General features: G+C 40.0%; 11 protein-coding genes across 18 annotated transcripts in view; 9 read left to right on the top strand and 2 right to left on the bottom strand.

The window, feature by feature from the left end:
* Nucleotides 1-34,503: 34,503 nt before the first annotated feature.
* LOC140369552 (probable endonuclease 4) lies at nt 34,504-38,891 on the bottom strand. Of its 3 annotated transcripts, none has more exons than XM_072456922.1 (8): nt 38,870-38,891; nt 36,650-36,821; nt 36,379-36,588; nt 36,121-36,303; nt 35,077-35,208; nt 34,910-35,014; nt 34,712-34,841; nt 34,504-34,602 (listed from the first exon to the last, which is right to left on the bottom strand). In XM_072456922.1, the coding sequence occupies exons 2-8, from the start codon at nt 36,810-36,812 to the stop codon at nt 34,539-34,541; spliced, it is 987 nt and encodes a 328-aa protein (XP_072313023.1). In that variant the 5' UTR covers nt 36,813-36,821; nt 38,870-38,891; the 3' UTR covers nt 34,504-34,538. The 3 variants fall into 3 exon arrangements, with proteins under 3 accessions (XP_072313023.1, XP_072313025.1, XP_072313024.1); XM_072456924.1 differs by lacking the exon at nt 38,870-38,891 and adding an exon at nt 38,179-38,326; XM_072456923.1 differs by lacking the exon at nt 38,870-38,891 and adding an exon at nt 37,860-38,079.
* Nucleotides 38,892-39,239: 348 nt separating this feature from the next.
* On the top strand, nt 39,240-50,103 carry tnrc6ba (trinucleotide repeat containing adaptor 6Ba). Of its 2 annotated transcripts, XM_072456916.1 has the most exons (21): nt 39,240-39,332; nt 39,453-39,474; nt 39,589-40,017; nt 40,111-42,831; nt 42,933-43,103; nt 43,194-43,390; nt 43,455-43,523; nt 44,017-44,217; nt 44,373-44,486; nt 44,644-44,769; nt 44,913-45,083; nt 45,194-45,316; nt 45,398-45,596; nt 45,683-45,850; nt 45,952-46,098; nt 46,554-46,691; nt 46,778-46,870; nt 46,984-47,187; nt 47,357-47,424; nt 47,519-47,658; nt 47,794-50,103. In XM_072456916.1, exons 1-21 carry the CDS (start codon nt 39,276-39,278, stop codon nt 48,332-48,334), a joined length of 6,099 nt encoding a protein of 2,032 aa, XP_072313017.1. In that variant the 5' UTR covers nt 39,240-39,275; the 3' UTR covers nt 48,335-50,103. The 2 variants fall into 2 exon arrangements, with proteins under 2 accessions (XP_072313017.1, XP_072313018.1); XM_072456917.1 differs by lacking the exon at nt 44,373-44,486.
* Nucleotides 50,104-62,042: 11,939 nt separating this feature from the next.
* csnk1e (casein kinase 1, epsilon) lies at nt 62,043-76,404 on the top strand. The gene is made up of 11 exons (XM_072456920.1): nt 62,043-62,281; nt 64,157-64,256; nt 65,000-65,110; nt 66,902-67,050; nt 68,328-68,556; nt 69,382-69,552; nt 70,016-70,164; nt 70,245-70,443; nt 71,317-71,462; nt 73,713-73,778; nt 74,291-76,404. Exons 2-10 carry the CDS (start codon nt 64,181-64,183, stop codon nt 73,743-73,745), a joined length of 1,263 nt encoding a protein of 420 aa, XP_072313021.1. The 5' UTR covers nt 62,043-62,281; nt 64,157-64,180; the 3' UTR covers nt 73,746-73,778; nt 74,291-76,404.
* A 1,068-nt stretch (nt 76,405-77,472) lies between these two features.
* tmem184ba (transmembrane protein 184ba) lies at nt 77,473-92,070 on the top strand. 2 transcript variants are annotated; one of them, XM_072456110.1, is made up of 10 exons: nt 77,473-77,809; nt 77,888-77,924; nt 80,322-80,555; nt 82,103-82,268; nt 87,325-87,415; nt 87,494-87,661; nt 88,909-89,078; nt 89,172-89,366; nt 90,880-90,906; nt 91,252-92,070. In XM_072456110.1, the coding sequence occupies exons 3-10, from the start codon at nt 80,322-80,324 to the stop codon at nt 91,482-91,484; spliced, it is 1,284 nt and encodes a 427-aa protein (XP_072312211.1). In that variant the 5' UTR covers nt 77,473-77,809; nt 77,888-77,924; the 3' UTR covers nt 91,485-92,070. The 2 variants fall into 2 exon arrangements, with proteins under 2 accessions (XP_072312211.1, XP_072312212.1); XM_072456111.1 differs by lacking the exon at nt 90,880-90,906 and having other exon boundaries at nt 91,252-92,012.
* Nucleotides 92,071-94,831: 2,761 nt separating this feature from the next.
* Nucleotides 94,832-102,468, bottom strand: maff (v-maf avian musculoaponeurotic fibrosarcoma oncogene homolog F). 2 transcript variants are annotated; one of them, XM_072455704.1, is made up of 3 exons: nt 102,303-102,468; nt 98,518-98,602; nt 94,832-97,491 (listed from the first exon to the last, which is right to left on the bottom strand). In XM_072455704.1, exons 2-3 carry the CDS (start codon nt 98,548-98,550, stop codon nt 97,057-97,059), a joined length of 468 nt encoding a protein of 155 aa, XP_072311805.1. In that variant the 5' UTR covers nt 98,551-98,602; nt 102,303-102,468; the 3' UTR covers nt 94,832-97,056. The 2 variants fall into 2 exon arrangements, with proteins under 2 accessions (XP_072311805.1, XP_072311804.1); XM_072455703.1 differs by having other exon boundaries at nt 94,832-97,500; nt 102,303-102,429.
* An 887-nt stretch (nt 102,469-103,355) lies between these two features.
* On the top strand, nt 103,356-105,338 carry tomm22 (translocase of outer mitochondrial membrane 22 homolog (yeast)). Its single transcript, XM_072456493.1, has 4 exons — nt 103,356-103,655; nt 103,860-103,978; nt 104,389-104,506; nt 104,582-105,338. Exons 1-4 carry the CDS (start codon nt 103,566-103,568, stop codon nt 104,654-104,656), a joined length of 402 nt encoding a protein of 133 aa, XP_072312594.1. The 5' UTR covers nt 103,356-103,565; the 3' UTR covers nt 104,657-105,338.
* A 1,070-nt stretch (nt 105,339-106,408) lies between these two features.
* On the top strand, nt 106,409-110,559 carry dmc1 (DNA meiotic recombinase 1). 2 transcript variants are annotated; one of them, XM_072456066.1, is made up of 13 exons: nt 106,409-106,518; nt 106,584-106,628; nt 107,644-107,790; nt 107,891-107,958; nt 108,031-108,083; nt 108,151-108,192; nt 108,280-108,352; nt 108,448-108,539; nt 108,616-108,689; nt 109,880-109,994; nt 110,067-110,127; nt 110,203-110,319; nt 110,397-110,559. In XM_072456066.1, the coding sequence occupies exons 1-13, from the start codon at nt 106,462-106,464 to the stop codon at nt 110,464-110,466; spliced, it is 1,014 nt and encodes a 337-aa protein (XP_072312167.1). In that variant the 5' UTR covers nt 106,409-106,461; the 3' UTR covers nt 110,467-110,559. The 2 variants fall into 2 exon arrangements, with proteins under 2 accessions (XP_072312167.1, XP_072312166.1); XM_072456065.1 differs by having other exon boundaries at nt 107,876-107,958.
* Nucleotides 110,560-110,893: 334 nt separating this feature from the next.
* Nucleotides 110,894-122,839, top strand: gspt1 (G1 to S phase transition 1). Of its 2 annotated transcripts, XM_072455595.1 has the most exons (14): nt 110,895-111,290; nt 111,582-111,626; nt 113,190-113,426; nt 113,925-113,958; nt 114,178-114,255; nt 114,392-114,572; nt 115,720-115,874; nt 116,514-116,654; nt 116,772-116,865; nt 119,036-119,116; nt 120,877-121,050; nt 121,720-121,809; nt 121,895-122,063; nt 122,151-122,839. In XM_072455595.1, exons 1-14 carry the CDS (start codon nt 111,098-111,100, stop codon nt 122,201-122,203), a joined length of 1,725 nt encoding a protein of 574 aa, XP_072311696.1. In that variant the 5' UTR covers nt 110,895-111,097; the 3' UTR covers nt 122,204-122,839. The 2 variants fall into 2 exon arrangements, with proteins under 2 accessions (XP_072311697.1, XP_072311696.1); XM_072455596.1 differs by lacking the exon at nt 111,582-111,626 and having other exon boundaries at nt 110,894-111,290.
* Nucleotides 122,840-123,133: 294 nt separating this feature from the next.
* rsl1d1 (ribosomal L1 domain containing 1) lies at nt 123,134-127,238 on the top strand. Its single transcript, XM_072456921.1, has 9 exons — nt 123,134-123,240; nt 123,431-123,570; nt 123,651-123,789; nt 123,872-124,020; nt 124,123-124,224; nt 124,339-124,432; nt 126,532-126,654; nt 126,732-126,884; nt 126,968-127,238. Exons 1-9 carry the CDS (start codon nt 123,193-123,195, stop codon nt 127,094-127,096), a joined length of 1,077 nt encoding a protein of 358 aa, XP_072313022.1. The 5' UTR covers nt 123,134-123,192; the 3' UTR covers nt 127,097-127,238.
* A 3,568-nt stretch (nt 127,239-130,806) lies between these two features.
* On the top strand, nt 130,807-132,055 carry LOC140369553 (phosphoinositide-interacting protein-like). Its single transcript, XM_072456925.1, has 2 exons — nt 130,807-131,045; nt 131,774-132,055. Exons 1-2 carry the CDS (start codon nt 130,976-130,978, stop codon nt 131,986-131,988), a joined length of 285 nt encoding a protein of 94 aa, XP_072313026.1. The 5' UTR covers nt 130,807-130,975; the 3' UTR covers nt 131,989-132,055.
* Nucleotides 132,056-135,516: 3,461 nt separating this feature from the next.
* snx29 (sorting nexin 29) overlaps nt 135,517-142,063 on the top strand; it is a 195,350-nt gene continuing 188,803 nt past the window's right edge. The window contains exons 1-6 of the mRNA XM_072456919.1: nt 135,517-135,814; nt 137,244-137,308; nt 137,920-137,972; nt 138,512-138,636; nt 140,982-141,162; nt 141,507-141,577. Coding sequence (XP_072313020.1) covers nt 135,808-135,814; nt 137,244-137,308; nt 137,920-137,972; nt 138,512-138,636; nt 140,982-141,162; nt 141,507-141,577 — 502 coding nt within the window. The 5' untranslated portion in view covers nt 135,517-135,807. The remainder of the gene's footprint in view (nt 135,815-137,243; nt 137,309-137,919; nt 137,973-138,511; nt 138,637-140,981; nt 141,163-141,506; nt 141,578-142,063) is intronic.

Below are 142,063 nucleotides of genomic sequence, written 5' to 3'. Positions count from 1 at the left end.
ACAGGTACCCGAAAAGCACAAAAAAAAAAAAAAATTTCCTTTGCTAAGAATGTTCCACAGTATGCCATTCAACTATCTATCTTGTATGTATTCAATCACAAGTGTTTGTATTGCTAAAAATACCTTAAAATACATGCATTCTCCACAGATCTAACCTGTTACTTGGCCTGGGGGTGCCACTTTGTTGTCTCCATGGAGATAGACAAAGCCATAGCGTGGTAAATTTCATGCAAAGCAATAACATCTTCATAGAGACAAGCAGCAAGTTGATACTTCTTTAGAACTATAGTACTTGTGAGAACTGCCACTATTACATTACAGTCCCTATGTACATTATGCTAACACTATGTCTCCATTAGAATCAAATGTCCACCACGAGATCCAACAATCTGACAAAACATCACAACAACTTTGTGACAGGAAGCTGCTAATCACTTTTCTCTATTGCACTTGACTTGAGTAATTACGTTCTCTTTTGAAGATCGTCTCCATAAATGTGTTTACTTCGAGCTGTCCATCTTTATATATAACTTCTTCAGAGAACAAAGAAGGGAAAGCTGCAGGAGTGGGCTCTTTTCTCTTCCTGTCTACAGTAACATTAAATATCCATCTGTGCCCCATGCTCAGTACGTCCCAAAGTAATGATAAGCAGCTGTCATCGTCTCTCTGGCGTCTCTATATTGTTCTGTTTGCGATATACCATCTTGGTGCCAAATATCATAAAGTGGAATGTTTCAGGGAGACGGGGGGAGGTGGAGCCGTGCCAAAGCTGGGAACACTTTACAGTGGTCACTGCCAAGTTCCCATGAAGTCAGATTTCCTGTGTTAACCTGGATCCTTTAGGCAGAAGAATGAACTTAAGATTGGTCAAGATACTCCATAGAATTATGATTTTTCGTATCAAAAAAACATCCTCTTTCTAAATATAGCTCTCCAAAAACAAACCAAGATGTTATATCAGGATAAGAAATGATGTCATACAGTGGGATGTTTTGATGTATTTGATTACATTTCTATTGCTAATGGAAATAAAAGAGCAATGTGGCTAAAGAGGTGCCTGTATATTAAGAATTGTTTTTTTATATTATATTTTTTTAATTAGAAACGTTAATTTGTGAACTTAACTACACATTAATTTCAATTTGTGGGCCTCGCTATAGATATTAAAAGATTGATATTGGCAAAAAACAGTTAACAAGCACAGCAGCAAGATCATTTATGGATATTAGCATTGGTTGAAAACAAAAAAATTCCATATTGCACCATCCTAAATACGGATTGATGTTTTGAATTTGATTTTGCTGATGATCTTAGTGATGGTAACAGTGACAAAGTCCTTCCAATATTTTACACATGCGCGATTTGGGAAAAAAGAAAAAGTTGTTAAAAAGTCTACAGTGTCAAAGCAAATACAGCAGCTGGACGCAACTGGTCCCGCTCCACGTCGGCTACGTCAATGACACCTAAAGGTCACCGCCATAGGTCCTGTTAGGAATGTAGAGCCCAGGTAAAAGGAGGAAAGAAGGCGTTATTGTTGTGTTATAAATGCATACTAGACATGTGCTGATCATCTGGCGAGCACGTTACAAATCAAAAGATGTAGGAGGCCGGAAATCTATGCTCTGGTTCTTTTCGCCAGGAGTTCATTCATTATGTCAGCCCCAAAGGTTCCTCTAGTGCTCAGAGGATTCCGAAACAGTTTACGATAAATGTCTGGAGGAGTTTTTGGTTTCATTGATACACATTTTTTGAGAAGAATGTAAAAGTATAACAAAACATGTATCTTTTAAGTCTAGTTAACAGTAGTTATGCTATTAATCTGTCTTTTAACGGGCGTCTGTGTGGAACATAAAACACACAGGTGCTTAAAAAATCCACATCTAGTTCATTTTTAATGCTTTTACCTGATTAAAAATGTGGAAAAACAGAACTAGTTCATGTTAAAACTGTTTTCCGCGGTCCAAAGTTGAGTTTATAACTGTTCCACACAACATTCAGAGACCATAGCGGAGTTTTGCTGTCATGACGAAGCTAACAAACATTAGCATGCTAACGGCACACTTCCTGCTTCTTGGAGATTAAAATGTTCTGTAATTGTATGCCGACAGCACACACCGGTCTCATTTTTACTCTAAGCTGCTTTATACATCTGTGCTGGGGCGAATATAGATTTGACTTCATTACTTAAAAAAATGAGGTGCAGCCCCTTAATAATGAATATCAATGCAACTATTTAAGCCAGACCATATTGAATTGTTATTTTGGTGCAAATGCCGTTACTTAAACCTGGTAGTTTGGGTAGTTCTGCTTTATACTTGTCAGTTGGTTTAGTCATGGTTGTTTTCTGTATCTGTACTTGTCGTGAAATGTCTTTGACCCCCCTGTGCTAGCCTATTTGATTCTGTGCTCTTATCACACAGCCAGCTCTCTATTGATCTCTGCTCATTCTGTTTGTGTATTTGTCCAGGCCAACAGCTCCTACAGCAGTGTGTGTGTGGCATTTCAAACGGTGGCCTCCCCAGTGGACCGCACGAGGGGTTTAGAGGTCACGGCCCCCTGGACATGTTGCAGCTCACTTGTGTCCCTGATTAAAACACTTCCAAGAACAAGAACCACTCAACTTTGTCAACGTCCACTCTACATGCTTTATGCACGTCTTCGTAATGTGTGGAAACAGTCAGATGTAATTACAAGGCAAGGGCGATACAAATCAAAGCCGGGGCTTGCTCAACAGTGGCTGTGTGGATGTGTAATCATATATCACCCGGGCTGTTAAAAGGATCTAAATTTGTTGTCGAGGCGGTGGAATTTCATGTCGGAGATTTAGGAAAAAGCTTCTATCAACATTTGTCCGCACTCAATGACTCCCACAGCTGTATCTATAAACACTGCCTGTGATAACCGTACAGCCACAGCGATAATAACTCGCTTTTTTAGTCCACATCTTAATGGCATGGCCTTATCGCTAAATAAACTAAATATTTGTTCATTCAATTAGAATAGCAGTAACGGTTTTGGTCTATTATGTATTTCATTAAACATTAACTTCATCGCAAACTTCAATAGAAAGTGTCTGGCAAATTGCACACTAATGCTGGCTGGTAGATAACTTAATAAAATAGATTTAAGGTAGTGCAGGCCAAACCTTTTTCTCTAGTTTTTATATATTTTTTATACGTGAGAAGATACTTAAAAGGAAAAGTATTGTTTTTACTATGGTTGATAAAGATTTATCAGAAAATACTTTCAAATCCGAATTGAATTGTAGTTCTAGTTCAAGACCTCTGTTTTAGAATCCCTTGGAGCCCCCTGAGAAACTTTGGGGATCTATTACAACAATTAGTGTTGTCATGGTACTTGACAACAGAATTATCGAATTAGGTCTTGATACTAATATACAAGATTCTCTTTTTTTTTTTTTTATCACCACCATGATCCTTTAAAATATGTCCTTTTTTAGACAATTGACTGAGATTTTCAACACAAAATAATAGTACGTTTTGATACTAATACACTCAATACTCAATATATATTTTAATTACCACCATGGTCATTAAAAATATGTCCTTATTTTAGAGATTCTTTAACACAAAATAATAGCACTTTTTATATTACCATGTGTTCTTATACTAGTTCTGATGAAGCTCAAACTCATTCTAACTGTTGAGGAAAAGTGCTATTTTGTCACATCAACGTATTTTCTTTAATATCGTTACTTGCTCAAATGAGTATCTAGTTGCGATACTTGCGTTTAAGTATCAATTAGTACGTGAAATTCATTACTTTTGCCAACCTTTCAATAAATAGGAAAACAATATTACATTCTATAAATACTAAACCATAGAAGTATCAACATTACTTTAGACATTTTAAAGACATAGTGCAAAACGTTAACAGCAACATCACTAACAGCCAATTGCGCTTAATTTGTTGAGGTAATATAATGAAAACTCCAAAGAAACTCCAGCGAAAACTCACCTTGACTCACTCAGGACAAAGTAAAACAATATTAATATCAGTCCGTTTGGATAATCACTCCAGTGTGGGTCATGTTTGTGTCGCTCCGGTCGCGAGGAGGTGCAGCCGTACTGTGCGGCCGTGTGTGCCCGGTGCGTGTGAGCTGCGGGGCGGTGAGGAGCGGGGGGAACGGGGCGGGCCGTGGTGGATGGAGTGTGGAGGGCCCCGGGACCTACACGGGAGGGGCCCCGCGCACAGTGACACTGCACAGCGCAACAATTGGCTCATTAACCCCATTTGAATGAATACGGACGGACAACGTGGACGAGGACAGTAAACACTACACTAGGGGGCGCTCTGCTCAATGCGCACAATCATGACGTATTCTTCTTCTCTCTGTTTGGTAAGCACAACAAACACAACTTAGAGAGAGAAGTAAAATCAAGCTAGACTTATTATAAGCTATACATTAATTATGACCAATGAATGTATGATACAATTTTTTAAGGGTTCGTAAGCAGGGCTGGTCCTACCCTAATATGGATTAAGCAGCTTGGCCCCAAAGCCTCCAGAGGGGCCCAAGAGCACCTGCTATACTACAATTTAAGTGCATTGCAATTTAGCCAAATGGATAACATTGCAATTAATCAGGGAACAGGAAGAAAAAAACAATTTTGAGGGAGAATGCACCCCCCTAAATACTGGTGTACTTGTGCTGTGTACTGGTGATTTTAGCCGCCACAATGTGTTTTCTTTCACAGTAGTATTTTTATTTGGTGTTGGAAGTTAGTGGATGTGATTACAGCTGCACAGTTAAACCTGAAAAGCAGTGACTTGGCGAGGGCCCCTAAGGCAAATCTTGCTTAGGGCCCCCCGGAGGCTTGTGCAGGCACCGAATGCAAGTGAGATGACACAACTGCAAGCTTGGTTATTGGAAGAACCTTGCACCTACCAGGGCTGCCAGTCAATTAAGTCAGACATTATTTTCTTAATTTGTGAAACTTGTCAAAATTTTGATTATGGCTTAGAATTTGAAAAATACAAATTCAACTAGTGTAAGCAAAAATATTCCAAATGGTGGTGTATTGATAGAGACTATTTACATATCAAGATTGTTCTTTATTAAAAATCTAAAATATATAGGCCTATTCCTGTTACTGTTTATGCTCAATTATCAAAATATTTGCAACCATTCCGATTAATCGTTGTGTTGGGCAGTAACAAGACTCAAATGACAGAGCCACACACGCACATTGCTCATTGCATCACATTTGGGATTGTTGCTTGCCAAGTTGCAAAAGCATGCTCTTATACAATGTCATGTAGGTTTACTAATCCAGTCTACTAAAGCTGTATAACTTGGCCTTTCGTATTTGAATAGCCTAGAGTCCACTAATGATCTATTTACCATTAAGAGTTTATCAGCTAACGTTGTCTTCATCAGCGCATTTTCCATTGTGTCCATTGTAAAATTAGCCTGAAAAAAATATGCAAGAAATTGTGCTTCAATTGAGTCAATATAGTTCCCTTCTTTTATTGGGCCTTTAAACTCAAAAAACGCCAATTATCCAACTATCCTAGACTCCATTTGGGACTCTATTAACTGTTCCATTGCTACTTGCAGCCAAACTTCACCCACCCATCCACCCAAAACAACAAAAGCAGAGTGGATTGAGGTGTAGCCCAAGAAGTGGAATGGTCAGTAGTCCCATGCTGCCCGGCTCGCCAGGAAGCAGCACCTTATCAACAGGAAGAGCAACATCCTCACCGCCCTCCTCAAAGTCTCATAACGTCACAGTCTTGCATGTTTGGGTCGTCACACAGCTCCAAAATGTCTGCCACGGTGACAGCAGGCTCGGGGTGAGTTAGCACTTGTCTGTGTCCTCGTCGTCTGTCCCATGGCCGCCCCACATAGGGGGGGAGGCGCTCACACACACGTCGACAGGAGGAAGTGCACACAATCACGCCCTTCCTCGACTCACATGCTCTAAGTACTTGCACATGTTCGCTGATATGTTTTTGAAAATGATATGGCACCAGTGTACAGAATATTGTTCTAGCAAGTGGTTAAGTTATTCTAGTCAAATTCTAAAAGAAAACACAATAAAGTAAAGGTGTGTGGTGGTGTCAGTCAAAAATCAGATTTGAGTATCGGAAATAATCACATAAATAAGACAAAATATGACCTTTTCTGAACAGTTTTAGTATGATCTTGCACTTGCACGAGGTAATATAAAGGAAGTACTTTTATTTTGTGTTGAAAATTACATTTTTACATTCATGTGCAATCTATGTGCTGTCGTGACACATATTCATGTGCAATTACTGTCGGGATCACATGCAATGGTATTTATTTATTTATTTGTCTATGGGAGTTTTTATTTATTTATAGGAGATCTTCTACTGAAAGTGTTTTTCAGACTTCCTATAAGTGATCTGTTCTTCTGTATCTACCTCTGTATCTACCTGCGTTGCACCAATGAAATTTCCCCATGTGGGACAATAAAGGAATATCTTATCTTATCTTATCTTATTTGGTGTCTTTTATTTTTAATCATGATTGTGGAATTGAATTTGGCATCGACTATCAAAGTATAGAGTTTTGATTGATTGTGATATTATTTGTTATATGTAGAGCTGTTCAAATAGAAAGTCTTGAAAGTACATTTTTATATCGCACGTGACAATAATTACTTCATCTTCCTCCATTTTTGAAGAGTTTATTTTATTTCCCAGTGCATCAATTTACATAGTGACGTCCTAAAATTCAATTATATCTTATTTGTGTCTGCTGCAGCTGTCTTTGCCTCGCAACCAATCGCTTCCCAAGCCATCCACATTAATAATTGTCTCTCTAACTTAGGCTTGGGACGAGCACAAAGAACTACTGACAATGTTCTGGGTCAAACAACTTCTTCTTGCCCTCCCAAACTGGAAATACAACCCACTAGATCTAGAGTTTGAAGTGAAAGCAACATTTTATTTCAGCATGCTCAAATCAAAGTACATGTGTTTGAGAGAAAGCAAACGAACGGATTCCTCTCGTGATAAAAAACCTCGCTCGGGTCTTTTGTTATCCCCTCAGCTAATGAATGTTGTTGTTTTTCTGAGGTTGATTGTCCCCTCTACAAATGCAGTTGCTTGTACACAGTTTGGATCGGAGAGGGCATCTGAGGATTAGAGAGTTTGTGCATTCCTAAGCTACATTGCTACGTACCTACAGAAAGGAGAAGGCTAGAAGTGAAATCGTTTAAGATTTAGGATTTTAATCTTTACATGTGAAGACACTGTTTAGTAAGTGCAGATGCTTGGTCAGGCCGTAGAGTTTGGAGAGGCCTTGCCAAGACATAGAGCATGACTTTAGCCGCCTGCAGCCCTACAGGATAGTCCTACTGAGGTTTGGAATGTCATGTTTTAGGGAGTCTGGGCCCCAGAGAGGGACCCTATTGTACATGTTACTTTACTGGACACCATCGCCCCTATAAAGGCTAAAATGGTTAAAAATAAGCAGAAGGCGCCGTGGAGAAATGAGGATTCGGTCAGGGCACAGAAAAGGGAGTGCCGCAGGGCCGAACGGAAATGGCGCAAGTCAAAGCTCCAGGTTCAAAAAGAGATTTACAAAGAGAAGCTGAACATGTACAACCTAATCTTATGTAGAACTAGGGAAAGATATTTTCTGAAATAATTGGAAGCTGCAGTAACAACTCGCGTGTCCTGTTTGCCACAGTAAACAGATTAACAAACCCTCCAGCTCAGCTGCCGTTAGAACTCATTTCCACATCCAAGTGTAATGAGTTTGCATTATTCTTTAATGACAAAGTTCAGGGCATTAAAAATGCTATAAATCCCACAATGCAAAAAATTACCCTAAAACCACCAAGACACTTAGAGCTAACTCACTTTGCACCAGTAACTGACAAAACTGTCCATGAGATCATCACCAGTCATGTGAGAGTCAGATGAGTTCATCTACATGCTGCCAGAGTTCATCTACATGCTGCCTTAATGTGTTACCCACCAAATTTCTAAAGTCTGTGCTGAACAGTTTGTTAGCACCACTCACTCACATAGTTAACATGTCGCTTCAATCTGGAACATTCCCAATGTCTTTGAAAACTGCGGTCATAAAGCCTCTCCTAAAGAACAGTCTTGATGCCGCAGTACTGAGTCATTACCGGCCCATCTCTAATCTGCCATTTTGGGGCAAAGTCCTTGAAAAGGTTGTTTACCAACAGCTCACAGATTTCCTCTTAATAAACAACTCATTTGATGTTTTTCAGTCAGGTTTTAGACCTCATCACAGCACTGAGACTGCTCTTGTCAAGGTGACAAATGACATCCGCCTGAACACTGACACGGGCAAAGCCTCAGTCTTAATTCTGTTAGATCTGAGTGCTGCGTTTGACACTGTCGATCATGGGATCCTCTTACAGAGACTAGAGGACTGGGTGGGCATCACTGGCACTGCCCTAAACTGGTTAAGGTCCTATCTGGAAGACAGGAAGTACTTTGATGAAATTGGTAGCTGTGTCTCAGACCACATGACCCTGACCTGTGGAGTGCCCCAAGGGTCAGTCCTGGGTCCCCTTCTGTTCAACCTCTACATGCTGCCGTTGGGTCAGTTGATACGCAGTGAAAATGTGTCCTATCACAATTATGCAGACGACACTCAGATCTATGTTTCACTATCGGCAGGTGACTATGGACCAGTAGATTCACTCTGTCACTGCATCCAACAGATCAGTGTGTGGATGCAAAACAACTTTCTCCAGCTGAACTCAGACAAGACTGAAATAATCGTTTTTGGCCCACAGAAACAAAGAGAAAGTGTTAGCGGTCACCTCCAGAGTCTCGCTCTAAAACCTACAAACCAAATTAGAAATCTGGGGGTAATAATGGACTCAGACTTGAACTTTAATAGCCACGTCAAATCAATAACATCAGCAGCTTTTTACCATCTAAAAAACATTGCCAAAATCAAAAATATAGTGTCAAAACCAGATTTAGAGAGACTTATCCATGCGTTTGTCTCCAGTAGATTAGACTACTGTAACAGCCTACTCACTGGTCTCTCCAGACGAGCTGTAAAACAGCTGCAGTGCATCCAGAACGCTGCTGCTCGGGTCCTGACTAGAACCAGGAAGTATGATCACATTAGTCCTGTTCTCAGGTCTCTGCACTGGCTCCCTGTGGCTCAGAGAATAGACTTTAAAGCAGCTCTGCTTGTGTACAAGTCTCTCCATGGCCTAGCACCAAAGTACATCTTGGATATGTTAGTGCCATATGAACCATCTCGGACTCTGAGGACCTCAGGGACCGGCCTCCTGCTGGTGCCCAGAGTCAGGACAAAACATGGACCGGCCTCCTGCTGGTGCCAGAGTCAGGACTAAACATGGACCGGCCTCCTGCTGGTGCCAGAGTCAGGACTAAACATGGTCCGGCCTCCTGCTGGTGCCAGAGTCAGGACTAAACATGGACCGGCCTCCTGCTGGTGCCAGAGTCAGGACTAAACATGGACCGGCCTCCTGCTGGTGCCAGAGTCAGGACTAAACATGGACCGGCCTCCTGCTGGTGCCCAGAGTCAGGACAAAACATGGGGAATCTGCGTTTCAGTTTTATGCAGCTAAAATCTGGAACATTCTTCCTGAAGATGTGAGACAGGCTTCTACTCTGACAATGTTCAAATCTAAGCTAAAAACAGTTTTGTTTAGCTGCGCATATGACTGAAGGGATTTTTTCTTTGCACTCTTCTCTTTTGTTTGTGATTTTATTAGTTTAGAAAATCAGTTGGATTGATCATTTTTAATTTAGTTAATTTTATTGTAGTTAATTTTTATCTTTGCACTCTTCTCTTTTGTTTGTGATTTTATTAGTTTAGAAAATCAGTTGGATTGATAATTTTTAATTTAGTTAATTTTATTGTATTTCTGTAATTTCTTTGTGATTTGAATGCATTTTTCCTGCTGTGTGAAGCACTTTGAATTGCCTTGTGTATGAAATGTGCTCTACAAATAAACTTGCCTTGCCTTGCCTTACTTTTAGAGTAACATTTGGAAGTTAAAGTAAAATAACACTTTCAATCTTACATTTTACATTCTGTCTTTAATTGTTGTTTTTGCTGCATTTCTCTGCCTTTTTGCTCAATTTCCTTTGTAAACACATGGACAGGTGCAAAGATCAGAAATAAATCAGATTACTCACATAGGATTTTGCGGTTCAAGCTGTTAACATTTACATGGAAATAACAGCGTACTAGAATAGTCAATAATTAGATCAGATTTGCCCTTTTTGCTTAATTTCCCTTGTCAACGCTTGCACTGGTGTGAACAATCACAAAGAAATCTGATTACTCTCCTCAAATTTAACAGTTTACATGACATTTTAACAACTCTGCAACGCCAGTAATCAGATAACAATCAGATTTTTGGCGTGCATGTGAACACAGCCCCAGTGCCGGTCTTGCTTTGGCAGCTGTTCACACATTAGCAGATTCCTTTGTGCCAGTTCTGCCAGTATCTAACACCCGATATGTTATCCAGTTACTCAGCACTCCTGTCTCCTGCCAGCCTTTTCTCTAAAAACACTTACAACGGATAAACGAATAGAACGTAATACTGTAACACGCCAATGCCAATAATACATTCACTGTCTTTAATTAGCTCAACAATGCCCTATACTTTTTGCCCGGCGTCCTTTTCCTTTCCCTCTGCGCTCCATCCTGACATAAACCATCCCGTTCAGAGGCACAGCAACTATTTGCTCCATAAAGCTCAAGAGTTTTTGGATGCTGTTCAGAGCCTGGTCTCTGAAGGGAGACTGGATTACAAATTTTGAGTTTTTTTTCACAATCTCTTCTGTTTTTCATTCTTTGTTGGCTAAACTGCTCCTTTTGCCCCTGCCAAGTCTCTCACACACCACACATGTCTCGCAAGTGGTAACTTTTAGCGCCCCTTCCCACACTCGTGAGTTTTGTCGCCTTAACACCTCTACATCTGACCTTATGCTCCCAACAATTTCACTATATACGAGTCTCTAAATTCCCTTTGTGCTTATTAAATGTTCATATTTCCTGTCTATTAACACACCAGGAGCGAATCCAACACCATTCTCATGACTCTTAAGCACCCAGTTCAAGTCCCACAAGAGCAAAACAAAGCCATCCATTCCAAAACATTCCAAATTTGGCATTTACTTATCGCGCATTTGTTTGGAAAAGCCTATTTTGGAGTAATGACCCAAAGAAGACAGGGTTCTGATAACAGTGATGCATGTTAACTATGTTCATGTCATAGGTTATTCATTATGGTAAATGAGGGGGGAAAGCTATTTATAGCCGCTGTCTGAGATGGATCCATCATGATTATTTTGTTTTTTAAGAAGAATTTTCAGGTCCAAAAAAGCTTTATTTTTGTGTACTGAAAACAAGGAAGAGAATAATACACAAGAATGTTGATTGAACGAGTACCAGTAGTTGTTTTTTATGGCTTGTCAAAGCAAAATCACTGAACCATTCAAGGGGCGATTCTTGACAGTGAAACAAGTACTAGTGAATATAAACAGTGACGAATGGGTTATTTAAGTTTATATACAAGTGTATATATTTCATCTGGGATACTGTATTGACATAAGGCATATTTTAGCTAACCAAAGCCATTAGCAAACCCACTCTCTAACAGTCTCTGCAACCACACGCAACATTAGCATTTCAGAAGCAAAAGTATAATGTGTCAACACATTCCTGAATATGAGATTGTTAGGACTCTTTTGGTTCTGCTTGAGAATCAGAATAACAAGGTCTCATTGGGGTTTGACAAACTAGGTTGATGCGAGAGAAAAGAAAAAAAAAAAAAACATTGGTGCGTCCATGTTGTTAATCAACTTTATAATCAAATTCAAATAATTTGTTATCAGATTCTACAGTTTTGCTTTGTTTCTTTTCTTTTTTAAGATTTTTCGGCAGATCTTTATTAGACAGGACAGGTGAGTGGGAAATGGGGGATGAGAGAGAAGGTAGGACATGCAGTATTGTCAGATTCGGAGTCAGGATAAGATTCTACAGTTTCAAATCCAATGCAAAACATCTGGCAGAGTAACATCAGGGCTATTTAAAATGCTCCCTCAGCTTGGAATACTTTTCAATCTGAACTGAAACATTGTGAGCTGGTTTCTTTAAGGATTTTTGCTCTAGTTCCAAAAAGAAAGGGCGAGGGTCTGTTCTTTGACAGTGTATTTTCACAAGAGATCTGCAGGGGGAGCTCTATTGCTAATGTTTCTTGGTTCTGTTTTTAAAGAATAAGATAAGATAATCCTTTATTGTCCCACATGGGGAAATTTCATTGGTGCAACGCAGGTAGCTACAGAGGTAGATACAGAAGAACAGATCACTTATTGGAATTCCTGTTATAATCTCCTTAAATATTTGTTTTTATTTTAGTGCAAATATCAAATTTTTTATATGACGTGTTCTACAGTTCACTTTGGCAATCACAGTTTTTTTTGCTGTTTTTTTACCTGGTTAAATAAAGGTTAATAAAACAGATATAGTTAAATTAAAGATATGTACAGACAAGTTAAGGATTATTCACACGTTTAAAAGTTGGAAGTGGTTCCTGACAATGATTCCAGTGTCTGTATTTATTCCCAGAGTGACTGGTTCCGAGATGTAAAGTTTAACATGTGTCATCTGTATCTCTGTTAACGTCTTCTTCATTGTAACCGATCACCCAGAGTTCTTTTAAATACATTCTCATCAGGCTCTGACCCAGACAGGTTAATTTAGTGTAACGGTGTGCCAAATGTAGTTGTGTATACCTCTGTAACACACCACTTGTCGTCTGCAAGATCTGCTTATTTTTATACACAGAAACAAGTCAGATGTATGTACATGCTATTGCAATTTCAAAAGTGTTTTGAGAATGTATTACATTTTCAGCTTCATTGGATCTAAAATAAAGTCAGTGCTGCAAACAATGAATTTTACTACTTTTAAAAGCTACAACTATTACTACTACAACAATTACAAACATTATTGCTACTACAACAATTACAACTACTGCTAATACAAAAAATAGTCTCAGTAAAGAATGGACAAAGACATAATTCATAATTAACAAATAGTTTATTAAGGATAATTAATTTTAGTAACTATTTAATTTGGATATTAGGATTAGTAGTCAAGATTAGGGTCTTAATTAAAGAGGCAGTACCCTTTTTAATATGAAGTCATTATTTTTGTTCCAGTACAGATATTGCAATTGGTCCAAACGGGAATTTTGAGCCCTAATATAGAGCATTTTATTCTCCAAAAACCAGAAAGTGCGCTGCTAGCATGCTAGTTGTTGTTAGCTTCACTGTGACACTCTGGCATCTGAAACTAGTGAAAACCCCCTAAAAATCTGATCGCATTAAATTAATTATTAGGACGCTGTATTACAGTAAATAACTGTATAATTAAAACAATTTGTATTTTTTTAACTTGGCAACTAGAATCAAGACTTGTAATCAGTTGCCACTGATTTAGATTTTTACCTAGCTATTGTGTAGCCTAATAATTAATCTGAGGATTTCTGTTAGTGACTACACTCAAAACTTTCATTTTAACAATATTAATTTTAGCTGCCCTCCATTAGTATTAGATTTTATAGGTCTATATAATATTGTGGTGTCATCTGAAACCCAGCAATTTAATAGAGATTGAAGGCAGCTTGCAATCTATTCTTTTTATCTTATTAGTAAATGTTATGTTTTTTTTAAATGCATGCCTTATTTGATAAATCTCGATTTTATTATAGTTCATTGTTGTTTGTTGCACCTTAACACCAACGCAAGTTCCTAGCCTGTGAATTTTGTTCACCGACAATGGCAATAAAACGTTTCTGATTCTGAGTCTGAGTTCTCAGGGCGAGTCACTAAAGCCCCATTAACACATGCATCCCTACCTGAGAATTTAATTGTCATTTTTCCGGGGGTAGGGGCGCATTAGAATGAAGCCAAAAATAAAGTATCTCTCTCTTCTCTTTTTGATCTAGCAATTTCTCTGGTAAATAAAAAATGCAGAGATTTCAGTTTTGGCAAGGCAAGGTTTATGTTTAGGTTTTATTGTTACATTACCGCCACCCACTGTAGTTGTACGTCTTAAGACTTCTTCTTTGGTGTTTTATGGCGATTGCTATCCATAGTGTTACATTACCGCCACCTACTGTAGTTGTATGTCTTCAAAGTATGTCGTCGTTGTTGTTTTATAGCGGTTGGTATCCAAGTTTTACATTAACGCCAGACTTTATTCCTTAGACTTTATTCCAGCTGGCCTTCTCCCACGCCAGACTGTATTCTTTAGACTTTACCCTATAGACTCCATTCTTCAGTTCTTCTTCTACTACTTTGATGTTTCAAAGCCCACGAGTTCAAAGCACAGGAGTCCCAAGCCCAGATTGAAGACAAGAACAGTGTTCTTGTCCTCAATCTGAGGTTAAGACTTCACAGCAGATGACGCAAAGTCTTGTGACGTCATCAGGTTTTAAGCTGTAACTTCACTTCTTTGCTATTTATGGCAGTTGGTATCCATAAAGTGTTACCTTCAAAGTATGTGTTTTACGCTATATCGTAAAAAAAAAAGAGAGAAGGTGAGAAAAAGAGAGAAATCTCTGAGCCCTGTAACTTCTTTATATTTGAGTCACTGCGTAATACATAGCGCAGTCACTATTGGTTGCGTTTGATCTCTTAAGTTCAAGACAATTGTTCTTGGCATTACTTATGGTATTACTCAGTCTTGTTGTTTTTTCGGGATTTGTTGTCAAAGTTGCACATTTTTCTAAATCTTACAGAGTGGTGGCATACCGGCGATGCATTATGCCGTCACTCGCAGTATCTAGTTTATATATAAATTCAGCAGAGGACAAGCGCAGTTTCAAAACACTGACAATTATTTAAATCTGTATATAAACAAAATGGGATTGAACACATTGAAAGAAAAGAAGGCGGATTGTATTATTTATGGTGATTTTGGCTCATACCAGATAAAAGAGCTGAGAGGAGAAGGCACCTATGGGTGTGTAGCCCGGTGCATAAATTGTATGACAAACCAAAACTTTGCTATAAAAATATCTCGACTCGAATACTCCAGAGAATCCAAACACGAGGCACATATTCTCCAGACACTGAACAGCAAGAGTAAATACAAAAACTTGTTAAAGCTCATTGCAGCTTTTCAATACGAGGGCCATTACTGTCTCATCATAGAACATTTGGATGAAAGTTTGGATGATTTAATGAAGAGAAGACAATTCAACCCTCTTAACCTTTCAGACATTCGCTACATTACCGAGCAGCTGCTGGAAACCTTTGAAGAACTGGCAAAGTTCAAACTGGTTCATGCGGATCTCAAGCCAGACAATATCATGCTGGTTAACCACAAGCGTGTACCGTTTAAAATCAAGCTGATCGATTTTGGCCTTTCAAACACTGTGGGAAACCTGGTTCCTGGTTCTATCATCCAGGCTATTGGATACCGTGCTCCAGAGGTGGCTTTGGGAACAAAATTGGACGAAGCAGTAGATATGTGGGGTCTTGGCTGCGTGCTCGCATATTTATACATTGGCAATCATTTCTTTCCTTTAACTTGCGAATACGAAATGATGAAGATGATTACAAAGATCCAAGGCATGCCCGATGTCCAGCAACTCAACGAAGGCCGATTTGTGGGCTACTTCTTCAAGAAAATAAATGCCTGCTACTTTTTGAACTCACCCAAAGAATACAGGGACAAAACAAAAAAACCCTACAGACCCTACATTAACAAATACAAAGATTACACCAGTTTGGAGAACATGTCGGAATGTCACCCAAACTTTGAAGAAAATACGGAGCACAGGATGTTTTTCATTTTTTTGAATAAACTTTTGCAGGTAAATCCAGTGAATCGGCTCACGCCGGGAAGTGCGCTAACACACCCCTTTATCAAGAAAATCCTAGAATCCGTCCCTAGAAAATCGATTAGCAGTCACCTTAAAGGTACAGAAATGACGGAGGGGAATATGGGAACTAAAATGAAACACCTGTCCATTGTTGACAGAATAAGTAGCTCTTTGTCATGGTCTGAAGATGAGTGTGAAAGAGTCAAACAACAAAATATCAAAACAAGAGTACTCAAAGGACAGGACAAAACTCTTGTAAAAGAAAAACAAGCAGGCAAAACTATTGCAGTGCATGTCAAACCTGAACCAGCATGTCAAAATGAACCAGGCAGAAAAATAACACGTACATATGTGGGCTGCTCTTCGTCTACTCAAGGCAATAGAAAGCACATTGAAAGCTGTAGATATATGGAAAAGGAAAGCAATGATGATGACAAATTTGTATGCAGCGAAGCCGAATGGTTGATCAAAACAAGTACACATGTGGACAGCTTTGCATATACATCCAAGAGTGTCAATAGAATACACCCTGAAACCTGCAAGAAAACTGCAAGAAAAATTGAACATCTTTCACCTAACACCGAAGAAGAGATCACTCTTAAAACCACCAACGTAAAAGTGCAAAAAATTCAAGAGTTTGAGCTAACCGGATGGGTCATTAGAAATGAGGAATCAGAAAGCAATTATGACTACAGAAGTGCATGCAGCAAAGCGGAACATTCAATCAAAACAAGTACACATGTTGATGTGTTTCCGTATAAGCCCAATCGTGGATATAGAACACGCCCCGAAAGCTACAAGAAAACTGCTAGCGAAATTGAACATCTTTCGAACTCCGAAGATGAAAGCACTCTGAAAACCACCAACGTAAAAGTGCAAAATATTCAAGCATGTGTGGATACTGAATGGGTCATTAGAAATGTGGAATCAGAAAGTGATGAATATGAAAGTGCATGCAGCGAAGACGAACAGTCGAGCAAAACAAGTACCCATGTGGGCAGCTTTCCGTTTACGCCCAAACGTGGCAATAGAACTCCCCCTAAAAGCTACAAGAAAACTGCAAGCGAAATTGAACATCTTTCGAACTCCGAAGATGAAAGTATTCTGAAAAAACCCAACGTAAAAGTGCGAAACATTCAAGAGTGTGGGCCATCTGGATATGCCATTAAGTATGTGGAATCGGAACGCGATGATGACCTCGAAAGTACATGCAGCGAAGCCGAACGGTCCATCAAAACAAGTACACATGCGGGCTTCTCTTTGTGTACTCAACGTAATAGAATGCACCTTGAAAGCTGCAAGAAAGCTGCAAGAGAAATTGAGAGCACTCTGAAAACCAGCAATGTAAAAGTGATAAACATTCAAGATCGTGGGCCAACTGGATGTGTCTTTAGGTATGTGGAATCGGAAAGCGATGATGACCCGGAAAGTACATGCAGCGAAGCCGAACAGTCAGGCAAAACAAGTACACATGTGGGCAGCTTTCTGTTTACGCCAAAACGTGGCAATAGAACACGCCCTGAAAGCTGCAAGAAAAATGCAAGAAAAATGTATCATCTTTCAAACTCCGAAGATGAAATCACTCTGAAAACCCCCAATGCAAAAGTGCTAAACATTCAAGAACGTGGGCCAACTAGATGTGCCATTAGAAATGTGGAATCGGAAAGCGATGATGACCTCGAAAGTACATGCAGCAAAGCCGAATGGTCCATCAAAACAAGTACACATAATATGGGCTTCTCTCTGTGTACTCAACGCAATAGAATGCACCCTGAAAGCTGCAAAAGAGCTGCAAGAAAAATTGACAGCACTCTGAAAACTAGCAACGTAAAAGTGCTAAACATTCAAGAACGTGGGCCAACTGAATGTGTCATTAGAAATATGGAATCGGAAAGCGATGATGACCAGGAAAGTACATGCAGCGAAGCCGAATGGTCCATCAAAAAAAATACACATATGGGCTACTCTCTGTGTACTCGAGGCAATAGAATGCACCTTGAAAGCTGCAAGAGAGCTGCAAGAAAAATTGAGAACACTCTGAAAACCGGCAACGTAAAAATGCTAAACATTCAAGATTGTGGGCCAACTGGATGTGTCCTTAGGTATGTAGAATCTGAAAGCGATGATGATCTCGAAAGTACATGCAGCGAAGCCGGACATTCGATTAAAACAAGTACACATGTGGGCAGCTTTACGTATACGCCCAAACCTGGCAATAAAACACGCTCTGAATCTTGCAAGAAAGATGCAAGAGAAATTCTTTCAAATTCCGAAGATGAAATCACTCTGAAAACCACCAATGCAAAAGTGCGAAACATTCAAGAATGTGGGCGATCTGGATATGCCATTACAAATGTGGAATCGGAAAGCGATGATGACCTCGAAAGTACATGCAGCGAAGCCGAACGGTCCATCAAAACAAGTACACATATGGCCTTCTCTCTGTGTACTCAACGCAATAGAATGCACCTTGAAAGCTGCAAGAAAACTGCAAGAAAAATTGAGAGCACTCTGAAAACCAGCAATGTAAAAGTGCTAAACATTCAAGATCGTGGCCCAACTGGATGTGTCCTTAGGTGTGTGGAATTTGAAAGCGATGATGACCAGGAAAGTACATGCAGCGAAGCCGGACATTCGATCACAACAAGTACACATGTGGGCAGCTTTACGCATACGCCCAAACCTGAAAGCTGCAAGAAAACTGCAAGAAAAATTGAACATCTTTCAAACTTCGAAGATGAAATCACTCTGAAAACCACCAACGTAAAAGTGCTAAACATTCAAGACAGTGGGCCAACTGGATATGCCATTAGAAATGTGGAATCGGAAAGCAACAACGAAAATGAAATTGCATGCAGCGAAGCCGAACAGTTGGTCAAAACAAGTACACATATGGACATCTCTCCGTGTATGCTCAAGCCTGACAAAAGAATAAGTTTTGAAAGCAAAAGTAAATACACAAGCAAAGCAAATAAAACATTTCCAATTAAACGGCTTGGCAAATTCTTTAGAGACATATTTTTTTCAAGCAGTGTTTAGACACACCTTTGTTTACAATTACAGAGGTCAAACATTTCATGTAGTTCTTGACCAGGTTTGCACACACTGCAGCAGGGATTTTGGCCAAGTCCTCCACACATATCTTTTCTAGATCTGTCAGATTTCACTGAGCAACACAGAGTTTGAGCTCCTTCCAAATATTTTCGATTGGATTTAGGTCTGTGTGCTTCGGGTCATTGTCTTCAATGCACTGGCTGAGGGAAGGAGGTTGTTTCTCAAAATCTCGCAATACATGGCCCAATGCATTCTCTCCTTAATACAGTGCAGTTGTGCAGAAAAGCACCCCCACAGCATTATATTTCCACCCCAATGCTTCACAGTAGCAAATGTGTTCATGGGATGGTACCCTTCTTCTCCTTCCAAACACGGCAAGTGGAGTTTATACCCAAAGGTTATATTTTGGTCTCACGTGACTTTCTCTGACTCCTTTGGATCATCCAAATGGTCACTGGCAAACTTATGATGGGCCTAGACATGTGCTGACTTAAGCAGGGGCACTTTCCATGCTATATGGAGGATGTGGAACTGGGGGAAAGCCAAACTGCCAGCGCAAATGATGGTGCAGTTTTACATGGCCATCACTGAGTCCATCCTCACCTCCATCACTGTGTTGTACCCTGGAGCCACAGCCAGGGACAAACAGAGACTACAGCGCATTGTGCGCTCTGCTGAGAAGGTGATGGCTGCAGACTTCCATCTCTGTAGGACCTGTACATCTCCAGGACTTGGGGAAGACCAGGTTGCATCACAGACTTCTCACCCTACCTTTCTCACCCTAGGCATGGACTATTTGAGCCACGCCTCTCAGGCAGGAGGCTACGGTCCAGCCGGACCAGAACCTCCCATCACAAGAACAAATTAGTTCCCTCTGACGTTGGACTCATGAAGACCTGTCTCTTTAACAATCATTTTATCAACAACCATTGCACTGATCACTCATGTAACTGCATATTTTTGTGTATGTTCTTATTTTATTAGTGCATTTTATTTGTTTTTAACGCATGCCTTATTTGATTAATAAGATGATTGATGTCTTACTTTTATTACTGTTCATTGTTGTATGTTGCACCTTCACACCAACGCAAGTTCCTAGTCTGCGAATTTTGTTCACTGACAATGGCAATAAACCTTATTGTGGTCCCACTTCCTCCCATGTAGTTCTGGGCTGATTCTTCACCTTTCTTATCATTACTGATACCCCACAAGGTGAGATCTTGCATGGAGCCCCAGTCCGATTTCTACCACATTGTTCCAACAGTTGATCTTTTGTCACCAAGCTGCTTGACAATTTCCCCATAGCCCTTTCCAGCCTTGTGGAGGTCTACAATTTTGTCTCTGGTGTCCATGGTAGTAGTTGGAGACTGATTGTAGGGTGTTGTTTTTGTGGTGGTTGGCAGCCAACTGAGAAGGTCCATTTACCGCCACCTACTATACTTGTACATCTTCAAAGTATGTGTTTACGCTATACCGTATTAAAAACAAACAAAAAAAGAGAAAGAGAGACTGATTGTAGGATGGACAAGAGTCTTTGTGCAGCTAACAAGCTCAAACAGGTGCTAATTGTGATTCATAAATGGAGTAGAGGTGGACTTTTTGAAGTGCAGTCTAACAGGTCTTTGAGAGTCAGAATTCTTGCTGATTAGCAGGTGTTCAAATATGTATTTGCAGCAATTTGCCAGGATTCTGTTTGTGGACTTCAGCTCTGAATGCAACACCATCCTCCCTGCTCAGCTCCAGGATAAGCTCTCCAAGCTCAACGTGCCTGACTCCACCTGCAGGTGGATCACTGACTTCCTGACGGAACGGAGGCAGTGCGTGCGTCTCAGAAACTCGAACACTCAGCACAGGAAATCCACAGGAATGTGTACTTTCTCCTCTGCTCTTTTCCCTGTACACAAACTGCTGCACCTCCAGCCACGACTCTGTAAAACTAATTAAGTTTGCGGACGACATCACCCTCATCGGGCTCATCTTGGACGGAGATGAGTCTGCCTACAGGAGGAAGGTGGACCGGCTGGTGTCCTGGTGCAGCGGTAACAACCTGGAGTTCAACGTCCAGAAAACAGTGGAGATGATCGTGGACTTCAGGAAACTAAAAGCCCCCCAGCCCCCCCTCACCATCTCAGACTCCCCCATCTCCACTGTGGACTCCCTCCGCTTTCTCGGCACCACCATCACCCGGGACCTCAAATGGGAGCTCACCATCAGGTCCCTCACCAGGAAGGCCCAGCAGAGGAAATACTTCCTGCGGCAGCTAAGGAAATCCAATCTGATAGCGGAGATGATGGTGCAGTTCTACACGGCCATCATTGAGTCCATCCTCACCTCCTCCATCACCATATGGTACGCTGGAGCCACAGCCAGGGACAAACAGAGACTACAGCGCATTATGCACGCTGCTGAGAAGGTGATCGGCCGCGAACTTCCATCTCTGCAGGACCTGTACGTTTCCAGGGCTCTGGGACGTGCAGGTCACAGCCGACCCTTCTCACCCTGGACATGGACTATTTGAGCCACTCCCCTCAGGCAGGAGGCTAAGGTCCATCCGAACCAGTACCTCCAGCCACAAGAACAGTTTCTTTCCCTCTGCCGTTGAACTCATGAACACTACCTAAGCACCTTGCACTCACTGCACTGTCACTTCTTATTGCACTACATAACTTTATGTTTTATTATGTACATATCATGCCATTTTGTATTCATTGTTCAATGTTTTGTTGTTTGTGTTGCACCGAATCACCAGGACAAGTTCCTATGTTTGTGAATTTTGTTCATTGACAAATGGCAATAAACCTTTTCTGATTCTGATTCATGAACATACAAATGAGATGTATGTCGTATTGCTAGAAGCCATTGCACTGTGTAATGCATGGACGTATTCTGTACAGTTGCCATGACAATGATGTCACCAATCACCAACATTCCGCCATTCTAAGAGAAAATTGACGACGGATCCCGAAAAAACAACAAGTCAGAGGGATACTGAAAGTATTGGTATCCCTCGGTAAGAAGTAGTTCATTTTGAGTGACTATGTAATGTATTACTTAAAGAGACCATTGTGCCATCAGTATGTATAGTAACCCCAAATTTTGATCAAACGTGACCGGAAACACTTTAATGAGCAGGCATTTGCCTAGCTAAAGACATAGATATGGCTTGGCAATTTTTTTTACCAACTCCAAAGCTTAATAAGCGTGCTCCCTTGCAAGTTTAGGGTAAAAGGACCAAACAACCCATGTTTTGTATCCAGGGTGACTGGATACTTTTTCACCAATTGGGGAACAAATGTACCTCCACTATAAATAAACCCAAGGCAAGAAATTATCCTAGGAAGTGGAACTTAGAACGTAGTAAAACAATGATTCCGCGCCCGCCAAAAATCTTTCTAGCTTTTTGAACAAGGGGGGTCAAATGTTGATAAATCAAAAATATTGAGTTGCTTTAATGAACATTTTGTATCTGCTGCTTTGCTTTTTTATTCTTCATTGCCTTATCAATCAGGAACAAAATAAAATGCGGGTTCTGAGATCCCCTTTGGAGGCAAGATAACCAGATAATCAGTTGTTAAAAGGTGCCGATCCAAGTGAAGTTAACAACTACAGGCCTATTTCTAAACTTTGTGTCTCAGCAAAGATTCTTGAATTTCAGTCCGGTTTGAGAAAGAAACATAGTGCCAGCTGCTCTTAAGGTTCGAGATGATTTCTTGCAAGCTCTGGATTTTAGAAAATATTGTGTTTCCCTTTTCATTGGCTTATCTAAGGCCTTTGACACTGTAGATCCTCAGCTTTTAGTTGGAATCCTGAAATACGGCATTTCTGGCTAGGCCTTAAACTGGTTTACCAAATACTTACATTGTTCACAATGTGGGAAATTAGCTTCCCCTTCTTTTTTGAGAATGACTAATGGGGTACCCCAGGGTTCCATTTTAGGACCAATTTTGTTCATTTATGTAATTGATCTTTGCGCTGAACTGTTTGATGTCATGTACCATTTATATGCCGATGATGCAGTACTTTACTGTTGTAAAAAAAACAAAAAGCCATGATCTTCTCTCATTTGCGTGTGGTGCAGGATGATGAGGTCAATATGGTTTGAGTTTTATGAGAATCAATAGAACTCAAGTGTAAAAACCGTCATAGCCATTTCAGCGCACAAACTGCCCAAGTCATTTTTCTGTCTTCTACAAAATTGCTATATGTTTTAACTCTACATACTTGCTCACAACTCTACATGATCAAATTAAAAATTATATTCAAAGCGTTAAAAGAAAAAAGTGTTTACATTTTTCTGAAAACCTTCATAGACTTCTTCTTCAGTTCTTCCGACTGAACTGAAGAAACTACTTGTTTAAATGTCTTCACTCTTCAAACCTTTGCCTAGTAGTTGACAGAATAACATTTTCTGTTGCTATGGAACCAACCTGGACGACTGAGGAACTCCACAGACATTTTAAGTAATTATGCTAATATATGCTATTATGCACTGACACGTGACTTGAACAAACATTTTGCTGCTAACAAATATGAAACATAATAGATAAGTACAGAGCAGAAGATTTTGCAGACGAGGTGAGGTTTAACTGGATGAAAATGTTACATACTGAATACTGTAGTTATGGCTTTGCCAAAAATTACATTCACCCAGAGCCCATGAAACCATTTCCCAGTGTGTCTTCCAAAATGGCTTCCACAAAATCCAAGATTGCACGAGCTGTGAACTCATTCAGCTGCCCACACACATTTAAACTAATCAACTACTGCCTCTTGAAAATTACACTTAATAGTGTGTATTACATTTAAGAGACTTGGGCCACTACTTAACCACTACTTTACCCCATAAACATACAGATTAATCCATTACCAAACCTGTTGAAATAGTCTATATAATGGCAGCTATAAATCTTTTTTTCCCCGCATTGACTTTAAAGTATACCATATGCTTTTGCTGTTAGTCTTGTATCTGGAGTCAGACAGCATACCTGCCAATACGTCGCTTTATAAAGTACACATTTTTCCTATAACCTAAAACTAGCCTTTATTAACTTTAAATTATCAGGCAAAGTACATTTTAAATGTCTGTGCAACAGTTAGTAGAGGTCCCATTTGAGCCACCAGACTGGTTTAAATTAGACCTCTGTAGCTTTGGCAATAATTTGACTCCTAAAATAACAGCGGCTACTGTGTTTTTCAGGAGACTGAGTCTAAAAAAAGTAGCCTGAGGAAATCTACAGGTGCTGTCTTATACTGGGTTAAATTATGCTTCCACGAGGTATGACTTTAGAGTGAAAAGTGAAATCCCAAATGTCTTGTTTTCCACCGGGCTGCTTCCTGATTGGACATTGGTGTTCTGTGTGGGTGTGAGGTTAGACGTTTGCACCAGTGTGTGCGTGTGCCTGTGTGTGTGTGTGTGTGTTTGCGTGCGTTTGTGTGTGTGTGTGTGTATGTGTGTGTGTGTGTGTGTGTGTGTGTGCGAGTGCGTGTGCCTGTGTGTGTGTGTGTGTGTTTGCGTGCGTTTGTGTGTGTGTGTGTGTGTGTACATATCTGCCAGGTAATACTCTGATTGCACTGATTAGTCGCTGTGGTTACCGGGAAAATACAAGAACATGACACAAAGGATGCATGCAGCAGTCAAAATATGACATTACAGTAGTGGCTCTAATGGTGTTTTATAAAGGTTGATATCTGAGTGCTACATTACCGCCACCTACTATACTTTTTTACCATTAGACCATAGACATGAAGATTTGTGTCATAAAGGTGCATTATGTAACTTTTCAAACCACCTTTTTGTCTCCATGAAGATGTAAATGCTTTGCCTTTTGTTCATCAGTATGGCATTCAACATATCTTGCATTTGTACCCATTATGGAAATTGTGTTTAAATGTCATAAAGGTCATTTTGTTTGTTTTCCAGTGAAACTCATGGATGGTATTGTGTCTCATGGCTTTTTGGGTCAGTGAAATCAATCTCAGATGTGCCAATTATTTTAATGAGTTAACCCTGTGCGAATTAGTTTGCATGGTAGGTCCAATTAAAGGATAAACTACTTTAAATTTCCAAGACCTCAATTTCCAAGCAATATGGGAAAGAAAAAAGATCTCTCTAGTGCTGGAAAGCGTGAAATAGTTGATTGGACAAGGTATGAAAATCTTAGATATTTCACAAAAACTTAAGCATGATCATTGTACTTTAAACAGATTTGTAGCTGATTCAGAGCACATACAGATTTTACCACATAAAGGCACAATGAGGAAGGTTTCTGCCAGACAAATACATTGGATTTAGAGAGTAGCAGCTAAAATACCATTACAAAGTTGCAAATAGTTATTTGAAGCGATGCCTCTGGAGTCTCGCGAACATCAAGTTGTAGGATCCTCCAGAGGCTTGCAGTCATGCATAAACCTTCTATTCGGCCACCCTTAACCAATGCTCACAAGCAGAAACGGCTCCAGTGGGCCCAGAAATACATGAAGACTAAGGTTCAAACAGTCTTGTTCACTGATAAGTGCTGTGCAATCCTGGACAGTCCAGATGGATGGAGTGGTGGATGGTTGGTGGATGACCACCGTGTCCCAACAAGGCTGTTACGTCAGCAAGGAGGAGGCGGAGTCATGTTTGCCCAGGAATCATGGAGCGAGCTTCACAGCAAGGTCCTAGGATTGACTCCCGATGGGGACTTTTTGTTTGGAGTTTGCAAGTTCTACCTGTATCTGCGTAGTAGTCTGGTTTCCCCTACCACTACAAACATGTACAATAGGCTCCTCCCTTCAGTAATAACACCAGCCTGCCCAGGCTACAACCTGGTACAAACATCTTTCCTGATAAAGTGAATGTATATTGTGAATTTCCCCTGTCTGAATTAAATAAAAGTAACTAATTAACTATCTAACTAACTATTCAATTACATGGGCTTTTATTGTTCAAAAATTAGATCACGCAAACTTGCATGGATCAGCCGTTATAAAACTCTGTCTAAGATGATGATGATCACGGAGCAATGTTATAACAGGGATAAAAGCCAATTAACGTTGATATGTCCCCTTTAAGACTACACCCACACATATATTTACCTGTCCCAGTTGTTGACACATTACATTAACTTACAATAACCACTAGTCTGCCAAACCTCATTCAAGTCTAGAGTTTTTGTTATGGCTTCCAGCTTTTTGATTCACACAAAAGGGACCCACCCATTTTCAACCACACACATTGGGTTTCTTAGTTCTTAAACTAACATTACAGTGATTTACGGCACATTAATTTTCCCCAAGCACAGTTTGTGACCTCATGAGATCCTGCTCGAACAAAACTGTTTCTGCATATTTGGCTACTTGTCCCATGTTCTTATAACATGAGGTTGAAAAGTATAAACATGATGCTTTGGGATTTGAAATGCTAACAATCTCTTTGGAAATCCCCACAATTTCTGGTGTTGTTATAGAAACGTCAGTCATTTTGTTCTACACGGCTACCCTAAACTTTGGCATTGGTGCATTGATAGAACTGTGTGTGCGACGTTGATTAGCTTCCTGGTGGGAAAGTTAAGCATGGTATGTTTCAGAGTAGCTCATGTCGGGCTTTGGCTGTGGGTGGAGAGTAGTTTGTTTGCACTGTGTCCATGTTTCCGTGAATTTTGACACAGCAGGAAGCGTGGAGGGGAGACGGGACAATGGGCTATTGTTAGGCCACACGTTATGTTCAAGCAAAGCTCAAACAGGAAAAAGCATTACGATGGACACATGCTTGGACACTCTGACTAACTCACGTCCACTCATAGATCTTAAAGGAAGATGTGACAGTGTTTAGAAAGCTCTCAAAAAGTAACAACATATAGTGCAGCAAATCAGCGCGCCAGTCCAGACAAATTGTGATGTGTTGTATTGCATCTGGATTAGAAGATGAGTTCAAATCAACACTGCACTAAAATGTCAGTCATTTTTTTGCCGAGCCCAAATGTTGTAGCCTAATTCATTAATCTTGTAGCTTGATTCACTTCAGTTTACCATAATGTAGCTTTTTTGGGCTGCATATACCTTTTTAGATGCAACCCCTTACCACACAGGTGTCCAAACCTTTTTTCATCAAGTACACAGATGTACAGGATATATTTTATTTTGTATCTTGATGCCTGTCTTTATTTTGTTTCTTCATACATTTCGCCCTCTGAACAGTTTGAGTGGGATTAGTTCAATTCAGTTTATTTATTTAAAGAGCGTCCCATGCAGGTCTCAAGCTGTCTAAATGTGGGCCATTAACATGTGGGCCATTTAATCAACAGTCTCATTGCAGTATTATGATTGAGTTGGGCCATAGCCCTCAAATACTAGGCTTATTTGAAGCTGTTATCTATATTGTGTATTTTAAAGAAGCAGTGGTTCTCAAACAGTGGGAGAGGGTCCACAAATGGGCCACAGAGAGTAGGCTATGAGCGCAAGGTATATCAGAAACCTCAGCAGATCTTGAGCTGGGGTGCAAGGGGCCAGCACCATTGGGGAGCTCGCTTCTAGTTTTTCTTAGACACCTTCCCAAAATAAATGTCCAGTTTCTTCATATACGTAAAAATATCGGGTCTCCCCAGGTGAACGCTCAATAAAAATGTATTATTTCCACGGGTATGACCGTAGCCAGACAAACACGCCTGCACTAAGCCGCCATTATCCCGAAACCCGCTAACAATTAACTGGTCTTTTTTCCTGCTGCCAGGACTACGCTCTAAAGATAGCCATTTATTGTGTCCATGGCGAGAGTTTTGAGGCCCAAGTACATAGTGCTAAGAATTGCGAGGGATGGCAATGTCCAAAACAGTCAGCAGTGCCTTGCTAATTTCAGTCCAATATTCACAGTCAGTCCCAAAACAAGGTATAGTGGTTTGCCTCCTGTCACCACAGTTTCTGCAGCAGTTGGCGTTTCCTTAACAGGCAACTTGAAATGATGATTAGTAATTATTGTTATTAGTAATTATATTAATCTGTATACATGGGTTTCAGCTTCTTGTTTTATACAACATTTTGAGGACTTTTCCCCATTTGGTTTTAAATTGTCCATCGCTACGGCAACAGTCCTATTCTCATCTCATCATTCTGAAAGCCATGGATAGTATTTTTGAGTTGAGGGGTGCACTCGCCAACTTTACAACTAAAATAACTTCTCGCTTCTCTGGCCATATGTTTTGGTCATTGCGCACTGGTGTATTGTTCTCCAATTTCTTTATTTTAGCTTTAAGAACACATATTTTAAAATGACCCTGAATACATATCTGCTTCAAGAAAAATAAAGTCAACTATAATGTGTTTCATTTTCTTTGCAGGAACGAGCTCAACATACTGCACTGACCGCCAACCACATGTCGACGCCTGAGCTGGTAAAGCATGCACGTATGAAGATGAATGTAGTATCAGCCTTAGCCAAGCCATACTGATCACCATCTATTCTACACAATCCAGAGTACAGAGAGCACGGATGGGGGGAAAATAAGCAGAGCAAGAAGGCCTCACTATTGAAACATGACATTCCCCATAGAGCTGCGTTTCTTTAAATGTCCATCTCAACCTTGAGTCTGGGCATTCCTGACCCCAGCCGTGTCACGTCTCAGGTCAAACCAGTCAGATGATCAATGGACCCACACACGCGCTGTCAAAAGCAACAGAAAGACGTGGCTATTTACAGAGTCGGAGGTATGTGAATCTGGAGGTGAGATTATGGCGCTTGCATAGACACATAGAGTTTGTTTGCTCAGTCTGTCTATTCAAATGCATTGATAGAAGAGTGACTGGGCCGTATGGAATGCGACTGTGGGACTTATGTCTTGTTAGGGTTTATATGAAAAGAGCAAACGTGTAAGATCAAGTATTAAACAGCAAAAGTAAATTGTATTCTGTCAACTGAAAAAACATTTTCAATTGTGATGATGTTTTGCTACTCATCCAAATAGCACTTTCAGTTCCCCTAACAGAGAACTAACGGTAGTTACTGCCTTATATGTGTCATACTAACTACACTGCTCCAGCGGACAGCTCACACAGATCAGACTTAACCAACGACAGATATTCCTGACAGTAGACAATTTGTGTTAGTCTCTGTGTAATTGGCTCCTTTTCTTTTGCAACGGAACATAACTGGACGACTTAACGATTACCCAGACATCAAGTATTAAAAGTCACCTATGTAGAGGTGGGTAACAAAATAGTGCTCCAATAAATTACTCAAGTAAGAGTTAAAAAAAAGTATTTGGGGAAGCTATTTGGGAAGCTTAAGTAAGAGTAACTGTCTGGAAGTAACATCAGATTTGTAATTTGAAATTCATGAAGTGATGTCAAAAACATCAAATAATGCACAAAACCTGCTGTTTTCAAAGGATCAACACAAAGCGGTGCAAAACACAAATATTCAAATCATTTTATTATGTCAATATAAACCTTTCGTTACTTGTAGATTCGCTCACAATGGGAAGAGGAACCATCACTTCAGTTACTTCAATAAAAGTTATAATTTTTGGAAAATGTTACTCAAGTACAGCCGGGTCGCCTCACCACAAATATGATTTTTTTCTTGACTCAGTTGCATCAGATTTAATTTCATGTCATTTCAATACAGACATACAGATGAAAACACATTCAGTCCTGCAGTAAAGGACAGAAAGCAAGAACACTTCAAGAGCAGACAACCACAGACATCACCCACACTCTCAAACAGTTTTACAGTCAGTGACACCTGCTTGTCTCCATGGAGATGATGCCATACTATGGTATATTCCAAGCCATAGCCATAGTCATCACAGTTATAACTTAAGCACAAAATCACTAAGATACTTACATTTTTTTGCAAATATGACCCATACGAAGTAATTCCTCAGGCTTCTCCAGGAAACACTATTAGTGCTGCAATTTATGGATGGCATCGGAATGGTCTGGTTTGACTGAATTAGAGCAGTCTGGGGAAGTCTAGGCAAATAAAGACAAAAAGACAAAGACAGATGCATGGTGATATACAGTAAATCCAGTCTGCAATGTTCTTCCAATTTCATACCATGCAGCTCAATTATTGCATTTTAATAACTTTTTCTCTTCTTTCCATGCTTTTTATCCCTTTCTCCTTGGCCCGTCTCTTTATGGCCCCATTCCCAGCCGCCATTGGGTAGCATTCCGAAACCCAAGCCAATGAGGTTAGAACTGGATAAATGAAACAACTTCAGTCTACCAGCATTTTGTCAATGTTATAGAAAACTTTTTAAGCTGGTTTATAGTTATACAAGCCAGCCACTAGATACCAACAGTTTGACCAAATGGCATCTTGTAGACATTCATATTCTCCCAAATAATCAATATATCATCTTTTCTGTTTATGTCACATTGGAATGCATGTAGAAGCTTGTGTGTACAGGAATATACACAGAGCTAAGTGGTACTTATCACATCGTGGGGACTCAAATCCGTGCACATAATTCATGCGAACCTGCCTTCCAAAAATAATTCAAGTTACCGCAATGTAAATCTTTTATTATTAGATCAACAACAAAGTTTAAAGTTCAGATATGGGTTAAAATAGGTTACAGTTTGGTTAAGGTTACGATAGGATTGCTCTCAAGGAAATTAATGTTAGTCAATGTAATGTTCCCGAGAAGGATTTTTCCCACTTTTACAAGTAGATTCTTCAATTCCTCTGACTGGAATCCAGTGCCTGATATCGGTCTAAAGGGCGGAGCTAATTACTGCTGAAACTAACACACTATATGGTTGTTAACAGTAAGGAGCATTTGTTGTATAGAGCTACGCTAAAGTGTGAACTGTCACCCAAGTCATATTGTTTTTGCCGTGCATCTCCATCTCAAAGCTAGTAAGAACTCCTTCGAGGATTATGAAGAATTAATTCTGGCAAAGGAGAAAAGGTGGTTTAAGAGAGGGGTCAACAAGGCTTTATTTGTAAGGAAAGACAATACATCTCTGAACAGAAATGGGAGTTTAATGTACAAACTGTCACTCATTTACAACTCAATCCTCAAACCCAAACCAAAACAAAGAAAACAATAGTGGTAATCAGAGTATGCTTGGAGTTAGGGGCACAAACGATTACTGGTATGCTAAAAATGACTTCTGTATTAGTTCAGACCTGAGCATAATGCGCCATGAAGGCCATATTAGAATTCAGTTAGTTGTGGAGGGCCAGATTGTAATGACTAACCCTAATTGGGGACAAATGGGGAAAGGTTTAGTGCCCACCCCGGGTTCACACCTTCAATAGACTTACAACAGATGCAAACTAGTGGTTCTCAACCTTTTTCAGTCACAAGTCCCATAATAACAAGCATTTGCTACCCCCAAACACACAAAATAGCTACTCACAAAATTATAAAGTTGACTTAAATTTAATGTTTGATTTTATTTTCAAGACATAGGCCTTAGAATCTACCTTTACTACTGCATTTGAAGGCAGTAAAATAAACATTTTCCACACATCATTTTGCAACCCACATGCACAGTGGTTCTCAAACACTGCTGTAAAGAACTAGCTTGTGATAGATTCAGTGCAGTTAGTTCCTCCCTTCAGAGAGATATTTAAGGCAGTGTCTTTAGCAGAACCCGGTCAGAGGAGTTAAAGCTGTAATGAAAAATATCTACTCTGACAGACAGAATTCTGTTTACTTTTGCAATACATTTTATTTTATTTTCTGTTTAGGGCTAAGCCAGTTGTCTGTGTTTTTCATCTCTTCGTGTGTATTGTTGTATGTAAAAACATTTGACTAATTCGACAAGAGGATTTGTTCAGAGAGCAGTACAGGTAATCAAACTAGCTGTTGCTCATGACTCCATCTGGTGGTAATGAAGTATGGCAGTTAAAACGTGATCTTTGTTCATGCTAATGCTTATTTATTCACATTTACTTGCATAAATACTTGCTTGCGGTTTTCATTCAGTGCTGACAAGAACTGTAAACCAACCAATGAAGTCTTATAAAAGTGCATTGTATTTCTCAACATTAAAATCTAGCTTGTCCAACTCTCATGTTAATCCAATCTGTTTTTAATGTATTCTTTAGTTTTTGTCAAACCAAAAGCACGTCTCCAGTCATCCAGCATCTGTTTATCTTTATGAAATGATGGCAATTTATTGGGCTCTAAACGGATTTGGACAGGGGCTGTTTAGACATGGGTTATACATCTCCTAAAACAGTTGTATATTTACAGGCAGCAGCCCTGGGGTCACTGAGGTGGGTTTATGACCTGGGAGCTGCCAGTAAACTGTCTGCATGAGGTTTAGGAAAGCATCATTCCACCATAATGCTCTATTATTATTTAACAATGCCAAATGTCTGCCTGGAGCTGGAGTTTCCATCAATGGAACATGTTTATACTAAGTGCTCTTACATGTATCATAGGGGATTGATGTAAACAAAACAAAAATATAGGAAATCAATGTCGATCAATGTGCATAAAACTGAATAAAAAGGTTAAAGCAGATAGAGAAGGAGACATTCTGTGATGACACAATGACAAAAATAAATATATAAACTTAAATACTTAAAAACGTAATATATAACTCTAAATACTCTCTCCCACTGTAAGTCTTAGTGATAAATCTTAAAATTCACAATATGAAATGCTTTGTACAGAAACTAGAATAGAAAGAATATGCTTATTTGAGCATACATTCTACATTTATTTACAGTTTTATATTTACTCAATAGGTTTAGAATGGATTTGATATCAGAGCTAGCACAAGTCAGAGGCAATTTCTTCGGGTATCAAAATTGAACACTAATAATACCCATACTAAATGCAGGTGGATCCAACTTATTTACCCGACTGTTATGTGAATGGAAAAATGGAAAAATCCTAAATGATATGTAGCTACTCAATGGAAATGTTGTTGCTTTGCATACATTTATTTCGGAATGTTTTTATTGTTCAAAAGTAATTTGAATACCATGCATCCCAACTATCTGACCTGTTATTTGGCCTAGTGTAGTGTCCTCTGCTCGTCTCCACAGAGATACTTACCGTAAGTTTGAGGTCCCTCCGTTAAAAGAGTAACATAATGCATCTTTGGATTCTAAACAATAGTATTTACGCTAGTTCAAAACTCACTAAAACTAAGTTCTAAATTTAATCCAGTGAAAATCTTCAATATGCCAAGTTTGTAAAGACACTGAATTGCTCTTAGTCAAGGATATCTGGAAGTATTTACCAAGTTGTATACTTAGATCTTTGGCTTGGGGCTGCAGTGGAAAATATTCACTGTGTAATGTAATGATAGAGACTGGTAGATGAAAAAAATGGGCATACTTCATACCAAAAACAGCTAATACCGCAAGATAATTACAACATGTAAAGGAATGAGTCAGGATTCAATTTCAACTGCATTTCATTTCGTTTGTCTTTGTTTGACTTCTCTGTTTAGTCTTCAGCACAGCCCTCTAACCTCACCAAATCCTTCAAATTTGCGCTTATCTTAAACGGGCTGACACAAGTAGGAGCAGCACCCTTCCACATTAGTCAAACTCCATCCTGGCCTGGGTGTCAGAGTCCAAGCGCTCGGGACAGGCATTTCCTGAGGGAGGCGGAGCTACAGCGCTGAGACATTCTTGGACCAGGCAACTCCATGTCCTGTTAACGCCTTAGTACTTTTCACTTAAGACTTGATATCTTATCCCACACGGGCTCTTGGGTTAAGTATGGAATCTAGAGGGATGCATGTAAACAAGAGAAGGCTGGAGAAAGAAAGGAATACGTTGTGATGTTATGACAAGGGCAGTGGTGGTTGATTATTCTTGTGAATCTACTCACAAGCTCAGACTTTGTTGCAGTGTGGGTACATCCATTCTTTTCACTACATGTGGTCAGTTCAAGTCACGAACCAGATTTGTCTCATAAACAAACAGCAGGCACTAAAATCCAGGCAACAGGAACCGACATCCAATGTTTTTAAATAATATTTGGTTCAGTGTTTGTGTGGAAGATTTAACATTGTTCAAGTTGTGGCTTTGTCAAGAGCTCTTCCATGTGTGTTTGAAATGAGATATGATAAGAAAACCTAGTATAGGGCAGCAACTAACGATTATTTTAGTACCGTAGGCCACTTGTCAGCAATTATTTATTCAATTAGTCGACTAGTCAAAGAGTTATTTCAATTGTTTTTAATCAACCAAATAAAGTCCAATCCATTGACTGAATGAGTCTAGAAAGAAAATCTTTACAATGAATGTGTATTATTGATGAAATTCAGTAATTGTTTATTCCTTTTTGATATTTTGAATTTTAACAATCCAGCTGTCTTTGATATGTCTAATTGTTCTTAATCAAATCAATCACCTGCAGCAAATGTTGGCAGTTTACATTTATTACATAGAACCGAAATGCTAACCAAACTGGCCACAAATATTGAGAGATTTCAGAGTTGTAAATGGAACACAACCAGTGGCAGGAAGGAAGTTATTTGAGTGCTTCAAATACCTGTTACTAAAGTGACGCATTTGTATAACTTTGCTGACCCCTAGTGGCAACCTACAACAAATACAACTGCTGTCAAATAGCTAACAAAACACATCTCTCATCAAATATTCAGCATTTAACAGGCAGTATGAATACATTTGGAAAAGTAGTGCCTATTTGACTACTAATTTTTGCTGTCACATAGAGAATATAACAGCTCGATCTGTTCAGCATATTCAAATCCAGGCCTGTGGAGAAAACAGTATTTCCAGATTAATTTACATAGCAGAGCCATGTAACTACGCTGGTTACTCTATGTGTTGTAATAAGCATGTAAGTAAATGGCAGTGAGCCTACCGTCCAGGAGTCTCCAGAATTAAAGGAATGTGGTCCAGTCTGGGTTCGTTCACAATGTCTCGGAAAGCAGAGATGCCAATGTGACCTTTACCTATGTCCTCATGGCGGTCAAGGTTACAGCCAAGTTTACCTGCACAACAAATACAACCAGACTAGTACAAAAACATAGATTATCAAACAATTGTATGTGTTTTTAACCTTTGGAGTCGTTGAGGTGCACGGCTTTGAGGTATTTGAGTCCTACTTGTTGATCGAACTCGTCTAACATGGCTTTCACCCCTCCCTCAGCAGATAAGTCATATCCTAGCAAGAAAGGGAATGGTTAATCAAGAAAGCAAGACAGGAAAAGAGGAATCATTTCTCACCTGCTGCAAACGCGTGGCAGGTGTCCAGACACACTCCTATCCGACTCTGGTCTCTCACTTTGTCAATGATGGCCTTCAGCTCAGAGAACTTACCACCCACAGTGCTTCCTTGGCCACTCATATTCTCCAGCACTGACAATATAGTAAAGTAATGCAAGTAAATCAAATGAAATATTTTAAATAAACAGTACCTTGAAAGGACTATTCATGCTTTTATCAGCTCAAGAATAGACTATTGCAATGCACTTTATGTTGGTGTCTCCTCAGCCGCCTTCAACTTGTACAAAACGCTGCGGCGCGTTTTCCAACCAACACACCCAGACGTCAGCACATCACCCCGGTTCTTTTTACTCTTCACTGGCTTCCCGTTTCTTTTAGAATGAATTTTAAAATTTTACTTTTTGTTTTTAAAGCTTTAAATGGCCTGGCATCTCCTTATCTGGCTGAGCTCCTGTCTGCTCACAACACAATTAGCTTTTACTGGACGTCCCCAGAGCCAGACTCAAGCACTGGGGTGATCGAGCCTTGCTGGTCCCAGACTCTGGAACAAACTCCCCCCCGACATGCGCACCATCACAGATTTAAACCTTTTTAAATCTAGGCTAAAAACGTATTTATTCAGACTGGCTTTTAACACTATGTAATGTAATGGCACTTAATTTTGTGCAGTTTGTTTTTATTTAGTTTTATGACGTGTATTGCCTTGATTTTATTGTGAAGCACTTTGGTCACTTTAAGTGTTGTAAAGGGCTCTATAAATAAAGGTTGATTGATTGATGTTATCTATAATAGTAAAAAGCAAGAGTTCTTAGTCATTTAATTTAGTTCAAGCTGACATGAACCAAAATATTGTTAGCAGAAAGAATTCCCAACTTGACTTGAACTTAGTGACTCGACTAGTTTCTGAAAGATGTGACTCAGGACTTAAGGTTCAGGCCAGAAGACTTGGACTCGGATTTGACTAGTTTGACTAGCTAATAATCATAATTATATTCGTCAAAATCAGCATTCTTTTTTTCTTTTTTCTTTTTCTGCTGGACCTACCTGTGATTACAACAGGAGTTTGCTGGTGAGCGTGGTTAATGGCTGTTGCTATTTTATTCATACACTCCACTGTGGTGATGGTACCCAGGGAAGAGCCTGGATGGAAGTTATACAGGGTCAGGCCCAGGCAGCTGCAGCGGCTCAGCTCGTCCACCAACAGCGCTTGACTCTTCTCAAGCACATCTGAGTCAACAAAACAATGAAAAGTGTCAGCTGAGAAAGTTACACCACAGCCACAAACAGGTAATCAAAACAAACCCGGTTTAGGTGAGCCACAGTTCATCAGGTAGGATCCATGAGGCAGGATGTGAACAGGATCAAATTTATGAAGAGAACATTGCTCCCGGAACTTGTCTGCCGCCGAAGTGTCGAGGGCAGGTCTAGTCCAAGACCTCTGCGAACCCAAAAACAGAGCAAAACTGTGGCCCCCCATGGCTACACAGGAGTCAACAGCCTTCCATATTCCACCTGAAACCACAATAAGGAAAACAGAACAAGGTTTGACTTGAGAATTCATGTTACACTGTACCTTGAATGCCAACATGAGCTCCAATATATTTTGAACATCCACTGATATCCCTCCTTCGGACTTCTTCACTCTTGGGTTCCTTTTTCAGCGTGTCTTCATCTTCTTTGAGCTCTGGGACTTCTTCAGTTTTCCTTTTTCTTGTCTCTCTCTTTTTAGGAGCCATGCTGCAACTCTGTTTGGAAAGATGATGATGATGGATTTTAATGAACTGTTACAGCTGAGATACACCATGCGAGTCTGCTGTGATGGCTAATATTGTTAATGATGTTTTATGTTGCACCTTAACGCCAAGACAAATTCCTATGTTTGCAAACTGTGTTCAATAACAATGGCAATTTAAAAAAAAAAATCTGATTCTTATTCTGATGGGTCATTCAAAGTGATGAAGATAATAATCTCAGTTTGACCATTTGTTTATAATGTTACTTCCTTGGAGAAAATATGACATACTATGTAGAGGTAATTTAATTACTGTAACATTGCAACCATATTGTAAACAAAGGACAAAAAGGCATATAAATCAAGCAATAGTTATGATTTGACAAATAATAATACCTGATAACACTTTTGTTTTGTTAAATGACTGTCAGAAAAAATGTATCAGTTGTGTGTAAATTGTCCCTGAATTTTAGACTTTAGAGGAATGTTGCTTATTGATGACATAGGAAGAGGGAATCCGTTTTAGAACTCAGCTCTACTTCTTGTAATTTTAAACTTGTTCAATATTTATTTTCACTATGTGCAACTTGACTGACGTAAAACTGTAATATACATTTACCACAGAGAGTATCCCACCAAACTTCTCAACATGAGAACTTGTCATATATATATGTGCTTTAAAAGGCCAATCATCTGCTTTTTTCCATGGAGATGTTATCGATTTACCTGGAATGTTCTACAGTATGGCTAAAAAAAACTTCCAAACCAAGTTAAACCACTAGACAAAAGGCAAGAAAGATAATGACATAATATGTAATATTCAAAGTACTGAAAAAACGTATCTATGGAGACCAATAGATGATGCACCAGAACAATATGACAAGGTGCACCTTAAAAACAACTAATTTGTCACCTGCTAACTTCACCTTACATCACAAAAGTAAAAATGTGAAATAGCAAAAACACAAGAGTTTAGACCTGTCCATAGCAGCAGCAGCAGCAGCAGCAGCAGAAGTTTACACATTACAAGCAGAGCTGCGCCCGCCCTCACCTCTGTCCCTCCCGGAGCCGACTATCTTTATTTATATGGCGTGTTAGTGTGCTTTTCTTCCTCTACAGTTGCTCTGCATAAGTTGGCAGAGCGAGTGAAGGTCAGAGAGTGTTTTATGCCTCCCTCCCGGCGGCAGGGGCCAGTCGGCGGGCTCCAGGGGCTCACACGCAGCTGCACGGCCGGGCCATTGGAGACACAGCAGCATCATGAGCAGCAAAATGGCCGCGCGTCTAAAGACTGACTCCACAGCGAATTGAAATTTCACATTTTCTGCACATTACGGTTTACACTATTACAACGTTAGTACTTATTTACGAACCTGTACCCGGGTCTGGACGCGCGTATCTTTTCATCGGCTGCTACTTGACTTTCCGCGCAGGCATCGCAGCTCTTATAGCCTCGACGAATGCCTCCAAAAGCTACATAAATCGCACTGAAGCACTTTAGCCAAGCTAGCTAACACGCTAGCTCCTCTTCTTATGTGATTCTTAGGTGAGTACTTGCATGTTTGCAGAGCCAGTCTTTTTACAGTCATATAACAGCTACATGTTGGTATTGCGTGCATGTTTGTCATCTGTCGTGTTTGCAGAGCGAGTTAAACACTTAGCGTTAGCTTTTCCCTGCTGTCAGAAACTTAGCCACCCTTGCTAACACTTGATAGCATTAGTTAATTTTGCTAACCTTTCCATGATCATCTGAAATCTGTGTTACCACATAACATTGCACCATACATGCTTTGCACATCTACATTATCTTGTGTTTTATACGGCGTACCGAACTGGTTTGTAGAGATCCGTATCATTTGAAGGGATCGGTACTGTGTAGCATTTAGTGCTTTTGATCCTGTCGAAACACTGCATTTATTCTGTGTGTGGATTATGCAAGAGTTCACTAAATATACGATCTGCTCAAATTAACCTTTTTATTGTCTAAATGTGGATGAACAAATTTGTCTTTAATTCTGACACCTCAGTGGAGAAAATGCACCATTATCAGAGCGAAAACGAAACCAAACTCTCACTCTTGAACCTTAAACGGGATTTCATTGCAAAAGCAGCTGTGGTTTTGTGCGCTACAAGCTCGTTCAGATACTAATGCTCCAGGAACTGCCACTGACCTGTTACCAATGCTGCATTCCTAATAAAACCATAGATTGAACTGCACATAGAAACCTGTGTGGTAAGTGCATATGGATATGGTTGTCATAAACCACTATTCTTTGCCCTTTCACCTGATGGCCGACTCATCCCATCAAAAAACTGCTCTTCAACACACTTCAGATACAGGGATAAAGACACTCTGCATAGGTACTGCATTGTTGCTACCTATTCCAGAAGTAATATGTGTTTTGTTATTTTTTTGTTTTTTCCACATAACCCTCAAAAGAAAGGAAAATCGGGATTGGAGCAGTAGTTCATGGAAGACAAGAAAAGGAAAAAAGACGAAAAAAGGAAAAGGGAAGCGTCTCAGAAGGTACCTTTTTAAACAGGCTGATTACTTCTTTAATTTTGATCTAGGTCATTAGCAGTTAATGTAGCTAACATATTCAGAGGGTCATAACACTTACAACTCTCAAATTCTTTTCCCCTACAGGTTATAGAACAAAAAAACAAAGGTGAGAATTTAGGCTGATAATTGTTTTTTGCATTATAATGTTAAGAACTTCAGTTTTAGTACTATTTAGTTGCCAACACTGGATTGTACTGTAACCATATCTGTTTTTATTTAGTGCCAGACCTGACCAAGCCCACGTCTGTTCAGTCTCCTGCCACCCAGAGCAGCTCTGCCTCGCCTAGCCCTGGACCCACCCCCTCTGCTTCACCTTCACCGGGCACCTCGGGCTCTGGTAGTGCTGCCCCCTCACAGGGTGGCAATAATGCCAAACGCCTACTGGTGGCCAACGGACAGCCCACCTCCATCTCCAGTTCTTCCTCCACCACAGGTGGCCCCAGTGCCACAGGAAACGGCACCTCAAGTAGCGGAGGTGGTGCCCAAACGCCTCAGCAACAACCACGCTACATGCCGAGAGAAGTGCCACCGCGATTCCGCTGCCAGCAGGACCATAAAGTGCTACTGAAGAGGGGTCAGCCGCCACTGTCCTCTATGCTGCTGGGAGGTGGTGGAGGGGATAGCCCTAATGCAAACTTGGCTGTTTCAGGTAGTTGTCTTGCAATGATAGATAATGGTCAACTTTTTTGTAATTCATTTTTTTGTACATGTTTGTAATGTGTGTAATTTTTACATTTTCTAGAATCTGGTGCAGCTGCCTCCACATTAGCTCTCACCTCATCATCAGTTGCTGCTTCTACTACTACTACTTCTAATTATGCAAATTCCATGTGGGGGGTGAGCTCAGGCAGCCAGGCCTCCTCTCAGGGCAGGGAGAAGGTCATTGTTGATGGGAACGATCTGGAGGAGTGGCCTAGCATCGCTGGCAGTGAAGGAGGCGGTAGCGGCGGCAGCAACAACAACAACAACGGGATGTCTGTGAACAGCACTAGTGCCTCTGGCAATCAGCCCTCACCCACTTCCTCTCTCTCTTTGCCCAATGAATGTATGCAGTCGCCCAGTGGTGTGGCATGGGGCACGGCTGCCTCCCAGGGTCATCTTGGAGGAGGGAGCGCAGTTGCTATGTCTGGTCCCTCCTCTCTTTCCAAAGCTTCCACTGTGCCAGGGAGCCACGACGCCAGTGGCCCCATGGAGGGCAATAGTGGAATTCCAGGTGCCAATTTAAATCCAAATGCCAACCCTTCAGCCTGGCCTGCCCTGGTGCAGCAGGACGAGTCTGCTGCTTCAGGAGAAGGAGGTCCGTCTTCCTTCCAACACCAGGGCCCTGGCGGCCCCTTGTCTGCCAACAACACTTCTTTGGGCCTTGGGATGCTGGGGGGTCAGTCACCTTTATCTGTGAATCAATCAAGCGCCCATCAGCATCAACTTCACCAAATGCAATCTAGAGACGGAAAGTGGGATAGTGAATCAGTGGGACCAAATACAACAGGAGGGGAAGGACCTGGAGGTGTCGTGGACCGCAGTGGCATAGGAGGAGACCACAGCCTTGTTTCTTCTTGGAGAGGCCAACCTTCTTTTCCTGCATCTAACTCTAAAATGGGTGCCTCCAGAACTGATGGCTGGGACACTGGTGGTGGCACAGGGGTGTTCGCAGCTGCTGAAGGGGATAATGGAACCTCAGGTTGGGGTTACCCGGGTTCGACTAGTGGGGTTAATGCCTGGGGGAATGTTGGGGGAAACACGAATCAGACCTCTGGGGTATCTCAGGGAGGGTGGGGGTCAGACAGAGGAGCGCCCAATAATGACTGGGGAGGTGGAGGGGGAGAGGTGAAAGGTGAATCTGCCAGTAGCAACAGTGGAGTCTGTACCACTGGTATCCCACCCACCTCTGCTTCCTCATCTCTGTCTACAAATATGAGCAGAGCTTGGGACAATCAGAAGGGAGAAGGTGAATCAGGGGAGTGGGTGGGGGGACAGGATGCACAGGGGGGTTCTTCATCCAGTGGTGGAAACTCCAGAGCCGGGAGTGGGCCTAACAGCGGCAATGGTCGTTCTCGCCGCCCGCCACCAAATGCTGACGCTGCCTTACAAACCCTTCTCAACCGTTCGGATTTGGATCCTAGGGTTCTGTCAAACACAGGCTGGGGACAAACGCAAATCAGACAAAACACAACCTGGGATGTTGAAAATCTTGGACAAAATAAGCTTGGATCAAAGCCCACCTCTTCTGGTGGTGGGTCTTCTCAGTTTCCTGCACCCAGGTCGACCATCAGTGAATCTATGGCTTCATCTGCTGGTTCCACTGGAGAGGGCTGGGAGAGCAGCAGCAACAGTAGCAGTAGTGGAGCCTCTATCTCTGGGAGAGGCCCACCCACATCAGGCCCCAACACAAGAAATGTCAACATGCCACAATCTGGGCCAGTGTCATCTACAGGGCCTGTTATAGGTTCCGGGGCCCTGTCAGGACCAACACAACAGGGAACGGCTACAGGCTGGGGCAGAACAGGGACAGGGGAGAGCCAAGAAGCCAAAGGGTGGGGAAATGAAGAGTGGAGAGATGCCAGACCAGGAAATGGAGGTGGATGGGGTAATCCTGGTCAACAAGGTGAGCCACAGGGGGGTGGCTGGGGAGAAGGTCAGGAGGAAAAAGGGACCGGTGGGTGGAAAGAACTGGGAGGGGATGCACGTGGCAGTGGGTGGGGATCCGGGCAAAAGGTGAGGACAGGTAGAGACTGGGGTGAGCAAGAGCGCAAATCAAATGGAGGTGGATGGGAGGACGAGAGGAAAAATGGGCCAGGAAACTCAGGTGGGGATTCGGGTGGGGGTGGCTGGGGAAGTTGGGATGAAAATGGCCCCAGAAGAAACTGGGGGGCGGGTGGTACAGGGGGTGGGGGTAGTGCTGGGGGTGGAATGGGGGTTATTGGTTCAAAATCTCATCAAGGTTGGAGTGGAGGAAACAAAATGCATCAAATGCCAAACAGCCAGTCGGGCCCAGTGACAGGCCCACAGGCACAACTGCAACAGCAACAATCACAGCCCCGCAATCAGCACCCACAGCAAGCATTGGACCAAGGTGTTATGCAAGGGGCCATGGGGCGCAAACCCATGCCTCCAGCCCAGAACCAAAGCTCAGGCTGGACCTCAGGTCCCATTCCTTCTGGTTCAGTAGGAAGTGGTCCTGAACCCAGTGGTTGGGAAGAACCATCACCGCAGTCCATCAGCAGAAAGAGTGACTTTGACGATGGGACATCAGCTTGGGGAGACCCAACTAATTACAATTTTAAGCCGGTCAACCTGTGGGACAAGAACAATCCTAATCCTAATGGCTCACAGTCTCAAAGTCAGGGTCAGACTCCCCATCAACCACAAGGACCAACAGGCCAGCCGCCGCCAAATAGACAGCCCCCAGCACTTGGGGGAAACTTCAGCACTGCCCATGGTCCAGGAAAAGCACCTGCTCTAGGTCAGTATAGTTATAAATAGATATAGATAAATGTAAATATAACATTTTAAAGGGTTCTCACACAAAACGTAAATGCTTTGTCTGCTTTGTTCTTTGTTCAGGTCCTTCAGGTTGGGGAGGTACTTCTCCTCCTAGCCCATCAGTCGACAAGGGCACGGCAGCTTGGGGAAAGCCTACTGATGCTCCCACTGGTTGGGGGGATCCAGAAGATGTAGGTGGGAAGTCCCACCCTGTCGGGTGGGGCAGTTCCTCTCCTAATCCTATGAAATCTGGTAAACACAAACATGCATTTTACAAATTACAGCGGTTTTCTATGGTTGTTGTTACGTTTTTTTTATATTTTCACACCTTTAAACTAATAGGGTCAAAGTCTATGCAAGATGGCTGGGGAGACAAAGAGGGATCTGTGGCAGCGTCACGTCACTCAAGTTGGGAGGAGGAAGAGGAAGGAGGCGGCATGTGGAACAGTGCCGGCTCCCAGGGGAGTGGATCCTCTTGGGGTCAAGGAAGTAATGGAGGCTGGGGACAGAGCCACAGCGGGAAGAAGCCCAATAACAAGGTAACTTACAAATATACAATTGAATGACTCTATAATCTAATATTTTTCTAAATGTGACCTGCAGGGTCCATTGAAGTCTGGAGACTCGTGGATGGGCCCCCTCAATAGACAGTTTTCAAATATGGGACTTATGGTATAAAAAAACAAACAAAAAAATCAAACTATTAAAGGCGGTATGGACAATTTTTCGGCGATTTGAGAACGCAGGCGGAAGTGCGCATGCGCACTCCCCTGTGCGGACTGATACAACACACACGTGCGTTTGTTTATTAGCGCAACGGAGCGCATCGCATCGCTCGTCTCCCGTAGATTTCTGTCCACTTCTGCGTCAGCTCAAACTGTCTTTCTCCGTCTTCATTTTGCCCCGTACACTGAGGGAACTATATTATGATAGATCCATGCGCTTAGGCCCGCGGAAACGTGGGGACGAGCCTGACGCGGCTGCAGGTGAGCGGTAGGTGCGTTTTATGATTGATACGTGGCAGGACAAATGATTTATCCACGCCACGAGGAAATATAAAAAATTTGCTGAAAAAAATCGTCCATACCACCTTTAACATGCTCAGAAATCAGTTAATTAATGTTTGATACGTTTCTCTAATTGTTAATCATAAACTTGTTTGTAGAATGATGATCCTGGTGGTTCATCTATGGATTTGGCCACCAATTCCCTGCAAGACAAAAAAATGGATGCAGAGAAAAGAGGCATGAGTATGAATGATTACAATGGAGACATGAGAAAAGTAGGACGAGGAGGAGTAGGAATGGGCTACAGATCGTCTGGTGCCAAAGATGCACCTGGAGATGCTGGATCATTCTATGATAAGGTGCAACATCCGTTTATTATTTAATTTTATACAGGAAGCTCTTCAGTGTTTGTCACTCTTTCTGTGTGTCCTCTTTTATTCTCCCTGTTGTCTAATCCCTCTTCCCTCCCCACATTTACTGTAAATTGGTCTTCCATTGGCTGTCAATTTGACAGACCATGCCTTTGACCAATCAAGATGGGTTCCTAGGGGATGAGGGTTCTCTGAATACATCACCCATTTTCTACAAGCCCCATTCCCTCTTCAACCACACATTACCTCTTAGACAAGTAAGATAAGTGCTCCTGCTGTTTCTGTCCTGTCTATTTATTTTCTTTCCAAAAAATACTGTAGTTTGTCTTTTTGTGGAATTTTATTTTCAATGTTTCTTTTCTACATTTCAAATGCAGCAAGCTTTGATAGTTATGGTTATTTTACTTTTATCAGGGTAGTCATGGTATCTTTGGCAATGTTGGCGGGATGCCCCAATCAAGGCACCAACCAAGTGTCCCACCCATGAACCAGTCCCCAGGGATTCGAGCACAAGTGCCTCATCAGTTCGTGTCACCTCAGGTATTTCCTGTTGTCTTTTTTGTTAAAGTGAAAGTAGGTGAAACATTAATAAACCAGAGTTAACACAAGCCATGTTGTTTGTATAGTCTACAATGCACCAGAGCGTTTCTGTGGCAACAAGTGCTCATGCTGTTGTCTCACAGGTGCCAGGCCCTGTGCTGAAGCAGATGCCCCCTCCCAGCGGGAGCGTGGGGGGTGTTGGTGCTGTGGGAGGAGTGGCAGGAGTTGGGGGAGGTGTGTTCCCTCCACAACTGTCCCCACAGCATATCGCCATGCTTGGCAGCATTTACCCTCCTCACATCCAGTTTCAGCTGGTGAGAAGCTGTACATACTTTAGAACTCTTACACATGCGGCCAATAGGCTGCATAAAGGCAGCAGGGTAACATTTTCCTCATGTTTCTGTTTTTGTTCTTGTTTGTTCAGGCCTGTCAGCTCCTCCTCCAGCAACCACAGCAACAGCAACAACAACAGCAGCAGCAACAGCAGCTTCTGCAGAACCAGAGAAAATTCACACCCAATGTGCGACAGCAGGCTGATCCACAGCAGGTCTAAACTCGCTTGTCTTAATCTGCAGTTGTGTATGTGTTGGCACATTTTCTAATTTTGAACACTGATCCATGCTTTTAGCTCGCCAGGATAATGGCCGTGCTCCAGCAGCAAAGACAGCAGCAGCAGGTAGGGGGACTAGGAGGAAGCTCCAAACTGTCTCCCTCACACCTCACTGCAGGTGGAGTGGGCCATAAAATCCCAATGGATCCCCTGTCCCACTCAGGACTGTCTGGATCTGTAGCTGACCTGCAACAGAAAACACATGGGCCCTACTCTGGTCAGTACACATTTGCTCTTACTAATGTTTATGATTACATTATTGATGACAAAAATAAAGAAATTTGCTTTTTACAAATGTTTTAGGTTTTGGTTCTGGGATGAACCTCTCAGGTTTTGACCTGGGCAGCTCTGTTATAGGGGGGCCAGGCCCTATGAAGGACTTTGGGGCTCAGCAATCACGCTTCAAATGGATGATGGAAGGCCAGTCATCACCAGATTCTTCTCATGCTGAGAACGCATTCCACAAAAATGGTGAGAAACACATTTGTCTGCTATATGTTATAGTCTTTTGAATATGATTTATGGCTCCATCTGGTATTGTCTGATGTAACATGTATCATCTCATCTCTCAGGTCCTGTCACTCCCATGAAAATGCCAGGGGGCTCGCCCTACTCACCGTATGACATGATGGTTGGAGACGGGCTCGGTGATAACTGGCATCGCACACCTGGGAACAAAATGGGGGCCAAGGCTACTACTGCACCCAGCTGGCCTCCAGGTTTGAAGAGTATTTTTTGATATATATTACCGTAATTTTCAGGCTCTAAAGCGCTCCTGAATACAAACCGCACCAATGAAATTTACAAAGAAAGAATAAATTGTACTTTCATAGGCCTGTCTGAGACGCAGGTGCCTACGTCGTACACATAAAGGTGGTACATGGTAGTGATGCGCTGGTTGTCTTTTGAACTAATTTTTATTAGACTAATTTCTCTGTGAATATGAGTCGGATTGTAATGAAGCACACCACATTTTGAAGCTTAAAGTACAGAGAATAAGTCTGAACTACTGTACTCTGATCAGTTCTTCCGTCGGAATAATCTCCAATGGCTATAAATTAGCCACACCATTGAATGGGTGGGGTTGAACGTGTGGAGAAAACGTAGCGGCTTGAAGTCCGAAATCTTTTTATTGCCTTCTCCTAAAGCACTGTAAATGTGTCTCTTTTGACAGAGTTCCAGCCTGGTGTGCCTTGGAAGGGTATTGACCGTGTTGACCCTGATACAGATCCTTACATAACGCCAGCGATGATGGGAAATGCAGTGTCTCCTGGCCTCAATGACAACGAGCACCAGTTATTAGACAATACTGGTGAGCATATCTTTGTTAATTGAAATTTCACTTTCCTTCATTTGAACTGATTTATTAGAGTTAAGTTGGCACTGTCTGTATTGCAGATTCCACTCCTCCTCTCAACACCTTGCTGCCTTCACCTGGTGCCTGGCCTTTCAGTGCCTCAGACAGCCCTCTCTCCAATGCACACAACTCTAGTAACTATATTCCCGGCATGTTCTCACCAGTAAAAAAAATAATAAGGCTATGTTGCAGTTAAAGTTATTAAAGATTAGATTGAGTGATAGACTAAGTTTGTCTTTCTTTTTAGCAAAGTACACTGACTTCAAGACTAGCTGGCCTCCAGAACCCATCGGACACAAATCGTGGAAAGCTAATCGAGGGGCTAGCCAGAGCCAGCTGTCCCGTCCTCCTCCAGGGCTGGCCAGTCAGAAGCAGCCTTCTCCTACGCCATGGTCCGGTGGTGCCCCACGATTTGTAGGCAGGGGCTGGAGCAGTGGTTCGGGCACATCTGGTAATGCTCTCAGCGAGTTTTTAGTCACAGCATTGTTTTCTATCACTTATTCAGCTTCAAAACATTTGTTTAAATCTGTAAAATGTTTTATTATTTCACACTTAAGAGCCCTTTTATGTTTAAGTGGGCTAGTCTCTGCGCAACCTATATAATATTTTGTTTTTGACAGGCACAACATGGAGCGATGGAGGCCCTCGGGAAAGTTGTTGGTTGGTGCTGAGCAATCTCACCCCTCAGGTATGCCGAGCAATACCGATTGCAGATATTGAGGATAAAGAACCTATATAATAAGGACACAAGTCCAAAGTCACATCCATCTTTATACCCACAGATTGATGGCTCAACCCTGAGGACCATCTGCATGCAGCATGGCCCTCTGTTGACCTTTCACCTTGGCCTGACCCAGGGAACAGCCCTCATACGTTACAGCTCTAAACAAGAAGCAGCCAAAGCCCAGAGTGCACTTCACATGTAAGATCATGTTTATGGCTTATTTCATGCTTCTTTACATCATAATTGGTTGTTTTGTTGCTAATAGAAGCTATGGTTGTTGCACATATCGACTTACTGGCGATTATATGATTAACACATTGTTTCTGCTTTCAGGTGTGTTTTAGGAAATACGACCATCTTGGCAGAGTTTGTGAGCGAGGAGGATGTGGCTCGTTATATCGCACATTCCCAGGCTGGAGGAGCAGGAAGTGGGGGCACTCAGCCTGGTTCTACTGTCTCTGGGCCTGCAGCTGCCCCTGCACTGGGGTCTAATGGTAGTGTGGGAGATAGAGGAACAGGGGGCAGTGCGGGGGCAGTGGGGGTAGAAGCCGCTTCCACAGTAGGAGCTGGGCCCAACAACTCGGGATGGGACGGGAGTCTGGACAGCACAGGTAGCTCATCAGACCAGACCGCCCCCCATGGGCCCGGGCTGGGCATCTTCGCCCACTGGAGCAGCAACGGGGCAACGTCAGGTGCTGGAGGAGTGGAGGCAGGAAGGCAGGCTCTGTGGGGGGGCATGGGTGGCATGGGTGGAGCAGGTTACCACAACAACAACCTCTGGGGCTCTCCTGCAATGGAGGATCGTCATCAGATGGGCAGCCCCGCCTCACTGCTGCCAGGGGACCTGCTGGGTGGAGGAGCTGACTCCATTTGAGGGGTCTTATATCCATGTTCATTTTACACTCGTTTAAAACACAGTAGGCTCTGTATTTATGTACTCAGAGACTATCTAGAACAAAGCTACAGTGGTCACTCAACAAGCAGACCATATTACAGGACACATGCAGTACCTTTATCTCCATTTCTTTCATTATTACATTTTAACCCACTCAACTTTAAATGAAGATGACTGTAAAACTTGAACTGGAGGAGAAGGTGAAACTTATTCAACTCTTTAGGACTCATGAGGAGGACTGCTTTTTGGTTTCATTCCAAGTCCCATTTTATGCATTCAGAGACCCAATCACTCAGGCATGCACTGTAGACGGGCCCAGCCAGTCCTACATGTTAAGTATAGCTATTGCTGTTCTAAGTGTGCCACAATTATTACCTTCTTTTTTTGTATTAGTATTTAAAAGTTGAGTCTCAAAAATCAGACTTGCGGACTGAGCCCCCATAGATCTGGCTGTCGCGATCCGAGTTCTCGTGGTGACAGAGAACAGAAACGACGCCACACTACTGAAACAAACGGGACGATCAAGATCTGGATCCAGAGGCCGAGTCGGTACTGACACTTCTGCCTTCGGTGAAAATCTGCCATCAACATGGGACCCAGGGTCTAAAACAAAAATCTGAACAGAATCAACATAAGCCAAACTTGCACTTAACACCTCTGGGGCGTTGGTGACACACCCTCCACCAGCCCTGTCCATTTTCTCCAAGACTGAGCTACAACCCAGCCACTCCAGCCCTTACTGGACGACATAATGTTACAACTGCAGTGGCCTTGGCTCCTTGGCCGCCCAGCAAACTTTTCAGCAGCAACAGCGTATACATTTTCCATCAGTTACACACTGCTTATATTTGACAAAGCAAAATTGTATTCACCTCGATGTATGTCGGTTGTTTAGCTTTTGTTATTTTAAAAGAGAGAAGAGGAAAAAAATAATTGTGTGAAACTTTGTGAAAGTCCAGAGATGTCCTCCTTTTTCGCCCTTCAAAACACTGACCTCGCTATTGTATTTTTTTTTTTCTTACTCGAATCATGTTGGTTATCTATTGTCAGGATGTCGATGATGACTATTTACTCGCTGTACCAGGTGCCCTCCCGCCTGCCTAAGTGTGCATGAACGGACCGTTGTCAGTGTGACTGGACGGAGGACAATGTCAAGATGAAGATATCGAGAGTGTGTATTATTGCTACCATGTTGAATGTCTTTTTGTTTTTCTTTTTCCTGTCCACAAGAGATTCATGATAAAATAATTTCTATGTGTGCTTGCCTTTTGAATACGTATCGGCCGCAGTCAGGGAAGTGAAAATAACTGACAGGTTGTGTAAGGAAAGTATGTGTGTATGTGAGAGAAGACTGGACATTGTGACAGCTTAAAAGTTCAAAAACAATGGCACTATAGCATATGTCTTTTAGTTTGTTTTTTTTAAAGCAGCATTTTGTTTGTATTATTTACTGTCAAGCGCAATAAGAGAATATTTTGATTTTAAGACAAAAGCAACCAACTGAAGGCATTTCTGCTCAAATGCCAAATCCTACCATACCAAGCTGAGCTGGAACAGTGTTTTACACACGTTAAAGACATTACTGTTATGTTTTACTGTTTGTTTTTGTTATGTATTGATTTAAATTAAGTCAGTCTTTATTATCACTCCTGTTCAGGATGTTTTCATTTATTTCAAATGTTGCAAAGGAGAGGAAATTAATTTAATGCAGAAAAAGAACAAGGTAATAAAGGTTGAATTGAATTTTGGAGCGTGTTGGGTTTTAATTGTTGAGTTATATGTTTATTATATTTTCATTTTAGCCTATGCTGTCATCTTCACAATTAGAAAAACAATTTTCAGAAGTCTTATTAGACACCGCAGTTGTCCCACATTAAGTATGTTGCAGAGATTATAAATGGGTCCTAACCACTATTTGCTAAAAGGGTCTATTGTAATTTTATATGCTAACTAACTTGCATTAACTAAATAATTGCTAGCCATGTGAACCAGGTCCCTTTTAAAGGTAACATTATGCTAAATTAACTTGATCAACCCTTTAAAAAAAAACGCATATAGACTCTGGAAGCACTGGGGGCTCCATAATTTAAGTTTGAGTTGACTTTCCACGCTCTATCAGTGCAAAGGAACACAACTCTGGACGGACAAGGGGAGGCAACGTATGACAAGGGGGTGGCAACGTATGCGATCACGTGGTTTTGTGACGTCGGTGAATGATTTCTACAGGACAGCCCAGCGTGAAATGGGGATGAGAGAAGGGAAGACATGCAATCACGTGGCTACTTTTTAGCTTGAACCTTTCAGTTCTGCAGTTTTGAACAGAAAATCAATGGACCCGTTAGTATTACTAAACCTTTTAGATCTACGTTTCAGTTTACAATTAAAGGACAAAATGGAAAACTAGAAATGGCAAGAAGCCATCGTGAGTGACGGCGTCCAGTTGCTATGATCATTGAATGTCAAAAACACGTATGATGAAATCACGCCCGTAATGCCCGGTTGTGTGAAGATATCACATGCATTCAATTCCTGTCCGCTTTGATCCCATGGGCTTTTAAGATAATTAAACATAAACACAGTGGTATGAGTCAGCACAGCGCAAATCTAAAGAATAATGTCTGAAGTCGCAGATGTACAAATACAGTAGGTGGCGGTAATGTAACACTTGGATATCAACCGCCTTAAAACACCAAAGAAGAAGTTGGCTGTCAACCACCATCAAAAGCAACACGTCAACAACATCAACAGTCTGTGTGTGATGGTGGTGGACCCACAGTGGTGAAAGTGACACACTCTGCACTGTAAAACTAATAGGGAAACTTTTAATACTGCATACACTGCATATGCTACAATTACTAGAATTACAAATTAGTTCTCGTAATTGTAACTACTTTGTAGTTCTAATACTTCCATGTGCCATGATCAATGCATGACAAAAGCGCTAATTGGCTCGAGTCATTCCATGGACGAGTCTTTGTTCTCCATGGAATACGATGAGTCTTTGTTCTTGCCTGGTTTCTTATTATTATTCTTGTTAGGCCCGAGCGCCACAAGCTGGCGAGAGGCCTATTAATCTCGTAAGGCCGTGCAAAGCACGGCTGCGAAAGTGCGCACATAGTGCGCACGAAATCGAGCGCAAAGCGCTCGCCCACTTCCAAACACTCACTAACGCACTCCTCCACTCATGCACGCCCCGTGCATACTAATTAGTAGTAGGAAAATGGAACATTACCGTTGTAAACGGGCGAAGCCCGTGCAAAAGTGCGCACTAAACGAGCACTTTACATTGAAAGCACTCATTTGCGCTAAGTAGCTCACGAATACGTTCCCCATCTCTTGCATGTTCCGTGCATATAAGCATGTAATGCAAAAATTGAAAATTATTACTGTATAGAGTGCCAAAAACACAAAGTGGGCGGAGCCCACTCAAAATTAACGAAAGTACCCGTCAGTGACCAGGGACCCACACCATGAGGTAGGAAAGCGCGAGCGCTTTCCGAAAATGTATAGTTTATGATATTTGAAAAATGGGAAACATTGTTTTCGCATCGGAATATTTAGGCCCGAGCCCCAGCAGGGCGGAGGGCCTATTGCTCCCGCAACGCTGCCGAAGGCAGCGTTGCAACTGTCTGACCAAACATGCGGGCTGCGCCCGCATGTTTGGTACCCCGTCGCCCCTGGCAAGTACAGTGAACTAGCCCATGCCGAAGGCATGGATCATGCATACTTACTCCTGCTATGACAGAAATAGTCAGCAATGAGTGAATGGGCGTAGCCCATTCACTCATTGTTGACAACAGCAGCGCGAAGCGCTGCATTCCTCCAAAAACCCTCCTGGCATCGTCCCGTACGCGAAAATCCATGCCGCAGGCATGGGTCATGCTTGTATCTGCTCAAATCAATGGAAGTCTATGGGGAGTGGGCGGGGCATCCCGACGGAATAGGGAGTGACGAGCGCGTAAGCGCTCGTAATGATGATTCCACCCCATGACGGCATCGGGAAGGCTTAGAGCTTTCAAACGATGTATCATTTGTTGTTATAGTGGAAACGGCTATATTGTTTTTGCTAAAAATATTATTAGGCCCGAGCGCCACAAGCTGGCGAGAGGCCTATTAATCTCGTAAGGCCGTGCGAAGCACGGCTGCGAAAGTGCGCACGTAGTGCGCACGAAATCGAGCGCGAAGCGCTCGCCCACTTCCAAACACTCACTAACGCACTCCTCCACTCATGCACGCCCCGTGCATACTAATTAGTAGTAGGAAAATGGAACATTACCGTTGTAAACGGGCGAAGCCCGTGCAAAAGTGCGCACTAAACGAGCACTCTACATTGAGATGACGACCGCGAAGCGGTCGTCATCCCCATATAAAGCACTCATTTGCGCTAAGTAGCTCACGAATACGTTCCCCATCTCTTGCATGTTCCGTTCATATAAACATGTAATGCAAAAATTGAACATTATTACTGTATAGAGGGCCAAAAACACAAAGTGGGCGGAGCCCACTCAAAATTAACGAAAGTACCCGTCAGTGACCAGGGACCCACACCATGAGGTAGGAAAGCGCGAGCGCTTTCCGAAAATGTATAGTTTATGATATTTGAAAAATGGGAAACATTGTTTTCGCATCGGAATATTATTCTTTCTTCTTCTCGGGACCAACCCCCCTATTTTTCACCCAGTGAACATTGACGAAAAGTCACAAAAATGTTCACACCTCTAAAAATCGTGCCTCTCTACATTCTGGCTATTTCCCTTTTCTAAAACAAAAAAAACTGGCGCGTCAGCGCCCCCAAATGTACCAAAAATGCATTGAGAGATGGGAAATGACCCAAAAAAAATCTGATCGTAGAATCATGAAATTTGGCGCCGAGGTAGATGGTGACAAGAGAAGTAAAAAATATTATTACGGCAACGCCGTCCACCCAACCAAATGTCGGCCATATTGGTTCAAAAATGGCTAAACATGACTTCGGAGTTTTTCCAAACGTCGTACTTTTACGAACTCCTCCCAGGGCGTTGGCTCTAAAAAGCTGAAATTTGGTGAAAATTTTACTGAGGAGTGGGACATCAAAAGTTATCCAAATTACATTGATACCTGTCACGGTCTCTGTGCGGCAAAGCCGCAAACTGTAGCTAGAATTTCAGAAATCTCCCTTATTTAAAATTTCTGCCGTTTGCGCAGATAAAGTCCGAATTGCGTCAAATTAGAATCAGTTGTTAAACTCTTTGCCCTAAACCTACTTGAAGTGAAATAAATTCATTTGGCGCCACAGCGCCCCCTACAGATTTTATATGGAGGTTAAATGTTTAGTTTTGCGAAATTATATGAAATTTGACACACAACTCAATTTTGGCAACCGCATCAAAAAAGTCAATGAGACCCATGTCATAATTGTTATGGCGTTGCCGTAACGATGACCGAAACCTTTCATGTTATTCCAATGGGGAAATCGCCAGAACATGTTTACACTTTAGACTTTCACAAACTCCTCCCAGGGCGTTAGACATATTAACCTGAAATTTGGTGAGACTCATCTTCAGGACCATCAAAAGTTATCCACATTTTCATTCAAAGAGTTACGGTGTCTGTGCGGCAAAGCCGCACATTTTGCCAAGAATTCAAAATAAAATTGCTTTTTGATGGTAAAACAAAGGGGAGAAGATGTGACAGCGTCACAGATTCAGCAGTAGGCGTAATGAAAGGACAATTGGGGCGCGTTAGCGCCCCCTCCTCTTGCGGCGTGGCGGCGGTGTGGCGAGGGCCGATCATTGCCGCTTGCGGCTATATTTATTATTTTTCTTGTTCTTCATCGCTTTGAACTCTAATTTGACCCCCTGAACATGCTCAAAAACTCACCAAACTTTGCCCAAAATTCAGAATCGGCGAAAAATTTTGTTTTTTCTGGGCCATTTTTTTTTTCCTAAAAAAATTGCGCGACAGCGCCACCGACAAAAGTCAAAAATACATTGCGCCTATGGGAGACGCCCCGAGGTCAACTTTGTCGTAGAGCTACGAAATTCGGAACACGCATTCCTCTTGTGAGGACAAAAAAAAATATTATTGTGGCCACGCCCCCAGACTTACCTTATGGCCGCCATCTTCCTTTGAAAATGAAAACACGCTGTGTTAGCCATTTTGTTCACGTCAAACTTTGACGAACTCCTCCTAGGGCGTTTTGCCCACCGACTTCAAAATCGGCGTACGTCCTCTGGACAAGTGGGGGATCTAAAGTTATCCAATTTTTTGAGATACCTCTTACGGTCTGTGTGCGGCGCAGCCGCAAAGTTGGACAACTTATTTTGGGATATTGCAGATCTAAAAATTGTTCCCATTTGATCAAAACAAGTCCGATTAGGACCAAATTTGAATCAGTTGTTCAACTTTCTAGTTTGAACCAGTTTATGATGACAAAATTGAAATGGGCGCGATAGCGCCCCCTACAGAGTGACCTTTAAATTAACATTGAAGGTCAAAAATTTGTTTTACCAAAATTTTCTAAACTTCACCCAAAATTCTATTTTGGCGTCCCGATCAAAAAAGCCAATCAGACAAATGCCTTAATTTTTACGGCGTAGTCGTAGCGATGACATAAACCTCCCATGTTATCCCTATGGGAAAACCGCTAAATCTCTCGAATATCCACATTTTTCTGTTTCACACTTTAACGAACTCCTCCTAGTGCGTTTTGCCCACCGACCTCAAAATCGGTGTACGTCCTCTAGACAAGTGGGGTATCTAAAGTTATCCAAATTTTAAGGATAGCTTTTACGGTCTCTGTGCGACAGAGCCGCAAACGTTTCCCAGAATTCTGACTATTTGGCCTTCAGAGTGGCCTATACACAATAGTTTTTCCAAATGACATGATATTTTGAACAAAATTCTAATTTGCCATCCTGATCATAAAAGTATGAGAGCCAAAGTCATATTTTGTACGACGTAACCGTAGCGATGACAGAAACATCCCATGTTATCCTTATGGGAAAATCGTAGAATCGCTCAAATCACCACATTTTTACGCTTCACACTTTAACGAACTCCTCCTAGGGCGATTGCCCGATCAAGTTCATATTTGGAGAATATCATCTACACAAGCGGGGCATCAAAACTTATCCATATTTTGATTCTAAGTGCTACGGTCTCTGTGTGGCCGACCCGCAAATATATGTCAGAAATGGGAAAACAGCGAAATCTCTGAAATGTTCACATTTACGCTTCACACTTTAACAAACTCCTCTAAGGGCAATAGCTCGATCAAGCTTATATTTGGGGAAAATCATCTACACAAGCGGAGCATCAAAAGTTATCCATATTTTTATTCCAAGTGTCACGGTCTCTGTGCGGCGGACCCGCACATTTGACTGACACTTGTGTTCATTTACACTGGATTGGCCATGTCAATTGTGTCGCCGTCTGTCAAGTTCTTTTTTAATTCAACACAATAAGGGCGCCATCTTTATCAAGTCGAAAGCGCAGAGTCGGAAGGGCGGCGGCCCGCGAGGGCCGTTGGATGCCGCTTGCGGCTTTAATATTCTTTCTTTCTTCTCGGGACCAACCCCCCTATTTTTCACCCAGTGAACATTGACGAAAAGTCACAAAAATTTGCACACCTCTAAAAATCGTGCCTCTCTACATTCTGGCTCTTTCCCTTTTCTAAAATAAAAAATGTGCGCGTCAGCGCCCCCAAATGTACCAAAAATGCATTGAGAGATGGGAAATGACCCAAAAAAAATCTGATCGTAGAATCATGAAATTTGGCGCAGAGGTAGATGGTGACAAGAGAAGTAAAAAATATTACTACGGCAACGCCGTCCGCCCAACCAAATGTCGGCCATATTGCTTCAAAAATGGCTAAACATGACTTCGGAGTTTTTCCAAACGTCGTACTTTTACGAACTCCTCCCAGGGCGTTGGCTCTAAAAAGCTGAAATTTGGTGAAAATGCTACTGAGGAGTGGGACATCAAAATTTATTCAAATTACATTGATACCTGTCACGGTCTCTGAGCGGCGAAGCCGCAAACTGTAGCAATAATTTCAGAAATCTCCCAAATTTTACATTTCTGCTGTTAGCGCAGATAAAGTCCGAATTGCGTCAAATTAGAATCAGTTGTTAAACTCTTTGCCCTAAACCTACTTGAAGTGAAATAAATTAATTTGGAGCCACAGCGCCCCCTACAGATTTTATATGGAGGTTAAATGTTTAGTTTTGCGAAATTATATGAAATTTGACACACAACTCAATTTTGGCATCCCCATCAAAAAAGTCAATGAGACCCATGTCATAATTGTTATGGCTTTGCCGTAGCGATGACCAAAACCTTCCATGTTATTCCAATGGGGAAATCGCCAGAACAAGTTTACACTTTAGACTTTCACAAACTCCTCCCCCTCAGGGCGTTAGCCCTATTAACCTGAAATTTGGTGAGACTCATCTTCAGGGGTGGACCATCAAAAGTTATCCACATTTTTATTCAAAAAGTTACGGTGTCTGTGCGGCAAAGCCGCACATTTTGCCAAGAATTCAAAATAAAATTGCTTTTTGACGGTAAAACAAAGGGGAGAAGATGTGACAGCGTCACAGATTCAGCAGTAGGCGTACTAAAAGGACAATTGGGGCGCGTTAGCGCCTCCTCCTCTTGCGGCGTGGCGGCGGCGTGGCGAGGGCCGATCATTGCCGCTTGCGGCTATATTTATTATTATTATTATTAATGGTCATTTTGCCACAACTCGGGCATTTTTGACCCCCTGAAAATTGATGAAAGTCACACATGGGGACATAGACGCGATCAACTCGGCCCAAACTCCAATAAAATGGAGCTTGCGAGAACGACTGTCGCAATAGTGCAAACTAGTTCAAAAAAGAAAAAAGATGAAACTCTTCATTTTTGGCCTAGGCACATGAGACTTGGGACAGTGATAGAGCTACCTTTGACGAGTAAAACACACCTGGCAGCATCACTGTACGATAAACAGGAAGTCAGTCATGTGGAATCAAAGTGGCGCCGCCAATCGTACTTGTCCTAGGTTTTTTGTCCGATCGAGCTCAAAACAACACTTTTTGCATCTAAAGACATTGAAATGTAATATATATTCAAAACATTTTTGATATTCCTCACGGTCTCCGCTTAACACGCCCTAAAAAAAGGCTTGATTTCCTGTTTTTTCAAGGACAAGTCACGCCCAATGGAATTGATCTAGGAATTGAGCTCATATTTCTCTCACTAATGTGTTTTTATGGTCTGATTGGAAAAAATTAATACGCATGTAAAAATATTACTCTATAGCGCCCCCTACCCATTGTGTGAAAAACTCAACATTGTCTGATTTGTTTGAAACTCATGGGTTGTATTCTCTTCGAGACGCCATAAAAAAAAAGTGCATTACAGATATTGTGTCGTTTCACAATTGGCCAGCAGGGGCGCAATTAATCCCTTCACTTCCTCTTCCACTTTTATTTTGATGGTGGTCTTAGCATTAGCGTTAGCATCAGCATTAGCGGCGGGTCTCTGTTGCTAGGTGACGGAGGTACAGGGAGGAGGGGGTTTAAAGAATACCTAAAGAATAAATCTTAAAGAATAAAGTCTAAGAGAATGCAGTGTAGGGTCAATCGCGACGCTAGGCGGTTGAAGGTGACCCGGTCTGGGAGAGACGGGAGATGGCGGAGGAGAGTGGATCGGTGGTCGAAGACGTTCTGGACGGCGTGGAGGAGCAGCCTTTTCTGGCTGCACGTGCCCGGAAACGTAAAAAGTCCCTTAGCTCGTCCGAGGGTTCTGGGAATGAGCAGCAGGATGAGGCTGAAGCTATTGATATCCGGGGTGAGAGCAGAGACTGTAAGGTGATCATAAAGCTTGCACAGGATAGTGCATCCTTTAAGGAGTGGAATTCAGTGGCATTGTCAAAGAGCCTAACTGTAGCTGTGGGAGTGATCAAGAGTGCGAGTGTCCTTAGAGATGGCTCGCTGCTGGTCGTGTGCAAGGACGCGGCTCAGCAACGGAAGGCGATTGGAACTAAACGTCTGGGTGGAAAGGACATTCTTGTGTCTGATGCTGAAAGAAACACGGTCAGAGGAGTTATCGTAGGTGTCCCTACGGCGACGTCTGTGGTTGAAGTTAAGGAGAATTTGACTGGAGCTACGGTGGTGGACGCTAGGCGGTTGAAGGTGACCCGGTCTGGGGTAAGATGTGACAGCTTGTCGGTAATGGTAACACTTGAAGGGAGGTGCCTGCCTAATAAGGTGTTCATTGGGTTCATGTGCCATGATGTTAGGCCATATGTTCCACCGCCCCTGCGTTGCTTTAAGTGCCAGCGCTTTGGGCATATTGCAGCGGTCTGTAGAGGGAGGCAAAGATGTGGTAAATGTGCAGGAGATCACGAGTATGGGAAGTGTGACGTGGGAACAAAACTGAAGTGCTGTAACTGTGGGGAAGAACATAGCTCTGCCTACGGGGGATGCAGGTTTAGCAAAAGAGCTGCTGAGGTGCATAAAATAAAGGTCTCTCAAGGTATAGCCTATGCAGATGCAGTCAAGAAAGTTTCAAGTAATGAGTTTAGAGTAAATACAGAGAGAGGAGCCAGCGCTGCTCCCAGCCAGGGCGAAACGAGAAAGGCCAGCGTGGCTCCCAAGAAGTGTGAAGGTTTCAAGAGTGGAGGTCCCAAGTGTGCAGGTTCCAGAATTAATGAGAATACCCTGGTTGTGGATAGAGAGGATTTTGTACTCTTTATGGTGGATGTTGTAAACTGTGCTGCTCAGACTCAAAGCAGAACTGAAAGGATCAGGATCATTGCTAAAGCTGCAGGGAGATTCCTTGGAACAAAGGAGATTGATTGGGCAGATATAGAAAACAGGCTAAAGGCGCTAAATGGGAGTCGGAGTGATGGGGGTCTGCTTTTGGGGAGTCAGGGTGATCAGAGTGACGAGATGGGGGTGAGGGTGGTCTCCTGTCCTCGTCCAGTCTCGTAGACGCACGGCTACCAAGCAGCGACATCAGTGGAAATATTAAAGCCTATAGAATGAAGCCTAAAGAATAAAGCTGTACGGTGGAAGCACCGAACGTCAAAGAAGGAGAGGAAGATGAAGAAGAGTCTCCCTGGAATAAAGCCGGTTGTTGTCTCTGAAACAACAACAACTATTCTAGTCACAAAGACATATCATGACCTCATGGGCTTTGTAACACCAAAGCAATGGAAGGAGTACTTTTACGGACTACGACAGTCTGAGGACTACGAAAAGTCTGAGGAATAAAGTCTGGCGGTAATGCAACAATTGGATGCCAACCGCCATAAAACAACAACAACAACAACAACAAAGCACTGGAAGTCAAGGCACTGGAAGAAGAACTTTTAGGACTACGACAAAGTCTAAGGAATAAAGTCTGGCGGTAATGCAACACTCGGATGTCAACCGTCATAAAACAACAACAACAACAACAACAACGGAAAAGTCTGAGGAATAAAGTCTGGCGGTAATGCAACACTCGGATGCCAACCGCCATAAAACAACAACAACAACAACAACAACAACAACAACAAAACACCGATGCCAACAGGGAGATGGCGGAGGAGAGTGGATCGGTGGTCGAAGACGTTCTGGACGGCGTGGAGGAGCAGCCTTTTCTGGCTGCACGTGCCCGGAAACGTAAAAAGTCCCTTAGCTCGTCCGAGGGTTCTGGGAATGAGCAGCAGGATGAGGCTGAAGCTATTGATGTCCGGGGTGAGAGCAGAGACTGTAAGGTGATCATAAAGCTTGCACAGGATAGTGCATCCTTTAAGGAGTGGAATTCAGTGGCATTGTCAAAGAGCCTAACTGTAGCTGTGGGAGTGATCAAGAGTGCGAGTGTCCTTAGAGATGGCTCGCTGCTGGTCGTGTGCAAGGACGCGGCTCAGCAACGGAAGGCGATTGGAACTAAACGTCTGGGTGGAAAGGACATTCTTGTGTCTGATGCTGAAAGAAACACGGTCAGAGGAGTTATCGTAGGTGTCCCTACGGCGACGTCTGTGGTTGAAGTTAAGGAGAATTTGACTGGAGCTAAGGTGGTGGACGCTAGGCAGTTGAAGGTGACCCGGTCTGGGGTAAGATGTGACAGCCTGTCGGTAATGGTAACACTTGAAGGGAGGTGCCTGCCTAGTAAGGTGTTCATTGGGTTCATGTGCCATGACGTTAGGCCATACGTTCCATCGCCCCTGCGTTGCTTTAAGTGCCAGCGCTTTGGGCATATTGCAGCGGTCTGTAGAGGGAGGCAAAGATGTGGTAAATGTGCAGGAGATCACGAGTATGGGAAGTGTGACGTGGGAGCAAAACTGAAGTGCTGTAACTGTGGGGAAGAACATAGCTCTGCCTACGGGGGATGCAGGTTTAGCAAAAGAGCTGCTGAGGTGCATAAAATAAAGGTCTCTCAAGGTATATCCTATGCAGATGCAGTCAAGAAAGTTTCAAGTAACGAGTTTAGAGTAAATACAGAGAGAGGAGCCAGTGCTGCTCCCAGCCAGGGCGAAATGAGAAAGGCCAGCGTGGCTCCCAAGAAGTGTGAAGGTTTCAAGAGTGGAGGTCCCAAGTGTGCAGGTTCCAGAATTAATGAGAATACCCTGGTTGTGGATAGAGAGGATTTTGTACTCTTATGGTGGATGTTGTAAACTGTGCTCCTCAGACTCAAAGCAGAACTGAAAGGATCAGGATCATTGCTAAAGCTGCAGGGAGATTCCTTGGAACAAAGGAGCTTGATTGGGCAGATATAGAAAACAGGCTAAAGGCGCTAAATGGGAGTCGGAGTGATGGGGGTCTGCTTTTGGGGAGTCAGAGTGATCAGAGTGACGAGATGGGGGTGGGGGTGGTCTCCTGTCCTCGCCCAGTCTCGTAGACGCACGGCTACCAAGCAGCGACATCAGTGGAAATATTAAAGCCTATGGAATGAAGCCTAAAGAATAAAGCTGTACGGTGGAAGCACCGAACGTCAAAGAAGGAGAGGAAGATGAAGAAGAGTCTCCCTGGAATAAAGCCGGTTGTTGTCTGAAACAACAACAACTATTCTAGTCACAAAGACATATCATGACCTCATGGGCTTTGTAACACCAAAGCAATGGAAGGAGTACTTTTACGGACTACGACAGAGTCTGAGGACTACGACAAAGTCTGAGGAATAAAGTCTGGCGGTAATGCAACACTTGGATGCCAACCGCCATAAAACAACAACAACAACAACAACAACAACAACAACAACAACCGTAGTCGAGTCTGAGGTAATGCAACAATTGGATGCCAACCGCCATAAAACAACAACAACGGTCGCGCGGGTGGCAAGAGTTAAAAGTATCCCTATCAGTTTACATCAGTACTACTAGGGAAACGTTTAACTTATCATTCTGAAAAAACTACACCGCATACATTACAATTGCTAGAATTACAACATCGTTTTACTTATGTATCTTCTTTAAATAGTTGTTTTATTGCAATGAAAGGAGAGAAAATCTGCCTACATAAAATAAGAAGAATGAATAATTGAATAAAGAATTGTTCATTATTATTTTTGCTAGTATTGGTCAGCAGATATAGTCCGTCCTCATTCATGTCTGTGCAGCCACGTCAGGAGTCTGCGCACACGAGTCTGCGGATGACATCATCGATACGGTCATTGGTGTAAACGGAGACGGGCCCGGGTTGGGTGGGGGTGTGTACGGTTCGGCGAGAGGAAAAAAAAAGGGAGAAGAAGGACCTCGTTTTGGAGTCAGCTTTCCTCCTTTCCAAAGTCGGATAACCTCTGCTTTGACTGCACCGTGACGGGATTTCTCTGTTCTTTTCGGTTGTTTCGCATCGGGGGGGCGCGTATCTCCAGAGGTTATGAGCCGCCCGGAGCCGCTTCGGCGCGTAACTGTCCAGGGTCCTGAGTGAGACACGGCCGGGGGACCTGGCACCACAAGCCGCCGCGGAGGAGGTGAGTCTCGGCACGCATGTTTGTTTGTTTTTTATTAAGGTTATTCTATATTCTGTCTGTGTTTGTGTGCGTTTTTTGGCTGTGCGCATCGGTGATCCAGCTCAGAGGGCGCGGCTATGTGCATGGATTATTAGCACATTTGGTCAGTCAGGGATGTTCTTTTTATACATTTTTTTTGCACACAGTTTTCCCCATTTCCTGTCTTGTCGCGGTATCTAGGACATGACCGAGGAGAATTATTCTGGCAGCGTTTTTTTTTTTTACAGCAGCAGTAGCACGTTTTGCAATGTAGCCTAGCGCGCGTCTTTAGCATCACTGGTTGTGGACGCAATGGATGCACGGTAAAAGGGCCAACGTGCACATCTTTGCTACATGCACGTTCACGTTACCCCCGCGTGAATGAGCTGAGTGATCAGAGGCGCAATGTCAAACGTGACTACAACGTGCTGCCGGCTGTTGTGGTTCCGTGGAAAACGTGACATGGACGTGTTTTGGTGAGAAAGCTGAAGTGGGGCGCTCATGTGAAAGGGTTTACAAACAAACACGGAGGACAGGATGATCCATTCCCTTTGCAGCGCGGAATATAAATGATGTTATACAACGTTATCAAGACATGTCTGCGTTTGTAGTAAACGTGTGGGTGTGAATCATGTGGATTATGACGTAGTTTGATGGGAGAGTCCCTGTGGAGAATGTTTGTCATAGTTTTACTATGAGTCAAGTTGCAGTTTTAGTTTGATTTTTTTTTAAAATATACATATTGAAAATTACAGGAAGTAGAGCTGAGTTCACCAAAGCAAGTTTGTTTTGTGAATTATGTTCATTAGCAATGGTAAAAAACCTTTTCTGATTCTTCTTCTTCTTTGTTTTTTTTATGGCGGTTGGTATCCAAATGTTACATTACCGCCATCTACTGTAGTTGTTGTTTTTGTTGTTGTTGTTGTTGTTGTTGTTGTTGTGTTACTTTCAATGGTTGGCAGCCAACTGAAAAGGTAAATTTACCGCCACCTACTGTAGTTGTAGGTCTTCAAAGTACGTGTTTTATGCTATACCATTAGAAAAAAGAAAGGAAAAAAGGAGATAGAGAGAGAAACAGAGAGAATGAGGGAGAGAGAGAGTGTAGTAGTTGTTGTTGTTGAGTTATTAACGGAATCCCTCTGTGATGTCATCAACAAGTGACATTTCATCATAAAGGCATAGTCAACATTTACACACAACTGACAAATTCTTCTGACGGTTTGAACTAGAATTGAACTAAATAAGGTGTAAAATGAAGTCTGAAGAATAACGTCTGGCGGTAATGCAACACTTGGATGCCAACCGCCATAGAACAACAACAACAACATAAATAAATATGTTATTATTTGTCATATCATAACTATTGTGTAATTTATATAGATTTTGGCTATTCTTGTTTACAATGTAGTTGCTAGGTAGCCAGGAAGTAAAATTATAGCGTAAATTTATAAGCAATACACTTAATCATGTTTAGTCACTTTCAAGTTCTCACATGCACCATGATTACAACTTTTAGACATTTATTAGACATTTGGTTACCCGTTCTTTAACCAGCAGAAGAAATAAGAAGGCTAAACACAAATAAAAACAAAGATAAAATTATCTCAGAACTACAGTATAAATAAGACTTCTGTGCACCACAAGAGGAAACATGGAAAGCTGACTTACAACCACTCCAGCTTTAAAACACAATACACCAAAGCCTGCAAGCTTTTTAATTCTGTTTTTAAAAGTTAGGCATTTAATAGGCTCAGTTCTCTGCACCAGCTTTGCACCACACTGTCCTTTCCTACACTATTGATCAGCTGTGATTGATGGCAGTCCGCGCATGTCTCTAGCTTGTGTTTACTCTTTCAGTGAAGTTGAAGAGCTCTGGACGCCATGGAGCTGCGAGTGGGAAATAAGTATCGTCTCGGGAGGAAGATAGGCAGCGGCTCGTTCGGAGATATCTATTTGGGTAAGGAATTGAATTACATTTTTGAGTAGTAGCACAATATTAAACACACTAACTGAAAATAATTCCCTCTAGAGGCTAAAAACATTATTTATATTCTGAAAAATGTTTGTCCACATTTTGTAAACTTCTTTAGCTTATTTAAGTAATCTGAAAAGTATGTCTATGTATTGTCAAAATAGAGAAAAAAATTAAAACTAAAGTGATTACATGAACAAAATCAAGTCTTAATAAAATAACAATGTTGTTTTTCCCCAAAAATTAGGCAATCACAGTACATTTTAATGTAGGGCATTTACAATAAAACATTACGTGAAAATAATTATTGTGAGAAGGAACATCTCAACTGACAATTATTTATGGTCATTGACACCAAATGTATTTTTTTACATTACCATTGTCTTAATACATTACTGTTCCACATTTAAGTGACCAGCTTTATGAACTATAAACAGACAAAAAAAAAAGCACTTTGCCTTTAGCTTTACATCTGTGGAGTAAAGGTTGACTCATTTCCTTTATTATGTTTATTTGTATGTTATTTATTTAATTTTTAGGATTATATTGTGACCTGAATATCACAGTTGATAATCTTGACATCCCTATAATGGATTGTAAAACTGTCTGTCAGATGCAAAACCAAAGTGCTACTGCAGTATAGATTCTTACAGATATTGCTATGCCACTAATTCCAGGACATAATTTCTTTCCCCATGCTTTCATTTCTGTTGCTTTCACCACAACAGGCTCTAATATTGCGACTGGTGAAGAAGTGGCCATTAAACTGGAATGCGTCAAGACGAAGCACCCACAGCTCCACATCGAGAGCAAGTTCTACAAGATGATGCAGGGCGGAGGTGAGAGGAGCAGAACTGCAGTAGGTTTACAGCTCCATGACATTCAGGGCTGTGAAGAACTGGGCAGGAATGATTACTCTAAGGCTGGAAAATGATCAAGACTGGTCACTATGATGGCAACAGTTAATCAGACTGTATTTTGATCATTGTTATTTGGACTATACTACTAGACTCTAAAGCACATACCAAAAGACACTTTATAAAAAGACTGTCAAAGAAATAATCAAAATGTCACAGAAATAATACCCAATCTCCGGATTTCCTCAATAATCCTCTTTATTCTGAAATATTCTCTCTCTAGAATCCTTCTGTCACCATATATGAAAATCTCAGTGTGCATTTCAACTGCACTTTGACAGGGCTTCTTCAGTCAAGAGTCAAAGGTCATGGTGGAGTCCTATTAGGAAAGTAAAGTAGTAGTAAAGTGGCTAGCACTCACAGCACGCACGCCACAGCAAGAAGGTCACTGTCTCCTGGGCTGGACTGGGTCAGTGTGTGTGGACTTTGCATGTTTCTCCCTGTGTCACTCCGCTTTCCCCCATCATGCCAACACATGCAGGAAACATCCAGCTAAGGTCCTAACCAAGCCTAGCACAAAGATCTGGAGATGGGTGTCCTGCACTGCATTGTGATACTCACTTGCCCCAGCAGCACTGAAGGATTGGTCACAGAGAATTCATTTTAATAAAAGTATACCTTAACCTTAAAGCTGGGGTATCTGATTTTCTAACCGCAAAAGGAGGAAGTAGGTATTTAAATCTAACTTCTTCCTAGCTCTCACATTCACGGGCATTCACAGCTTTAGAACAGTGAAGCTCAGGTGGACCACACAAGCGCAGCCAGTCAGAACTGTAGTACTGCCCTCAGCTCTCAGCTTACTGCACTTCCTGGTTGATAAGAAATAAAATACATTGTTATTATTAGCTGCAGACAACACGCAGTGGTCTCATTTTGTGACAAATTGCTGCTTTGACAATATACTATTATAGGGAAAAAAACTAATTCCCTAGTTTACGACTATAAAAGTCAGCTTTAACCTTAAAGGCGCAATGGACGATTTTTCGGCGATTTGAGAACGCAGGTGGAAGTGCGCATGCGCACTCCCCCGTGCGGACTGATACAACACACACGTGCATTTGTTTATTAGCGCGACGGATCGCATCGCATCTCTCGTCTCCCGTAGATTTTAGTCTACTTCTGAGTCAGCTCGAACTGTCTTTCTCCGTCTTAATTTTCTCCTGTACACTGAGGGAACTATATTATGATAGATCAATGCGCTTAGACACGCGGAACCGTGCTGCTCTCGGGGGACGAGCCACACGCGGCAGCAGGTGAGCGGTAGGTGCGTTTTATGTTTGATACGTGGCAGGACTAATTGACAGTCCACGCCACGAGGAAATAAGACTAAAATCTGGGCCAAAAAAATTGTCCATTCAACCTTTAACATGCAAGAGATAAAAATATGAATTGTGGTTGACTAATTTACTGATTCTAAAGCTTTAAAGTATGCATACAATTTTGGTTTGAAATTGTACCTGTTTTTATGTTAGCATATGGAGTTAATATTTCTAAAAGGTATAGGAAAGTATGTATGGGTTTCAGCTGTCAAAATATTAGGACTTTTTCCCTTTAAGATATTTAGTTTTAAATTGTTAATCACGCTGACACCGGTCCTAGTTTCTCATCATTATAAAAGCCATAGATCATTTTCAAAATCAGTTGGAAAAAAACATGCGTTGGAATATGTTTTACGGTGTATGTCTTCTGACCAGTTTTCCCAATTGCCCCCAGTGGGAATCCCCTCGATAAAGTGGTGCGGGGCTGAAGGAGACTACAATGTGATGGTGATGGAGCTGCTGGGGCCCAGTCTGGAGGACCTGTTCAACTTCTGCTCTCGCAAGTTCAGCCTCAAGACAGTCCTGCTGCTGGCCGATCAGATGGTGAGGCACAAGAAGACTTATATTATAGTTGTATCAGTTGTATTAGAATTGAGTGTATTCATTTGGTCAAAAGTACTAAACTAGGACTAAACTTGAAACAAAACAGGACTAAACTAAACCAGGGATAAATTAGGGCTTCACCAGCAATAAAAGACCAAAAAATACCGTTATTTAGAGAAAAAATAAGCAAATGTAATAGTTTAACAGCTTATCCATCTTACTTAAATTATTATGGATGTAGGCTCGCTCTTCAAATGCAATTTCTGACATCATATTAAGCTACATTATAATATATATATATATATATATACGGTTAAATCGATTTTTTCTAATCCACAAAGCCTATTTCTTCTCTTTCTCGCTGACACTTTATCCTTTCTCTTACTATTAAAGAGCCTGTACTAGACTTTAACTTCTTCCGGTTAAGGTAAATACATTTGATATTACGCAGTGTATTATAAATGCAGATAATTGAGAATAAACTAGAACAGATTTTGATACATTTATATTTTGTAATAACTAATAAAAAAGCGCATATTTTTTGTCCGGAGACTCCCGGACGGAACTCCCTAACTCGTTAGGACATCGTTACTAACCCTTTTGCCAAATGAACTGTTCCTAAACCCTAATCCTAACCTTAACTTGAACCTATTTGTGGAATAATATACTGTTAAAAACAAACATCTGGCTGTGAAAATGCGAGAAAATGATCCCAGACAGTTGTTTCTGTGTCATGAGCGGGGTAAACAATGTTCCAAACTGATGGTTCAAAATCCAATCCAACTTTATTTGTAAAGCACATTTTATAAACAAGACTGCACATAATAGTGATGTAAGACTAAATTATACTTCACAAAGGCTGTGTTAAGTATAAATGAAACCCAATAATAACACATAAACTAAAACAAATAAAACACAATGAAGACCACACAACTCGGGCTGTGTTAAAACTCAAAGAATAGAGCTCAGATATGTTTTGTTGGACCGTCGTTCAAAGCTTTTGGAATGTAGTGATTGCGTTTTTTTGCTTCCTGTTAAGAGCTGTCGAGTTCTGGACATAACTGTAGCTGTGGGGGAAAAAAGCGCTCCAATAAAAGACGGAGATAAAAAAACGGGCTTTTACAACAGAATTGATTCACTTCTCACAGCTACAGTAAAAGACACAGTTACACACAAGGTTCACTTACAGGCCCCATAAGCACAGTTTATTAATTTCATCAGGAATAGTATTTTGTCCTCGGAATGCTCACGGCCGCTCGCCTTTTCTCTTTCCCTAGATCAGCCGAATTGAGTACATCCACTCCAAGAACTTCATCCACCGCGACGTGAAGCCAGACAACTTCCTCATGGGGCTGGGCAAGAAGGGCAACCTGGTTTACATCATCGACTTCGGTCTGGCCAAAAAGTACCGCGACGCCCGAACGCACCAGCACATCCCCTACCGCGAGAACAAGAACCTGACTGGCACCGCGCGCTACGCCTCCATCAACACCCATCTGGGCATCGGTACGTCACACTCCTGCTCCCTCGCCCGGTCCAGATCGGAGCGCAGGCGTCCGAATGTGCTCACACAATGCTGCAATGTATTAGAAACAACACATGTATGCGTCTTGTTTTTTTATTGTTTGAATGTGTTTTCCTGGTGACATAACTTATAATTAATGCCAAACCACTAGAGGTGGGTTGTATTCAAGTAACACTTTAATGAAATAGTAGACATCATACATTTACTCCTACTTGACTAGTATGTTTGTGTTATTCTTCCCACTGTGAGTAGCTTTATTTGACAATATTCAATTTGAACATGTGTGTTTCTTGCTCCTTTAGGCTTGATTTAGTTTTTCTCATGTGTTTGTCTATCCTTTAAGGAGGTTTAGTAGTTTTTCCTGGCCGTCTAAGGACAGGGGAGCTTGGGACATTTGTCTAAGGACACGGGATGCTGGGACATTGCCAAGTCCCTATGAAAATGGTGTAATTTGTTTTTCGCTGTCGTCCTCCGAGGCAACCGCTGTTGTGATTTGGGGCGTTACAAAAATAAATTGAATTGAATTGAATCCTTTGAAAAGACCAGATTTTATGCGTTATTTAATGTTTTGTCCTCCCAATTACATTAACATCAAATTATAAATCAGATGTTGAGTCCAGACAGTTACTTTTACAGTTTCTTTAGTAAATTATTGGACCACTACTTTGTACTTCCACTTGACTAACACTAACAGTAACGGTACTCTTACTTAAGTACAATGTACAATTTGTCAACCACCTGAAGTACCAGACCCTTGACAGAGAAAATATTAAAACAAACAACAATGTTCTCCTTTGTCTCCTCAGAACAGTCGAGGAGGGACGACCTGGAGTCACTGGGCTATGTTCTGATGTACTTCAACTTGGGCTCTCTGCCCTGGCAAGGACTCAAGGCCGCCACCAAGAGGCAGAAGTATGAACGCATCAGTGAGAAGAAAATGTCCACTCCCATTGAAGTGCTCTGCAAAGGATATCCTTGTGAGTGATTACATAACGATCACAATATGAACCATAGTTCATATTTTGCATTACAGGTCCAATTTGTAGCATTTCTATTTACATTTAAAGTCGATAGGACTGTGGGTCATCTGCTCCCTTGGGACAAATGTAACCTATGTTTTGCAATGTTATTATTTTTGTTTTATAATCTGTTGCTATATCCCTATATTCTATGTGTTTTACCATGAACATATAGAGCCAATTTATCTAATAAACAACAAACTTAAGTTAAAGATATTTTAAAAGTTATCGAAGGATTTCTACAAATTTTGAGTTGACACTGAACCTGACAACCTGAAAAAAAATTGTGATTGTACCGGTCCTTGCGAGGAAAAAGACTGGGCATCGCTGATTTAAAGTGTTCAGATATTGTTGTTGGACATACATGCATATATTGTGTAAAAGTGATATTTGTTCAAACTCTCTTCATTCTATGTTACAGCTGAGTTCTCCACATACCTAAACTTCTGCCGCTCGCTGAGGTTTGACGACAAACCAGACTACTCCTATCTGAGGCAGCTCTTCAGGAACCTCTTCCACCGACAGGGCTTCTCCTACGACTACGTCTTTGACTGGAACATGCTCAAATTTGTGCGTAACCCCAAAACCGCTCCAACTCTTCTGTACTACTGTCTAATTCTAGAAATCCTGATCTTTTCGATGGGTTTCAGGGGGCCAGTAGGACGACAGAGGACGGAGAGAGGGAGAGGAGAGAAGGGAAAGATGGTGAGGAGCGGGCCGGAGGAGGCCAGAGAGGAGGCGGGGGGCGAGTTATGGCCCCTGGTCCTAACCCTTCAGGGGCCAACCGAGCCAGGAACGAGGGCGACGCAGCACCTGCTAATCCAGCCAGCCGGGGGGTCCAGCAGTCAGGTTAGTGCCAGGCTTAAACTGCTAAAAACATTTGTAATTGTGCAGAGATCTACATTGTTATCGGTCAATTTGCACTTTATACATGAGGGCGCAGATAGATAGGTAATGTTTATAAGATATTTAACCGAAACAAAGGTCGAGAATCCTACAAAAGTTGCCTGTGCTTTTAAATGTAGTCGTCTGAATTATCTTTTTAATATCGCTTTTAAATGTGTAATTGTTGTATGATTGTTGTGCTGCTACTTTTTCACTTTTCCCCAGGTCACCCATGAAAAAGGTTTTGATCTTAATGGGTTTATCTGGTTGAATAATGGTTAATAAATCAAATCAATAAAGTAAACCTTCACTTTTAGGCCATTCTTTATCTACTCTTCACATGCAGTATCTACTGATGTGGCGTAGATCTGCTATACAATTGTATACAATTAAGAGGTCATTTCTGAATAAGTATAAATTGAAAAACAGTAATTTAAGCTGGGATTCATAAATCCTTTGGTACAGCAATTGTTTTCTCATGTATTGATTTTTGTACAACATCAAAACAGCTTTTTCAGATGGAAAAGTGAAACAGGGTGGAACCATCAAAGGACAGCCAATCAGCTCTGATCCCAAAGTGTAATAAAGTGTAGTAGATTTTTTAAAATGATGAAAACAGCATGTAGCAGATAGATTTGTGTCCCAAAGTTCTGCTTTTACGATACACTTTCTTGTGGGGAAAACAGAATTTACTTATTTATGACAGAAAAAGTTGGCTAATGCAGCTTTAATTTGCTTTAATAATTGCTTTAAGAATGTATACAGCATTATCATTAGCCTTTCTTGTAACCCTACACATTAATATACACTCTCTGCACGTGTTGCGTGTGCGTGTAGGTAACCGGTCACCTCAGGCGGGCAGAGCAGAGAGAGCCGAGAGGGAGAGGAAGGTGGCCATGAGGCTCCACCGCGGAGCTCCAGCCAACGTGTCCTCGTCTGACCTCACCGCTCGCCTCGACCAATCACGCATCACTGCATCACAGGTACAGGGACTACAAATAAACAATTCAAAAACAGCTACGTTAAAAGTCTGTTACGACGCATGTGTAATAATGTGTTTTTTTATTCGATCATGTTTCTATCAATGGACTATTAAGTATTTTGCTTAGTTTGTTGAAGATAACTTACCAAACTAATTAGACTTCCTAGGATACATTTACAGAGTGGACTCGTTACATATGATTACTGTGTATGATAGTAAGGGTTCATCTCAAAATAGGTTTGATTTTTCGTCTGGAGGGGTTAGTGTTTTTTGTACCTACAGTTAGTTTTTTTGTTGCTTTGAAGCTTCAATACATCGTTGTGGCAGTAATTGTTTTGAAATACTAAAAAACTCTCATGAACGAGCATCAGGCCAACATCCATGACATCAGACACTCATGACTTTGCCTGTTGTGAAATGTAACGCGCATAGCGTTTTACAGCAGCCAATCAGAAACGTTGTTTAAATCACTTCTTGGTTGAGTGAGTTGAGTCTGCATGGTGCTGGTGTAGCGGTTAAATGGGATGTGCCGTAGGGCCCGTGAACCACAAACAAACGTGCCGCAACAGGTGACATTATTTGGAGAGTTCATTGCTTCTACTGATAAACATACCAAAGGATGTTCAGGGACTAGAGGTGAGCAGGGTCTATCAAACTACCATTGTTGTATCAGCGCGTACGTTGTACTGCAGCAAGTGAAATTTCCCGATCGTAAACGACAAGACATTCACAGATGGACAGAATAAATGGAAATCCTCAATCAAATCACTGTCCAATTCTGACATTGGGACAGATCTAATCCAGGACATTATTCTACTTACATTTCCATGGGATTTCACTCTGTAATTGGCAATGTCAAACATGATGATAGTAATTGTCCTTCATCCATCCATCCATCCATCCATGTTCTACCGCTTTATCCGGGGCTGGGGCGCGGGGGCGCAGGGGCAGCAGTCTGAGCAGGGATATGTGTGCTCTCAAAATTGTCTTCAATAGCAGACAATTTTGAGAAATGTGGCTTTGGTTGTCAGTATGTGTATCTGTCCCATGCAGATAGAGAGAAACATGTCAAATTTTTTCATTATCAGGAAAACAGAAATAATATTACAGCAGAGAAAGAGGAGAAGTGCCATGAAAGATGGAAAAACTCCATATGTTTTAACGTTTCTTTTTAAAATAAATTTTATGTGATGCCAGAATTTTTGGGGGTCCAGAGAGAGACTAAAAAATGTAGTCTTTTTCAGCTTCAACCTATTTTGAGATGATCCCTAAAAGTTATACTCATACAATACCAGCATAATTGCAGTAATTGCAGCATGGAGGCAAAAGTAAAGTGGAACGTAATGTGATTTCAGTGGAGAAATTGAGATTTCAATATATTGCAAAATAGGAAAAGATTAAGATTTTTCTGGTTTTGTCAAAGTAAAACCTCTTGTGACACATGTGAGTGATATCAGAGCCTGGTTTAAAGACTTTTACTATTGTGTTTTACATTGTTTGTTTGATTAAAATATTAGGATAGACTAGAAATATTTCAATAAATGTCGACCTGACAATTGCTTTTCATTTTATTTATAGATACAATACATACTTATCCACAAATTGAACTCTTTGTGAAGCTCAAATACCACTTTGAGGCTAGAAAATTGCATTGCTCCATCCTTCATAATAGAGAAGCAATCACTGTATATCACAACATTTGTCAGTTAAATATTGAATGTGGGTGTTTTTGCCATTCTGAAGACATCGATTTTAAAATGTAGTTGATGATTGTTAATCATTGACTGAGGTTCAGGAGCAGGACCACGCCTCAACCTCTTACTCCTCCAGCAACCACGCCTCCACTCTTTAACCACACCTCTAATTACCAAGAGGCCCTATTTATACAGGTCTATCCCAGCATCTCTTGTTGTCTCTGCTCTCTGTCTCTACCCAGCTAACTCTAATTGATCCATCATCGATCCATCATCATTCCATCATCATCATCATCAATAAACATTCTCTCATATTCCATTGTTGTGGCGTGGTCCTTGCTAGTGAAGGGTATATATGCTGTAACTCTAGCCATAGGGTGTATGTATAGTCCCTGGTCAAATAAGCATTAAATGAAAGATAAAAGTGAGAAATGCCAACATCAATCACAGTCTGGGTGTGGCAGTAGGACGCTTGTAAATATTCAGTCAGTGTCAGGTTTCTGTTCACACTTTGTTCAGCTTGATTAAGCCTCTCGTGTGTCTCTGTCCACTCTCAGGTCAGTGTGCCTTTTGAACATCTGGCGAAATGAGACGCTTCTGGCTGGACTGCAGGTCAACAGCAGGTACGGACATGCCCTTAAACACAAGCACACACAGAATGCTCGTGCTTGTGCTACAGAACACATTGCAGAGGATTTTTCCAATCAATTTGAAATGCTCCCTGTAGGTTACAGATGGTCATTTAATTATTATTATGTTTTTACATTATAACACTTTACAAACAACACAAGAAAAGCAACAAGACCAAAGAGAACACCTGACATTAAAATACATTTAAGATAAAAGACAAAAAATAAATAGACTCTAATCATCTATCTAATAATCAAGCATCTAATTAAAACAGGTTGTTTTACTGTTAGCATGCTAAGGTTTTGTTAGCTTTAGCATGACAACAAACTGTACTCGAAAAGTATTTAAAAGCGCTAATAAACTCATTGCTGTGAATAATTAACACGTTATGACGTGTAGGCGATAAAAAGAGGTAAAAATCAGATACAACACCTTTAAGTTCCATATATGTCCATAGTCTGTCTCATTATTGTGATCTTTAATCTGTTTTTCTTTATTGTTGCAGCCGTAGCAGCAGTGAGCGATACAAAACACCCCGGACTTTTTCAAATGGATGAATGAACTTAAACGTGCAAGTGGGGGAGAAAGACGATTGCCGGACCCTTATTTGGGGAGTGTCCACGTACCTGTCCGCCGGCTGCGTCAACCTCAGGAGGAGCCAAAATGGATGCTCGCGGAAAGCAGTCGGACAAAAGACTAAACTTCTGGCTTCAGGAATTGGCTGTTTTTGGGATGCAGCAAATCAAACGTGAAGAAAGGGGACAAAAACACACTCCTTTTCAATCTTATTCATCTGCACATCAATTCTGAAACTCAACTTGCAAAAAAGAGTTAAAAAAAAAATGCACAAAATGGAACTTGCAATTCTGTGGTTTACACTTGATCAAAATGCCATAAATCCGCTGGGGTCCATTCGCTGCATATAGGGATAAATTTCAATGGCTGACTAAACAATAAAAGATAAAAATACAGCGAGAAAATGGTATGACATAAAATGGTATACGAGTGATGATTGCGAAAAAGATTTTTGTCGTCAATGTCTGTCCGTGTTATTGTCCGTGTTCGTTTGGCTTCAGCTTCGCTTCAGGAACAGGTTTAGAGCGCTAACGACAGGAAGCGGGCTGCTGTAACTCATGCGTTGCTGAAATGAATGAGCTGCTATTGTTACACTCATTCTAACAATAAGAGACAGACGTTAGAGCGAGATATTCTCACAGCATCTGCAAATATAGAAGGTATTGTGGGATTGTATGATTAGACAAATAGGGAAAGGGGCAATTGTGATATCGGAGGGTTTTCCCCAGATTAAAGTATTGGTCCGATATAGGTTTTGCTGATATTTGGCGCCAGTAATTTTTCTGCACTGCCCCAGTCCCTGTGTGTTCATGTGTCGTTCCCAGTTTGTCCACAATGCATCAGATTTGTATTTTTAAATAGTAAATGTTGAAAATTAAACAACAATTAGGCAAACAAATATGGTGTTATGTTTGCACAATCATGCAACAAATGATTTTATATCCAAGATAAATACATTTTGTTATTATTTATTTCCCTGAAATTTCCCCATTTGTGGACAATAAAGGCATATCTTATCTTATTTTTTACAAAAGTGAACAGTTAATTTGTGAACTTTATTTAATTTGAAACACATCTCATGTTTTAGAACTTAAAAAAATAAGTACATAAAGCACACTTTACTTATCAGTCAGGCGTTTCCCAAACCAGGAATTGGGTTAGAGTTCCATCTACTGGCAGCAGATGGAATTAACCATGGGGAAATAAATAAAAGCTAGCTTCCTTCGACGAACTGATACAAGCACGGCGGTATAACGAATGTGCTGTGTGGCAGAAATGCTCAGAACGAGTTTATGGACTTAAAAACTGCAAGGAAGATCTCTTAGTTTTACATATGACATCACAAAACTGGAAAATTCTGGGTGGAGTATTTTCTGAGGCTCAGAGAGGAGAGACTTACCAAAACAGAATTTATCAAATAAGTGTGAATGAGGCTACTAGGTATGTTTTTGATGAGGGAAAAATGTTAATAACATTGTCAAAAGCTCAAAATCAATTTGCTTATTATGTGTCCTTTAATATACATTTGTGGGCCATGGATTTTAAAATCTTAATATTGATTTTGACAAATATTTGTTATCGGGACAAAAGATATCGGTACAAAAAAACATCTGTATCGGACCATTGCTAAAGACAATTAAACCTTAGTCCAGATTTAATTGCCAGAAAAGCTATGACGGATGCTGGTAATGGAAATATCCATTGTTACATTTGTATTTTTGTTTATGATTTTGCTATTTTATACATGTGAAATGTAAATAGACACATTTTGGAAAGATTGTTCCTTGAAGATGCTGCTAGAGAGAAGGGTGATTTTGTTTTTTTTTCACCCTTGGACGTGGTGCCGCTTATCCGAGGAGTCTGCCGGAGGAGGGGCAGGCAATGACAGGACGGTTCTTGATGCGTTTGGGAGGGTCAGGATGGAGGGATGTCACTGAGGGAGAGGGGCGATCCGCTGATGTCCTGTACAACATGCTTCATCTTTATTACTATAATTATTTGTGTATATTTTCTCAATCAATAAAATATACACAGCTTACACAAGTCTGACATGATATGAATTAATCAACACCTAATAATGCAAGTTGCTAATGCTGCTAAGTTCAGTTGAAGTTTTGCCAATTGTGTATAAAATAACTTATACAATATTGCAAAATTGTCTCCTTAATTTTCTCCATGGAGACAAGCAGGCGGTCAGACTGCATGTTTTGCAAGGAATTTTTGAGCAATAAAAACACCTCTAAGGTAATATTTAGATCAGTTTACTGTCATGATGTGGATCATTATGAAATGAAATTCCATCTCCATGCTTTTATTTCAAATTGTAACCTGTATATTGTTTCGTATCAAATTCCAATCCAGTTTTAGTTGTACCTAAACAACAAGAGTAAGTTAAATAATAATTTAAAAAACATAATTAACGTATTATTACATGCAAATTGGTTTATAATTAATATCACAATATATTCTTTATAGTAACACTTCATTATAACTGTTAATAGCCTTAAGATAATCCTTTATTGTCCACACATAAGGAAATTTAATAAAAGCGGAGCGTTGCACCGGCTGCCAGCTGGACCGGCGCCTTTGTGACGTCTTAGTTAATAAAGCACGAACAGAGACATACTTAATAATGAACAAACCCTTTATCAAGAATAATATTGGCTTGGAAATTACCCAAACTTTATTTTTTCTTTTTATTTATTTTTTATTAAGGCTAATTAAGGCCTAGCCTAGTTATTAAATAGTTACAGCGTTGCTTTCTATTTAGAACACAGGCTATAATTTATTTATTTGTATGTCATTTTATAAAATCATATAACAGGAAATGTATTTATGCTCTAACTCCGTATTTGGTACAGGAAGCCAAAGTACTACACACAAAAATCGTGCAAAGCTAATGTTCAGAACATCACCCACACGCTGCTGCGGCCAAGAATAGACCGCTTTACGCATGCGCACACGCTCCACCTTTCCTTTCCCTTGGTTATCATTCAGGTCTAATGTGATTGGTCATCCTCAAAGAGTAGGCGGGAGCTGTTGAGTTTTTCTCGTTCGTCATTGCTTTATAACGCAAAGTGGGCGGGGCTTTCCTGATCTACAGTAATCCGACGGGAACGCTACTCTTAACTGTGGAGTCAGTGGTGCGAACGGTGCGAGTGGAGAACCGAGGTTTATTGTTTAGCTTTTCCTACTTTACGCGTAACTAGCATGTTATCGATTCGCAACTGTTAGAAAATAATACACAGATTTCAAAATGTCTTCGATCATGAGGGGTAAACTTTTGAGTTAAGTTTTTTTTGGGGGACAGAAAGGTTGTCCGGGGCACTTCAACATGGATGTCCGGGGAGCAGCGTCTTTGAGCAGGAATTAAGTCTTTTTACCGTTATTTTCGGGCAACTCCTCTATATTAACCCATTCCATCAGCATTTAACCCGGTGAGTAAAGCGTTTAAGAGACTTGAACTTTAATTTTCTTTTATTCCAGCCTTGTTTTTGTCTAACAAAAGCCTATTTGTACTGCAGAGCGAACAGGCGCACCGTTGTGGATCTGTGCAAACCAAGGTGAGCCGTGCACTTTGTTGTCATATCTATTTTATAATTATAGTTGAATGTCTTCTTTGTTAGTGAAACCATTTATAACCAGCACCCAGAGGAGTTAATGATATAAGTTGTTGTTGTTGCTTTGTGATAATCCTCCTCGATCTGATATATCCTATATTATGCCCATTTTGAATAATCAACGCCTGTCCATCTGTTGCTTTATTCCTGACCCCTTCTCACAGCCACAGTCCGGCCTTTTCAGTCTTTTAAATGAAGCCCACAGATGTCCTTTGCACACTTCACTGTCACTGGCATTGTGTGTTTGTTCACTTGTCCTTGTTCAATGTGCTGATGGCCTGTAAACCAATATAAATGACCTGTGTGTTGTGGCTTGTCAAACCTCAACACACAGAGAGAGTTCATGGCAGAATTAATGGACCTTTTGTTGATTTTGGATACGTTTATACCTATTTTATTACATCAAGGAGTTTGCCAGAAATAGCCATACAATAATGGTAATGCCTGTTAGACTTCTACATTCATGTTCTGAAATATACAACCAGCGACATTTTCTTCTCACTTCTTTTATTTTATTGAACATTGCATATTTTTGAGTAAATAAAGTTTCAAATATGGTGTCGGACGGATTCAAGAGAGAGAATATTTACAATTAAAGTGAATTATTTATGTCGTTTTTGACATTTTGATTTAATAAAGCCACTGTCTTTGTTATAAACGGCTTTTGAGTATTTGTTTTAGTGCCCGTATCGTCCAGATAATGATTACAATTCTCAAAATACAATTATTTCAATAGTCAACTACTGACAGTTATTTAGATTAATCGTTACTTTAGCAGTTCAGTCCTTTCCCAAATGTCCTGGATGTGTTTAAAATGTGAACTGAATCCCGAACTGAAAGCATAAACGTCTAATCTAATCACAATTCTAGTAGATCACTATTTTATTTTCTATGGTCCTGCCCTAACTGTTTGTTTTTTACATCATCCCATTGTTGTTGACACAAAACGTAAAGGTTTTCATGCTCCTCAAGCTGAGCCGTCTGCTTGATGTCTATCTGTCAGCCAGGATAAAAGAGCAAACATAGCCTGAGACAGTGGCGTGTGGCTCCTTATGTAACTTTAAGTCCAGCTCAGCCTCAGTCGCTGCCTTCAAACGTAAGAAGCACTGAATATGTCACCTTTTGTTCTCATCCGCCCAACATTGTCCCCGCTGTGGGCCACGGAATCTCCTTTCAGTCACTGGGCAGAAATAAAAGATTAGGCTGCGATTCAGATTGGGAATGTCAGGGTAGTTGGTCTGTAAAATCTGCTTATATGGTATTTGGTTTGGCAGTTTAAAAGTGCTATTTATTAATCCTTCGAGCCATTCGAATCACTTGCGTGAATATGAAAGCTTTTTTATGAATATGGATTCTAAATCAGGAACGTCGAGGGTGAAATGTTTCTTTTTCAAAAACAAAACGTATAGCTTAAACTTTGTTAGACGTTGTTTTATCCATGGAGATAAGATAAGATTAATGTCATACAATACATAAAATACAAGCAGGTCGCATAGGATCCACCAGAAAGAAAAAAAAACGTGCGCATTTTACTCACTATTACAGCAGATTTTCAAATGTTATTTTATTATATTGTCATATTCAGTCATTTTCAACTAATTTCAATAATGTTTAATCAATTCAAATCTAATTCCTCTTTACAAAATTGTAATGGGGATAGGGATTACTTGGCATTTTTGTCACATCATTCCTGTTAATGCATAAATTAAAAAGTTTTGTTCATCATAATTAAATTATTGTTTAAATATGTCACTCCTGTTACTGTCATTCCTGTTACCAAACTACAGATTTTTATTTGGACAGTTCCATACAAAAAAGTATAAAATAAAAATAAAAAAATTAAATAAATATAAATAAAAATACTTTCACTTTAAACTAGTGTGGAACCTTTTGTACTTGCTTTTGAGATTTGAGCAGTTTAGGGTTGAATAAGTAACTTCTGTGATTCATTACACTAACCAGCTGCTACTGTGTTTCTCTCTGCTATTTATTGATTTTTATGATATTGTACGTTTAGAGAAGGGTTTACTGAGTATACTGCTTTATTGTCCTTGTGTCAGAAGCATAAGTTAATTTCAATATGTGTAGTTTAACTCCAATCAATGAAAGGCCATTCCATCCTGACACAAAGTCTGAACTGTTTGCTTATACATACCTCAACCAGATAACAACCTAAATGGACTGTATATTTTAAGTTAATTATTTCTTCTGGCCATCAATACATATTTTCCACTGCAGTTGTCCCGCCATAGTCACTGTTGGAGTTCCAGGATGTTCTATGTGTAAACAGAAATAGAATGTGTGATCATCATCTAAAGGGCCGTTCATTGTCTCGTTCAGATGCTGAAACTGGCCAGGCGAGACGTGCCCTTCTTGGAGCGGCTGGGAGAGGACGACCCCCTGGAGGTGGCCCCCGGACCCCCTCCCACGGCGTCCCCCACCGGTCCCAACATCTCATGGCTCCCAGAAGCCCCTCTGCTAAGCCAGGACTCTCCCATCTTCCTCATGACCCCAGCCGCACAGGCCGTGTCGGGGTTTTTCGTGTGGACAGCGCTCATTCTCACATGCCATCAGGTCAGTTTTAGATACGTAAATTCATAGTGCATCAACTATTTGTCTCTATTTTATTTAGTACAAGCGTTTAAACTGGTCAGTAAGTGGCTTGAACAATAGGGAAATAACAATAGGGAAATAATATTCAGCACATTGTCAGCCAGTTTTAAACACATCCAACAATTAATTATTAAACACATCCAACAATTCAACAATTTGATTTAAACTACAGTTATATGAAGGAGCAGTATATTGTGGGCCTCAAAATCCTTGTGCTGCATCCAACGATACATGCTGCCATGATTAAAGCCTTACGGTGTTAAGTTTCATGTTTAAAACCTACTTTATTGTACGTTTTTAAAATCAAAATAGGTTAAACACAAAATGACACAAATAGCAATAAATGACTGAGGTCCACACAGCTGATGCGGCCTTGTTCAGACATATGCAATCCGTTCACATGTGCTATGGTCTGAGGCGTGGGGAGGGGCAGCGGTTGCTTGGTAACCCCTCGGCAGGTGTCTCTAACAGTACAATTAGCTTACACACAAACAGGAAGGAGACACTCGATCTCACCAATGACAACGCTTTGGGCAATAACAAGAGCAAAGCAGTGATTCTTCTCACAGAATCTGAAACAATGTCAGAGTTTGATTCCATCGTCAGACTTTGCACACTCTCGTCACATCGTTAAGATAAAAACAAGTCTGTTTTGAGTCATTGTGAGATTATCTTTCCGAGGTTTTTAAGTTTTCAAACGCACAGGACTTTATCTTGAAAGGTTTGCTACTTTTTTACCAACAAAAGCATTTGATCAACAATTGTTAGCGAGGTAGCAAGGTAACATTCTTTTAGCAAAAAACAAATAAATAAAATAATAAAACGCTTTGTTTTTGTAGCATGACAATTGGGTGCTGTTATTGGCTAAATCTCCACTATAAGTCCCTCCTCTTCCTGAGCAATTTCAACTGGTGCCACTCCAGATTTATATTAAAGAGCTAATTTATTTGCGTAGTAATATCAATCTGGCTTTTATTGGTTAAAAGATACCTACAGTTGCATGAATAAAATAATGTATTAAAAAAATGTCTGATACCATCCACAGATACGGATAGGCAGTATTGACAAAAACTCATTTAAATGTTCTTGATCATGAGAATCTGATAATAGTTTTATTTTATTTGTTTCTATTTTCCTCTTTATTTTAACAGAAAACAAAAACACAACAACGACAACAACAACAACAACAGAAAGGGAAATGTTAGACAGCCATCCACTGTGTCCATGGTAGAAGTTTTGAGACCCAAGTACATTATTCCAAAATTGAATGGGAATAATTATTTTCCATGGGACGGGTGCGTTATTGTAAATGTTCAGTTATCACTCCAAAAGTGAATAGATTGTAAAATGTAACAGTTCTAAAGCAACAGTTTCAATATTATCTGTAAATAATATGTCTCCTCTAAATGTTTTTGGTTTGGCAGAAGAGAAACAATGAAGTCACTACATGGACAATAAGAATGTCCTTGAACTGTACTAAAGGTTTGGCCTCTTGCTGTGTGTTGCAGATCTACATGCACCTGCGTTTCTACAGCTCCCCTCGAGAGCAGCGGCACATCGTCCGCATCCTCTTCATCGTTCCTATCTATGCCCTCGACTCATGGCTCAGCCTGCTCTTCTTCACCAATGACCAGTACTACGTCTACTTTGGCACAGTGCGCGACTGCTACGAGGGTAAGAGCCTTTGAGTGCTTTTGTGTTTGAGTACAAGCTCTGGGAAGGATCCACCCGTCTCTTCCTAGTCCAGTCATTGGCTCCACAGTCAGTAGTGTTAAGGTGTTCCCACTACCACCAATCACAGTTACACTTTACACATTCCCGTGATATGCTCCTCAAAATTCCATGGCCAAGGACACAAGGGCAATTTGCTCTGGCAGTCGCAGATATAAAGAAACCACCAACGTTTGGATTGATGTGACCCACTAGAGGCGGTTGGTTTATTGATCATGACTGTTGTTTTCAAGATATGCAAAATTGAGTGTGTTGTTTATAGGGCTGTGCTCAATATATCGATATCGTGATGGACTTCTTGGCAATACATGTATTAATACAGAGATGCGTATCGTGATACACTAAAAACAACACAAAGTCATTATAAATTGCCGAGTTACACTTTTGAACCTACAGACTGCTGAAACAAGGCTGAGTCTCTGAGGAACTGAACATGTGACTCCATCATGGGACACTTGTATTCTGATATTGAGGACAGTGTGAACATGAAATTCTAATGCATTTTGTTGTTCTACTTAATCAAAACATAATTTTAGTAAACTTTTAACACCGGTTTTAAGGGATATTGTGAATAAGGACGCGTATTGTATCAAGTTTGCTGTATCATAATACGTATTGTATCGTGAGGTTCTTGGCATACCCAGCTGTTACCCTAGTTGTTTGTAGTAAAAGTATCTGCAGAAAAGCCTTTGTGAACTTTCAAATAAGAGTTTAAGGTGACATTTCTGCACTTTTGTGATAGATTTTATAGACATTTCACATTTGTCTTATAATTAGACCTTAGTATTATGTTTAAAAAGACATTTGAACACATTTCTGTTGAATTGACCAAATATTATCTGACTATCTATGTTATCATTATTCATTTTTGTCAATTTTGCCCAACCTAGACCCAACTAGGGATGTTACGATATCAAGTTTTAGTGTTACGACTATGTGAAAACATCATAATTTAACAATTATTCACAATTATTGAGAATGTGACTGAACAACAGTGAAATCTTTAATTTTTATGAAATGTAACTTTCTGAAAGACAAAATAAAGTTAAATGTGACAAAAACAGCGAGATAAAATAAGGTTCTTTACATTTAGGTCTATATTTTAAGCTGTATATTGAAAAAAAACACCTTAATTTTGCTTCTTAACTTGTCACTATTATTATTTTTTGGTTCTACGATTATATTGTGACCTGAATAATCACAGTTATTAACCTAATAATTGTGACATCCCTAGACCCAACTCCCGTGTGCTAGTCACCCATTGGATTTTGGAAATGTGAGCAGCCAATAAAAGTTTGTTAAGTGCAAAATTTCATCTTTTCTTGGCATTTATGGTGAGCTGGAAAAGCCTTTTGAAACACTATTGTGCTGAGCTGCCACCTCTGCTCCTGTGACGCTGAGGACAGAAATAGGCTGATGGCGACACTCCTGCCTGCGTCAGATTAGGTGTTCCTCCTTCAGATGTGGACCGATATGGAGCAGGAAGTGTCCCGCCCACAGACACATGGTTTCTGTCTGTTGTACCACATCTACTCCAACGTTTTTTCTTTATTTCGCTTTCCCTTCTGCCCTCTAGTATTTTTCCATTCTTGTCCTGCTCTGTCTAAGCGAGCATGGATGACCAACCTGTCGCATGGCAACTGCGTTCACAAATCTTGCCCATCTCTCACACTAAAGGCATCGCTCAGACCTTCCTGCACCAAACTGCCTCCGGTCTCATTGTGTGTTCATCTACCGTATCACCGTGGTAACTGCTGCAGCCACTGGGGCTTCGCCGAGAAATGCAGTGGTAAACAGCTGACACTCTGTGGACGTGAAATACAGCCATGAGTTCAGGAAGTCAATAAACTGGCCTCACAGTGTAACGGGCAAATGCTCACGGTGAAACAATCACAGAGAAATGAAGTGTGATCGAGTGGTGCAAAGTTGACTTAGTTTGGCCTGAATGTTTAATTTGCTTTTTCTTCTGCCAATTTGACTATTTGCCAATTGCAATCCATTTTTTGTGTCAAATGTTTTTCCTGGTGTTATGTTTTTCATCAAGGTAGTATGGTTGGTATTTGGGTTGTGCAATATTGACTTAAAAATATATATATATATATATTTTTTAAGTGTCCCAATTACTATAGTTCAACAATATGTGTTGAAGTATATATTTATACACTTCATTTTTTTGCATTTTATTTTTAATCAGCTTTTTTGTTGTAGAATTTGAACGATATATTTGATATTCAAACTTAGCATATCTTCAAAATACGAAAATAAATAAATAAATCATGCTTTAATGATTATTCACGACCAAACAACAGGGAAATCTTAAATTTTCTTTTATTCCCATTGTCTTACATGCCACTATTCCTCATGTTTGGGACCAGCTTTACAAAATTTAACTTTATTATTGAGGAAATAAAGTTAGATATGAAAAAAGCAGTCAGATTGAAAAGTACTTTATATTTAAATCGTTTTTTAGACTATAGATTAAATTAAAAAGACTTAATTTTGCTTCTTAAACTGACAGTTATTATTTATTAGTTCTTCCCGAATAATCTTGACCTCCCCCATCAAACAACATTCACAAAATTATCAAAAATGTAATATTTTGCCAACCTCTTTTTCGGATTTTCGGATTACTGGTGTGTTCCAGGCAACTGGAAACTGAACCCTGCGTGAACTGGTAAATCCTACTTGTGAAGTGGAAGCTGGTCGAGGGACTCCCACTTCACCTACGAGATCAACTGTGACGTGTTACAACAATGATTATAACAGCAAATAAGCTAGTAGTAAACTATGTAAACATTAGTTACAAACAGGGATGTCAAGATGATTCAGTTAATCTACAATTGTGATGATTCAGATTACAATACAATCATCTGAACATAAAATTATAATCGTGGCGTCTTTTTAGTTCAATCTAGCGTCCAAAAAATATAAATAAATATAAATGTCTGTTTTGGTTATTTTGCCTTTCAGAGAATGAAAAAATAATCAAAGATTTCACTTAAGACTCAAAGTCTCAGTAATCATGAATAATTGTTAAATCATGTTTTTTTCACCATAATCTCAACACAAAAGTTTTATATCGTGACATCCCTTCTGACGAGTCAAATCGGACAATATTCTGATATTTAACATCATCCATTATCTGCCGCTTGTTCCCTTTCGGGGTCGCGGGTGACTGGAGCCAATCCCAGTGACTTCGGGCCTTAGGCGGGGAACACGCTGGACAGTGGCCAACTCGTCGCCAACTCGTCGCAGGGCCAACACAGAGACATTACAGACAGCCATTCACTCTCACATTCATTCACTAGGGCCAATTTAGAGTCTATTGCCTCTTGAGTCTCTTGCCTCCCATCTTGGGAGGCAAGAGCCCACCAAGAGACCACCTTTGCCACCGTGCACCCCCCATGATATCTAACATGTTTGATAAATGTGCTTTAACCGTTGCATTTCTTTAGCCTAGAGATTGCATCAGCCCAATGTGTTACAGTTTTCAGTTGGAATGTCTGAAGTCGGAAGTCGTAATGTTCAAGAGGACTGCAGCTTTAGCTAGGAATTCCATTTTTGTAATAATTTCATATAAATACGAACAAAACTATGTGCTTTGTTGTGTTGGAGTCATTCTAACCATTTCCAATAAGTCAAATCAAGAGCGTTTTTTTTTTATCCACAAAATATTTGGCCTAGAAATATGATGTAAAAGCTGCAGAAACACGTTTAGTTACTGCAACATTCCTGTTCCTGCTGCATTCACACACACACACACATACACACACACACACGCACCCGCGCGCGCACAAGCCCAGTGTACAGTTTACAACACGCCCATGTCGTCACCTCAGCCTACCTCTCCATTACACAAACACATTCACTGTACGAGCTCTCCGAAACACAACGCCTCATTCCCCCGCGGCTAACAGGATTATCCCACTGCTGTTTTTATGAGCTCAACCCAAAGACGACCCATAATCCACCTGTGCACTGCTAGGGACTGCTCTCAAGGGAAGTCACATGGGAAATCTCATGTTTAACTATCTTTGGCCACATCAGAGCAACCCACATCAAAGTCGTATTGTCTACTTAGAACCAGCAAAGTATAATTTGTTGGGAAATATTGGTTTTCGTCATGTATTACATGTAAAGTTGCCTGTAAATCGTTCTGGTTCAAGAAAATGCCTTTTACTCCGAACACTGAGAAAAGGGCAGCACAGTGTATTGAAAGGAAATTACAATTCGAGCAGGTGCGATTATCAAATCACAAAGACTGCAATGTAATGGTAAAAGAATGACCACTATAAACAACAAAAATTTAAGAAAAAGCTAAAGCTTTATTTGCTGGGTTATTTCCAGTCTTTCTTTAAATTGCAATTGTTATACTGTGAAAATCATGCAGCCCTAAATGAGATTGAATGCCTACCTTATAAAGCAGGAAGAGAAATCATATGGAAGTAAGGAAAAGACATTCACCAATTAGAGATGCTGTTGAATGATATCTTGCTTGTCTTAAAGGAGACATATTATGCTTTTCCCCAGGTACTTAGTATTGAACTATAACATAAGTCGATCATCATTTTACATTTTGTTCATTGTAAACCGCAATATTGATCCAAAACGACTTAGTGATAGAAGCAGGTCCATTGACTTCCTGTTCAAAACGGCCGAACTGATAAGCCCCGTCTCTTCACAACACTGTAACAAGTTTTTATTTTTGAAAAGTGGCTACGTGACATTTTAAATTTCTACACGTATTGCAACTAAGTACAGGGATGTGGGCGGGGATAGGGGGAAGGTGAAAACGGAGCATTTAAACCCGAATTGCAAGACAAACCTGGAATCAAGTTTGTGTAAAATAATGATGAGGAAACACTATTGTAGCAAGGCTAAACGCTTATTTTAGTTAATTTTGAATAAGATGAGCCACACAAGTAAAAATAAGAATAAAAACATGAAAAGATTTTGGTGACTATATAATGAAGGTATGCATTTGTCTTTTTCCTTCCAGCGTTTGTGATTTACAACTTCCTAAGCCTGTGCTACGAGTACCTGGGAGGAGAGAGCACCATCATGTCCGAAATCCGGGGCAAGTCCATCGAGTAGGTCATCTTTGGTTTATCTCGTATCACGTTTCTTCGACTGCCCTGTAAATGTAAAACGCCTCTCGTGTCACTCAGGTCCAGCTGCATTTACGGCACGTGCTGTCTCAGAGGGAAGGCCTACTCCATCGTCTTCCTGCGCTTCTGCAAACAGGCCACGCTGCAGTTCTGTGTGGTCAAACCGCTCATGGCCCTCATCACCGTGGTCCTCCAGGCCTACGGCAAATACAAGGACGGAGACTTCAAGTACAGACCCTTTATGTCTTTGTTTTACGACTAACGTTATTGGCAAAAGCGGAATTGATTTAGTTCAGTCATGCTTCCAAGCACTGCAATTGAAAAAGCAACACATTTAGAGCTGACTTGGAGAATCTAGCTCGAAAATGATAACTTCTTCTCCAGATAATTGATGAAAACACACATGAATTCAAAACTTATGCATAGGAAAAAAGGGAGCAACCAAAAGTTAAAGAAGCACTCTTTTCTTTTTTCTACTTATCTCCAGAATGTTCCCCAGTATAATTAAAGTTATTCATTTCAATGTAGACAAGTATGTGACACCACTAGGTCAAGTTACAGGTCAGAAGACTCACAGTATTTTTCATTGTATTTTTTTAGCAATAAAAACAACTGAATAAATGCAAGACAGATACAGTATGTTTAATGCTATACTTTGGAATATTCTTGACAAAGCTATAATATCTCAATGGAGACAAGCGGGTGGTCGGTCTCCCCTTATAGTACTTATGACTTTTTTTTAATGTTTTTATGATTTTGTAATTTTGACTTTATTTGGAGTATTTATACCTGTCACGAATTTAAATTATATTCTTACAACAATCAAGTAGCTATTTGTGGAGAAAAAGTGGAAAAATCTGTTGTTAATGACAGGAAGTGACATCACACAAGTTTATGAAGAATTTTTTGACCCTCTAAACATTAAAGGCATTTTATTTCAACGTGTAGTCCAACTTGTCAGAGGCACTTTAAAGTACTGTACATTCATTGAAGCGATTCAGTTCATTATAGTTCTTCACCTTCAACTTTATTAGGATGAGACATACAGTACTTTGACAATAGGCTAAATCAATAAAATATATAGAATTATTTAAAGATTCAAGATCCAAAAAGCTTTATTGTGTCTTGTGTTTGAGATATACTGTACATTCACTCTTATCATGTCCATACCTTTACTTGACTTTACTTTACCATGAAGTAATAAAACTTTATACAGGTAAATATAGACAAATTGCACTTACCTTGAGTATTGTTGTAAATAATTGCAAAAGTCTGCATCTTTTAATTCAATTTGTATATTAATTGCTGATCCTCTCATCACCATCTTACATAACTGCTCAGGGTTTAATCCCACACTGCTAAATGTGGGCAAATGTAGTAAGTGACCTGTAACATGGCATTATCAAACCCCAGAAGCTCCACTGCCCTGACCTCCTGAAGCTAACTGTCTTTTCTTTTTGGTTTTGTCATTACAGCGTTGCCAGCGGTTACCTGTACGTGACCATCATCAACAACATCTCCGTCAGCCTCGCTCTCTACGCCCTCTTCCTGTTTTACTTTGCCGCGAGGGACTTGCTCAGCCCCTACAGCCCCATGCTCAAGTTCCTCATGGTCAAATCGATCATCTTCTTGTCCTTTTGGCAAGGTACGGTACACTCAACACAGCACTCACAGCACGCAGCATTTTACACGTCGATTGCAGTATTTTGACCGTGATTACTTTGTTATTTGTGGTTAGGCATGCTGCTGGCCATCCTGGAAAAGTGCGGAGCCATTCCGAAGATAAATTCGGTGGAAGTGTCGGTGGGGGAGGGGACTGTTGCCGCCGGTTACCAGAACTTTATCATCTGTATAGAGATGTTCTTTGCGGCGCTAGCCTTGAGACACGCGTTCACCTACAGAGTTTACGTGGACAAAAGTTTAGATTTACAAGGTAAGACGGGGCTGAAAACAGGTTCTGATCAATAGACAGGTGTTTGATGAAATTTAATGTTGATGTTTATCTTAAAAAAATGCATTTAATTTAACCGGCAGCATTTCAAACTTGAAGGATTATGAAAACTATTAAAAACAGTAGGATATAAATGTATAGTTTCAGGGTTCAGAATAAGCGGTATCGCATCGCAAAATGCGACGCAATTTCACTCAAATGCGATGAATTTGTCAGAAAAAAGGGCTTTTGTATCGCAGCTTTTGCGATACAAAAATACGTGTTCAATTGTATAACCAAAACGCCTAAAAGTACTGATCACTCGTCAATAGATCGTCAACAACGGCATGACACAATGTAGGATCCTGTGTTGACTTGACGAGTCCCGCTGCTGTCACAGATCGAGGCTGAAAGCGGGAGGAGCCACGTGCGGTAAAGTTAGCGTCATATTCACAGATTCGGACTTCCGAGGTCAATAGCTCCTAAACGCAAAAGTCTTTGCAGATCATTCACGGCCAAAATACTCATATTTACACTGCCAAGTGACTACAACCTCGTTTTTAACAATCAGATGCGTATTTTGGGCGCAGTGAATTACACTGATCCGAATGTGCAGACGGAGCCGAGACGAGAGTACTTAGGGACCGTCATCAAATAGCAAAACGAAAAATGGAATGGAACGTCAAATAGAGCGGAACAATTTGAATAACACATAAAATACACCACGATGGATACCACAGCAACCTTTATTTTTCCACCAGAAGCTTAACACATATTTTTTGTGAGTGTAATAACAATTAATATGTAAATGAGACTCTTGCAAATAGTCATCTGATTGATGATGATATGGAAGAAAGTTGTAAATAAGGTCATCTGACTTTGTGTTGATTCATTTGTTCAACAACTAATTTCATTTGCAAGTTTTCTGTTTTATTTTTAAATTGAAAAGTGTTTAAAAGTTAATTTGTTAAGAGTTTTTTTTTTAATAGAATGTTTACAAATACATTTAAAATACATATTTGTGTTATATCAATGGAAAATATTGATTGTCAGTCACTTTCGTGTTTTGCTATGCAAATATCAAATTGCTTTTCAAATTTGGAAAAATTTACAGATTGTTTAGCAGCACCGCTATACAAGTGAAAATCCTTAATCTGAGCCCTGAGTTTATATATGAAGAAAGAAGACATCATGATTTTGTGTGCTTTATTTATTATTTAATATTTTGGACATTTTAAAATCATAATATGACTTTAAATGGGTCCACTGACTATATTAATGTTAAAAATAACATAATAAAATACAAAATCAGAGAAGGAAGTTGAACAGTTTGCGTTTATTGAGTGAAAACGGACACTCAAACATGCATGAATCAATTTAAACATTAAAAGTAAGTAAATGAAAACTAACTAGCTCTTAAAAATCGCATAATGTCTCCTTAAACATTGAAACTGTCGTGGTCACTTTTTCTGTACACCCATCTACATTTCTGTCTCCTCTCTGCTGCACTCTAAAGGACCTACTCCTACTTATGGAGAGTTTGGTAGGTTCACTAATTCACTCATTGTCTTACATTTCCAATGTAAATATTTTGTCTATATAATTTCCCACCCCAAAAAAAAGTTCATTTTCTCAAACGCACACTTTTCTCCCCTAGATGTATGCCTTTTTGTTTTTTGTAAACGCCCTGCTTTTTTTGCCCTCACTTAATCTCCTTTCCCTTTTCCCATTTGCGAAGCTAAACCTGTAAATCACCAGTGGCACTCCATTCTTTTCATCTCCATCCTCCATTACTTTAACTCTCCATAAACCCCCTCCGCTCTGCCCCCTTCTCTCTTCTCTTTGTGTCCTCCCTCTCCTAAATCACTCTCCTGCCCTGTCTCTGCAGGCCACTGTGCCCCCATGAAGAGCATCTCCAGCAGCCTGAAGGAGACCATGAGCCCCGGAGACATGGTCCAGGACGCCATCCACAACTTCTCCCCGGCGTACCAGCAGTACACGCAGCAGTCCACGCTGGAGCAGGGCGCCCCGCAGCCCGCGTCCCGCACCCTCGGTGCCGTCAGCAGCACCCGCGGCGACACCGAAAAGACTCTGCTGCTGAGCTCCGACGACGAATTTTAATGAGGACATATTTAGTTGGTGAGTTTACAGGTGTTGGTCAGGTTTAGGATTCAACCAGGCAGAGAAGGGACCGCGACGAGGGCAAAATGCAGGGACATGTTAGTTGTACTATAATATATTACAATCTTCTATTTTATGGTTATTAAAGGAGACGTATTATGCCTTTTTTCAGGTACTTAGTATTGAACTATAGCATAAGTAGATCATCATTTTACATCTTGTTCATTGTAAACCGCAATATTCATCTAAAACAGCTTAGTAACACAAACGGGTTCATTGACTTCCTGTTCAAAACTGCAGAACTGATAAGCCCAGCCTCTCTACAGGGACATTTCACTGTAACAAGCAACAGATTGTCATTTATGTTCCGTTTTCTTTTTTTTAAGGGGCTAAGTGATATATTAGAACCCCGCATGTATCACTCGGAGTCTTCTTGTTCAAATAATTATATCTAAGTACAGGGATGTGGGCGGGGATGGATGAAAACAGTTTTTTGAGCACTCCAGCCTTGAATGCAGGAACATATAGGATTATGCAAACATGCATGAATCAACCAATCCAAATACAACTTTGAGAAAATTGATGATTTGGCAATACTGTTGTAACAAGATTAGATCATTAGTAAATTTAGCATAATATGTCCCTTTTAAATTAATAGTTCATAGATAGATAGATCTCAAAATGTAAAGACAGAGTTGCTGCCTCTGTCTTTACATTTTATATATATATTGATTTAATATTAAATCAATATTTTATTAAAATATTGATTTAATATGTTTGGTATCTATATTTTCATTATGGTATGACATTTTGGGACAGGAGGTCTATTTGAACACTCATTATGTTTTTAATTTCATGCTAGGCTTTCGTTTAATTATGCAAAAAATATATATATATTTTTTAAAGGTTTCACAAAAAGTACATGTTTACTTTTGTCATATGTTCAGAATTGCGTTGGGTTTGTTCACTTGCATTTAGTTCAATAATTGCTTTGTGCCTGAATATCCAGCCAATGGAAACCACATGTTTTGTTTACAACTCTACAGTCTCTCGAGTCAATCCCAATTCGCTCTTCAGTCACGTTAAGCCGTAGTATTTCAGAAGCAGCCTCACCCGCCTCGTTTATATGGATCAATGTTGTTTTCAATATGGCGCGGGGGAGATGAAAACGTGATAGATTATACCGTTAGATTAGACCCGACATCTGGCCCAGACAGAAGCGGTGAGATTACTCCGCTGTAATTGGGGCGTTATCAGAGTGAGCACACAGGATTATAAAGTCCAGCTCGCTCCCCACTAACCCTGGCCTCAATTTAGGTTAAAAGGATGGAAGGGAAAACAGTGGTGAAATATGCCAGGAACAATTACACTACACTTTTATTTGTTAAAGTTTACTAAATTAATGCCAGTTTGTAGACCTGAAAAAGTTGGAACACTGTGTATTAGAATAGATAACATTATTTAACTAATTATCTAATCCTTTTATTAAAAATGCGGTGCAAATTTTGACCCCAAAAAATAAAATAAAATAAAAATCTATATTTCAAATTTGTGGTAAAAAATAAATAGTAAAAAAAGTTGTATATTGTATCAATTTATGGTTACCTAATTTCCTAATTGATTACCATAAATGATAGATATTACTTGTCTAAAGTATTGAAAATCAGATACTGAAACTAGTATGAAAATTAAACTCATCTAAACGATAGATACTAAAAGAAAGATCACATAAAAAGGACAGAATTTGACCCTTCTGGAACTTTCCTGACTAGTATACTATCAGGGCACATGGAAACATAAAGAAAGTACTATTATTTTGTGTTAATTACATTACATTGAATAGTCCAAATTGATATTGAGCCTATTCCTTAGTATCAAAATCACATTGAAATTGTAATATTGTGACAGCACTATTACATTTATAAAATTGTTAAATATCTATTGCTCCATTTTGACACCAGATTCGTTGTCTTGAATGTGTTAATTATTATCAACAACAAGTGCATTTAGTTTTCATGCTCAGTTTACACAGTGCCTCAACTTATTCAGAATCTGATTTGCGTGACTTGGAACTGTCGTAACTTCTTCCAGTCTATATTTTATTTTCAGTTCAGCCTGTTTTTTGCTGCGGTTTCACATAATCGGTTGTTCTTGACTCATGAGAATGAGTCATGCCCAAAGTGCTGACGTGTGCACTGTCTGGGGCCACTTTCTCCTTTGTGGTGGTGTAGCTCAGTACCGACAGTAGGGGGCGCTCCAGAGACGGCACATATACTGTAATTCTATAATCTGTCTTAACTGTCTTATCTTGGCACAGACAGACGTTAAAGATTGTGGTAACAGTTGCTTTTTGTCCGTTTGGCCTCTCCTGTTCCACTCTCGGACATTTACATTACAAGTCTTATGCGCAAAGGCTATTTTTAAATACGCTGACTTAACGGACTTGACGGAATTAAACTTACTTCACTGCCCTGTGCGCGCGCTTTTATTTGTTCAATTTCTTTATGCAAATGCTTATTGTAATTTATTTTTGTCTGTGCCACCGGTCAAGTTTTTATTATAATGTTTTACTGATGGGGGAAGTGTTCATACCTATTACTTGTCACATTTCAAGGCATGCTTCTTAGCCTTAATATTTAATAATTGATTAGATGGTACATTATGCTCTGCACTTTAATGCCATAATTCACTTTTTGTTCATCTCGTTTAGTCTGTCGCTCAATACACTGTAAAGTAAATGAACTGATGTGTAAATAAGTGCACGCTACAACAGCTATATTAGTACAATATTATAGTAAGTTATAAGGTTTAACTAGGGAAATACTATAAAAGCAGGAAATGTTTTTTTATTTTTATGATCTCTTTTGTATTTCTATTTGTATCTTTTATGGCAAACTGAAGAATATTAAAAGAATACAATGTTTTTCGTCTGAGCCTTGTTTTTTTCTATGGAAGTTGTGAAAAATGCTTATAATGTTAATGATTGTGGTGAGTAGTAGTACTGAGTAGTGGCTATGGTTGTTGTAATGTGTTGACTTCAGGGCTTGGGATAGAACATCAAAAAATGCCAGTTACCATGGAAATCCACCATGTGTTTGCTGGTGTGCTAAACTTACACACGTAATAGGTCACATACTCATATTGATCACAGGCTCCTGAAAATGTGTTCAAATCCATTTTGGATATTTCGACTGCGTTTACTAACGTGTGTATTGTGTCACCGTGGTAACTGTCCTCCATAGAACTACATCTGTTCCCTCAGCGACACTGTAAAGTATCAATAGGATCCTGCCCTCCATCTGTAATGACGAAACCATTCAATTCTACTGGAAAACCACCTCACACTGTTGTATGTACAATATGTACAACATTTATTATAATTAATATATAAAATAGACAATGTACTTAAATTTTCACAATAGAAAAAATACAAGTAATAAATACAAAGACCATTTTGTTTTGCAAGTATTACAAAACATCCAGCACAATCAGACAGACATTAAAATATTGAGGATAAATGCTTCGACACATATTCATATAGCTAAATATATGCCCCGTATCTTTAGGAGTTCTCTGTCACAATGCCTGCTTACACGCACATCGTATTGTATTGCTAGCACTAGTCAGTGGCCTAGACTCCACGAATCTAAGGCTGTTGGTCGTCTAAACAGGCCTATGACTGCTGGAGGTTCAAGTGAATAAAGCTCCGCGCCCTTCTTTCCACGTCCCAACTTCGACTTCCTGTCTCCCTCAAACAATAACCCTGACGTACAAGTCCACGCCGCACTTTCATTTGTCTCTTCAGTTCCCTGCTCGCCCGCTCTGTCCAATCACGACTCTTCACACAAGTAACATACAAAAAAACAGCATAGAAAAATAATGTCCCTCCAAAGATCCACTACGACAAGCGGTTACCAACACACAAATCATATTACAGCATTAGGGCCATTGGCTTTGAGCATATTCCTACTTTTTTTAGCTAATAATTAACATTTTAATCATCGTCTCACAATACAATAATTAGACAGAGGAGATCCCCCAGACTAGTCATAGGTAAGTACTTCTGGAACATACAAAACATCACAGCACTCGTTAGCTCGTCTTCTCATAATATCTACCTTTAAATACAAATAAAATATAGAATATATCTCTTGATAAATGTCACCGAACATTTTCGTCTCTCAACGGCACATACAAACAGTACAAATAAGAGCAAAACAACAAAAAACAGGAATGTATGCAGAGAACTTGCATCTACTTGAGTGATTCCTACCAGATGCAGCTCCACTTTAGACACAGATTGAGCTGAATGACCAACATCTGCCTTTGGGAGTCCACCAGATACACGCATATATATATACTATCATAGAAAAATCAACAAGCAGCCGCAAAGTTACTGCACACTGTGAGAAGAGCGGACAACGGCTCACAAAAAAAAAATGGAAGGACATGTTCAGAGGGAGTCCGTTTTGAGAGGCAGCTCCCTTCTTAGTTTGCATACACCGACATACACTGAAGGCACGGCATAATAAATGTCTTGAGGAACTTGAACACAACACTGAAAAGCCATGAGGGTGCAGTGTCCGGTGATCCAGTCTGACCTGTGACTGCAGAAGTCCTGAACATCACAGTGAACACGTACAGTAACTCGTCTTTTTTTGCAGGTGTGTGTGTGTGTGTGTGTGTAAGTGTGTGTGTGTGTGTATCGTGACCGGGTCCAAGTGCACTGTCTATTATAGTCTCTAGTCCAACATGTTTCCAAGTTCAGTCACACAAAACTGTAGTGAGTCGACTAAATCTAAACTGTGGTGATGCTGTTCCGGTGTTGGAGCCGGCATGAAACAAAACTCCGCTCTTGCTGTCGGAATAGTCTCACATTCATATATTGTGTGATAATGTTTTGTCTTGATGTCATTTCCAACACTTTGTCTGCTCTCTACAGATACTGCATGCTCATTTTGATGACTAGAGTTCAGTTGAGTAACATACTAGTTTATTGATCCATTATCCATGCGTTTCAGAATAATAATAATGAGAAGAATGTAGGAGCATTGTCATAGTGATTGACAATTAAAATCAAATATGATATCTTTTGAATGGGGAAAAAAGTACTCAAAATGCTGCCTAAAACTAGAAGATGAAACTCATGAATAGACCCTTTAAACTGACATTTGATCTAAATACTAATGATTTTAAGTCTTTATGACATAAATTAAATCAACGATTTTAAATTTCCAGTTGATATTCTGAGGTTTATCAGACCCAGTTACACCATTGAAATCACATTATGTTTCATATCAACTTTGCCTCCATTCTGGAATTTGCCATGATTGTGCCGACACATTTTTAAAAGGGTCTATACACCATCTTCTTTGCGAAGATGGGTTGCGAATTTCCAGTCATCAATTTTTGGTGCCAATGCCAAAATCAGCTTTAAAAATTGTATTCTAGTCTACGAAATGCGCATGCAGCTCAGTCCAGACATCACTACGGTCTTTAGATCGTCCTCTCTGAACAGGAGTGTGAGTTTGCATTGTAGGTTGTCTCCCTCTCCCTCCCTCCCTGAGATGTCCTAGGACGGCTCGTGCTCCCTCTGTGTCTGCTGCTGGGCGGGGCTCTTGACGATGGTGATGACCGAGGCGGTGTTGAGGCGGGGCGCGGTGACTAGCAGGTTCCCCCCTCCCGACTCCAGGCCGCGGGCGAACCTCTGCAGGGCGGCCAGGCGAGCCCCCAGCCCCTCCAGCTCCTTCCTCATGCCCGCGTTCTCCGCTCCGAGCCGGTCCACCTCCCGCTGCAGCTCCTGCTTCTGCTGCTCCAGGGCCTCCCGCTGGGACACGCGCTTGACCCGGCAGCTGGCAGCGTAGCCCCGGTTCTTCAGGGTGCGCCGGCGCTGCTTCAGCTTCTGGATCTCGTCGCGGGACAGGCCTCGCAGGTGCATGTTGAGCTCGCGCACAGTGAGGGACATGAGCTCGCTGTCCGACAGGAAGGGGACGTTCTCGCCGCACTCCTGCTTCACCTGAGCGACAAACAGGCCAATGAGATTTTGCAGAAATGTGTTCTAACCAGTTTTACAGTTTGAATGATCCTAATTTATGTTCTCCAAGTACGAACTGACCCACATTACACGCATTAGGGCCTTATATAGGCGTATAACTGGTAAAGACTGACTAGGGTTTCAGCTTTGTGTTCATCTTATAAGCGACATTTTGACAACTTTTGAAGTCAAGAAGATGAAAAGTTTTTGTTTTGAACTGTTAATTGATACGGAAACATAGGTCGCAACGATTGGCTGACAAATCGTAACTACAACTATAAACCATCGTAGTCGTATTTTGTTCATCATAATCATTATATGGAGCATACAGACATACAGGGGAATAATTAAAATCAAACTGTCAAACAAAGAATAATCCACAATACACTTTATTCATAACTATTCTCAACATATCTATTTATTTTTTTGCTTAAATTGTATTCAAAAGTCTCGCAATCGTTTGAATTGTCGACTAAATTTTTAAAAATGTACCAGTATTGCCAACCAGTTGACTACTAAAGCAGTGGTTGGTTGCAGCCCAAATGGAAACTACTCATTTTTCATCACTCTGAAACCCATGGATAGAACTAGACAATGAATTTAAAAAGGCCAATAAAATGCAGGTGCTTGTCACGATAATTACTACATCAACTTAACGTTTAATAAATTATAGCGACTTAATAATTATTGTGCGTATGCTTATTTTTTTGTAGTTTACTATAAAGTTGAGCTTTCGAAGTGTCAAAAACGTAACTTTTATGACTCATTATAGAAACAAATGCATTTCATTCTGCTATTTATTTATTGCAGCTGAAGTTTTTAAAAATGTTGTGCCAACGGCTTAAAACTGTTTCAATATTATTGTTTATCGAGATATTTCTGAAGCATCATATCGCACTTCAAATTGTATTTTCGTGACAGGCCAAAGGATTAAAGTTATAAAGACAAGTAAGCTGTTTAGAACAATTGCTCCCTTGTGTTTACTTTGTTTGTTGTTACCTTTAGTGCTTTGCTATTTCTCTCCGTCGTCATGATCCAAGAATCTTAGGTTTACACGTCTCAACACCAGTCGAACACACACACTCTGAAAACACAAAACAGAAGAATAGATTTGTAATTAATTTGTCTCTCATGTTCCGACCTTGTTGGAGAGATAAATCCTGGACTGTGTGGACTGTAAGGTGCTGGTTCTGGTGTGTAGCTGTTGGATATTCAGATGGGTGGAAACAATGAGGAGAAACGACTGAAACTCACAGGTACACGCAGACTGCTCTCAGATTCTAATTGTTAACTCGGAGGGGTAACAACTGCCATAAAAACACCAAAGAAGAAGAAGAATAAAGAATAGAAGTCTAAAGAATAAAGTCTAAAGAACAAAGTAGAATAAAGACGTACAACTACAGTAGGTGGTGGTAATGTAAAACTATGGATACCATAGTATACTATGGATAAGACATTACAGGGCTTTTTGTACAGACCAGGTAACTTGACTCAAATACAGTCAAAGCTGTGAGGGGAAGGAGCCCTGACTGTACATGTGACTTGACTACAGCGTGCAGATGAAAAGCAGAAGTCAAGAGCCTTCGTGCTTCTCTAAAAAACAAAAAACAAAAAGTGTGTGTTCATTAGACTGGTTCTTTTATGAGTTAGTTAGAACAGTGAGGGGGAAGTTATATCATGTGTCTGCCCCCTGGTTACTTAAAGCAGGTGTCCCAACCCATTCCCTCATCACTTCCTCTTGTCAACACCACACCAACGGTTACAGGCTTTGTAGACCAAAAAACGGGGCCAGGCAGATTGTTTTCTAAATTCCACTGTAAATACACGAGATGACTGCGATAGTTTGTTTTTGTACTACAGTAAAAGTATGTTTCTTAAAACTAATCAAATCAGTTGACTTGATAAAAAGTCACATTTTACCATGACGTTTTGTATACTTTTTTTATTTATGTTCTCGTAAATCTATGTTAAATTATTTTCAGGACTAAAGTGATGATCTGGACTGATGTTCGCGGGAAAACAAAAAAGGGTACAAAACCTGAACCTTTACAACATAACTGCTAAAAAGTTGGATAAAGAAGTGGGGCTTTGCTCTTGGTTAAAAGTCTGTATTGTTCATGTTCAGGAAATGAATATTGAAATCCAGATTCATTTGTTTTGAAGATATATATTGAAATTAAAGAGAAAATAAGATAAGATATTCCTTTATTGAAAATCAAGAAAATGAGTAACATATTCTCCAGACTATAAGTTGCACAGGAGTATAAGTTGCACCAGCCAAAAAATGCATACTAGAGAAGAAAAAACATATATAAAAGTTTCACTGGAGTATGAAATAAGGTTGCAAGTGTGAAAATAACAAATAATATCACGCTCCGGAGTATAAGTCTAAGTATATAAGTATAAGTCGCACCCCAGCCAAAACTATGAAAAAAGGTGCGACATAGTCCGGAAAATACGGTAAACAAAATGTGATCATTTTAGGCAACAACTAATCTCTACAGAGTTGGAAGAAAACCTACAAGTTGCTGCAAAATTCAAATTAAATATACTGGTAATATGATACAACATATATTGTAACTGGAAATTAATATTAATGATCTCTTTCTTTGTTTACTAAAAGCTTTATAAACAATAGTATTACTAGAGCCTTGACTTTCAAATATTAACACTAACCTCTTTCCCTTGTCACACGGGTCAGTCATCAGACCTGAGGTGCTTTCCCAGTTTACTTATTCTTAGTGATTGGGGCAACTTTCTATGTTTTGCAACGTTGGACTTTCTCAACTGACCAAAAAGACAACTTAATCACGGTTCACGGTTCACTGTTAAATTAAGTAACATGATTCGTGCTCCCCCAGTCCCATGTCTTCTTTGAGGTCACTGCTGGCCTTTTGATGAAATAACGTCACACAATATGTTTTATTTTTATTTCCTCATCACTTCTAGATTCTTTCCTTCTGTAAATCTTCTGACCACAGACTTCCAAAGAAAGTCAAGACTTTTGTTTTTTAGCTGGTGCCATTTAGTCGACGGTTGAGCAAGGATTTGTAAGATTTAATTAGAGGGGGTGATTTAAATAGAGAGGGCCAAAAAAATAGACAATACCATCCTTTCAGCTCTGAAATACTTGGGATTCTTTTATTTGCTGACGTACAAAAATCCTTCTTCTATATTAGGGCTGCAACTAACAATAATTTTAATATGCGACTAGTCAGCGATGTTTTTTACGATTAGTCAGAGTTGAAAAATATATATATCTGACCTACTAAAAAAGGTTAAAATGTGGTGGCTGAAGGCTTCTAAATAGAGTGAATATGAGAGAGAATATTTAGAAGTGTATTATTGAGGAAAATCATAAATTCTGAATTCTTTTTTGACATTTTGATTTAATAATGTTCCAGTCTTTGTTAAAAAACATATTTTGGCATGTGTTTTGCATTAGCCTGTCTAGTCAGAGAACGGTTATCAAAATATGATTATTATGAAGTCACAATTATTCAGATTACCAATCATTTCAGCCCTATTGCACAACTAAACTTGGTCGAGACAAAATGTATCAAACCAAATTAGTTTAATGCTATTTTGACAGAATTTTATGCTAGATCTTAGGACAGGGCAATTAGTGGCAACAAAACAATTTAATAGCATTGTTTTCTATGTATTGATCAATCTTAATTTTGGATAATTTCTTTCCAAAACAAAGAAAAAGGGTCTTTCAGAATCACATCCTGAACATAAACAATACAGACTATCAATCATTACCGCAACACGACACAAAACCAAAACCTGAACTTTGCTCCAAACCACTAACTATGACTGTGCACGCCTCGATTACACACACAAAAAAACTTGCTTTATTTCGATATTTGCCTTTGCTATGCACATACAACACATTACACCGTAGTTACCCATCACCAGCGCAATAACACAAGATAAGGGCCCCAAACGTTGTGCGGTTCAAAGCACCTGCCCCTGGTGCCCTGCAGTTTGCTGACCCCTGCACAGCATTTCCCGACACGCGTGGGGAGAGGTTGTCCGGGCAGCGACAGCAACAGCCGTAAAGTGCAGACGCCGCCGCCGTCGCTGCCGTTTCGTAAAGTCAGGGTGATTCAGCAAGAAACGTTCAGCCATGCCCCGGTCTGCCCCGTCCAAGAAAAACACCCACCGCCGCCGCCATGACGACTGCAATTCTCCACACCACGGCCACCACGTTTAGAATACACCAGAAATATCACGCTACAAAAGCATTTAAATGAGAAACACGTCGCGCTAGTGGACAGCAACAAGTGAACACAGCGCAGGCAAATGAGATCACCAGAGTAAAAGGAGTGTTTAGCTAAAAGATTTGGGTAATAACAGGGAATACGGTGCCTGGTTGTTGTTCCCACGGTCTGTTTCTAAAGGGGCAGATGGGCTAAACACCTCCCTGCCCTGGAGTAAACAGCCATCATGTGCTATCAAGAACATGTTTGTCTCAACCTTTAAATGTCAGAAAGCAGTCAAACGGGAAAGGGGAACTGTGTGCGAGTCTGGAAAGCGTTCAAAGCGCGACTGTGAGCGTTTCGAGGCTGTATATCCAGCAGAATCCAAACATGCTAGTAACATTAGCACCTTTAGCATGAGCGGTTTGTGACTTGCTAAGGAGATTAACGCAAACAGCTGCCTGCTTATGTGCCCTTGGTCAGCGCGAGGAACCCGGAGGAACGAGACGATCGTTATCGCTGCCTCAAAGCAACAGAAAAGCACATTTATGGTATAATATTAATAACGTGTGTGTTTACCTGCCGAGCCGAAGGGACGCTGGCGACAAAATGTCAGTCCGCCTTTTCCCGGAATTACTCCACTGCTTCTGAGGTTGGATTCTTTCATTCATAAAAAACACAAGCTACAATGACGTCAGGTCTAAAGAATGAGGGCGGAGCTAACCCCGCCCCCGCGGCGTACTCTGAGGGTGTAAACAAGGGATCCCTACGACCAACTTTTCCCCATGACTTTTCTATGGTGTGAGCTTTCACTGCTCTCAGCTAAACAGCTTCACTGGAATGACAGTTTAAGAACTTAGGAATGTTTGTCAAACTATTTCTGTACAGCTTCAAACTTCCCAAGAACAGACGTAGACACTGGCGTGAAGCAATAGGAAAAAATAAATTACCTTGGAAGTATAATAAGATCCATGGGCATGAAAAGACTATGTGCGGTCATTTCTATGTAACCGGTGATAATGATGTATCTACAATTTGTTAATGCTTGATTAAACCTTGTGGTTTCCTAAACATAATTGAGTGTCACTATTTGTTCTGTGTTTCTTTAATATTGTTATGGAAACACGTTTTTGGGCTGTTTCACAGGTCGCATTTCTTGTCCCATTTTCGTAATTCAAGGTTGCTTTTGGTATTCCTTGGTCTAGTAGTTTTTGATTTGCTATCTTCTAGAGTAGTAGAATTAGAATAGTAGTAGCAGTTAAAACTACTACAACAACAACAACGTTTAATGGCGGTTGGCAGCCAACTGGAAATGTGCATTTACCGCCCCTACTGTAGTTGTACACCTTCAAAAATATCTGTTTTACGCTGTATTAAATAATTATAATAAAATAAAATAAATAAACAGCCATTGCACAGCTTCTAGTAATATTATATTCTCAACAATTACTGAAATTACGACTTAATGCCCCATTATAAATAAAGTATGAAGGATAACTAGTTTGTAATAACAGATGCAAAGATGAAAATTATGACCAATAGAGCGTTTTAGATTCTGAATTCTTATAAACTGCTATTACACTGCCACTCTGCATGGTGGCGCTGTTTTTTTCCAATCCACACTGAACATGACCTCTGCCCCCCTCCGTCATCGACCCTGAGCCTCACGTTTTGGTTTTTGCACCGTGACCTCCGATTTGACTGGGAATTTAATTAAATTCCCCCTCAAGCCTCCACATTTCTGTCGCCGGAGCGCCGGATCCGTGGTTTGTCAGTCCCTCGGACGTTAGCTTTTAGCTGGGCTCACACAGGGCAGAGCAGAGCGTCACACTCGACTCAAACATGTCCGGAATAGAGGAGCTTTCCCCGGCTGCGGGCCCGGTGTCCACTCGGCCCCCGGAGGACGAGATTGACGACGATGAAGATGAAGATGTGAGTGACGGATTGTAGTTCCCTAAAGATGCACGTTTGGGGTGTTTTATTACGGCTAATTGTAGGTTTAAACTGTAGACAAGCTTCAAACCTTTCCCAGGAGAGTATTACAACATGGACATAGTGTACTGCTTGGCTCATTGTGTGTTTCATGTGGGTTGTATTTGCGTTGATGTGGTTTTGATGGTGTTTGTTTGCTTACAGCTGGATGAGACTTTGACAGAGCGGTTGTGGGGCCTCACAGAGATGTTCCCAGACACAGTGCGGACTGCAGCTGAGGTGTCCGCGCACTGCTCCGTCTCACTGGCCAAGAAGCTTTACAGGTATCATGAGTTTCACCTCATCTAAAAGTCTTATTTCGTGTTGTTGTTTCACGTAATGATGTATAATGTTAGACAAGCAGCAGTGTCTCTGTGGGTTAAGTCCTGCTCATCCAACAAGACACTGTCATTGTAGCTAGAGGTGGGCAATATATCAAGGCTTCAAAAAGATTGTTGTAAACTTTAAAATAAGGGATATTTTCTGCACTTTTGTACACACATTCAGACATATCAGACAATATCATTATCGCAATACTCCAAAAAATGTAGAGATGTAATGTAATAATCATTTTCAAAAGCAAAATCTTGTCCCATCCCTGTCCATTTTACTTACTTCTGTCACAGTATTTGAACAAAGCCAGTGTAAATACTTGTGTGCTGTGCCATTGTAGTGATCTTTTAAATTTCTCCAGTTTTTCCCGCGCTGCGCTTTGGGTGGGCACCACGTCCTTCATGATTCTGGTGCTGCCGGTGGTGTTTGAGACGGAACGATTGCAACTAGAGCAGCAGCAGCTTCAGCAGCAGAGACAGGTGAACATGTCGAATTAAAGTAGCACTATCCTGCTTACAAAACAACTGACAAAATGCTTGACTTTTTGTGTTCAGATCCTGCTGGGCCCCAACACAGGGATGTCTGGAGGGATGCCCGGGATGATGCCACCGGCTCCGGGCAAAATCTGAGCGTCATCCTGAGCCTGACACCGGCCGAAGATCTGCTGTTTACTCTTGGCTGCGGAACTGGTCATGAGGAGAGACGGTGAGACCAGGGAGAACAGAAGTGCCTCACTACTTGGAATTGAGCTGAAGTGAATGGTATGGGATCATCTAATCAAAGCGGGAGGACGCATACTTCTATTTCACCGTCTCTCCTCAAGTCAACATTTTGCAGAGACTGATTTCAAAGGGCGATGCTTCAGAGGGTTGTCTTTTTTTTTTAATATCATAAATGTGTTCTGGCGGTAGCAGTATCAAATGTAAGAGGAAAAAACATATGGTAAGGAAGGATGTTTTATGAGTTGGTGTTTTTTTCCAAGGGAAAATACTCTTGTTGGCCTTCAAAAAGTCTACTCTGCTTAAATGTTTGTTAACGAAGTTCAACGTGAACATCAACAGATCGAGCATAAAATGTGAATACAGTAATATAGAAAAATGCTGAATGTTTTTTGAGTAATATTTACACACCACTGCATCTCCGAATATAACATGTCACTACTCTGGCTCCACCATGCTGTGCTTGAAATAAATTATATGTTACATGTATCTACAATTTTACTCGAGAGTTCCAGTTTGCAGATGAAACAAGACTTCTCGTGTGCATTTTGCAATTATTTGTCAAATAAAACACCAATTCAAAGAGTAATAACTTTGTTTGTTATTGATGGATGTAATTTTCTTTGAGGAATAAATAATCATTTAGAATGCATTTATACTTGCATATTGGCCCAAAACTAACCTAGACTAGATCAGGACTAAACCAAGCCCATATCAGGATTAAAATGGTTTCAGTTTAGGACAAAAAATGAGGTGTGAATGCACCTTTAGAATAAAATGGTTTGAATATGTATATACTTTAAATCACTCTACCGTGGCTCACTCCTGAACAAATCAGGGATTACACAGACTTGGATCCATGAAGTTCACTTTACTTGAAGTCAATTTTGCAATAAACTAGTCGATTAATTTCAATTTAATACTTTATAGTCCATCTGACAAGTGGTTGTCAGGATAGAGATGAGAAGGGCGAACACTTCTCAGAGCAGTTAACATGGACAGGTGGTGCATTTTGGAGGCTAAATAAAGAATAATTTATATATATCTATAAATCTCAACCAGGTAAAACTCATTTAGAGCAAAACCTTTTTTCAAGGGTGAAACTGGGACAAAGTGATAATGTTGCAGCAACAAATAATACATTTAAACATTTAAAAGAGACATTTAAGAAAAATAAAACTAACTACTTTTAAAAGCACCAACAATTTATGTAGCTCTTTAAAGAAGATAAAGAAAGAATAATTGTATCTCCTGCATAGAGCCATTATGAGACCATTTTGGAGAATATTCAATGGTAATACGAAGATTCAGATGATTTAGATAAAAATAATAATTAAAAAAAATAATAATAATAAAGTAAGTTATATTAAATGCACATATAAATAGATAAAACATACATGAATGTTTATTTATTTTTGCCGATTTTGGTCGAATATTTCAGATTACTCGTCGTAATATTTCAGATTACCCGTAAACACACTTAACGATTCCCGCCAGTAAACGAGGAGAAAACTATTTTACAAACTTGTTCATTTTTACAACCTTATTTCATTTATTATTCTGCTTTGTGGAACGTTTTAGATTTTTTTGAGAACTTTGATAGCTATTTAGCTGTTTACGAGCCTTTTTGAAATAAGTTAATATTTGTGCGGGTATAAGGTAAGATTGAATTAACTCCAAAAGCTAGCAATTTAGAGCTAAAAACGTGTACGAGGATGAAAACATCAGAGGATCAAGTTGTTGAAGATGACTCTGGCTATCATGATGACGAGGTAAAATAAAGAAACAAGTGTCATTTATGCGAATAATAATATGATTTGTCATTTTCATTTATCAGGAGTCATTTTTCCAAGATATTGACCAGCTGCAAAAACATGGAATAGTAAGTACCTCTAAATATTTTTTTAAAGAAGACTTGCTATGCTATTTTTAGGGTATTTGGTATCAAACTATAACATACGTGGTTCATTATTATTTAACATTTTCTTCATATCAACCGTTATAATTATTGATCTAAAACGGCTTACTTCTTCTTTTAGTGTTTAAACAGATTAAAGGTGCATTACCGCCACCAGCTGATAAGTAGGATGAACTGGAAGGCATTCTCAAGAATTGCAAAATTAATTAATACATTTAAGTTTAAATTAATTTTAAGTTTGTTGAGACTGTATTTAATTTCCGTTTTTTCTTGACTGTATTGAACACAATTCATAAAGATGTGATTAATGGATTCTAACTGCCCACAGTGATTCCAGTTGATTGGTGACCTTTGGTGTCATTTTTGACCTGGAATCTGATTTTTAAATTTTTTATTATCACAAAAAATTACAGAGTGGGTGGAGAGATAAGTGATAGGTGAAAACATTTTCCAAGCCTCAAGTGCAGGACAATATATTAATACGCAATGATGCACGAATCAATCCAAATAGTGAGCTTAAAACGCCGTTATAACATGGTGAAAAGCTTATAAAAGTCTTAAGTGCTCACTTCATTTGGTGGGATAATACCTGCTGTGAATATAAATGATAGGTTCAAACCAGTCAAGTAGCAGTTTGTGAGGAAAAGTTATAAATAAATTGAAGACATCACACACTTGGAAGACTCAGAATTTCATCTAAAACATTGGGACAATTTACACACAAAAAACACATTTTTTAACCATGAATTGAACAAAATAATGTCCAAAGATCATTATTTTGTATATAGTGTGATGTCATGATTTAAACCCAGGAAGTAAAATGATCAACTTGATGAATGTTTAAAAAAGCGCTAAATTTGCTTACTTTTTTTGCCAATTTTTTAATATAACTATCTGAACAGTGTTTTAGTGAACAACATGTCACGTGCTTTTTTAATATTTTATGTCCCCTTAGAAACCACTGTACCTTCTCTTTCAGAACATGGCCGACATTAAAAAGCTGAAGTCAGTGGGGATCTGCACTGTCAAAGGCATCCAGATGACCACACGGAAAGCTTTGTGTAACATCAAAGGTTTGTCTGAGGCCAAGGTGGATAAAATCAAGGAGGCTGCTGGGAAAATGCTTGTAAGATACTTTTATGTAGTTATATGCTGTCATACATAATCCTGGTATTAAACCTGAAATGTTTGACCATCTTTACTACACTCAGACTGTCGGTTTCCAGACTGCGTTTGAGTACAGCGCGAAGAGGAAGCAAGTGTTCCACATCACAACTGGAAGCCAAGAGTTTGAGTAAAGATTTGAACATATTATAACTAAATCTATTCACGGCGTGGACGAGTTAACATATGTTTCTTTCTGCAGTAAACTGTTGGGCGGAGGAATCGAGAGTATGGCCATCACAGAGGCATTTGGAGGTGATTTGTGTTTTTAAAAATGTTCACATTTCAAACCGTATCATCATTTTTTAATTGATTTTTGTAGAGTTCCGCACAGGAAAAACACAGCTTTCCCACACTTTTTGCGGTGCGTAACATAAGTATAGCACATTCTACTATACTATATACTATACTATACTATTCAAATGTGTTCATAATGTGTTTTATCTTATAGTCACTGCACAGTTGCCAGGAGAGGATGGTTACACTGGCGGGAAAATCATTTTTATTGACACCGAGAACACTTTGTATGCTTGATAACACATTTAATGCACAATTATGTACAGTATATGAACACATTGGTTTTAGGGTTTGTTCAGATCCTTGACTTGTCTGTGTCTAGCCGCCCTGATAGGCTGAGAGATATCGCTGACAGGTTCAATGTGGACCATGACGCTGTGCTGGACAATGTACTTTATGCTCGCGCCTACACAAGTGCGTCAGACCTAATACTTCATTATGTGTATTTTACTATTTGACACGAGGTTTGAGTTCCATGTTTTGTCTTCAGGTGAACACCAGATGGAGCTATTGGACTTTGTTGCAGCGAAATTCCATGAGGAGGGTGGAGTGTTCAAGCTGTTGGTGACTACATAAAATACTATCAACTTGTGATTTGATGGTTATAGTAATTTATTGTGTCACGTCTGTAGTTTCACATTCAGTGTGTTCATTTTCTTGGTCGTGAAGCATAAAACTAAAACAGACGGCACAAATGAACGTAGGTGGAAGTCCCAAAAGAGGCAAAATGATATATTTTAAAAAGACTGTGACCGCCCACTGCTTGGTTCCGGAAGTCAAATTTACACTCATTCTCACATAGAGATTTAAAAAAGAAATTTGTTTTGAAATGTCTGAAAGCTTGCTCAGGGCTAATCAGCTCTGTGGTATGTAAGTGTATGAGTGTTAAAGGTGCCATAACATGCTTTTTTTCACGTTTCGTTGTCTATCTAAGTGTATAATTGATAATAATAAGGGTTGTGCAACACCCTTAACATAATAGTTAAGAAATATCACCCATACCTTGGACCCCCTCACCAACCCGGAAATGCAAACGGCTTGGTTTGTTATTGACATGATATGATATGACATATATGAAGCACAAATAGCAATGCAAGAAGGTTAAAAGCTCTGAAAAGTCAATTTTGCATGTTATGGGACCTTTAAGACCTATGATTTTATTTCAAATCTGTTTCTGAAACTTTAAAAACCGGCACGTTATTTAAACATTTAGCAGAATATTAAGTTTTACATTTGTTTTTTGGATTGAAAACACCCACGTTATTTATGGACATTAGTTACCACACAACTGCTTACACGCCATTGTGCTTTTAAACTCTCAATATTTGTTTTTCTGTCTATGGGGAAAATGAATGAGAGATTAACTTAGTGAAGCACTGCGAATTTCGAAGTGGGTGGAACAGAAGCGCTCGAGTAAGAGCATCAAAATTATAATAATCAGGTTCAAATGTATTGAATTGTCTGTTAAAAACTAATTTAATTGTGTCCATAGAATAATATCGATGTTTCAAGATCTTCTAGATTTTAAGCACAGCTGTTATCATTATTTCCCAGTTATGATAAGTTATCGCTTATAAATTATCACTTTATTAATCCTAAAGGACATTTTTGTGCCAGAGAAGTTCATGGATTTCAAGCTTTAGCAATGAAGCAAGTCACATCATTTGAATGGAAAAAGGTTGCACAAAAACCTTGAAATCAGGAAGGAAACTTATGCCTGAAACCTGTGAATATCTTTTCTGTGTAATACATAGATTATAGACTCCATCATGGCCTTGTTCCGTGTGGATTTCTCTGGTCGAGGCGAGCTGGCAGAGAGGCAGCAGAAACTAGCTCAGATGCTCTCCAGGCTCCAGAAGATCTCTGAAGGTATCATGTCTTAGCATAATAGTTACCGTATAATGAGTTTACTGACTTTTTTTTGTTCTCATCTCACTTCAGAGTACAATGTGGCCATCTTCATCACCAACCAAATGACTGCTGATCCCGGAGCTGGAATGACGTAGGTGTTTTAGGTTAAACCTTTGAATTTTGTTGAAAACGATTGAGTTTATGTTTCTTTTAAATCTCGTTTCAGGTTCCAGGCTGATCCGAAGAAGCCGATTGGAGGACACATTCTCGCTCATGCTTCCACCACTCGTTTGAGCTTGAGGAAAGGTCGTGGTGAAATGAGAATTGCTAAGATATTTGACAGGTAATTAAAGAGGTTATGTTGGAGGTTTGTAGTCAACTTGTTGTAGTTTATAATTCCTTTGGGTCCATTTCTCGTAGCCCTGACATGCCAGAGAACGAGGCTACGTTTGCCATCACTGCTGGAGGTGTTGCTGATGCCAAAGAGTGAAGAAAAAAAATTCTTTAACATTATTTATTGCCATTTTGGAGTCTTTATTTGTTCTTGCTGTTTAACTGTTATAAAATAAATGTTATATTTCAAGCAAGTGAATTTTGGAATGAATACATTTTTGTTTTAGTCATGCACACGTTCATTTTGTCATGGATTATGTATTTTTTAATTATATTTGCTATTATTATTCATTGTACATTGCCAACGCAAATTCCTAGTTTGTGTATTTTGTTAACTTACAATAAAAGTAATTTATTTGCCATTTATGATTCTGATATAAATGCCGTTGAAAATGCGTTATTGACATTTTTGTGGTTAGTTTGTTCACTTTTATCATTATTTTTATATGCAATTTTCTTTTCACAACTTATTACTCCACTCTAAATCCTGGCAGTGGTCCAATGCTGGGCTCTAGCGGTGGTCGGGGGAAGTGCAGCGGCAGTAGAGCACTTCTCGTCCGGGCGAGATCCATATGCTTCTTCAAAGCAAGGCTTAACAAAGCAATGGGAACTTGTTCAAACGCGCTGCTCCGAGTCTGAACACACCAGCAAACAGACGCACCTTTCGGAACTCACACGGCCTTCAGCCTCTTCTCAACGCGGAAAACTCTACTCTGAAGCAGGGAGCAATGGACCCGACAGACGCCCCGGATTCGTGGGAGCTGGAGGAGGATGCCGAGGCCCCGGCTACCGCGGCGGAGTTGCCCGCTGCCTTTGCCGCGCTCAACGTCAACGCCAAGCCGTTTGTTCCCAACGTGAACGCTGCGGTGTTTGTGCCGAGTTTCCTCCTGAGCAGCACCGAGGACGTGCCGGCTCCTGAGGGTGGGTGATCCCCGATAGACAGCTGGGTGGAAGTTAGCTTAACTTGCTAGCTCTTCTGCTAAAGAAGCTAAGTTAGCCTTCTCAGTGCCAACTCGCTGCGTTCAGCACGAGCCCGTGCTCGTGTCGCTTTTTATCTAATCAACAAGTCACTGTGGCTTAGACCGGCTTTATCACCGTGTAATAAACACTATTCGTGTTACAGTAATAGCCACAACTGTCAGACACTCCGGGCCACCATTCTGTATGAATATTGATGAAAGTTTGATGTGCTTTGTGTCTCTTGTTCTAAAGGTTCCGCAGAGCCCGTGTCCAGCATGGAGGTGGCAGACACAGCCGGTATGCACATGTGCTTTTCATTAACACGGTCTGCTTTTTAGAAGAACAGAGCAGGTTAAGCGTTTGAAAACCTAACAGGGTGTGATCTGAAGGGCTCCACATGATCTTTATCACTTTATCAATATTCAGAGCCAGAAATTGGTAAAACTCGTGTGCACTCGTGGGCCTTCATTTTAATATGATGCAACCACTCCTTTCTGAAAATAGACTTGCCATTGGCAGAGGCTGGAGGACTGTCAAGCAGCAGTGCAAGGTCCTGGCCTCAGACTGTTTTCCCAAAGGCATTCAAAGTGTTTGGTTACTTCAGTGTACTCCCAGTTTATACTTCTCTGAGATTTTTACTGATTTTATTTCATTCAGTGAGAAAAAGTACCGGCTGTTGAACTTAAATAAAGCTCGTGGGATCCATGCTTTCCATTTAGAGCTTGTTTTTTTTAACCATCTCTTTATTTTACATTGTAGTCCATCCAACCAAATAAATAAATGACTGAGTTGATAGCTGTAATCTGTGCTAGTTTTAAATGTGGAGAAATGTGTATTTATATGTGTGGTTTTGGTCGGGAATATCGATTCTAACCTCTCTCCGCTGCTTTACAACTTTGAAATAATGTAGTTAACGCTTCCCTACAGACACATATCTAAACCAGTCACCAGAAGTGTGTCAGAACTGAAGAAGCTACTTGGATGAGTGGCAAAATCAATTCAATCTGAAAACATTACACAGCTTTTGCACAGAATTCAGACATCTTTTCTTCCTGGACGACCGAGGGAGTCACTGAATTCATTGAATCTATAATAATTGAATCTATATATCTGTAAGATTTCCTTTTGTCTGATAAATGTGCCATTATAACTCACCACATTGGGTCTGGTCAGACTTGTCGTTAGTGGTCAGTCACTTTACCAAAGGTATTGTAGAGTTTTTGAGGATCTGTACTTTACTTGAGTTGTATTTATTTACTTACTTACGTACGCCACTACATCTGAAAGACAAATATACTTTCTATTCTGCTACAGTTCTTACAAGCTTTGAGTGCGTTAATTCTTGCTTTTATTTTGGAAATGGTAAATGCTGATATACAAAATATCATTTAATTGATTTCCTTTATCCAATGTACCCTTTATAACTAAATATGCCTTTCTAATCTAATCTTTTAAGTAATTTGTATTACCATTACATGGTGGACTGAACAATATAATTTGCATCTTGTCTTTAGAAGGACTATTTTTAAAATGTTGATGCCTTAATTGAAAATGCTTCTGCTTGATTCTACAGCGAAGATTTAAGTACTTTAACTTAAGTAATAATTTCACCGAGCAATTTTTACTTGTATTTGACCAGGTGACCAGGCTTTTACTCAAGTAATGAAAAGTAATATTTTGACCACCTCTTTTTCTGGTGTAGTCCCAGTTTTGATGTGGTGAATGTTTAAGTGTTTATGTTTAAGAACGCACGTATTATATAAGAATAATTTTGGGTCTAAATGACGGTGGTAATCGGAACAATTGCATATTTATTCAGCAATTTCAAACTGCAATTGTGACTCCCGCATTTGTTTTTAGCTCCGGTGGAAAACGGAGGCACGGAGGCGGACATGACCACGGAGGAGGAGACGTGGGAGCAGAAGGAGGAGCCCGGCGGAGGGGGAGGAGGCGGGGGGCAGGGGGACGCTGCGGGGAAGGAGGACGAGGAGATGATGGAGGAGGAAGAGGAGGAGATGCCCGTGCCGAAAGTGGCCCTCGCCCCGCCAGACGCCCCCAAGAAGGAGCACGTCAACGTGGTGTTCATCGGCCATGTCGGTACGTAGCGCCAGCGCATGCAGTGGGCGCATAGAATTGTGATTTATTATAACACATTTACTGTACCTTTTAATTTATTGTGAGGAATTTAAGGAAAACAACACCTCTGAACACGTATCAACAAGTCGCACTAATCCAACAAAGGTTGTTCTTTGCTGCTGCTGTTGTTGTTGAACAGGAAAAAAGTTGTTTCGGAACGTAGAGTCTGAACAGTTTGCGTAATGTTCAATCAATGGAGATTTAACAATGCTAAACATGCTAAAGTTAGCATTCATTCAAGAGTTTTCTGACAGTTGGACCATCGTGCAATTTATCTAGTTTTTCCACCGCTCTTTTATGTTTTTAGATTGTTCTAGGTGAAAAAATATAGAGAAACTTAAGTAAAAGAATGTTTTGGGGTTTTTTGTTGCACATTTTATCTTATTTTATAAACTTATTTTAATATTTATGTTAATCCATTATGTATTTGGTCAAATGTGGATGTTTTCCTCTTTTCAGATGCTGGTAAATCAACTATTGGAGGCCAGATCATGTAAGTTCCACAGAGTCTCATTTGTCAAAACCGCTGTGGTTGTTGCACTCTATATATAGGAATGTAGTTTTAATTATATCTGTATTGAGTCGTCAAGCAAACGCACTGGTTCATTCATGTTCTCAACGTTCTTTTAACCCTGACTTGATAACAGTGAAACAGCGTAATGTCAGCCGCTGGTTTGAATAATGCATTAAATGACCTCTACGTCCGCTGCAGGTACTTGACCGGAATGGTGGAAAAACGAACCCTGGAGAAATACGAAAGAGAAGCTAAAGAGAAGAACAGAGAGACTTGGTAAGCACGCGAGACTCGCTTTGTTTGACCGTAAACAAGCGCTGATGGGCTTCATGTTCCCGTGTCTAGAACGCGCACGCCCACGCACCTTTTTTATTTCGAGCGCTCACATATTTTGAAACCCTGCTTGCCTCAGGTATTTGTCGTGGGCTCTGGACACAAACCAGGAGGAGAGGGACAAGGGGAAGACGGTGGAGGTGGGCCGCGCTTACTTCGAGACGGAGAAGAAGCACTTCACCATCCTGGACGCGCCCGGCCACAAGAGCTTCGTACCAAACATGATCGGAGGAGCGTCTCAGGCCGACCTGGCGGTGCTGGTACGTGGAGGGAATGCTACGGCACTTTACGTCGTTCATAAAGGACACATATTACGCATTATTTGTATAGTTATTGGCCTTTAAACATGCTTTTGAGTACACCTTCCTTGGCATCTCAGGTTTTGTAGCTTAAAATAATAGCTTGAAAACCCTACCAGTAAGGCAACCAGGATTGGTGTTAGCACTCCATCTACTGGCAGCAGAGGGAATTACCATGGAGAATTAAACAAAACCTAGCTTGCCCCTGACATGCTAATACACGCACACAATTGTAATGAACAGGTTTTGTTCGGCAGAAATGCTCCGAAACAAGTCTGGAGATGATTTATGGAGTTAAAAACAGCAAGGAAGATCTCGTAACAAAGCTGATAAATTTGTGTTCTTGCGATACTCAGAGGGAAAGGAATTACAAACAAGATTCATTAAACAAAACTGAATGAAGCTAAATACAACTCCCTGTATATTTCCCAGTATATTTTTGATGAGGGAACAATGTTATGACACGTTTAAAGCTCAAAAAGTTAATTTAGCATATTAAGTGTCCTTTAAACTTGATATTTAACTCATTATTTAAGGTGTTATTGCTAGATGTGTTTAATGTACTACTATGGAACATTGTATTAGATGGTGGTGTACCCTCCATCAGAGAAAAATGACACGCCGCACCTTTAATTGTTCATGTGTGTTTGAATAATGCCAACATAATAGGGATTTTAAAAGTTGCTATAATTCATTATTGGCCACATTTGTTTGGTGTGGATTGGCCCACATGCAGAGAACTAATAAACATAAACCAGACAAAAGAACAAAGTACATGTCTGGTTTTAAAGTACATTTTCTATATCATAAATGTCTGTTATTTCAGTCCATTCCTTTATAGTTCTCTCCCTGTCATCCATCTCCTTGTTTTTGCTTTTTTTTGCTGCAGCCAAAAGTACATTCCACAGGTATCCATCCATCACGTCCATTGTTGATGTTTTATGTCAGAGATACATAGTTTTAAAGCAAATGGTAAACCAAGTCAAAACATAAAGTTTACAGCGAAATCTGACCCTACACGTCAGTCCCAAAGTACGCTCTTCAGACGGTTTCGCTTTAATCTCCTGGTATTTGAGCATTTATTTATATATTTTGTTTTGTTTTTCAGGTGATCTCAGCCAGAAAGGGCGAGTTTGAGACGGGCTTTGAGAAGGGGGGGCAGACACGGGAACACGCAATGCTGGCGAAAACCGCCGGAGTCAAACATCTCATTGTCCTTGTCAACAAGATGGACGACCCCACAGTTAACTGGAGTCTGGAGAGGTACGCAGTAGAGTTACTAACGTTTACTCACTGTACAAATTAAACCGCTTTTCTTGTCGAGAAAGCTATTTTATACCTACCATTTCAGTGGCTCAATCATATCACTTTATCATTCTATTGGTCTGTTTAAAAAACGTCCAAAACTTATCTGGAGTTGTATATAGTTTCATTCACGCACTTTTGATGAAGTCCTCGCCCTCCAAGCATCAAAAACACTCTGTTTCAAAGTTTCCTGATTCGTGACTTCATAGGTAGAGCTCTGAGATCTTCGGTGCTGCCTAGACGTTATTCTTTTGGCATTTCTGTCATCAAATTGTATTCCCCCTGCTGTCAGATGGAGCTCTAACTCAATTCCTGATGTGGGAAACGCCTAACTGAATGAAAATATAATCCGTGCCTTTAGTAGACACGCTATTTTAACTTCTTAAACATGAGATTCCAAAGCAGAGCCACTAAAGAGCATGTTTAAAGGTCAATAACAATACAAATAATGTATCCTATTTATTTGTCATTTAAGTCGACCACTGCATTATGTTACAAAATGATTACCTATAAAGAAGTATGTTTTATATCATCTTAACATGTGACCACCCCTTTGTCATTATTAACCTGATTTGTTTTTCTTTTATGCCTTTAAAGATACGAGGAATGTAAAGAAAAGCTTGTGCCATTTTTGAAAAAAGTGGGCTTCAATCCCAAGAAGGACATCCACTTTATGCCTTGCTCTGGACTCACAGGTGCCAACCTCAAAGACCCGGTACCAGAATGCACCTGGTACACGTAAGTTACACATTTATGACTGGTATAAAGTCATCAACCTTTGCCCCGTGTTGAACTGAAGTGCCTTTAAGCGCTTGTTAATCGAGCAATAATGTGTGACTCTTGTTCTGTTCTCAGGGGTTTTCCATTTATACCCCACCTGGACAGTTTGCCAAATTTCACCAGATCCAATGATGGGCCTGTCAGACTGCCAATAGTAGATAAGTATAAGGTGAGTTCTGTGCTATTCTTTTGTTGTACTGGATAAGCTTTAATCCCGGCATCTCGCTCTATATTCCTCTCTTTTAACCGTAATTCATTTTCTCGGCTTAGTTTAAATCTCGGATGCGTCCTGTAAACACTTGTAGAGATACTTTTCTCTCTCTCTCTCTCTCTCTCTCTCTCTCTCTCTCTCTCTCTCTCTCTCTCTCTCGTGTTAATCTGATTTGATTTTCTTTTCATTCTTGCCAAATGTCTCTTTTGTCATCTTGTTTTATATTTTCATGTCTTGCGGTTGCGTAAGAGCCTTATGTACCGTTATATGACTAAGAAGTCCTCACTGGTGTTCGCCTGATGTAACAGGATTATGGCTAACTGGATGCTGCGCGCTCATTTCTGTCCAAGAAGTGACAATACACAGCTGCCTGAAAGGAGACAGTCTGGGGTTTTTATTTGAACATGAACTAGTTCTGTCACGATAACAAATTGTGATATAGTCTATTGCAACTGAGAAATATCACGATGAACATTACTGTTGAAAATACTTTGAATTTAGTGCGTTTTTTAACATGCGCAGCAAAAAAGGAAATGGAAACACTATAGAGCTCCTACACCACGTGACTTGTACCAGGAGTTTGTAGAGGACGCCATTTGCGGCAGGGAAGAAACTGCAGTAATGATGAGTCTGAAATGTAGGTTCTAGAGTGTATCTTTGTCATTCATTGAAGCTACATAACAATACATCTGAAAAACAAATCAGATTAAACATTAGTGACTCACCTGGTTTGAGTGTGCTTTTAAAGAGTTTAGTTTGCGTAGATTGTGCCTTGAATCGGGAAAATCTGGATATTTGATTCTCTTTCTAATGTCGTCAAAACGTGTCTCTGGAGATGTTTGTGAGAAGTACACCTTATTATAAAACCCTGGACATGTAATGTTTACTGATATTGACAATTAAAATGATGTGCTTTTGATAAAATAGTTTAAAATGTGAACTAATGAAACTAATTTCATTAGAAACTAATGTGAGGCCAATTCCCCCATGTCCATGTAATAAACACCCAGTTTGTGATTTTATTGAACAGTTTTTGAAAAGCATTTGTGATCATTTCTCTTTAAACTACTCTTTTATTATTAGGATTGCGAGTACACAATCTTTGTTGATTTGTTACGAGACAATGGTTAAATTTGCCCAAAAAGGCGCGTGAAGAAGAAAATGTACGGTAATTAATATCAGGCTTGGCTCACTAGTGTCCATTTTACTTACAGAAATCCACTTCTCTCGTCAATCTTGTAAAAGGCTCTGTATTTCTTCGGCCCTTGAAAATATGTACATTCCGGAGCGCAAAAATAATCCACTATCTCTGAAACTCTGATAAAGTTTGATAATTTCGGCCGACTCCATTAGTTTCATGCCGCTGCCCGTGTGGAGTTTGGTGGTGCATGCTGGGATAGCGTGACGACTAGTGGTTCTCAAACTGTATACTTACTGTTATGGTGTGGTCCTGTTTTAGACCTATTTTAACCCTAGTTCAGATCTGAAATAGTTCTGCTGTGTCTTTTAATCCTAAATCCTTTGTTTGGTGGTACTTGGAGTGAAACTACTGCACTATAGTACTTTTTTAGTATCTATAATTAGTCATACAGATTACTTATTCGACATTCTGCTGCTCAAATCTTTTCGCACCACAAAGTAGTAACAAAATAATTCCCCACATGGAAATAAATGTTCACACGAGAAATATTGAGTCCCAAAGAATTTAATGTCGATGTGTTACTGTACTTTCAGGAGCGACAGTTATTTTTCACAGAAACATGGGAGACACATTTTATTGTTTTATAATTCCCCTCACGTTGCTATAGATACAAAATGTTTAGGCTGCAAAAAATGTAATCTCTTCACTTTTGCTATGCACATGCTCGTATTTTCGGAGATAAGATTCAAAGCAGTAAAAACATTTAATTGTGCCTTTATTACTAAAACATTCCTTTTGATAAAGAAACATTTTATACTTTAAACACGATGGCGTTAAATAAATTTAGCAATTGCCAATTGTGGCGGCGCACACAGCCCCATCTTTGTTTACGAACGCGTTTCCTCCATTAGACATTCCCAGGTTATTGGAGCAGAAGACATGTTTACACTTGCTGATTTGTGCGTGTGTGTGTTTGTGTGTGTGCAGGACATGGGCACTGTGATCCTTGGGAAACTGGAGTCAGGGTGCATCAGCAAAGCCCAGCAGCTGGTCATGATGCCAAACAGGGTAAGACTTTAAAACAAACCAAGTCTTCAGTTGAATCCTCGCACTTCCCCTCAAATGGAAAGAAAAAGAAAAGAAGATTGTGTTACCAGGCCAGTTTGTGTTTCAGCAGCTGCAGAGGCTCTGGTTACTTTAAGGACGCAAAGAACTGAACTTAAGTTACATTTTTTACTAAGAAAGATCAGTCCAGACAAAATCAGTTGGATTTGATAGATCCAAAGTTTAACATTTAAGTTTAACATTAAAGTTTAACCAATGTATAAAACAAAGAAAACCGCTATTATTACCATAACAATTCAGTATATCAGTGGTTTTTTAAACTTCCTATAAGTTATCTGTCCTTTCCCCCTGTATCTACCTGCGTTGTAACACCAAAATTTCCCCATGTGTGGACAATAAAGGCATATCTTATCTTATCTTAATAAAGTACAAACATCTATTTTACAGTAGATACGTTTTACTTCTTTACATTTCAGAGCAGCATCTGTACTTTCTACTCCACTATATCTTTGAGGATGGAAGGACTAAAAAGTAAAAAAGTACTTTCCATTTTGAGTTCAAGTCCCAGCTTTTGAACAAACCAAAATATAAAAATAAATTGTCTAGAAACATTGAGAAATTGATTGACTAAAAAAAAAATCTGGAAATCGTTTATCAAGGTCTCACATTTCACACATTTCACTCTTGAATCGTTTTTAACTATATACGTTTAAGCTGTGCAAAATACTATTAGTTTTTACGCTATATCTAACTAATAATAATGAGGCTAAAAGTTAGTACTACAGCTTCGTTATTAGCACAGCAGTGTTTACCGTAACTTAATTGTTTAAAAATGAAGAACTGTATTTTGTCGTACAACTGCTCAGAATGTACTGTCACATCACATAAAAAATCTACCTATATAAAAGTATTAAAGTACGTTAGTTAACACAAGTACTGTACACTCATCCACAACACAACTTTCAGAAGAGTGGCTAGTATAAACCATAATATAATCATTTGATCATTATGTTACTAGCCTTTTAAAAGACTCATAACATCTAATAGTCATAACAGTGAAGTATGAGGGGCTTCACACATCAGGGTGAAGTGGATGGCAAGTCTGGCCCCAGAATAGTAAACAGGGATTATGATTGGACACAGCTTTTACAAACTATTTAAAGTGTTGAATTGTAATCTTGATAAGATAATTTTTGATCATCAGAAGCAAATTTCTTGGTCATTTTTATCTATTTAATAAATAAAAAGAATTGCTCAAAAAATGTAGGCAAGATGTCTCCATGAACTGAAATAACAAACCCAGGTCTAAAAACATAAGGAAAAACAACTTTTCAGTCAAACTCTCAAATGTAGTGAAGTAAAAAGTATCCATTAAGTCAAGTACAGATACCTAAAAACTACAGTAACTATTGATTACATTTCTAAATGAAAAACAGTATATTTTAGTTTAATGAGGGCAAACACAATAAACAACTCAAATAAACATAACTTAACCAAAATTGCAAAAGAGTCAGTCTGAATGAATATATTGCAAATCCTGGCCTGAAAAGTTTGGAAACTCCTTTTTTTAGATTACATCACATGCTATGCCACTCCACACTCTTCACCCTTATTTCACAGTCTACAAAATAGAAGTCAAAATGCTTTTCTTATGTTATCCCTGAAACGATCACATGGCTTATAGTTCTCTTTGATCATTTCAAACATCGGCGCTCCAGATGCATTTGTAACTGATCCAAGTGTCGGATTGTTCCTGAACGCAGCACACGGTGGAGGTGCTGAGCCTGCTGAGCGACGACGTGGAGACGGACGACGCGACCCCGGGGGAGAACCTGAAGCTGCGTCTGAAGGGCATCGAGGAGGAGGAGATCCTGCCAGGCTTCATCCTCTGCAGCCCTGACAACCTGTGCCACTCAGGGCGCACCTTTGACGCACAGGTGACCGGAGCGCCATCTGCTGCTCACGCTGGGACACAACCACAGGGTTTAGTCCAGTGTCGCAGAGGGAAATGTTTGACTTTGCAAATAAAGGACTTTTCTCGGGCTGAACCAGGTCTATAATAGGACTACACCACCAGTTCACAAAGAAACCTTTAAAAATATAATGTATAATAGGGCTGCAACGATTAATCAACTGTGGTCGACAATAAAAAATAATCATAGTTTGGATATTTTTGAATACTTGTAATTGTAATCTGCAACTTTATTTATAACACACTTTAAAAACATAAAAGTTGACCAAAGTGCGATAAGAATAACAAAAAAAACAATGAAAACAACACGTGTAAAACAACATCTGGACTATACTGACCCTAAAACAAAACCGATGATACCAATGATTTAAATTTTTTTAAATGTCAAAAATTAATAGAAATGTTTGGGTTTTCATCAAAAAATAAACGTATTTATAAATATTCTTTATTCAGTCAAAAACATATTTAAGAACTCTCTGTGCACAATAGAAATAATTGTTTGACTGGTCGACTTTTCGACAAAATTATCTAAAATAAGTTGCAGCCCTATAATATAACATCTGAATTGTACTCTAACTTATATAACTTGTATGAAATCATCATAATTGCTTTGTCTTTGTATGGAAACCTTCAGATCGCCATCATCGAGCATAAGTCAATCATCTGCCCTGGTTACAACGCAGTGCTTCACATTCACACCTGCAACGAAGAAGTGCAAATCACAGTAAGTCAGAAAAGAAACCGGCCTTTTTCTCCCTGGTTCAGCTGGAGAACTGGATTTGCTGATTGTTGTACACTTTGGACTGCAGGCCTTAATTTGTCTGGTGGATAAGAAGTCGGGAGAGAAGAGCAAACAACGCCCCCGCTTCGTGAAACAGGACCAGGTGTGCATCGCCAGGCTGCGAGCGTCAGGAGTCATCTGCTTAGAGACCTTTAAGGACTTCCCTCAGATGGGACGGTTCACACTGCGAGACGAGGGTAAGAGCACAGTCTGTTTGTCGAAAGCACCTTTTAAACACACGGCGGCACCGAAAACAAATGCATTACTATTGTCTCTGTCTCCAGGCAAAACTATCGCCATCGGTAAAGTGCTGAAGCTGGTGGCAGAAAAGGACTAAAGTGACTTGGGCAGCGTGCATGGAGATCTTCCACTCATTACCAGAAGAGAAATTCTGCTAGAGCCGACCCAACCTGCTGCTCTCCTCACACACAACTATGCTGAGAGGGGAGAACACGTGTGGAGAAGAACGCATCACATTAAATGAAGAAAACAAGACTGAATCAGTTTTTATTATGAACAATATAAACCAGAGACCAATTCCAGTGTGTCAGCTTTCTCATATTGAGAGCTCAGCTATGCCACTAATGTAGCTCCCCCTTCAGAACTCCCACAGCTAACAGCGCTGTTGGCTAGCCATGCCATTTGTTTTTAGAATGGAGATGGATGCTGTGGTCCTGAGTCAGGGGAAGAAAAGCTATTGAAAAGAACACATGGATCTCATATTCTGCAACAGAGCAGGGTTAGCCTATATTAATGATAGTCACCAACTACTCCTACCTTTATAAAAAAGTGGGCTTTACATCCAGTGGACTCTGATTTGTGTCTAAGAATTGCTGTATGCACCACAAAATGTTTATTTGGTCTCTCTTTGTCAGAAATGGTTTGAGCTCACGTAATACTCTGATGACCCTCGGATAGACAGACATGGCTGTTACATAATCAGAACTGAAAATAAATGATCAAGATGCAAAAAGTGTCTCATTTTTAAAAGTAATCATTGTCAGATCATTTTGGTGTACTTTTTATTTCTTGTTTTACCTCCAGTACCCTCACTTTTTTTTTAACAGTCCAGATGACTACAACTGAATCTTTTTCTACTACGTTCAGTACACACACTGCAATATTAGGAAATATCTGGACTCAGTCATGCTCGAATATTTCATACCAGATAATACTGAACTCAATGTTCTTGCAATAAACAACAGGTTGTTCTGAAATATTGTGACTGAAATACAGTATGTTCAATAAAGTTCCGTTTGTGTGTCACGTGGTAAGTGCCCACACACTGCGCATGCGCCACTGTGAGCTCCACGTGAAGCGGAGAGCATGGCTGTAAATATGGAAAATAAAGAAGTTGTTTTAGATCGGGCTCAGGTAAGTCTTTATTCTTGTTCTAACAGCTCTAGTGGATCATTGTGATACAGTCTCTTCTGTCAGTTTACTCTGACTATTTAGTAACATGTTAATATGTGATTATGTACAACTCAGCTAGCATTAGCTTCGTAGCTATTCTGCAGCCGTGTGTTTGTGTGTCACTTTTCATTCTAAAATATCTGTGTGTCAGGTGAAAAAGGCTGTCCAGGCTTTACAAGCTTTCTTAAAAACCAAGTCCACTGGAGCGTCTCTGCTGCTGGAGGAGACTCAGCAGATCAGCCTGCTCTTCACTCTGTGGAAGATTCCAAATAAAGCACAGACCATCCGCATGTGAGGGCCAACTGGCAATTATACTTCTGTTTTCTGCACCTTCACACAACTAATACAAAAACATATGTTTGTGTGTGCAGCCCATTGCCCCACGGCCAGAGAGCTGACACAGATGAAGTGTGCCTCTTCACACGAGATGAGCCCAACATGACTCCAGATCAGACCCAGAGGTTTTACAAGAAGCTGCTGGAGCAGAGAGGAGTCAAATGTGTCTCTGAGGTATGTGCCATCTGTGCCATGTTTCAGAGAAAAGTCAGTGTTAACATCCAACTCCTGTTGAACAAAATCCTGTCTTGATCAGGTCATCCCATTCCAAACACTAAAGAAGGAGTACAAGCCATTTGAGGCCAAACGTCGGCTTTTGGGAAACTTTGACCTGTTTCTCTCTGACGACCGCGTCCGCCGCCTGCTGCCATCCCACATCGGCAAGCACTTCTACGAGAGGAAAAAGTAAGAACTCAAGATTACATGTCTTTTATTAACTATCATCAACAAACCACAAATGTAAATCTCAATCATGACAAATGTTAAATACGACTTGTTTTTCTTCAGAGAGCCTTTGTGTGTGGACTTGCAGAGCAAACACTTGGCCAGAGACATCCAGAGACTCGTCCAAGGCACAACTCTGAAAGTCACCAACAAGGGCAGCTGCTGGTAAATCCAAAATCTAGTTTGTATAAATCTGTTCTGGTTCTTTGGATTGTTCTAGCTGTCTGAAGCATAGTTTATTGAAAAGCACATGTCATAAAAGTACCTGTTTCCCTGCAGCATGGCTCGTGTGGCGCACTCGGGTATGACTGCTGATGAGGTGACAGACAACATCGAGACCACAGTCCAGACGATAACGGCCAAAATGCAAATGGTGAGTTGAAAAAGCTTGTTTTTTTTGTATCTGAAATGTGTTCACTGCAATTGGATTTTCACACATTGGATTTTTCTAATGAACCCGTTCCCCTCATAAAAGTGTGTGGCCTACACTTAAATAAACATAGCCGATACAATACAGATTAGTCCTATGCAATACGCTATCCACCAATATACATAAGGACTATTTCTTTTGGCCAACTAACTGAGATTATGAGAGTAAATGGATGTTGTAATTGAGTAGTAGTAGAGTAATTAAACAACTTTCCAAACTTAAGCAATCAGCAACGTTCTCAGGTGTTGAACCTACATTTCGTATTTTTGTTGCTTTGAAGCTTCAATACATCGTTGTGGCAGTAATTGTTTTGAAATGCTAAAAAAACTCTCAACGCAACGAGCATCAGGCCAATATTAGGCAGCGAGTGCGTGCGCGGAGCACGGCGAGCGCTCACGGCGAGTGCATACGGAGAGCACGGCGCGCCGCCGTTGCCAACACGGCTGGTGCAGAAAAGTTAGTAAAGCTTTTTTGCGGCAAGACGCGGCGCAGCAAATTATCAAAAGATTTGGCTCTAGTGACGTGTTACGCACTGACCAGAAGAAGGAAACAAAACAAACCGCATGAGGTTTCAGCCAATCACAGAAGACGTGAGATTATCACTGAGACGAAAGCGCGTGTTCTGCTTCTGTCATTCTGACATGTCTTAGGTCTAAACACAGGCAATTGACAATTACAGGTTTTGACAAGAAACATTAGTTTCTCACTCTCTCATCCTCTTGAGACCATCTCAATGTGGTCATCTCACAGTTTGGGTTGAATTGGATGTGCCCTAGGGCCCGTGACCATGTGGATTGAGTAAACAAACATGCGCGACAGGTGACATTATTTGAGAGTTCATAACTTCTAAATATAAACTTACCAAAGGATGTTCAGGGATGTTCACTAGAGGTGAGCAGGGTCCATCAAGCTACTATCGTTTTATCAACGTGTAAAATAAAATTTTATGTGAAGCCAGACAAAGTCTTTTGGGGGGGGGAGAGGGGGTCCAGAGAGAGACGAAAAAAATGTCTTTTCAGCTTCAACCCATTTTGAGATGATCCCTAAGAGATGAGGCGTATTGCTTACGGTAGTACAAATATTGTCTACGCACCGTTAAGTATTTGTCTATCTTTAATTATAGGCCATATTTCCCCGCTCTGTTCCCAGGCTAAGATTTGTATTCTTTCAAACAGTAGAATTCAAGCCTGTTAAAAAAATCTTAACCCAGAAACTTGTATTGAAACTAGATAGTTTCTTAAAGTATCGATAGTTTAATAAAAAACAAAAAAAACATTATGAATACGATAGTACACATTTTTACCTTTCCTCAATATGTTTATATGATTGTCTTGATCTAATAATAGGGCTGCAATAAATAAGTCAACTAGGTCGTATTTTGACAATTATCGGGACTATATAAACTCAGAAACATTAAAAAAAAAAAAAAAGTAGGGGCCTTCAGTCACCACGTTTCAACCTTTTATTTGGTTAAAAATCTGTTGAAAAAGAATAGAAATAATCACAGACTAAAGAACAACTAAAATAAAGGTTGGTTTATAGTCTTCTCTTGATCTATATCTAAATTAATATTACACCACATTGGAATATCCAATTAAGTCTGCTATCGTGTGTTAAAGATGACTATATTATGCTGTATGAAAAGTGTGTGTGTTTTCAATTCTGATTGTGGTGTTGAGTATTAAGCCTTTCTGTATCGAAATTTAGTTTGCAATTTTAGAATAATCACACTTGTAGCATTTCAACAGGCATCTAATATATATATGTGGTACAATTTAGGGCTGCAACTACAGATTATTTTGCTAATCAATTAATCTACCGTCTATTCTTTCAATTAATCGATAAGTTTAGATCGGGCTACAGTACAGTTACATACAAAACAGGGTCTACATCAAAAACGCTAAATATACTTGTTTTTTGATCAAATTAATTGATCATGATTTCATGATGATCAATTAGTTGCAAGTGATCGATTTAACCTATTATAATGTTGTATATGGTGTGCAATTTAAAACGATCTGTTGTGGTGTTTGTGCTTGTAGAAAGGACCACTGATCAAAGTCATTCATTTGAAGAGTCAGGATTCTGTGGCGCTGCCCATTTACACCTCGGACCTGAGTCACCTCACTTTGTTAGAGGACATGAAGCGAAAGCCCAAGAAACAGGTGCGTTCAGCCTGAATCACCGTTATTCCTTGTTGTTTACCTGTTTACCATCATTCTATTTTTATTTTTTTTAATAGAAAGTTGTGAAGAACAAACAAACAGCTGCAGAGGAGCTGAAGGATGAGGAAATTAAAGCAGAGCCTCAAGAAGACATAAAGGAGGAGGAAGATGAGGAGGAAATCCCACAGCTGGTTCCCATAGAAACACCAACCAAAAAGCCTAAACTGGAGGTCAGTGTTCAACAGCTGCTACTGATGACTATATTTATTCCAGCCAAACGCGTCTTAATGAATTGTTGCTGTTGTTCTCGCAGAAAACGCTCAAAAAGAAGACCTTGGAGAGAGCGCCGAAGCCTCGCGCTGCACAGAAAAAGAAGGTGCCAGTCAAACTCGGCAAGAAGAGCGACGCCAAGATGAAGAGGAAAGTGCCCAAAGTGAAATGATGTCCACAACAAACGGCAACAATTTATTATAGGCTTTGACTAAATAATGATATTAGAATGTTCGATTCCTCTGGAATGTCCAAATTTCCAAACTCTTGCTATATACTCTCATTGTAATAAAAATAACGTCTGTGCCACAAAAGAGTTTTCACTGGTGAGCAATAAACAATTATGCAGAATTTTAAAGGTGCATTATGTTTATACCTGCTTCCCATGTTGATGGTATTGCTCTGCCTGGAATGTTCCGCTATGTGGCATTAAACTCTTCTATCTTTGATATGCTCCATTTGTTTTATTGCAAAATGCCTTGAAAAACATGCATTCTGACAGAACAGATCTGGGGCCTTATTTATAAAAGAGTGAACCGGGAACTTTTCACGACTGCAAAAAGAAAATACAATTTATAAAAACCTGCCTAGCACAACTGTACTCACTTCCCTCTTTTTAAAATCCCAACCCACCTTACATCTGGCGCCCACAGTAACATACCATGTATGGCGGTGCAGATCATCAAATGGATATATTTAGCATATTCATAAGGGTGATGTGGTTCTACAGATGAGAAAAAAGGAAGAAGAGGAAATTCTCCATGGTATCTCAATGGAGATAAGTTTGTACTAGCAACATTACAAAACATTAACAACAAAATAAAAACGTCTCCTTGAAGACCTGCAGGTGGCATTAGAAGTTCTGTAGTGCACCTTTAAATGTTATTTGTTGACAGTGGTGGAAGAAGTTCTCAAGTAAAAGTACAGCTACATGTGCCAAAAAAATTACACAAATCTTCAATTCAAAATCTGAGGAACCTGTTTAAAATGTGGAAGTATTGGAATTTTACACAGATTTGGAGAACTGTTAAAAAGAAAGAAAGAATTGTGGCAAATAAATTTCCAGGGATTTTTTGTTGTTACATGAACTCAAAACCTTTTTGCAGAATTTAACCATGAAAGTGCAAAAAAATAACCCCTAAAAACATGAAAAATACTGTATCTTTTATCTTTAAAGTACAGATTTTTTATTTTTAAAAACCATTACATTTAAAAAAAAAAACATTGAAATAATAAGCCCAAATACACTAAACTAAACTAAATATTTTACTTCGTATTGTACTTTCCACCACTGCTTGTTTATGAATCAAAGTCATTGTGATTCTGGTGGCTTATATATTAAATCAAATCAAATCAAATCAATTTATTATATTATGTATATATCTACACTCAAAAAATTGCTCTTGGCTTTCCCCCAAACTTCATTAGCACAACAAGGATTTATTTAGTGATGCTTTTACAAACATCTAAAAACTCAATCCTTTTAGTGTAATTAAATGTCACGAGTAATTGCATTTCATTATTCATTAAAAAGATTAGATGAGTCCAGCACTGTCCATCCTATTTTGTGTTGAGTTCCCGTGGCAGCTGCTGCAAACATCTGCCCTCCCCATCTGGACCCACACAGTGCGGTGGTGCCCCCTGCTGGGAGTCTGCGGTGCCTGCAACTTTAGCTCTTTTTTTAAGAAAGTACTCTATGCCACACTTTCCACACATGTAAGAAGAAAAGAATACATGTTTTTGTTGTTGTCGTTGTCGTTGTTGTTGTTTTAATATAAATATGGCATTGACAAGTAAAATATGTGTTAAAGATGTATTTACTAAAACAAGAATAATGTCAATTTCAAACGTATTTCTCTCAAGTTGAAGTAAAAAGTGAAAATCTGAATTATTAGCTACTCAATATATGGTAACACATTATATTAACTACACTAATATTGCTCCAACTTTATAATTAAGTAATTATTAGCCATTCTTAATCAACTATTTCTTCATGATGAATTACGTCTTTGTTCATACTTTATGTCTTTGTTCATGCTTTATGTCTTTGTTCATGCTTTATGAAGGCTTTTTAAGACATAGTTATTACAAAGTGTTACAGAATATATCTTTCATCTTATCAAATGTCAATACATACTTTTGTCACTAATAATAAACCACAAACAACACATTTCCCCAAGAAAAGTCTGTGGTTTGATCAAATTACTCTGAGAAGCAAGTTACTCAAAAAAATCATATTGCGGAAAAACTAGCATATGACGGTACCTGCTGCAAAATACTAAACATTTTGGGAAGAAAGGGTTAGAGTTGTGTGCACTCCAGTCAGATTTTATATTGCACCATGTTACTGATCTCTGTTGAAAGTATATACTCTTGTCACTATCAGTATGAAACAGTGGTGGTAGAAGTTCTCTCATTTCATAATTAAAGGAGACATATTATGCAAAATTAGCTTTACTGAGCCTTAAAACCTTTTACATTGTTTTTTTCTCATCATTCGTTTCCTCAACATTGTATTTGAATTCCTGCATATTTGAGTAATCCTGTTTTATCAGTCCTCAGAAAATTCCCATTTTCACCTACCCCCTATCCCCGCCCACATCCCTGTACTTAGTTGTGATTCTTTTCAAATCAAGACCAAACTTCATTCATTCATTCTACCACTTGTTCCCTTTCGGGGTCGCAGGTGACTGGAGCCTTTCCCAGTGACTTGGGGCCTTAGGCGGGGTTCACCCTGGACAGTGGCCAACTCAAGATCAAACTTTTAGGTTCTAAAATGTCACATACGTACTTTTCAATCAGAAACTAATTTAAATGACAATCTGCTGTTTGTCACAGTGAAATGTCACTATGAAGGGGCGTTCTGCAGTCTAGAACATGGGAATGGACCTGTTTCTATGACTACGCTGTTTTAAAACATTACCCGGGATTTACAATGAACAAAATGTAAAATGATGATCTACTTCTCTCATAGTTCAATACTTACTACTTGAAAAGCACAATATGTCTCATTTAATTACAAGTAAAGAAACGAGGGGCAATAAATAAATAAATACTCAAGTAAAAGTATAGAAGTACCAGTTTAAAAGTATAAAAGTATTTTCAAATAGATGGGAGAACTATTAAAGAGTCAAATGTATTTACCTTGATATAGAATTTAGCTGTCTTCTCATCAAAGGCAGCAACTCAATTGACATCTTAATCTTTTCTACTCTTTTTATGTACATATTTTGTCAAAACCCTGTCTTTTAATTAGAATCTTTTGGCAGGATGTCACCGTTGCCATTTTGGGCATGTCTCAAACCCTCAAGTGTAGTGAAATAAAGTAAATATCCCAAAAAATGTCACTTACAGCGCTTTTACTTTTATACTTCATTACTTCCCACCAATCATACCTCACACTAATTTCTATTCCACTTTTACAGTGACAAATACCAGAAAAATACAAAACAGCCTTTATATCATGTGAATGCATACATAATGACATAGAAAACCAACATTACTATCTACAGACCGTCATTGTAAAGCCTGTTTATGGGACATGTGATATGTAGAGTGCATTAGCCTTGAGATGTTGTTTGCGCAGAGGGGGAACCCATCCATCAAAACGACCGGTGCCTGGCTGCCAGCTGGATCAGATGACATGCCTATTGTTCATGTCAATGGCATTACCGTGCAAATTAAACAATATGCACATCTACCGTATGAAACCCTGAAGAATCTATCAATCAATACACGCTTGTTTGACTATCATTATTAGCATTTTTCAATTTACTATGCTACATTTCTTATTCAGGTTTGTTGTATATGGAAAGTGGTGAGCCAATGAGAGGTGACGCATCAGGTGGGGTGGGTCTGCGGCGCATCCGACTCTGCTGAGGTGAGGTAGAATTACATTGGCTTATGAGTGGGATTACAAATAAATGTAGATAATATTCTGCATGCATATTGAATTATTACAAACTGCATAGACGTTGGGTGGACAGTGAGGGAGGTCCCGCGGCTTCGTCCTGTATTATTCATGGTCTAAAGGGGAAAGTTAACTCAGGACATGGAGGATATTGGAAATTCGTTTGAAGATGGAAGGCAGAGTTTGGTCCTGGATGACGATTATTCCAGAGGTACAAGTAAGACTTTGACTGAAGCCTTTTTTTGTTAACGATATGGAACTAAGGACAATATAGCTTCTGTTCAAAAATATTTTTCATTCAAATCTGTGTGCATTTTTTGGATGAAGAATAGACTCGATACCAATTTTTATACCACAATTATACAGACAGACAGATGGCAACAAAACACATGTTGTTGTTTGCATACAATATACTGTCTTTTTCAAAACTAAATTCAAATTATTTTTGACAGTTTTGATAGTTACATTTTTATAAACAAATTAACATAGAACACAACACAAAATGACCAGTGTGTAAATCAATCATGTAGACATCAACTAAACATAAATACAAGCAAAAAAATTCATTTGAATGTTTTTTTTTTTTTACAATTAATACTTGTCTTTGGACAACATGAGAAGTTATTTTAATACAGCAAACATGAATAATTGATCAGTAAAACTTATTTGTCCTGAGTTTTAGACAATACATCATTTGAATATAATATATAATAATTTGAATAAATACTGTCAGACTAATACTCCAATAACGCTGTAACGATTTATTTATTTATTCAGGTATTAGAACAGAACAAAAACAACTCTGAACTCGAGACAGAGAGAAGGAGCAAAGGGATAAACAAAAGACATCCCAAAAAGCCACGGCACACATTTGAATAGGCGACTGTTACTTTTGATGAGGCTATTTCCCATCCATTTGCTCTGCTTGTTCTGCCGTAGATTCTCTGGGCTGCGCTTACCTGCACAAGCCGGTGATCGCCATGGTGATGGGCTCCCTGATGTCCGCAGCGGGGGTCCTCCTGCTCCTCCTGCACACTTCCCAAGTGGGCTCGGCCTGTCTGTCCATCGGCCTGATGTTTGTGATGGTGGGGCTGGTCTGGATCCCTGTGCTGAAGGAGAAGCACAGGAGGAAGAGATGCGCTCTGGGAGAATGACATGGAGGCGTCGCACTCTATCAAGGAGGGACTTTAAAGAGGCACTCTGGAGTTTTTCTGGTGGAAGGTCCAATAGGGCTGGGAAATATGATGATAAAAGACAAATCGATCACATCCATCTCTGCTATTTTTTTGATTCAGTGTTTTTCTTTTCAAACAGCCACACTTTCCTCGCCTTCTCCTCCTATTGGTCAAAATCCCTAAGGCTTGAGTGAGTGGTAGATAGAATCAACCAATGAGAGAGAAGTATGAACTCTTTATTTACCAGTTAATGCAGAACTAAGTAACATTTTCACCTTATTAAACGTCTTTGTAAGTCCCTGTGATGGTTAAATATGTATTTTTTGTACTTTGGATTGTCTGTTGTCGCCCCCTGCTGTCCGCGGGTGGAAAACCATCCTTGCAACATTTGCTGATATCGACACGAATACAACTCCCCTGAGTAACCCCGGCTATTTTTTAAATATTTGGCAATGTAAAATGTTTTTGTATGTGAATATACTGTCCTATTATGAAATAAAAATAAGTGGGAAAAAATGATGGACTCTCCACTAGAAATGTTACATAGTGCATCTTTAATTTTTGTTTGTTTTCCATGCCTATTATATATAACATGTATTGTAAAGGAGAGATGTTAAACAGATGGTATAACATTTACAGGTCAAAAATACATCTAGAGTTGTTTGGGGCAACTAATTAATGTTCAATTATATATCAATGATTTCAATTATAAAAGCTCATTTTCATCTTTCTGATGAGGTGCATCTGAAGTTTAAATGGACCACTGAGTATCTCTCTGTCAGCGTCTTACAGAGAATGCTGCTAGTTTGTCATTTGAAAATGCTTCACTCGCCTTTGATGCCAGCAGAGGGCGCCGGCTAGAAAATGTATGAAAAATCTCTGCACAAAATGATATGTTGATACAAACGTTTCAGCTCTCAAATATGTATTGCTTTATAATAACGTCACCTTAATTAGCCTTTAGATAAACCATGAACAAATAGTTTATTAACAATGATTCAGGCTTAGTAACTACTTAATTAAGCATTAATTAGTAGTTACTAATTCTGAATCATTCTTGATAAACTTGTTCATCATGAAATAAGTCTTTGTTCATGCTTTATTAAGCCTAGTTGAGGTGTAGTTATAGATATGTGATACCATAAAATGTGAAATTGCCCCTTCCGAAGTTTAGTATTCAAGCCTTTTAAAACGAATATCTCCTTTAAACAAGGCACTTTATTGATACATCTTCTAACTTTGAATACCATTTGCCTCCAAAAACCTATGGCCTCATATTGATTATCATTCACATTAATTTCGACTATAACTTGACTCAACCTACTGGAATGACACTATTTTAGTTTGTAGTTTCCTTTAAAAAAAATCCAATACTGTCACAAGCTGGTGTGGCCTTCTACTGATAACACTCTAGACTTTGATCAGTGCCGTTTGCTTCGTATTCCTCTTCTACATTCTGCAACATTGAATACGCTTTTAAGAATTGTACGTGTACTTTTTAATTTGAAATCCACCATGTCAACATCTGTCCAAGAGGAGCCTGTTATGGAGACGGTCACCGAGGGAGTTGGACGCTGCAAATGCTCCTTCTGGTTCGCCGTCGCTCACGATATCCTTGGATTTTTCATCATCATGGTCGGAGTGTTCGGAGGCCTGGCTGTGCACGATTTGTTTGTCTACGCCGGGGCTATTCTCATCTTCTTGAGCCTGATTTGGTGGATCTTCTGGTACTCTGGGAACATCGACGTGCCTCCTGAAGACCTGGAGGACGACGTGGGCCAGCAAAAAGTCAAAAACCGGGGACTGACCCGCTTGGTGAGGAGAGTGTCCGGTCGGCTTTCCACTGGGATCAGGGATTCTTTGAGGAAAAACAGAAAAGTCAGTAACCACGGTTCCACAACAGGACAGCAAACGGATCAAAATGTCACGCTTGCAACTATTTTTGACACTAATATGAGCGCTTTGACTCTACCAGAACTGAAAAGAGACCCATTGGTGATATGAAGACTGCCAAGTATATATTTAAATGTTTATTTCCTTTGCTCATGAAAGAGATTTGTGTTTAAATCCTGCACATATTGTAATGATTAGACAGCACTGAAGAGATAACAGGATTGCACACTGTATCTCGCTGATAAGATAGAAACTCCAGTATTACAAATGAAGATGAATTTATGACATGTAAACCCTGTCATTTGGTGATGAATATTGATTCACAGAATGCAATGGTGGTGTGATATTTGTAGATATAAACAATAATATCTCAATGGAAACAAGTAGGTGACGGAGCATCCATCAGACTGTGTGTAACTGAATTCAACTGTAACTGACATGTCTAGAATTAGTATGTGTGATGTCAGATGGATTAGTTCTATAATGAATATGCAGTTGTTTTTGCCTGAAGAAAATACGTCACAACCACTTGACTGATGCTTGTGTCATGTCCATTCATCCTTCTTTTATTCAAGTGACTTCTACAAGCTCGGCAGGGGACATTTATTGACTATTGGCCAATGGGAAAAAAGTTAGGCTAATCACCCTGCTACCACTATAAACTAGGGCAGGGAATCACAGGGTCATTATGATACACGACTCATAATCCTTATATTACGATTTTGCAAAACTTGCAATCATATTCTTTTTATTTAAACTTTATTTTCAGGATAAAAAAACTCATTGAGGTTCAAAACCTCTTTTACAAGAGTGTCCTGGCCAAGAGGCAGTAGGACCAAAAACACACCAATAACATAAAACATTTCACATACAGTAGACACTCACAGTTAATCAGCATAAAGTGACAGAGGTATAAACTATTTCCAAGTTGATAGCTTTATTTCATGTTCAATTATTATATATTGCACACTATATTCTGGAACATGTCACATTTTTTTACAGTTTAACAACAGTATTTATTTGTTTAAATACCACCTTCACACACTAAATATGAATATGCCCATTTTAGTAATTAAAACTGTGAATTTGTCGAATGTCTATGAAAAAGTTTTGTGTCGTGTTCTTGTTTATATGCTGCTCATTTACTGTACATTGTTTGAATGTTGAATACATAAACATATATACAAAGTGGAATGTATTGTATATGTTGCAACAATTAATACATTTTTTTTATAAAATAATATATAAATGTATTTTTTAATAAACTCATGGTGAATACGATATATATATTGTATATTCGATATTTTAGCACACCCCTTCATCTGACTAACTACTTTATGTGACGTAGTAACAATAATTTACTTCACTCCGTTCAAAATAGTTTGTATAAATCACCTTAGTATGTCAATATGTACAGTTGATTTTTATTTTCATATTGCTTTAAAATCAATTGGCTTTTTATCACTAAAGACTACAACTCCCAGCATTCACCGCGCATCATATGATATCAGTGTGTTGTGTCACGTGACCCTACCACGGTCCTCTCAGTTCTGTCCTGTTTTCACCGTGACACCGGCTGCTAAACGCTTCTCTTCAAGCCTCGACGCGCATCAGACAGCCCCCTGCATGGCCCCAACACTTCACTCTGTGCAGTTTATTGTCTTTATTTGCCACTACCGCGTCTAAATTGTCACACTGTTCGCTCCAGCGGCTACCTCCCGGCCTGCGGTGCTGTTTACCGACTCCTCATCAGCGCTGCAGCCGCATTGGGGCGCGTGCAGAGCGGATACGGGACCCGCACAGACTCGATCTCACATTAAGTCTCGTTTGTTCTTTTTGTTTCAAGTCTTGAAGGAGTTTTGTGATAAGCTTGGATGCTATTGCTAACGACGGTGGGCTGTCAGCATGAACGGTATGTACTTTTATTTGTTTACGTTAACTACTTAGCATAATACCAGAACATGGAAACAGCTCCAGTGCGGTCACGCAAGGTTAATTATTTGATTTTTCATGGCTCAACGATCAGACTGTTTGTAAGTCATTTGTGCTGATTCAGAGAAGCTGGGGCTAAACCAGGTACTTCCCTAATCCTGCAAAGACTTGTTGAAAGGTATGAAATCACATAGCTCAATCTCTGCAATGTACAAATGATCACCAATATGTGTATTAAAATAAACAATGTACCACATTTTGCCCCCCATGTGACAGCACTAGTCTTCATTGTTAAACCTGTAAAGTGGTGTCAAACACTGCTATTTTTATGGGAGCTTTGTGTGGAGCACATTGCCTAAAGTCTTATATTTTGATCAGTGAATAAACAATATGTTCTTTACAACAGGGATTACAGTAACAACCATATTTACTAGCACTGTAATACAAGAGTGCAAAATGGTGGCCAGTCTGTAACATATTTAATGAATCCATTGAATTATACAAACAAGTATATTCATTCTTCATGAAAAAATACACAAAAAAGTATTAGTTGCATAATCTTACTAACGTTTCAAGCACCTCTCTCCTTTAATTATCATCATCATCAGCATTACCATTATTGTTATTATTATTACGCGACATCGACCAGCCTTTTGTTTTCTTGTTTGAACTTGTTGTTAGAAACGTCTTATACACATCTTAGACACAACGGGATGTTTTAAATCTTCAGCATTGGCCGAGTTTTGGATTGGCCCGACTAACCATTAAAAAGAAAAACAGAAAGCTTTATTTCAACACGTAAATGCGACAACGGCACAGCACCAATGTGATTACACCGCTCACTTATGAGTTACTTAATACAGGGTTGTGGATAGGAGCGAGCAATATTGACAAAAAATAATATGCAGCTAGCGATATTCAGATGATGAACAGAAATGTTTGTCTTTAGATTTATAAAATGAGGATTAATTATCAGACACATGTGAATGATCAACTTTTACCTTTATTTGAAAGTTTGTAACATAATTTTTATTTATTTATCTATTCTTACTTACTTAAAAAAAAAAAAAAAAATCTTTAAAACGTCCTTCATGATATTACCTACATTTCAATTCATTGCCTATTTCTAGTTGTGTTTTTTTCTTTCTTGTTATTACACTTTTACTATGGAAATTTGTGAATAGTGTAGACGATCATTCATTTATTACTTATTATAAAACATATATTTATGGGAAAATAACCCAGATGTGCCCTACATAATATCGGCAGAGCTTATTGGCATTTAGCATGCTCTGGATTCTATCTTACCGATATTGAAACAAACAAATCAGTCGATCTCTAGTTTGTGGCGTTGGTCCCTTATTAAAGCAGTGTAATATTGCTTTATATTAATAGTGTTTTCTTTGCAGGCACTCAGCAGACGGATACAAAGAGACAGCACCTCCTGGAGAGGCTGCTGGATGCTGTCAAACAGGTGAGCACATCCACTCATTCTGTTATTCTGGTTTTATTGATTATCCATTTATAGTATTTTAATTCATGCTTTGTTCACTGAAATATTATTAACAATGGAATGATAAAAGGATACTATTATTTATTGTGCTGTAAAATAAAGTGGTACTGTAACATACTACTTTTTGTGATTAAAAAAAAATAAATCTTAATTTTATTTTAAATATCATTGCACTAAAATGTTTCAGATCATCAAACTGATTTTATTATTTCACAAAGACATTATATTAATATGAAATAATAATTAAAAATCACTACATTTTATGTTTGCTTTGTTACCTTTGTGAAATTGTAATTAAAAATAAAAAAATTATGATAAATAAGCAACAAAACAAAACAAAAAAATAGAAGAAATCACTAAGGGTCTAGCTGTTCATACATTGTGATTGTTTTATTCATAGATCAATGGAAATAAAAACAAAACAAAAACTTTACTATCCATAAACATGTCTAATGCTTCAGACCAAACGGTTTATCAGAAAGGAGTTTATTGTCATTGTCAGTGAACAGAATTCACAAACTAGGAACTAACTTGCTTCTGACAGAAGTCACAATTCTCTCTCTTTTTCCCAGTGCCAAATCCGTTTTGGAGGAAGAAAAGAGATTGCCACAGACTCTGATAGCAGGCGAGTCAACATTTTCACAAATAACCTGCTTTTGTTCAGTTTGTTCAGTATATCTGGGGGTGTACTTTCTTTACTCTTTGTGTGGTCACATTCAATAATTTGAAGATGTCATAATTTCAGATGACCTACATATAAATCTATGTAAATCTCTGAAATTATTCCACACAAATGTTGAATCTTGCCAATATTTGTTAGGATTTGGCTCCACAAATGTGCCGTATTCATCTTAGGCTTTCATGTCTTTATGATTAGGGATTGTTCAAAATATTGTTTGTTTATTCATCAATATCAACCATAAACCAGGTCAACAAAACTGTAATCTCAATTTTACACTATAAAGAATGTAGAATGTTGTGATGTCACGTGAGCCCAGCCTATTGAGTGAATTGGCATCAAGCCCAGTTTTGCACTTTTCTTACCAACCACAAAATGATCCGTCTTCTGCTTTATGGTTGCTCTTGGTCATTACTTATTTATAATCCGAAAACAGGCTTGTTCAGAATAAACGTTAATGCGGCCGTTGTGTTGTTCTCTTGCAGGGTGATTTGTCTGTGCGCTCAGTTTGAAGCCGTGTTGCAGCATGGTCTGAGGAAGAGCAGAGGTCTGGCCCTCACGGCGGCAGCGCTCAAACAGGCAGCGGGATTCAGCACTAAGACAGAAGGAGGTGCGTGAGGAGAGGGTGGCATGGGAACAGAAGACTGCCCCATGTAGATTAGGATTTTCTTTTGTCTTGTTACTCCCACATCTTCAACATGAAAACGCTTCTTATTTTCCTCTGATGTTGCTGCATTAAGCTTGTTGCTAAAACTCTTATTTGGACTTCCTTCTGGAACAGTTGGTGGTCAAAAGTGCGTTTCAGATGTGTGGCCTATACATTTGCTTGAGTAAAAGTCACTACAATATTTGCACTTGAACTACTGCAAGGCAATCCACTCATTACTGTCTCACAGCTGACCTCATTTATTATGAGCATCAGAATTATGCACAGCACAACTGATAAAATCTAAAATGTTTGTCTCATTTTGTCTCACTCAAATTATCTTGCAAAATGTTTTCTGTTGCTCTGACTGTGCAGCACTTAGCTAGCTTGTCAGCTAACAGGAAGGGGCATGGAGTATACTTCAACTCACACAATTAGTTTCCTCAACAGAGTCAGAAGCATCTTAATTAAAAAGTGATCAGCTCATCTGTATGTGATCCTGTACCCTGTCTGTATCAGTGATAAATGTGAGCGTAGCTGGGTTCCCGTTGTTTATCTGGTTTTGTCCAGTAAAAACAACCGGGAAATTATTTAGCAGAGTTGTAGACTTTTATTTAATATATTTTTTAAATGGCACAGTGCATATTAATTTACATGATCACATGTAAATATGTCAAATTTAGCCATAAAGGCTAGTTTCTGTTGTCCCATGGCAGGTTGTAAAACAAGCAAAGAAACAAAGTTAAAAGCTACATAGACACTAGTAAATTATTAAACAATAAAAGCAGCCGCGTAAGCAGTTAGCAAGCACCTTTCACGGGACAGCACAAACAGGAAATATAACGAGGAAGTAAAAAAATGCACACACCTTTTAAACATTAGTAATAACTATACATTGTGACTGCCGGTTTGATTGTCCAGAGGCTACAGTTTTACTGATCTAGAGAAAGTTCTGAGTGTTGTGATGTTCCTAATATTGGCTGGAACAGTGTTCTAAGTGTGAGCTGAGAAGCCCATTTGCCCCAAAGTAGAAAAGCACAGTCGCCTCTGTTTTGGGCTTATGTGCCTACAATGTCTTTGTGATCAGACTGTAGCAGCTCTTTCACGTTTTAGATGTGTTTTGAGTTCTTAAAATTTCATTGCTCACAAATTGACACAAAATCACAAAGTGTTTTCCCTCAGGATCCAAATGTTGGGATGTCATCTGCATAACCTCTATTGGAGAACATCACGTTTTGGTGTAATTGTAACTCCCAGGGTTGTTTTAAACGAGTATTTAGTGGAACATTTTTGTTTCTAAAAATATTTATTAAAGGTGCACTATGTAACTTTTCTGGTGGAGGGTCCATAACCTTCTTGTCAAGATGTCAAACCTTGCCTGGATTGTTCCACAGTATGGTATTAAACGTATCTGTGGTGTCACCTGCTGGTCTCCATTTTATGCCATACAGTGGAACATTCCACAGCAATAACAGATCCATGGAGACAAAGAGGCAAAATTGTTCCATAGTGGACCTCGTATAAAGAAAAAAAGGTTTTGTCTATACATCTATCTAATCTAAAATCTCTATGACTTCCTTAGGGCTTGGGGGAGGGCTTGAGAGACATCTAAGTTATTTACATGTTCTACTTAAAGGGGCACTGAGCACATTTTTAGGTGGAGAATCCGAAACCTTCTTTTTTCCAGTGAGATGTTGTTTTGACAGGAATTTACCTAAAATGACATAAAACATTGCAAACTCGCAGGAGACAAACAAGGTGGATGCACAAAACAAGACTTTTTTGGCAATAAAAATACCTAGTTATTAATAATAAGGGCACTAGCAAAGCTTTAACTTCAGTTGCAGCCATGACCATTCAGCTGGCTGCTGCTTATAAAACATATTTCCCTCTGTTTAAGTTACAATAATGTAGCAGTTTTTTAGCCATTCATGACTTTTGTTATGACCTCCACCATCCCATAATCATTAGCATCCCTGACCTGATGTTTTTCTGTTCTTCACACTCATGAAAAGAAGACATATTTTAGAGCTCCCTAATGAAGCTAGTTCCACTGAGCAAACCTAAAATAGTCAAGGTCATACACTCACATTGTAGATTCCTTCTAATTAAAAACTTTACATTGAAAAGAGACTCTCAGTTAAGTCTGGTAAATTTCCACAATACCCTTGTAAATGAGAATCTACTGTACAGTTTTCAAAGTTTATGCAAATAGACCAGACTGCATTCTTGTTCTTATGACCTATTACAAAACAACAACCTTCTTCTTAGTTTGCCCTCTCTAGCTTGTAAGACTTTCTGTTTTGCAGATTTGACGTTCTGGTTCTACGTGAAAGAGCACTTGAATCGTCACGAGATGCAGCGGTTCTACTCCCTGCATCAGATCTCGTCGGAGCTCGGCCGAGGTCGGGCCTGGCTGCGCTGTGCCCTCAACGAACACTCGCTGGAACGCTACCTGCACTGCCTGGTGGCCGACCGTGCACGCTTAAGGTTTGTTTACCACCACATAGCGCCCCGACCGTGCACGCTTAACGTTTGTTTACCACCACTTTAGAAGACTGGAGAACTATTGATGCTTTTTATGTTTTTCTTAATTATTTGCTTTTACCTTGGACCTCTGTCATAAATAAGCCTTTTCATTGGCATAAATGCAGCTCCCTGGATAGGAAAAACTACTATAAATGATAAACGGTTGCTGAAACCTTCTTTTCTGGCACCCAAAAACCATGCTCCTTTTTTCATGCTTCTATTAGATACAGCTGCATAGCAAGTTACAATCATTCATTTTGGTATATTTGATAGTGTATTTGTGTTTGTTTTGTTTTGTTTTCCAGCACATATTATGAAGACTGGGCCTTTATTCTGGATGAAGAACGAGCTAGTATGCTCCCCACAATGGCTGCAGGTTGGTTGATTTTTGAATTAGTGGGTACTTTTCGGATGGAGTGTCCGCCACCTGCTTGTCTCTATAAAGATACGATTCCTTTGCTTTGAAAGTTTAAATCTCTCTCTATGGAGACAAGCGTGTGACGGCACCAAGCCAGGTTACAAATCTGTAGAGCAACGCCCGCTCACTGTTTTTCAAGGTATTTGTAACTGAAGAAGATACGTTTAATGCCATACTGTGCTGCATTCCCACGGAAAGCAATAATATTTGTCATTTGTTCGGGTTTAGCTTGTTAATATAGCTAAAACGTGTCGCTGTACTTGTCATACCCCGAAATGTGCATGCCCAGATACTTTGGCATAAGCACGGATGTTGCTGTAGTAACCATATATGGGACGGACTTCAATCTTGAGATTAAGTTTGAACATATAATAAACACGTTTTAAACTGTTAAATGCATTGACAGCACTGTGAGGCAGAGAGAGAGACTAAGATTGTCCAACG

This window comes from Eucyclogobius newberryi, unplaced genomic scaffold, assembly GCF_026437365.1.
Source record: "Eucyclogobius newberryi isolate DKJ021-1_F unplaced genomic scaffold, fEucNew1.0.hap1 SCAF_20, whole genome shotgun sequence".
In the NCBI taxonomy this organism is placed as follows: domain Eukaryota; kingdom Metazoa; phylum Chordata; class Actinopteri; order Gobiiformes; family Gobiidae; genus Eucyclogobius; species Eucyclogobius newberryi.
This window is presented reverse-complemented; position numbering and strand designations above follow the sequence as displayed.

Coding starts and splice junctions, on each gene's coding strand:
- rsl1d1 (XM_072456921.1), top strand. CDS start 123,193: ATGGCTGTAAATATGGAAAATAAAGAAGTTGTTTTAGATCGGGCTCAG. Junction 123,790..123,871: donor GAGTCAAATGTGTCTCTGAG/GTATGTGCCATC, acceptor TGTCTTGATCAG/GTCATCCCATTCCAAACACT. Junction 124,433..126,531: donor TAACGGCCAAAATGCAAATG/GTGAGTTGAAAA, acceptor TTGTGCTTGTAG/AAAGGACCACTGATCAAAGT.
- gspt1 (XM_072455595.1), top strand. CDS start 111,098: ATGGACCCGACAGACGCCCCGGATTCGTGGGAGCTGGAGGAGGATGCC. Junction 111,291..111,581: donor GGACGTGCCGGCTCCTGAGG/GTGGGTGATCCC, acceptor CTTGTTCTAAAG/GTTCCGCAGAGCCCGTGTCC. Junction 114,573..115,719: donor AGGCCGACCTGGCGGTGCTG/GTACGTGGAGGG, acceptor TTTGTTTTTCAG/GTGATCTCAGCCAGAAAGGG.
- maff (XM_072455703.1), bottom strand. CDS start 98,550: ATGACGACGGAGAGAAATAGCAAAGCACTAAAG. Junction 97,501..98,517: donor GAAATAGCAAAGCACTAAAG/GTAACAACAAAC, acceptor TTTGTCGCTCAG/GTGAAGCAGGAGTGCGGCGA.
- dmc1 (XM_072456065.1), top strand. CDS start 106,462: ATGAAAACATCAGAGGATCAAGTTGTTGAAGATGACTCTGGCTATCAT. Junction 107,959..108,030: donor ACTGGAAGCCAAGAGTTTGA/GTAAAGATTTGA, acceptor TTCTTTCTGCAG/TAAACTGTTGGGCGGAGGAA. Junction 108,193..108,279: donor GCTTTCCCACACTTTTTGCG/GTGCGTAACATA, acceptor TTTATCTTATAG/TCACTGCACAGTTGCCAGGA.
- LOC140369553 (XM_072456925.1), top strand. CDS start 130,976: ATGGAGGATATTGGAAATTCGTTTGAAGATGGAAGGCAGAGTTTGGTC. Junction 131,046..131,773: donor GGATGACGATTATTCCAGAG/GTACAAGTAAGA, acceptor GTTCTGCCGTAG/ATTCTCTGGGCTGCGCTTAC.
- tmem184ba (XM_072456110.1), top strand. CDS start 80,322: ATGCTGAAACTGGCCAGGCGAGACGTGCCCTTCTTGGAGCGGCTGGGA. Junction 82,269..87,324: donor AGTGCGCGACTGCTACGAGG/GTAAGAGCCTTT, acceptor TTTTCCTTCCAG/CGTTTGTGATTTACAACTTC. Junction 89,079..89,171: donor CTTCTTGTCCTTTTGGCAAG/GTACGGTACACT, acceptor ATTTGTGGTTAG/GCATGCTGCTGGCCATCCTG.
- tomm22 (XM_072456493.1), top strand. CDS start 103,566: ATGTCCGGAATAGAGGAGCTTTCCCCGGCTGCGGGCCCGGTGTCCACT. Junction 103,656..103,859: donor ACGACGATGAAGATGAAGAT/GTGAGTGACGGA, acceptor GTTTGCTTACAG/CTGGATGAGACTTTGACAGA. Junction 104,507..104,581: donor AGCTTCAGCAGCAGAGACAG/GTGAACATGTCG, acceptor TTTTGTGTTCAG/ATCCTGCTGGGCCCCAACAC.
- csnk1e (XM_072456920.1), top strand. CDS start 64,181: ATGGAGCTGCGAGTGGGAAATAAGTATCGTCTCGGGAGGAAGATAGGC. Junction 67,051..68,327: donor TGCTGCTGGCCGATCAGATG/GTGAGGCACAAG, acceptor CTCTTTCCCTAG/ATCAGCCGAATTGAGTACAT. Junction 70,165..70,244: donor ACTGGAACATGCTCAAATTT/GTGCGTAACCCC, acceptor GATGGGTTTCAG/GGGGCCAGTAGGACGACAGA.
- LOC140369552 (XM_072456922.1), bottom strand. CDS start 36,812: ATGGCTCCTAAAAAGAGAGAGACAAGAAAAAGGAAAACTGAAGAAGTC. Junction 36,589..36,649: donor AGCTCATGTTGGCATTCAAG/GTACAGTGTAAC, acceptor TTGTGGTTTCAG/GTGGAATATGGAAGGCTGTT. Junction 34,603..34,711: donor ATTCTGGAGACTCCTGGACG/GTAGGCTCACTG, acceptor TTTTCTCCACAG/GCCTGGATTTGAATATGCTG.
- tnrc6ba (XM_072456916.1), top strand. CDS start 39,276: ATGGAAGACAAGAAAAGGAAAAAAGACGAAAAAAGGAAAAGGGAAGCG. Junction 43,104..43,193: donor TCCTAATCCTATGAAATCTG/GTAAACACAAAC, acceptor TTAAACTAATAG/GGTCAAAGTCTATGCAAGAT. Junction 47,188..47,356: donor CAGTGGTTCGGGCACATCTG/GTAATGCTCTCA, acceptor TGTTTTTGACAG/GCACAACATGGAGCGATGGA.